General features: G+C 40.0%; 4 protein-coding genes across 16 annotated transcripts; 2 read left to right on the top strand and 2 right to left on the bottom strand.

Annotated features, from left to right (window-relative positions):
- Window positions 1-64,830: 64,830 nt before the first annotated feature.
- Window positions 64,831-86,484, bottom strand: PROS1 (protein S). 6 transcript variants are annotated; one of them, XM_021550208.4, is made up of 15 exons: window positions 86,360-86,484; window positions 82,739-82,896; window positions 82,304-82,328; window positions 81,889-81,975; window positions 80,537-80,659; window positions 80,284-80,406; window positions 78,421-78,546; window positions 76,235-76,356; window positions 74,465-74,583; window positions 72,846-73,035; window positions 71,972-72,139; window positions 70,805-70,973; window positions 70,193-70,341; window positions 69,277-69,490; window positions 64,831-67,161 (listed from the first exon to the last, which is right to left on the bottom strand). In XM_021550208.4, exons 1-15 carry the CDS (start codon window positions 86,418-86,420, stop codon window positions 67,016-67,018), a joined length of 1,980 nt encoding a protein of 659 aa, XP_021405883.2. In that variant the 5' UTR covers window positions 86,421-86,484; the 3' UTR covers window positions 64,831-67,015. The 6 variants fall into 6 exon arrangements, 5 of the variants coding, with proteins under 5 accessions (XP_021405883.2, XP_085419571.1, XP_085419716.1 ...); XM_085563445.1 differs by lacking the exon at window positions 86,360-86,484 and adding an exon at window positions 86,070-86,293; XM_085563590.1 differs by lacking the exon at window positions 86,360-86,484 and adding an exon at window positions 86,094-86,292.
- Window positions 86,485-86,562: 78 nt separating this feature from the next.
- ARL13B (ARF like GTPase 13B) lies at window positions 86,563-120,508 on the top strand. 7 transcript variants are annotated; one of them, XR_014950628.1, is made up of 12 exons: window positions 86,994-87,152; window positions 89,692-89,872; window positions 91,335-91,405; window positions 93,253-93,502; window positions 109,481-109,586; window positions 111,848-112,050; window positions 113,041-113,134; window positions 114,285-114,501; window positions 114,857-114,970; window positions 115,402-115,487; window positions 116,204-116,243; window positions 118,404-120,508. XR_014950628.1 is itself a non-coding variant. In XM_085563966.1 (12 exons), exons 2-11 carry the CDS (start codon window positions 89,814-89,816, stop codon window positions 116,209-116,211), a joined length of 1,191 nt encoding a protein of 396 aa, XP_085420092.1. In that variant the 5' UTR covers window positions 86,994-87,152; window positions 89,692-89,813; the 3' UTR covers window positions 116,212-116,243; window positions 118,404-120,508. The 7 variants fall into 7 exon arrangements, 6 of the variants coding, with proteins under 6 accessions (XP_077637321.1, XP_085420092.1, XP_021405764.1 ...); XM_085563966.1 differs by having other exon boundaries at window positions 115,419-115,487; XM_077781195.2 differs by lacking the exons at window positions 86,994-87,152; window positions 116,204-116,243 and adding an exon at window positions 86,563-86,683 and having other exon boundaries at window positions 115,419-115,487.
- Window positions 94,466-107,051, bottom strand: STX19 (syntaxin 19). Its single transcript, XM_021550090.3, has 2 exons — window positions 106,684-107,051; window positions 94,466-98,514 (listed from the first exon to the last, which is right to left on the bottom strand). Exon 2 carries the CDS (start codon window positions 98,417-98,419, stop codon window positions 97,541-97,543), a length of 879 nt encoding a protein of 292 aa, XP_021405765.2. The 5' UTR covers window positions 98,420-98,514; window positions 106,684-107,051; the 3' UTR covers window positions 94,466-97,540.
- A 139-nt stretch (window positions 120,509-120,647) lies between the features above and the next one.
- Window positions 120,648-137,354, top strand: NSUN3 (NOP2/Sun RNA methyltransferase 3). 2 transcript variants are annotated; one of them, XM_085564349.1, is made up of 7 exons: window positions 120,648-121,904; window positions 124,354-124,463; window positions 125,298-125,348; window positions 126,097-126,389; window positions 127,642-127,796; window positions 128,319-128,440; window positions 136,809-137,354. In XM_085564349.1, the coding sequence occupies exons 1-7, from the start codon at window positions 121,860-121,862 to the stop codon at window positions 137,077-137,079; spliced, it is 1,047 nt and encodes a 348-aa protein (XP_085420475.1). In that variant the 5' UTR covers window positions 120,648-121,859; the 3' UTR covers window positions 137,080-137,354. The 2 variants fall into 2 exon arrangements, with proteins under 2 accessions (XP_085420475.1, XP_021405835.2); XM_021550160.4 differs by lacking the exon at window positions 120,648-121,904 and adding an exon at window positions 123,011-123,089.
- Window positions 137,355-143,515: the final 6,161 nt, after the last annotated feature.

Below are 143,515 nucleotides of genomic sequence, written 5' to 3'. Positions count from 1 at the left end.
CTCCCCTGCACTGCTGCATTCCTGTCACGGTGTTCTACAAAGACTGTCTCTCCCCTTTCCCTGATCTGCACAGGGACATTAGCATGAAAACGAGGACTTTGTTCCTTAAGTGTTCATCCATTCCTCCAGCTTATCCTCCCACCTGAAGTCCTCATCTGTGCCATCAATGAGTTTCCCTGGAAATTGGTTTGATGAGGCTGCTGAAGTGCAATCCACTTATGTATTATATGCAATAATCTCTCCATAATTATAGACCTCCCTTTACTATTATGACATCTTTTAACACTTTTGAAGTTCCCTCAGTCTCATAATTCAGCTTCATTGACCAGAAAACAAAGAAACCCACCAGCTGCAGAGTTAAAATCATGATGCTGTTTGCTTTAATCTCTCTTTAATCATTAAAATATAAATTAGCACTTGTACTTGTTACTTCCCAAGCAGCTTTCTCTTCAGGATTTCTTTCATCCTCTGCTCACAACTGCCACCTGCTTTTTCTGGTGGCCTGCTTTGCACCAGGGAGGAGATTCCTTCCCAGGGTTTGTCAAGAAACAAGGCTCAGGGGCCTTAACAGCAAAAAATCACAGTACAGGAGAGGAGTTGAGCAAGTGTAGAAGTAAGTCAAGGCTCTGGACATCTCTGCCATAAGTACACTCCTTTAGTACATCCATTTTTAGCTGGGGTGTCCCTCAAGGTAAGAGTTTCTGAAACCTCTTTGGGGCAGTGCTGAAGTTTTTAGCCAAAACTGGATGCATGGCACACACCACTTTTGCTAAACTTCCTTGCATATCCTCTGGTGGGGCTCAAGATTGTTTTGGTCTTATAGAAGTTTCCTCTAAATGAAAATCTGATTTATTTCTAATGCAGTGAAGTGTGTACAGTTAATTGTTGCCTGAGGTTCTACACCAGGAGTAGATTTTCTGCTCATAGCTGCATCTCCATCCCAGCCAAGAGCAACTCTGGAGGAAAGGATGCATTATCTTCTAATGGGATGGGACGTTTCAAGCATCAGGGTTTGGTACACAGTTCTTAAGGCTCACAACTGTGTGTGTGTAAGAGTTTTAGTGTTACATACACAGCTCTGGGTAAAAAGAATTATTTGCTGAGCTGTGAGAAAGGTTAATGTAGTGGAAAAGTCATGCAGCGCACCTGACTCAATTGTGTCCCTTATGGAATACATAAGTGATGTGCAAAGGGATGATCTTTATTAAGAAAGGCTCAACCTTTTGGTTAAATCTTAAAAATTTTCTTCCTTATTATCTGAGCTTCTTTCTATGTTTCCTAAATGTACAAGAGAAATTAAAACTTAAATAAAGGAAAGAGATGCTGTGTCTGGATTTTGTGTATTCATGATATTTTCTACAAACTTTGAACATGATATGGTTTGGTCCATGGCCAGTTCTTAAAACAAAGCCCTTTTTATTAGACTTCTTTTTTTTTTTTTAATAATAATATCTTCTATACTATTGCTCAGGCTATATGAATTAGATATGTGAAGCTGTGGCTCCATTGAAAACAGGTTTTTTCTCCAATAACTGCTGAGGAAGCAGTTTTGTTCTCTGCCAGAATGAGATAGTTATAACATCTCTGAAAATAATCTTCCTAATTCTGACAATACTATGAAAATCCTGGTTTGTTTTACCACTCATAAAAACTGGCTATACATAATTTGTGATGTCTTAGAAGGATATCCAGGGCTCTATTTATCTTTTACTTCAATAAGCAGAGAATTGGAAAAGAACAACAGAAAGAAGCAACAGATGTGCTTGGGTATTTGAGCATAACCCCATTAGAGAGGACTCAGTGTGGTTTATTGGAATTTCAGTCCTATAAAGCCAAGCACATGTGACTTTGTGGGGAACCCCAAATTTGTCTGATACAACAGGAACATCATTCAAAGTGGCACAGCTCTGTGCCTGGCAGAAAATGATCTGCCAAAAGCAAGCAAAAAATACAATGAGTAGGTGGAGGCAGAAGGTCCCTGAGCAAAAACCACAGATTTGTAGGTTTCTGCTTGGAGTTCCACACCACTGAGAAAGGCCCAGCTCCATTTTATTTGCACCCTCCTGTCACACATTTATTCACACTGATTTTTTCCTCTGTGCTTAGCAATCCTCCCCAGTAATCAAAATTTGGGGTCTGATGCAGAAAGTAATGTTGCCATGATCAACCTACTGTCATTCCTGCTCTCAGCCCACCCTCCCTTAAAGGGAGTTTGTGCCATACAATAAAAATTGTTCTGCAAGGGCAGCACACCTGCTTAGTTCTACTTGGAGGATGGTTTTCCTTTCTTTGCTTTTCTTAAGGCACTGCAGGTATTGTTTCAGACACTGGGAAGTTGGAACACTTCCCAGTAACATCTAAAAATATTGAATTGCCAAGATTGTGGTGGTGCCTTTGAAAGAAGCAAGTGGAAATGGGTTTGACCATTGCCAAGAGTTTAAGTGACATTTGATGAGGTGTGGATTCATGTATTCCAGACAGCTTTTGTGTAGATATTTCAAATAAGTAATCATAAAACGCCCCCCCAAAAAACACAAATAAACAAAAAAAAAGGTAACCAAACAAAAAAATCAAATTGAACAGTAAATGCAGGGACCTTGTATGCAGGTTTGTATTTCAGTTTAATTTTTTTTCACACTTTGTATTCTTTTGTTTTCAATGTTAATTTTTCTTTGTCCTTTAAGTAGTTTATTTGGCTGTAAATACTAAATAAGAGGGATGCTGCATGCTGCCAGGTGGGACAGTTTCACAGTTACTTGAGTCAAATATAACATTTTTGTAATGCATATATTGAGAATAAATGAGGTGCCACTGGTTTATATTCTATATGTTTAGTAAAAGCTACATAATGCAAATAGGGCAGTCTCTAAGAAATGGTAAATAAATAGGATATTATTATTTGAAAATACCAAATGTTTTGAATTTAGAGCTTAACTTGAATGGCTTTCAATGTGTTATGAAATTGCTAGTTACGTGGGCTGTTCAATAACTTAATTCAGTTAATTCACTGAATAGTGAGCAATTGGTGAATAACTTCTGTGTTCAGTCAGTTTTCCACAGTAAAATGAGGATGCAACAGAGGAAATTAGGCACTGACAGCAGGTGGGTGGATATCATTCCCTGAATTCAACATTGACTCCTACATAGAAAGGGATGTTCCTATCTAACTCCAAGAATTAAAATGTTCCCATTCAGCTCTAATCAGTTTTGACAAGTGTCTGTAAACCGTTTTTCTTCCACAGAAATATGGAGGAGAGAGTTTTTAAACAACTGACAACCAATCTTTTCAATCTGAAAGGAACTATCAAGTGGGTGTATTGTTGTGTGTGAATGTGTGATTTATACCTTAAATATGAATCAAATCACACAGGCTTGGGTAAGATGGAGGGACTTTTCAAAGCATTTTGTGGGGATTTCTTGTTTAACAAGAAATTAATTTACCATTCTGCATTTCTTCCAGCTGCCTGTAGTAAGTGATTTATAGGAAAGGAATGGTTAAGGTTTGATTTAGAGCAAAGCCAGGTGCTGAAGTAAACTCACTTTATAACAGATATTTCTGTTAGCATTGAGGAGAACTCTGCCATAACATAACTCCATGCGCACCTAGATCTGTTAGAACCTGCTTAAAGACTCTCAAGCAAAATCCCAGGCTCTGATTACCCTTTTGTATTTTCCCTTCCCAGCCATGCAGGAGGAAAAGTTAAGTGCAAGAGGGAAAATTAGGTACAAGAGGGAGCAGGTGGTGCAGCAAATTAACCATAAACTTGTGGAGAACAATGTGAGAAGCAATTAATTCTATATATTGAAGAACACTATTCCTTCCACTAATCTGTTCAGGTCTCGCTATGAATAAGAAAAGGATGTTTGGCAGATATTTGTAATGCCAAGAAAAACCTGGTTTACAATTTAAATTGTCTTGTGATAAAGGCTAAAGCCATCTAAATGCCAGCTTTAGGAAACCATTAACTGTTCCTCCTTAGAAAGTACATTAATGTATAATAGTATATATAATATATCCCTTGTTAGAGGTCTTGGGGACTGTCTCTGCATTTGATTATCAGTTCAAGGCTATATCACATCCATGATCTTTTATTTTTCTTTTTCTACCCTTTGAGCTCTGTGACTTAATTGTGGTAAAGTAAGGATTCCTACTATTTATTTCACTAATTTTTATGTCCATCATAATGGTTATAACAGTTGTTAAATCAGAGATGGAAACAGAGAGGCTTTAGAGTATCATTTTCTCTGTTGTATTACTTAAATAAGGACCGGTTTTGCTCTCTGTTTATTATGGGAGCAGGGAGATGAAGTTTTTATTTACATAGAGGATTGGCAGAATCCTTTTTTGCCAGTGCTGTGTCCTCACCAGAGCTCACCTCAGTTTTCTGAAGCAGGGCTGGAAGATAAGGAGTCCCCTTACAACACTAAAAAAAAAAAAAAAATCACCCTGGTGACAAATAAGCAGTGGTGAAATGTATATTTTTTGGAGTATTTTAGACCATGTTTGGGTGTCCCCTGAGAGAACAGGGGAAAGAAAGCAACTCCTAATTCAATTGTGAGTTTATGGACTGTGAGCAGAAACTGCTGCGTGGAACGGTGTGCTTTGTATTCCAGAGGGGTGGGATTACTCAGGGATCATTTCCAGTCCTCGAGGCTCTTAAAAATCACTGGAAGACTTTCTGTAACGAGGGAGCATTTCACCCAGGAGTGAGTGAGAGGGGAGTGAGGTCACTCAGAGTCATGGGGCTCACCAAAAGGCCATGAGACAAAACTCCAAATCACTAAGGAGAAACCAGTGTGTGCTTGCCCTGACTGTTTATGTGGAAAATCCTTTGCCTTGGATCAAGTGTTTCTCTTGGAACCACTGGAGCCCCAGAGGCAGCCTCCAAGAAATAAGGTTGGGAGGATTACATCCCCTTGGCCTGCCAAAGCTGCTTGAGTCAGACGTTTGGGTTTGTCACTCCCCTCTCTTATGTAAAGTCTGGGCTGCTCACTGGGGTTTGCTGGCCAGACTGGGGAGGTTGGTGGTGCTGAGCTCCCTTTCCTGGCTGCTCTGGAGGGGGATCTGGTGCTCAGGGTAAGTACAGCAGACTCCAGCTCCCAGACAATGAGCTGGAATCCCAGAGGCAGCTGGAAGGAAAATGGATAATGTCTCCAGAAGATGCTGATGTTGAATGACGGAATATGCAATGTTGTAGACCAAACCAAACAGGGTAAAAAAAAAAATGAAGTTAATAATTTCAAACTTTGCTGGGCCACTCTAGTTCCCACCAGAGTTTTATCTTGGTTTTTGTTTTTTATGTTCCTTTTTTTACTACCTCATGAATACAATAAGCTTTTCCACCAATGGCAGGGTTACCCATTTTGTCCAAACAATAGCCCAGGTGTTACCAAACAAAGAAGCAACAAGATAATAGTCCAGGAAAACCTGAAAATACTAAATATGAATCAAAATGGAATTCTTAACCATTTGGTATACTGTATATTTTTTATCTCTTACATCAGATTGTCTCATGGTATTTTCCACCCGCTTCAAAGTTCTTGCTGTACTTAATCTGTCTTGAGGAAGGTGTTTTTCTAATTAAAAAGGCTTTTGTAAAGTACAGAACACAGTTACAGTTCTGATTGTTCTTCAAGATAAACATATTCATTTAGCCCAGCCTTTTTGGAAAACAACTGATGTAAACTTCTATAGGTGACCCAACTAACCCCAGCACTGGCCAGACAGGTGTTTCAAAATCCTCCATGATATTTAAGCACTAGATTTTTTTAATGTCCTGGAAAATATTGATACTTATTTCCTTGCCTTCCTGTGACTCTTTTGGACTGCATTTGAACATGAGAGCTGAAATTGTAATATTTTCAAAAAGCCTTATTCTACTTTTTGCCCACCAGAAAGTGGGGGGGAAGGGGGGAAGCTTTCAAATAATGTTGGATATGGAAGCATTTTTAGCCAAGATGATGGGTGAAAAAGCAGCTGCCACAACTTGTCTAATTAAAAGGCATTTTCCTAGCTCTGCTCACACCTTTGGGATTAAGCATGACTGAAGTTGGCTTTGGAAGCCACACCCTTCTTGCCTGCACAATAGGGAGGCACACACGACCTCCCAGAGCCAAGTGCAGAGACAGCATGGCACAGGGCAGGGATAAATCCCTCCTGTTTATGTCTGGCCATTAAACCTGAGCCTAAGGTTATGTGCAGCATGAGATTTACTTCATTTCCCCTTCTGAGAGGATACAGTTGTGGAGGTTTGCATGGTTGTTTCTTAATCACCTTCACGTGGGTGGTTTGTAGGGTCAGCTGGGGCCCTCACCTGAGTGGCACTGTGTGTGTGGGTTCTGTCCCTTCTCTGCACAAGAGAGAAGCCCCAGACAATTTAGGGAGTGAGGGATGCAGCAGGAGCCAAGGCCATGGCAGTGATCTGTGCAGCTCAACATTGGCTTTCACCCCTTCCCTCTCTCATCTACTGTAATAACAACTTTTGGCTACCTATGTTGGGCATTGGCTTCAGTTATCAAATTAGTTATCAAAGTAGTGCAATTCAGCCAAAGTGGGAACTGAGACAGCCTTCACTGCCACTCTAATGCTGTATAATTCCAAGCTCACTGCCAGCTGCCTGGCAAGTGAGGCCAATGGGTCCATCCCAGCCTGGAGCTAATTTTGCACATATGCAGCAGGGTGCTCATGCACAGGAACAGCACAGCTCTGCCCAGAACCACCCAGAGAGGCTGAGACAGTGGAGCCCCAGCATTGTAATAGCTCTGTGTGCTGTTAGACCTCAACATGTCATTATACCCAGGAGAAGGCAACTTTAATTTTCATATTGAATAGCAATGCTCGAAGCTCAACATATTGCTTTGAATCAAAGTAGCCCAAACTTGAAAGCATTTATAAAGTAGAAACAGGTGTAGTCAGCTGTTTAAATACTTTGCAAGTTGTTTGACACATTACCACAGTAGTTTGATTCACATTTGAAAGTTAGGCATTTGCATAAGCAGAGTGAGATCATAAATCATTTTGGACAGTGTATTATTATTGTGTTAGTTCCTGGGGATTGATGGAAACAAGTAGCTGGAACAAAGCAATGCAAGCCTGTTCTGAACATATATATATATATACATGTTTATGATTAGCATTAAAGCAAAGAAAGTAATAGAAAATAATTTTTCATGAATAATAAAAATCAGATGAGGTTTTTTTTTTTATTCAGCTGCATTATTTTTGTGCCTCCTTTTAGTAAGATTGGAGTTGCTGAGTAGAAGTAGCTCAAATGACTGTTTAAATAAAATGTCAATCAGGCACCTAAATTCCATGTAAAAGGGAGCTCAGGCATTGTATTTGCAGGATTGAATTCCAGATGCTTCAGAGCATTCCAGATTGTGTGCTATCTCTTCTTCCTTCTTGTCTTCTGAATAATTGTTGCATGCCATGACCCATGATCTTTGTTTCCCTAGAAATTCATACTACTCCATGTTTTATGACATATTGTAAAATGGATGAAAATATTAATCTTCTAAAAAGAAGATAATTTAATAGAGGAAGAAGGGAGAGAGCCAGGGTTTATGTTACACTTGTTTGATGAATGTTCTGTATTTCATCCTCATGCACTGGAGCCAAGAGAGAATAACTTGTCTCTTTGCATAAACATATGGTGGCTTTGTTTGGAGGCAGATTTGTGACAGCAGTGAGTGACTTCCCAGGCTCTGACAGTTGTCATATTCCTGGGTAGCAGAGCTGCCAAAGAGCATGAATATTAACACAGCAATTCAAATTCCCTGTAACACCAGAGCACTGGATTCACAAACTGCTTCTCCTAAGAAGCTGAGTGTCACTACATTTGTTTGCTCAGGGAGGGAGGTCTGCTCATTTGTTTGGGGCTTTTTGCTTGTTATTTTTGCAGTTTTTGGAAGTCATTATTTTGGAGCGAACATATACAATAGACACTGATTACCTTTGATACAAAGTAGTCAAAGATACCAGATTTCAGCAACTGCAGTCTCTTTCTGGGGAATAGATCTGTTTGTGTTGTTTGTTGATGGGAATGACTGGTATATTTCCTCAATAGACAACAAATATGGGACACTGAGAAATGGAGAGCAAAAGGATGCAAAAGGAACATGATCTCTGTCTTCTCCTTGACAAAGGCCATCTGAGAGATCCACTCTTGCTTCCTGAATGTAGGCAAGAAAGGGAACATAATGAAGAAAACAGTCCTGAACAACGAGTTCATACTAAGGATTTTATGGAAAAGGCAGATTGTAGATAAGAGACTAAAAAGACCATGGCGTGCTGTGCTGAGAAACATTTATTCAAACACATTAAAGGAAAAACAGAATGTTTTTTTATTAAACAATTCGTGTTTTGCAGCCAATAAAACCATCGGGCAATTGAGGTCAGATCTAAAGAAAGCCAACTCCATTTGTTGAAAACCATCGAAAATTTTCAAAGGAAAACACCATCAGGATCAGAACAGCTTTATTATACTGAAAATGAAGAGGGGAAAGGACACAAAGATAAAACTTGGTCTTTCTGTGCTCAGTTGAGTTCCCTGATTGGCATTGGAGGTGGTCAAGAGCCACCAGCCAGAGAGACAAAGCAGCTCAAACTTGATTATTACTCTCAAACTTGCTAGTTAGATTTCAAAACAGAGGTTTTCCCAGGAAAGTGGAGAGTAAAACAAAGAAAGCCAACTCCACAGCTAACTCTTACATGTGTTAACTGTTTGTAAGTGTTACTTGCTAAAATTTTGGTGCTCTCTACTCCAAACCCCATTTTTTTCCACAGGACTTTACAATTGGATGTGAGGGGCAAATTCTCTGCTTCTAACCTCCATGCATCAAATCTTATTTAAATGCAAATAGTAACCTTAAACTCTTTCTCCCAATTTAGTTTTGCAACCCGAGAACACCAAAAGGTCTTGCTGAAGTGATTTTATTCTATCAGTCTGACATTTGTAGAACCTTAGCAAAATCAACATGTGTAATAAATAATAAACTGAGCATTTTTTGGTAATATAAATATCATTGAACATATAAATTAGCAAGCTGGTAGAGAAGACAAATGTGATTGCAAAAGATGGCAAAAAGCTCTGTTGTCATATATCAGATTATTTTGCTCCCAGTGTGATGAGGTTATTATAACCCAAAGCTGACAATGAAGCTGTCCAAGCAAAGCATAAAAAGATCATGTTTTGTTTTATATAAATATGTAGATGCTGAGTCAAAAGTAGAAGGAGCAGTCAGTGACAAAGTTTTAATTTCTGGATGTACTTCCACAAACTCTTCAACTCCTTTAGAAAGCAGCCAACTGTTAATACCTAATTTTACAGGGAGAAAGTGCCCTGTGGAAAACAAAGCAAGAATATAATTCTTATTTTTGATACACCAAGCCACTTAAGCACGTGTTCCATCTCATAATCTGGTTAGCAAAGCGCTGAGGCATTTATTTCAGTGTTCCCTATGGTACTACTTAAAAATTAATTCAACAAGCTGTTGAGCAATCTTGCTTCATCCAGTAAAACACTCAAGCGTGAGCAAAGTAAAATTCTGTTACCGATTTTTATTGTCCCAGTCATTTTTCCTAGCCCATTTTTATGCATACATTTGCTCTTTGCTTGGGATCAGAGGATGGATTTGCTTTTGTATTAATTGCAAACTTTATCCTGAACTATGAAGTGATCACAAAGAATCACATGCAATAGCAGCAGAAGGGAAGTTTTTATTTGAGGTAAAATTTGGACTGATGTTCAGACTGACATGAGATCAGCTCTGCAGTTCATAGCTTTCTTCTTAATGCAACCATGTAAAGAATGTTACCCTTGTTTCTTGAGGTTTTACTTTTCCTATAGTCCATATTTTTGATATATTATCCATTTTTCTCTGATGAGGATTGGGGATTGAATATAGGGACATATACTAAATTATGGGAGTAGAGTGCTTTGGATAGCACTGGATACCTCCAGTGTCACTAAACAAAAGTAACATTGCTGAATGGAAATTCACTTCATCTTATCAAGATGTTTTGGAGGCCAACAACATAAATAAGATCAAAAAAAGGATTAGGCAAACCCACAAAGGAGTCATGAGATATTAAACACAACCAGGTCATTGAGAGGAATCCCTAATCTGCTTCTTGAGGATGAGAAAAGGAACACTACATTTGCTTTGATTATTCAAATTTTCCTTAAATATTCACTGATGATCACTGTGACAGGCAAGATGGGTTTCTGTGCTGCATCTCTTCTCCTCAGACACTCTGATGCCTTCACAGCAAAACCTGGCAGATCTCACCAATGTGAAAGCAATTTATTTTCTTTCCATTTGTGATTGCGGAGAAATAATTTGCCAGAGGTAAGAGGATGGAGAAGTCTCCTTGAAGAATCCAGAGAAGACATAGAAATGTTCTCTATAGCGTGTTATGATCCTGTTCTCCTCATCCAAAATATTTTACTTAAACTTTTGCCTCTACTACTTTTGATTTTCTCAGCCAGTTTCCCCAGCTGCCTACTCCAACAGAGTTAAACCTCCACAGATGATACCTAAAAAGGGTAATGTGCATGTCAGTCTGTTATTTCTTCTGGATGAAACTGTTCTATACTTGCTTATAGGCAAATATAGCCCTTATTTTAATTAATGAATTCCCATACAATTGAACAAAATAGAGATCCAGGAATAAATAAAAAAGTCTGGTTTAAATGTTTCTTCCTCTTAGCCAATGGTCAAATGTGTTTATGGTCTTGGGGCCAATGATAAGTTCCAAGTATTATTGATGATTGTGAATTTTCACATTAGAAAATAACTTCTAATTTTATCTTTAAACAAAAAGAGAATGAAGGTGTCCTTATTCTACAGCCACAGCCAGACAATATAGTCATTAGTCTCTTATTTTGACCATTGAAAAAAACTGCCTTTTTTTTCCCCCTACAAATCTATTTCATAGTAAAAAATATAGATTCAGCTGAAACCTTAGAGTTTTTCATTGACAATATGGATACTGGCAGTCTGTGATTTGATTCAGGTTGCATGTGTTGACTGACCCTTACACAGACAGTAATTACAATCACTGGGCCGTAACTCCCTGGCAATTATTTCCTGTGCTGTGTGAGCTTAGCTGTGCCACCTGGGACAGAATATCCACAGAATTTCTAGTGAGGGTTCTGTTTTCCATAGCAGCCAGCAGGCAGGTCATGGGCATGAAGAACAGCACTGATTTGAGAGGTTGTAGGCACTCTGCACTGGCAGCTTAAACACTCAGGGATCTGGTGGAAAAAATAGCTCTTTAAACATCTTCAATTTGATTGACCCTCTACAAAGGACTGTCTTGCTATCACAAAAGTTAGCCACAGATCTTTGAGGGCCAGAGGAGGAGAAGGTTGGTCTCTCTAAAGCAGTGCTTGTAATCATCTCTAGTTTGTGGGAAGAATTTTCCCTGTTCCTTTGAGAAGTTCAATTATGTGAAGATTACAGAAGTAGCTGTTGGATTTATTCTCAAGTGTCTTTGGTAATAATTCAAGGAGGAATGAATGAAAAAATAATTTGAAGTCTGACATTAATCTTTGAATTTGTAGGAGAGCAATAGTTAGAAAATTCCCTACTGGTTTATTTTCCCAGTTCAATTCAGAATAGTTTTGAACAGGAGGTTATTCAGCACAGAGTTAGTACTTCTTTTCTGTACAGCTGGCATAAAATATTGCTGTCAAGAGTCAATTTGGGTTGGTAAATATTTTTCTCCTGCAGTCTTCCAGTATGTTTTTAAATTCAACAAAGCAGGCTGAAAAACTGAATCTTGGAAAAAGAACTATTCCACAGACTTTGATTAACATCACTTGGTTGGTGGATCAAAACCAGAATCTGAAATCAAACTTTTTTCTTCTTTAATACAGTGAAGCTAAGAGTTAAGTCTGTTTATAATGGTTTTTGACTTTAAAATCAAAATGTTATATTCCATCTGTGTTTGCTAAAAGCCTTATGAAAGGATCTTGGTTTACAACAAGTTTATTCAGATTAAGATCATCAAATTCCATCTGTATGGCCTGATCTCATCAGAAGTATCCTATTTTGGGTTACTGTCTGTGTGACAATAGCATTCAGATCTAGTGCTCATGATCCTGACCCAAAACTAACCTATATCCTTAGGCAATCTTGATCATGAGCATTAAATCTTTCCTAACTGCAAATTGTATTTCCTCCATTAATTTCTAGGATTTCCCAAGTTATCAATTACACAAAGCCAAACGTTCAATGCTGGAAAAGCCCAGTAGATTTAGATTTTAATTTCTCTTCGCTCTTTATCATTGTTCAGAGATAGTGCATGTGATTTACAGATGCTTAAAAATCCCAGGAAACTCTCAGGATACTGGGAATCACTCCTCCACAGTTTGCATGAAAGGCAAGGTGAGCACAAGGCTGAAACAAATCTGTGCTTTACTCTGACCAAGGCAAGCAGCGACAGCTCAGGATAATACAAGAAGTGTATTTTTCTCTGCTTTTCCAGATTAGAGAAGTCTATGTGTACAAGCTGGGACAAAGAGGTTCCTTTAGCTTAGCTGCTTTTAATGTGATGCAGTTGCCATACCGTGGTGTGCAGCAATGGGGAAAACCAGATTTGTATTTCCAATTACAAAATACGAGGCAAAAGGGCAGGCACACACAAAGCCTGGCTAGGACACACAGCAGAATATCACATGCCTTGCTCTTAAGCCCTTGTTCCTAACAAGGGTTCCCATCAGAATCAAGATCTCTTTGAAGACTTGGAAAATTTCCTGTTAGGTTTGATGAAAAACAGAGCTTTGCATGAGTTATTTTCACAAGCAGAGCACAGGGCACGAGTCAAATTATTAGGCTCCCCTGGGCATGCTGAGACATTTGGGTTGCTGGATTCAGGGTGTCCTGAAGTGACTGGGGAGGGCTCAGGCTGAGTTTGCTGATGCCACTGTCCTGTCCCCATGGAGCTTTTGGATTATCCCCCTGGAGGGTAAGTGAAGGAGACAATAATAAATCTCAATATGTTTGCCACTTGACATTTGAGCACGAAAATTTAAACAGAAAGGCAGAGTTATGCTGCCTTTGTCTTGGGAAAATGTTTGAAGTCCACTTAGTTCATACAGAGGGTTCAAGTGCCTGTGGTGTCCTTTTTGTACCTTCAGCCTTTGGATCAGGACTTTTTTAGCATTGGGAAGGTGTTCTTGGCATGTGAAAGGAGGCACTCTTTGTACCCGTGTGGCTAAATGGAAACAAAGGCTGCACACTCTCTTTCAGGATGCTCTGCCTTAACATTTTCCCATTGTTTTCTGGAGAGTAAATGGTTTTAATTACTCCCCCTTTGGGATGCACAGTGTGCTTAGCACAAGTGGTTTCCATTAGAAGGCATTTTACCAGGTGTGCCCACACAGGTGCTTTTTAATAACAGATAAGGGATCTTTGCAGACAAACCTGCAGGCCTTCAAACTTGCCAGAGCATTATGGCAACAAATACTGGGAGTCTAAATAAAAGGTATTGTCACATTAGGGGAAAAAGAAGGGATTTATTCTGGAGTCTTGAGGAAAGTTCAGATGTTCATTCCCATGGTTTTACTGGGGGTAGAAGGGTCAGGTTTGCTTTTTACCTAAATGTTTGCTTTTTACCTAGTGCTTTTTACCAGATTTGCTTTCTACCTAATACTTGCAACCACTTGTATACAAGTAACCAGCAATATTTCCAAAATCCTTTCTATATGTATTTATAAGTATTATTTTCATGGTGAAATGACACAGAATAGCCTTTGATCTACTCATGCTAAGTCACATTTTACTTGACAAATAGTCGAACTGTGAGGGGAAAAAGTTGATTGAATACTAAGGTTTTGGAATCTGACCATAAATAAATGGTGGCTTTTTTTTTATTGCTTCCAATTTCTTATCTCTGAAGTTTCCTGGGGTAGATTCAAGATGTCCAGAATTAAGATCACTGTTCCTCAATGTAAATTAAAAGCAAAATTAATTATGTCTGAATTTATTTCCCACAACTTTAATGCTTTCAAGATGGTTTGCTCCACCTCACTCTGAGCTTCACCGAAGTCAGTGGAATCAGGCCAGTGGTAAATATTGTCTAAGATTCCAAGAGGGAAACTTCCTGCACAAAAGATGACTGCTGCAGTTTTTAATTTAAGCTGCAGTTTTTCAAGACAGATATTTAGAGATTCAAAGGCACATCTGGGAATATTTTATAAACCATAGTATTCTCCCAGTAAAAATGTAAAGCTTGTCTTATGTTATATCCAAAATTTTATCTTAATTAGGGTTTGCATTCCCTACATGCAGCTATATTTTATGTTTGTTTTGACATCAGAGACATGCCATTAATTAAATGCCAGGAAAAAGTAAAGGTGGCAGAGAAAGAGAGTGACATAAAATATGTACATATGAAAATATGTATATGTATGTGTGTGCATGTGAAGCTAAATAGTTTATTTTGCTCTAAGAGTCAGGATCGAGGTCATTCTTGAGATTTTATTCCTTCCTAGATTTCACTGGGGAAAAAATACCTTGGGAGTTTAATGAAAGGGCAAATGAGATGAAATGATGAGAAGTTTTTTTTTTGTGCTCAGCCTCTGGTAAACAACTTTTCAGTTTTCATTCTGAAGGTGCGCTCTGATCACTCCTTCTGTTTGTAGTATAAAGGCCTACTGGGATGTCTTCATGCTTGTTTGGATTGAGGGGGGTTGTTTTTGCAGTTTTTATTTATTTGTTATTAGCTTCAGTTATCCTTAACCCAACTGTCAGAAATATGAGAATGAGATGCAGCAGCCGTGACTTGAGTTCTTGTGGTTTTAGATAAGCGTGGTCTGAAGTTCACAGATACAGCCACTCCAGGCTTCTCACCTACTGCTAAATCTGAGTTACAAGTCAGGAATGAGAGCAATAATTGGCTCCTTTTAGCCATACACTGAGTATGGTTCATAATAATGAAGAGACAGGACACACAGTCACCAACTCTGCAAATGTTTATCAGATTCTTGGGGATGTCTTCACTTCCTTACATAAAATGCTGGCTGTGCACTGAAGCCCATGTGGAAATTGTGTGTGTTAGTCCTGAAGGCTCTTCTGGATCCCTCCTGTCCTGCAAGGATCACAGAGGGGGAGCCAAACTCATTTCCAGAGTCCTGAGCCAGAAGACACTCAGTCCACTGGAGTTTCTCACACTTTTCCATGTATGGCTTGTTGTTTATTCTTTTACTGCTAATATATTGGCCCAAGTTATGCCCCAAAGTGTGAAGAGTGTTATTTTCCATGTCCTCTGGCATTACAGACTCCTCTGACAGCAAATCTACTCCTCCTCCCTAATACATACTTGTTTTCTTATACCAGCTTGCAGATTAGAGGGAGTAATAATTCCCTCTTGGAGAGAGAAAACAGTATCCCACTTGTCCAGCCATGTTATGGTCTGCTGAGTTATTTAATACTCCACATATTTATTTTATGCCATTAATCACTGAATCTGGATGACACACAGATTTTTAAGGTGGGGAAAACATCCTGCCAGAATCAAACGATAGGGTTTTTATAGAAGGTTTTTTTGTTGTTGTTGTTGTTTTTTTTTTTTTTGCCTGTGTCTGTATCCTGAGAAGGGAGACAGGCAAGTTCACTGCAGTATTTCAAATAATCTGAGCTTCAGAATGCAAAAATCACATCATATCCAGCACCAGATAAAATCTGAGTGAAAAATTGAATTTAGTAATGGGGTCCTGTTCCAAACCCTTCTGGAGGCTGTTCCTGGATACCTGAGGAGCTGCTTCCCTCTACAGGAACGTGCCTGACCATGACAGCTGTGGAACACAGAAAGATTGGAGGAATGATTTTTTCAATAGAAGAATACGTTTTGTACTCAAATCATACTGGTCTTTTGCAATTCTCTTCTTTAGGTGGCTCTCCTTGAGTAAATCTCTGTGTAACAATCCGTGGTACTCCTTTGAGAAACCTGTTTGTAGTTTTCAAAACTTGTCCCCTCAAAGAAAATATGCTCAGCTCCTCATGCTTTCTTGTTTGCCTGTAGGTGGAATTAAGAGCAGGATATTAAGTGCTCTTAGGAAAAAATGGTATCTTCAGGTTAAAAATGGGGATCATGTTGATGTCATGGGGGTCTGAAAAAAAGCTCTTTTGCCTGTAGACTTCATAGTGTTTTGCCATACAGTAATGAGGCTAATAGAAGAGTTGGGTGCATAAAATAACTTTGGATTAAGTGATGGATAGTTAACTCTTGCTTAGCTGAAATTTCAGAAGTTAATAAATAGCAGAGTACCCTTTTAAGAAAGGCAAACTTTGAACTTTAAATTATGTGAAGTTTGGATTAATATTTGACATTCTGATATTGGATGAGCCAGAATGTCTCTAATTATCCCAGAGCTGTGATCCACGTGGGACTGTGGGACTTCAAGAAGAATTTTATCTCCATAATCTTATATCCAAAATCAATATGTGTAAAGAAAGAGTTGCTGAAGTCTAGCTCAGAATTTGTGTATTAAAATAGGCAAGAAAAGACTTTTCAGCTATGTAAATAATGAAGTAAGAGGACGTACTTTTAAGCTCCAGTGTCAGCATGGGTGTTGCTTTTAAAAAAATCCCAAAAGAAAGCAAAAAAACCCACAATATTTTGTCTTGACATTCCCCCACTCCCAAAATATAAAAAAGCTATTTTAAATGGACAGAGAAAAATGACCCATTTATTTATATATATTGATAGCACTGAAGGATCAAAAAGAAAATATTGAAGTAAGCATGAAACACATTGAAATAAATAGAAAATGTCTTTTGTTATAGCACAGCTGTGGATCAAATGAGATTAGTCACTTTGATAAATTCATACAGACATACATCCTTTGTCTAGCACAGTGCATCAGCTTGATATTCACACATTTCAGTCATGAAAATGAGTAAAAAATTGGAAAAGGCATGTATAATATGAGAATTGCAAGATTTTAATGTAAATGAACCATAAACAGATGATATAATGACAGGCAGTGATGAAAAGTGGATTACAGTGCAGATTAGAGATGAACTCTGGATTAATTTGGGGATGAATCTTGTTTGCTGTTTTGACAGGAGCTATTCTGGCTGTCTATTATTTCATTTGCTTTAAAGCCATGAGGGAAAAAGCCTCTGTAAGGTGAAAGATCAATGCACTAAAAGGAATAGACAAATACTGTTCGTAATTATATTTTGACTGAAAACTATAAAAGCAGTGAAATTATGCAGTATCTTCCAGCAGAAATACTGAGACCAAAGCAGAGATGTATTACTGCTAAAATAAATAAATGTCTGTATCAATAGACTTGCTCTTTTAATCTCTAATTGGTTATAATGAAGGACAGAGAGGGGTTTTTTTAATATAAATAGACTGAAAGAAGAATTTAAACTGCATGTAATGAAAGCGATGCAGGGCTATGTTTGAAACAGCAAGGATACAGGAAAATATCAAATATTCAATCCTCAAAGACACCTTTGGCCTGTGCAATCATATGGGTGGTACCCTATTAGGGGAGAAAATTGAGTATATAATTACAGACTGTATCATAATGCAAATATTGGTGGGGGCAGGGGTGGGGGGGGGTGAGTCAACATTTCAAAGGGCAGCTGTAATTCAGATATTTTGCTTTTAGTTTTAATGCTGTAATGGTAGGTTTGGTTTTTAGTTTGGTTTTTTTTTTTTTTCACATGCCTGCATGTACAATTCCTATCTGCAGTAAGACAGAACACCTAGCACTGCTTTGATAAAACACTAAATAATTACTACAGGTGAAAGTGTTAATTCTAGGATTATCCATCCAAAACAGTAGATGTGATATATATTCCACCACTCTTTTTTTCTTTTTTTTTCTTTCGTTTTTTCTTTTCTTTTTTTCCCCAAGCTGGCAAATATTAGCTTTCTAAGTCAAAAATCACCAAGCAGGTTTCCAAGCATTCCTCAATCTGTCCACACTCACTGAGTTCCAGGAAACAGAAAGGCTGATACAGCTGCTCGTAGCACTTGGAAAATGTTGAAATCTCTTTCAGTAGAAGCAAAAGGATCTTGGACCAGAAGTTTTCCACAGAAAAAAATGTTATCAGTGTAGAAGTTTCAACCCCCTTTAAAGGCCAAAGTGACAGAAGAAGTTTTTATGTGCTTAAGAAGGACATATAAAACATAGTTATTTATAAATTTAAAAATGCATACTTTTGTGTAATAGATGTTAACAGCTAGACAAGAAATACTCTGCAATGAAAGGATTAACATTAATTTCTGTAATTTATCCTAGTAGAGATTTTTATGATTATGGGGCTTGTTGCTGGCAGAAACTGCTGCAGCAAAGTCATCTTCAGTAAGTCTCAAATAGGATAAATAGTCAGAAAGTATTTGTCCCCCATTAAGCCACTAAAAATAAATTAGAGAAAACATGAGCTTCAGAATTCATAATTGCAATGCATCTGTCATGTTTTCTCATATATATTTGGCAATAGGCATTATGGGGTTGTTTGTTTTTTTAAAAAAATTCTGCTCTCAAAAAATTCCTACAGACACAGAAAGTATTTGCAGATTACAGCCACCAGTTGTTCTATTGGATTTCCAAATTGTCACTTAACCACACGAATTTCACTTGGACTTGAAAAACTGCTCATAATCTCCTCTGACAGTCATTCCCCAAGAGACCTCTTCCAATTAAAAACAGAATAATAGTGCACCTTTCAGTTAAAAAACTGAATTTATGTTGTTTTCTTATTGGGAAGCCAGCAAAACAAACAAATCTCAGAAGGGAGCTCTTCATATGTGCTGGAAATAATTGAAATAAGGCTGTGGCTACTACAGAAACAGAGATGTTCTTTATTTGATGAATGACAACTTCACAAAATCATCAGCTTCTCAGTAAATCTCCGAGGGATTTAATTTTATGCTGAAATCTGTACAACAGTAACAAACAAACAGTTTTGTGCTCCTTGCTTGGTCCCCTGCTGTCCCTAGGGCTTGTACATCATAAAAATTAATTTAGCAATGCCTCCTCTGTTTTGCCAAAAATTACATTTTTATTGCATTGTGAGCTTGGCTCACAACTCTCCTAATTAAAAAGGGGAAAAAAGAGAATTCCTAGTTCTTCAGTTTTAATCCCAACATAGGTCCACTAGCCCAGACCATAAGGAAACAAATGTTTCCTGTCAGAATTGATCTTCTTAACGATTACAAGGAAATTGTCTTGGTCTATCTAAGAGAGCATGATCAGTTCATGATATATTTTTCTGAGGCAGGCCCTTTCAATTTTATTTTCTTTGTCATTTTCACCTTGCATGCTTCCTTGCTGAAGCCCCCGAATGCTAATTTTGCCTGCTTTGAGAGATTTGTTTGCCAGACACCCAGAAAGGGTGCATGAGAGGTCTCCCTAAATTTAAAGGCTGACTTTGCCACATGCAAGAGTCAAACATGTGCAAAACTTTTTTTATCTAGGAGCTCAGTATAAAATAGGCTCTTGAAAGAGTTCCAATTAAAATATAATTACACAGTCATAATTAGGAAATAAATTCTTGGATGAGTGCAAGACTGAGCTAAATATTTTTATTTAGTTAAGAAATAAAAAAAAGGCAAACAGGATTAAAAGGGTATCATGAGGAGATTTTTTTTTTTTTCATAAATGCTTATAAACTGTTAAAAAAAATGCTGGAACAGCATGATATTGTATGCCTAATTTATCCACAAAACTAGGTGAGCCTTGGAGGTCCTGAGTCCAGCAATGAATAGGAGAAGGAAGATATAGTGGTTTTAGAAGATATGAAATGTGGAGTAATGCACACATTCAGAGCTGGGAATGCCTTAGGGAGGCGCATGTGTCGCAGGAGTGGGACGTTTTCCATGGGAATGTTCTTTGCTGAAGAAGCTGCCCCATGGATTTCAGATGCACTTTGCTGACTCTTAAACTGTGTCAGGACCTGAGATGTGCTCTTCTGGGATGTTAGAGGGAAATATCCCTCTTTGGAAAAATCTTGCAGAACAGTTGGGATAGGAGAGACAATTGCTTAAAGTGTTGTCAATGGATAAAAAAACAGAATAGGTGGGGAGAAAAAGGCACAAAAATCCTCAAAGCTTCAAGTGGTGCATTCAGATGATGGCAAGCTTAGAGATAAGAGATAAGCAAGCCAGAAGCAGTGTGCATTTTCCCATCATGAAAATCAGTGCAGATTTCCCACCCCATCAATGCAGAGTAATTAATGGGAATGGATTCTTTGCTGTGAGGGTGTTGAGGGTCTGGAACATCCCTGGAAGTGCTCAAGACCAGATTGGATTTGGCTTGGAGCAACCAGAGCAAGAGGAAGATATTCCTGCCTGTGATAGTGGGGCTGGAACTAAATCTTTGAAGTGCCTTCCAACCAAAATCCTTTAGGATTGTATCTATTCTTCTGATGAGTGTGCTAAAATAATCTTCTATCTATCTATTTAATTAAATTTACTACTGTATTATGCACTTTTGGCATTGCCTTTACGTTTTTCCCTGTGTCCCTGGCACAGCTTGATGGAACTGTCTGGTGGATGCTAAAAGCACTGAACAAATACTCAGCTTAAAACAAACCATACAGCAGAGGAAATTTAACATGATTTAGTCATGGGATGAGTCTTGGCTGAAACTCACAATGAGTTCTTAAGCCTTATAACCAGAGGAATTTTAGGTTACAGACAGAAAAGTTTATGAATAGCATTTGCTATCAAAGGGACTTAGTTAAAAACATCTTTAGTTCATCAAAAACAGAAAAAAGCATGTGGTTAAACTTTCTTAAAAAAAAAAAATCAAAATTTGAAAAAAATCAGCTTTGGGGGAGTTTTTTCTCTGCTTCTTGCTTTTCAGTGCATCCAGAAACAGCAGGGCAAGAACTGCCATACAGTTTCTGGCATATTGTGCTGTTTCCAATTTCCTCTTTTCTCCTTCCACCTTTACTATCCTTCCTTTCTCCCACAAGTAGCTTTTAGAAGCCTGCACCCTGTTCCCTTGAGCCTGGTACCTCTGGGCATGGATTTCTTTGGCTGTGATGGTGGAAAATCATTTTCATCCTGTAGAGGAAGCTTGGGGAAGATGATGTCTTGCAGAAGCTGTTGCATAGGATGCTGTGCTGAGTTTTAGGCAATAGGCAGGAACTGTCCACCCTGTAAAGGACGACAGCCCTTTTAGCTAAGAAAATTCCTGAACACAGTCCTCCAGCCCAGTTCTTTGCAGTAATGGTTTTTTTTTTCAAAGCTGGATGAATGAAATTAGTAATTCCTGAGGGAATCCTGTAATATTTTCCATGTATGATTAGAAATGTAAACATGCTGGGAACGGGTTTGAGGGACCAAGATTTGGAGGTGTGAGGGATATACTTAAGCCTGTTCATAAATCTGAAAATGTTAAAAAAAAAAAAAGCTAAATGAACTAGATGTAGGTATAACTGCTTGGTTTGGGATTTTTATTTTAGGGGTTTTTTACTGGTTGCAGAAACTGCTGGTACTTCGAGCCTTCTGGAAGAGCAAGGCAGAACAGCAAACTCCTTCCATCAGGCAGCAGATGGCAACTTTGGACAGCCTCCCACCAGGCTGGCTCGAATCAGAGATGAGTCCCATCCCCTTCCAAGTGAGCACAATGCTGGGCTGAGCTGGGAATTGGATCGTGTCTAAACATTGTGTCTGGGCTCAGCATGCAGCAGAGTTTTGCTGTAGCTGATCCAAGGGCTCGGCTCCAGCCGGGTTCAGTGAGGGCTCCTACCTTAACAGAGAAATGCCCTGTGTGCTGCCAGCAGTAGCTCTGTGTTACCTCTCTGCTCTGCTGAGGCTTTGGGTTTTTTATAAACTGTCTCCAGGGCACAGCTGGTCTCTGAGGGCTGCTCAAAGCAGTCTGGTTTAACACCTGAAAAGGAAAAAAAAAAAAAAAAAAAAAAAAAAAACACCAACAAACAAAAAATCCCCAACCCCCCCCCAAAAAAACCACAAACAAACAAAAAGCCCAAAAAACAAACAAACAAAACAAACAAAAAACCAAACAACAACAACAACAAAAAAGGCTCATTATCTGATTTGGTAACTTGTTTTCCTTGCAGCCAGCTGGCTTTAGGAGACACATCTATGAATGCTCCCCTAAAACATGATAGCCAGGTAACCTCTGAAGTAATCAGCAGCTTTTAAAGAGTTGTTTGCAAATCAGGAGCAACTTGAACTTTCCCAACATAGTATGTAGATGAAGAGGCACCAGCTTGAAAATGGACATCAGAACAGCAAAAGGCAAAGCCTGGGAAACAATTTTGAGGGCAGTTGTTAATAACGTGGATGACAAAAACCAGAGGAGCCTCTCTAATTGGTTTTCTGAGTCCCTCGTTCTCAGGCTGGCTGGTGGGAGTTGTGCTGCCTAATGTTACTTTCCACTCTGTAATCCCTTGCTGTGCAGAGAAGGGGAGAAAGTGCTGTGGAAGTGCAGCAAAGGCAGCCCTGTTTTCTCCTCCCTGACAGCCCTTGTGCTCCTGTGATAACAGCTGAGGTTTATTAAATGGGTCTAGTGTCTGCATCCCCTAGTAGGCAATCCTTCTTCATGTGGCTCCTTTTTGTGGAGCCGAGCTCAGCTGCAAAAGGACCTCAGCACTCCCTCTTTTTAGGGCTCACCCTGCCCCAGGAGCAGAGGTGAGCTTCTCCCTGGCCAGCAGCATGGAAAGAGGCACAGAAAGGCTGAGTCTGTGCAGTACACTCAGGGTAACATGAATGCCCTTATGTAGGCATGTGTTGTCTCCCTCTCCTTTTTTTTTTTTTTCTTCTAGAAGCTATTGTTTCGCAGAACAAAAACCAGTTTTATTCTGTGCACGTGATCATAAGTTATATTACAAGCTAAGAGGATGTGGACATCTGATGCTGTGGATTGTTTTATGATAAATGCCTTTGGATTTGTTTGTACAAGGGCAGGTTTCAGCCATGCTGTGCCCCAGAGCTGTGCTCCCCAGCCTGCCCTGGAAAGGGAATTCTGTCTGTCCCAGCTCCCCGTGCTGGGGAAATCACTCTGGGGAAAGCTGAAGGACAGAATCAAAGCTTCCTCATCCCATAATATCCAGAGGGAAGCCAAACCCCACATGGCCTGTGGGTCCTGACTCTCTGCCCATGAGGCCAAAGGAACAATCTCACATTTACTGCAAATTTAAGGGTTAATATCTTGAAAGTCTGACATAGCAAAGGCCGTGCAATACTTCAGGCTGCTTTAGCATGCACATCTTGTTAACGTGCCAGCCTAATTCCACTCTTTTGCTTCACAGACAAGCACCACTTTATTAGCCACAAATCCATTATCTTCTCATTTGAAAGGCTCTGAATAGCTTATGGCAACATTCGGCTTTTGTAATACAACAAGTCTTTTCACGTCGGGTTAGAAATACTTTAAGAAATGAAAAATAAAAATTCAACAGTGACAGACATTCCAGTCGTGCCTTTCATCCTCCCTGTGTGAGCCAGCAGGTGCAACTTGACATTCTTTAAACAAACCTTCCCCCTGCTTTGTGGCTGAATAAAGACTTTGACAAATGCTTATCCTTTGATATGATGTGTACTTGACAAAATTCACAGGGAGATCTGAACTGCTGCTTTGAAGCAAATACTTATTAGAACACTGGAGCACTAAAGTGCACTGTGATTTGGCTCGGTTGCTAGTAAGACATCAAGTAAAATGTGCCCATTATGTCAATTCAAAGCCAAATCTAAACACTGACTTCTGAGAAATCTGAAGAGAATTTGGGGCTCTGCAGCTCTCCTGCTTTATTGCTTATCTAATTTGCATTTCCTTCTCTCTCTGTCAGCTCCCCTCTGCATTTCGATCTGAGCAGTTTGTGAATCATTTGGAATTCATTAAATATTTTCCATTACTTTATTTGGCTTACCACTTTCAAGCCTTCTCCCCCTCTCCCCCAAAATGCAATGTACTTCTAGCTGAACAGGAAAGGGGATGGAGACTTGTCCCCCTTTCACGGCTTCAGGGCTGTTCCAGATTTGTGTCTCCTCTATGCAGGCATTCAGTGTGGAATATTTGGTCTAGATTATTTGGAAAGGTGCCATGAAGAATAGACCAGCAGAGGGTCAAAAAAAGACTCAAGTTGTAGCCCAGGAAAGATTTGTAGGTGAAATGAAATTAATTCATCTCTTTCTGCCCAGAATAAATAATAAAAAAAAAGACTTCTAGAACACCTTTCCTCTTTTCTCTCTATTACTGTCTTGTACATTGCTGTAAAATGTCACAGTTCATTGCAAAATCTTCTTTCTGTGTTGCCTGTTAGTAACCCCTAGCCTGCTTTTAGCTGTCTGGGCACAGGCAGGCAGCTTCAGACATCATTCCCCAGGTCTAGAGAGCACTCAAAAAATGCCTGACCTGCCTCTTCCGCAACAGATGGCAGGTAATGGCATCTTGGTGGAGGATCTCTCCTCTGATCCTAACAAGCTGTCTAATTTAGCAGACGTATTGCAAGATGCAGGTTCAGAGAGCTTAGGAAATTCAGGTTCAAATTTGAAATTTGGTGTAATTTTTAAATACTGATTATAAGCAGCCATCAGGACAAGCCTCCCTGGATGTGTCATTTACTCACTTTACCTTGACATTATTTATGGCAGAACTTGATTACTTTTTAACAGATTTTCTGTAGTCTAATAACCTTAAGCGGAAAGCTTTTGTCACAGTTTTGGCTGAATAAATAAATACATCAAATAGCAGCAAGCAAGTAAGAAGAAAGGTGTTCCAGGTTTTTGTTTCCCCTGCTGTCACAGAAAAAGTGCTTGGAATTTTTGATTTGTTGATGTGTTCAAGTGGGAAATGACACTTGTTTCTTTTTCTGAAAGCTACCACATAAACACAACAAATGTTATGTTTTGCTGTGAACGTACAGGTTACATCCTAAATATTACACCTTACAGGACGTGTAAACACAGGTATAAATACACAGAAAAAAAAAAAAATCTACTTGCAGGCCTTGCTACCCTGGGGAACAGTTTTGGAGGACATGGGTGAGGAGTTCAGAGTGCTTTCCATGGCTTGATGAGGGTTGGGCCATTCAGACATGGCACTGGGCTGGCCTCAGATGTGCTCAGCCTGCTTAGCCTCAAGTGGAACTAATTTTAGGAGAGAGTTGTAGGTAATTTAGGTGATCCTGCTGCAGAGAGTGCAGTGCAGGCTAAGGTTCTCACACGGGGTTTGTTTCTATTTTTCTACCTAGACAAGCCTGAGGGCTGAAAACACAGCAGCTGCCAGCAAGCCTGGCCCTCTGACACTGGGGAGGGCAGGTGCCACTCGTGTCAAGGTTTGCTCACCTCCTGCCGTCCATGGGCAAGGTTTGCTCACCTCCTGCCGTCCATGGGCAAGGTTTGCTCACCTCCTGCCATCCACACACTCAGCTACACGTGTTCAGCCAGAAGCCAAGAGCACTTTGCCTGAGCTCAGCAGGACCAGAGTGCTGAGCCAGGCAGCTGGGCAGGGCTTTATCACTCCTGGTTCTGGCACCAGGCTAACGAGGCAAATTTGCTGATGCTGCTGCTCTCAAATTTTGGCTCCTGGACACGGGGCTAGAGCTCTGGAGATGCCAAGGCTGTGGTATCACAGCACCTTGGCATCACCTCCTGCAGCCAGAGCTGCCTCGCTGATCACCATGGGGCTCAGCAAAGGAATTGTTCATCTGTGGTGCTAAACTGGAGTCCTGCAAAATTCACATCGGTGCCAGCCCTGAGAGAGCTGTGCCTCTGTGAAAGAGATTAATTGGCAATGCAGAAGTGAAAACCTGCTGCTGCATCTCTGCTCTGGCTGCACCCCTCACTCCTTCATGTGACAGTGTAAGAGCTGTCATCCCTCTGTCAAAGGCTAAAGGAGTCTGCTTTGCCCTTTTTTTGTACATAGATTTTTTTTTTTTTTTCAGAGAGCCTCTTCTTGCATCTGAAATAGCTACAGCTCCTGAATTCATGGGAGACATGGGGCATAGCAGAACATCCAGGGGAAAAGAGTGCATGAGGCTAAATCTAGAAGCCCTCAGAGAAATTCACTGTCAGGTTGGAGTAAAGAAAAAAACAAAAAAAGAGTATCTATCCTTTCCATGTTCGTGTAGTTTTTTATGTATGCCAGTGAAACTCTCCCATTTTCTTCTGTGGGAAATGCTGGAAAAAAACAAACTCAAATATGATTAAATTCCTCAAACTAGCTATTTGTAAGTAAAATACACTTCATCTTCTTCAATAGAAACCAAGGGAGTAGCTAAGGTGATTTCTTTTCCTGCCATTTTCCACAAGTTTGAGTCTCTTCCCACGTCTGGTAAATGTTTCTATGAGTCTGTAAAAAGACATCTGGGAGGCTCCCAATATTCAATTAGCATTTAGTACTACACTCTTCTCTTTGCAAATTAAAAACTATGCAGTTCCCATAGCAACCTAAACAAGATAAGAATCTGAGTGAAGACAAGCTGATTTAAGTGAAGATAAACAGACAGCAATGTAGATATTTTAAATGAGTCCGGGAGTTTCTTGATTGGCTGTGGGGTTTTTTTTTGTTTGTGAGGGATTTTGTTGGTTGTTTTTTGTGGGGTTTTTTTTGGTGTTTTTTTTTATTTCCTTATCTCAAGGCATATTTGGAATAATAAACTGTAATCCTTACTTGAAAGATCTCTGTCAATGACTGGGCAGCAAGAGACACTGGTTTTGCTACAGAAAATACATCCAGAACAAAACCATGTTTTTTCACAAAGTTCCTCGAGCTCTGCTTTTAAAATTGGTTTTGTTTAGACAACAAGAAGTAGGTGTAGCCATCTCCTTGTTTTATTTGTTGTTGGGTTTTTCTTAATTAGGGGCTGAGACTTGGTGTGGGCAAGGAGTGCTGAGTTTTGTTAGGTAAGCAGGTGGGTTTATGCAGTGTGACATTTAAATTGCAGCCCAACACATTTGCACAGTGCTCGGATGTCCCTTTGGACACAGGCAGATCACGATGAACATTTGGCTGTTTGTGCAGATGGAGCTTCAGAGAAACAAAAGCACATGCTCTGTATTAGTTCTGTGAAGATCAACCACAGGTATGAACCTGAACTTAGAGAAATTTCCCCCAAAATGCTGGCACGCTGCTCCCCTTTGCCAGGGTGGTGAATGGGACACTTCTAAGCTGCAGAAAAACCCTGAACAGTCCATAGAAATCCTCTGGCCTTTAAGAACAGTGTTTCTCAAGGTTTCTAAGGCATTCTCTTTTAAAATGAAGATGAGAAGGACCTAATTCCCATCTCCCATCCTTCCAGCATGCAGGGTTTGCCCGCAGTGTGCTCCTCCCAGTGACCCTGTGGTTAAAGCTGAACCTTCAGCATCTGAGCACTGACTCTTCTCTGCCAACCATCCTGCTCCCTCTTGCTGTTTAGTGAGAATTTAACCCCATGTTTGGAGTCCCTCATCAAGATTTTGGCCCCAGTAAGCCAAGTCAGGGCGTGTGGAGCTCACTGAATTTACCCAGAGCTCAGGAATATGTCACTTATGCTCATCTCGTGTCAGTGCAGCACCAATGCACCTGTAAGAGGTGATTCTCTGCCCTGCATCAGGTTGACTGAGGCAATTTTTTGTTGCTGTGATGACAAAAATGGAGGCAAAATACATTGCAGTGGTTTATGCACATTTTGTGTTGTCCTAATACCCCTGTGACAGCGTTCTGTGTGAGATTCTATGCAGTGTGGATAATAAGACAAATTAGGTATTCCAGCTGCAAAAACACAGTGTGCAGGGAATGATGTGCAGTTCAGCTGCAAAAATACAGCATTTTTGTGACATTATGTTCAACCCTCTTCCCCTGAGATGTCTCCTTCCAGGTCAGTGTGGACAAAGCAGCCACTGCCAGCACGATGGAGTCCATTTGCTTGGCAAGCAGGAAATTTGCCTTTCTGCCAGTTTTGTGCTTCGAGCAAGCATCAAAGTCAAATGAAGAAAATTGGACTGCCAAAATCTCTGTTAGCAGAGATAAACACAGTTTGATGGGGGTGGGAGGATTTTGTTAGAGAGAGAGTAAAAAAAATATATATATTTTTAACATATTTGGTTTCCATTATTTAGTTTCCATTAAAGAGACAATTTCACAGCCTAGAACATTTTAATAAGGGCCTTTCTATTTGTGTCCCTTTCAAGTTAAAGTATATCTTCTATTTATCTTTATTTCTTTCCATAATTGTCATCACCATCTCCACCTTTCATCCTGTTAGATTCACTGAATGGTTCCTGTCAGAGAACGTCATTGATCCAATCCTAATTTTTCAGGTGTGTGTATATAAAACTGTGCATTACACACTTGCACCTCTTAGGGGTGAGCAGCACCTCAAAATTCCTGTGGGAACCACCTCTTGGATTTCCTTTTCTTATCCTGTTCCTGTCCTGGTAGCATACGTGGCTGAATGCTTTAACAACTGTTTAAAAATGGGAGCTCATAAGTGACAGGAAAATCCATGAATTGTCTAAATTCTGTGTTCAGTCAAGGTTTAAGTTATTTTAAATTCTTATTATATAATTATCAAAACAGCTTTAAGGATGCACACTCAGAAAGTCTCAGCTGGTAGGATTAGGGGAAAAAAGTCCTTTTGCAGAAAATCTACTGAAAGAAACTGAAATTTTTGTGTAGTCTAAGTTTTCCCTAATCCAATATGTCCTGTATTCCATTCAAAGCATCACTTCACAGTGTGACTCTCAGCTAGTGTGCATAATTCATTTAATAATGCAAATTGAATGGCCCAGGAAATAGCTCTTCTTTAAGAAAAAAAAAATAGAAAAAAAAAAAAAAAGAAAGGAAAAAATAAAACCCTCTTTCAGGAAAACTAAATTTTTTTTGCTGAACAGTGAAATTCAGAGGTTTGTGCTTTCTGTACTCGGTTTTCTTACATGCACATCAGCCTACTGCAGACCCCTTAGTGTTATTTTAGAGAATAGGGTTGAGGCGATTAGGGAAAATCCCAAACTGGACGAGCTGCAAAATGTATTTGCTAACAGGTCCCTCCAGAGCCGATTTTGGCTATGGACCACATGCCAGTGGGACTGGCAGAGTGCAGAAGGCTGTGCTCCCTTCAGAAATTCAGATTTTCAGGAGTCACAGATCACAGTGACTGATTTGATACTGAGGCTTGGAGGGATGAGGGAAGTTGGTCTATCTGCCAGCTGTAAGCATCGAGGCAAACCCCACGTTTTTAAGAGGTTGAAAAATGGTGTGAATTGGGCCATCCTTAACACTGGATGTGGCAGCTTGGTGCAGCACAGATGAGATTTATGTTTGTTTTTTGGTTTGTTCCGTTTTGTTTTCATTTCCCCCGTTACAGTGGGTCTGCTGCAGCTGCAATAGTTAATGAAGTGCTGAGAATGGAGTTGTTGTCCAGCACAGGGGGAAAAGCCTCGCCTTGGCTCCCCACAGGCTGCAGGGAGGGCTTGGCCGTGAGCTCAGGCAGCAGAGGCTGACGAGCAGAGCTGGGGGTTTGACAAACAAACATCTGGGCAGCTGCATCCCACCCAGGCTGGGGATGGGAGCAAGAGCTGCGAGCTGTGGCTGCAGCTCTGCTGAGCTCCTGCCTGTCCTCTGCTGTTGGAATCTGTGGTATTGATGATTCTGAGATTGTAGGAAGTCTCTGTCTTTCTGCCCTGCTGCCAAAGCAGAAGCCATAATTGGTCTGTGCTGGTTTCAGGGTTGTTTATTCTGTTTATCTCTAACATGTTCTGCTGCCCTGCCCAGCTCTGTCCTGCAGGGCAGCGTGTGGGGCTCTGCCCTCAGTGGGATGTTACAAACATTAAATACCAGAAACTCCCTGTGCTGGATTTACAATAATGTGCCAATATCTGTCACCTACGTTGAACAGTGTGTCCCCAGCCTAAACCAACAGAAAAATGCCAACACTACAGTGAAACATGGAGGGCATGAAGAAGGAGAAAAAGGACAAGACACACCCAATTTCCTCCATCTTGTCCCCTTTGGACCCCTAATCTAGAATCCTAAAATTTTACTTTTGCACCCGTGCCACACTTAATTATTACTCATATCAAACACTCAGGGCTGGTAATTCATCCTGTAAGATTGAAAACTCTTTTTCATGGACAGAGATCCCAGACAGTGTCTCTGGGGGCTCTGTCCAGGGGGTTCCTGACCCCCTGCCAGGGTCCCAGACCTTCCAGGGCAGCCAGAGGGATGCCCTGGATTCCCACACTCTGCAGCAAGTGGGGCTGCAAGAATTCTCCTGCAGGCAAAAATTATAAAAAGAACTTTTAGTTTAGGATAAAGCCCTTTGTTTTGCATTTGTCAGCCGAGGTGTTGATGTTTGTCTTCATTGGTATATTTCACGTAAGGCTCAGCCACAGACATTCTCACAAATAAACAGACATGTAAGACTTTTGCTAGCATATTTACTTTGCCAGTGTGAAACTAATGAGTGACATATTTCTCTAGCAGCTGCCTTGGTTGTGCAGCCCCTTCCTGCAAAGATCATGCCCTAAGAACGAGGGAAAAAAAAAAAAAAAAGTTCAAAACCTGGTAGAATGATAGCAAATATATATAATTGAACAATTAATTGAAATAATAAATGACTAACTTCAGCAAGACCCTGAGTGAATCCCAATCCTGGACTTCCTGTGCTATGTGAAGAGCCCTGATGGTGTTTATTTAAATGGGAAACATTCTCTGCAAGGAAATGGGTAAATAGGGACCTCAGAAGTTCAAAGCTAAGGTCCTGCAGAAGAAATACCAAAGCTCAGGGCCATGTCCTTAATTTGTGTACACCATTGGTCGCAATTAATATCAATCACAGATCTGTCTCTCAGTCCTTGTTCACATTATTGGGTTTTATTGAGCTTGCAAAAATTGATCTTGTTTGATTTTAGCCCATAGGAGCTTATGTCTATTCAAGCTTTAATGACCAATGAATGTAACATCAGATTTTCCTGATGGGACAGTGGCTGACTAGTTTTGGTTCTGTCTTGAAGCCAAAAAAGGAGATGGATGTATCTAAGCATAGGAGAAATTATCAAAGCAGTTAAAGATACACATATTTAATACTGCAATCAGTGCAGGTCAACCCTTTTATTTACCAATACCTTCTGCATTGTTTATGTGAGTTAAGTAACAATAATTTTATTCAGCATGGATGTTTCCAGCATGTGTGTGACAATTTTTGCCAAACAGATGAAAGAAGAAGACATCTCCAAAATGTGCAAGTGAGGCACAACATCACATTTACAGCAGGGACAGCTTGTCAATGGAATTGTTCCTCTCCCAGCAGTGTCTGCTGGAGCTGCAGACAGAAAATCCCAATGAAGCATCAGAGGTGCCTAAAATAGTGATAAAGTTATTTTCAAGTTCTTTTCTAAGGCAATATCTCCTTCTGTCATGGCCTGACAATAAAGCTGTCAGAGATTTGAGCAGGCAGTTGGACCCAGAGCAGAGTGCATCAGATCTGAGTGTTTGCATAAGTCAGACCCAGGAGCTGTAGCCCAAATATCTTTGAGAACACTACAGCTGAGGTGGTCTGCTGTGTTCATCACACAGGAAGTACTAAACCCAGCGATAAATTCAACTTTCTACTGAAATTTCCAACTTGATCATTTCTTGGACCACTCCCTGTAGGATTCCTGGACCCCACAAGACACTGGGATATCTCTAGAGCTGCTGTGGAAGGGTGTGACATGGTCTGTGCTTAAGCGCCAGCCATTAAAATGCTCAGCTTTAACTCTGCAACAGTGTGGATAATTTCAGAGGGCATTGCATTATTAATTTTTTGTCTGTTAGGAGTGGGGTGAGCCCAGGAAGACCCCTTAGATCTGTGAGTTCAACTCAGCTTCTGTCCTGTCAGTTCACGCTTGGTACCTCTCAAAATCATGTAATTGCAGAATGTAGCAGCAAGCAGTCTGGGTGGGTGTGGGGGTTTTATTGTGAGGAAAGCGTGTGTCTGTGGGTTTTGTTGTTGTTCTTCTATAGGGCTGTTTGGTTTGTGTTTTTTCTGGTTTTGTTGTTTGGCTTTTTTTTTCTCAATTTTTAACAGGAGAGATATTTTTCATCCTCTATTTGTGGAAGTGTCTGGGGAAATAGACCACCACACAGACATGGAAAGATGGCTGCAATTTAGTGATAATTCAGCACCAGATCCTGGCTGTTTATAACAATTCCCAAGGAATTTTCAGTCCTACTTTTCCCTGGTTTAAACCCAGTCTCTGTTAACCACGTCTGTGGGACGACATCGGTGTCCATCAGGAAATTTGCATAACCTGCACTGGTTTTACAGTGCATGTCTAAACTTCCTGCTTGGGTATTATTTCACAGGACAAAATATGAATTAAAAATAAAAAAAGAAGAGGGAGGCAAAAGCCTGTGAAAAATAATTTGCTGCTTACACCAGCATGAAAGTTACTCGCAGGCACCACTGGTGCTCTTTTGCACTGCTGAGACAATTTTAGCCCTTGACAAATTTAGAGCCTTGAAAGGGACACAACAAATGTTAACCATAAAAGTGTCTCCAGGGCATTGATTTTAAACACCTCAGCTTCACTTTGGTTTTCCATTTTTAGGCAGGAACTTTGTTAGAAAGGAAAAATAGACACTGCAGGAAAGGAGAGGGCACTTGTAGTTTCCAAGTCAGCATTTACGTGACTCAGGTTCATTTGGAGGAGAATAATTTATGGTGGTGTGAATAAATAATAGCTGTGAGTTCTAACTGTCCAAACATGATGCATAATACCCTGGGAAAGCTTCCTTTGCTGTGTGCTAATGACTGATTGTTGGCTTTTATATTATGAATGACTGTGATGAGTAAATCATTGGAAAATATCTGATGTGCTCAGGTTTGCTTAAGCAGCACTTGTCAAACTGCATCTTCAAGCCAACTGAGACATGAGTTCAGCTCACTGCTGCAGTCACTGTGGTCTCTTTGCCTGCATTTGTTAGCAACCATGCAAGATCAGCTGCTGAGCTTAAAATATCAGTGGTTTGCTGTCTTGCTTTGCACGAAATTGCTGTTGTATCAGCATCCCTCCTTGTGGAAGTAAATTTATCGAGACATCAGGTAAGTGACCATCTCATCTGAGGAGATAATCTGTCAACTAATCCTAAACACAGCACAAAAATACATTCTCTCATGTGTGCATTTTGTGTGTGGAGAAGCATTTTCAAGCTGTTGTCAATCTCACCATGTTGGTTGCTCCTCTATCAGCATCCACAGCGGGAAACGCTTCCTTTTTTTCTCATTGCAGCTTTACTGAAATGGCTCTTTTTCTATTATTTTTTTAAATCATCAAGGAGAAGAGTGTTGCATGCTTTTCTCTCTGCCTAGCACTGCTTCTTGACAGAGAACCTTGAAACTTTGTCATGAAAGGAAACTATCGAAAATATTGCTTTGATTTTCAGTTGCATCTCTTCATTGTTTCTATTGATGGACTTTTTAAAAGGTGAGGATTTTTTTTTTCTCTCTTGCAGAGGAAATAAAATTTTTGGGTAAGGAGATAAATGGACAATTCCAGTTTTTTCCCTGCATTTTGAAGCCTACATTTATTGTTCTTTCTGCATGAGCAGTTTTCTGAGTTATTTCTAGGGAGAAAAAAATAAACAAACAAAAATAGTGCAAAGAGTACTCCCACACCTTACAGGAGCAATAAAAATTTCTGTCTGTTCTGCCTTTCTTATCCCAGGTGGCAGCACATTCATGGAATTTCTCCTTTGCTGTCCTCCTTGTAATATCCAGGCACTGAAGTTCATTATTAGAGCTGTGTAGGAAGGAAGTCTTGTCCTTCTTAATCTCAGCTTCTGACAAGGACACAATGTCTTTCCATGTCACAAATGAGATTTAGGTTTTTTCATGTCTTCCAGCCCTCTGAGAGTGCAGGTTTGGTTTTTATTTGCTTGATGTGAACAACAGTTCTTAATTGGATTAGGAACATAAAGGCAGGAGGATACCAAAACCTTATCCATGCATTTTGATGGCTGTGGTTCACCACGGGTTTGAAGCCAGTCTTAGGGTTGTGACATGGATTTCAAAGCTTTCATCTCTTATTTAGAGTTCATTGAGTCTGCCAGTTCCACTGCTCAGCAGTCATCTTAGTCAAATCAGCTCTTCTGGCCTTTTTTTTTTTTCTCTTTTTCTCTCTTTTGCATGCATTCATGGCAAGATAAACCTGCCCAGTGAATGATAGAGTGAAACTACCCCACTGATAGTGAATATCAGTGGTTGTTCCACTAAACATGGTTTTATCGGCTTTAATTTCTCAAAAAATATCTGTATTATTTTTAGCAGGTTTTTTACTGGGGGAAAGTTGTTCCTTGCCTGCATTTGTGCTCAGTTCTGTTTACTTTGGATCCAGTGCACTCATCTGAATTTAGCATTCAGTGAGCAATTCTCTGTGGCAGTCATATGCATAACTTCTCACCATCTGGCATCACTATGGCTACTACTGGCCCAGTGCAGTTGCCATGGTAGTCAATGAAAATTTCTGAGGGTGACTTCACAAATGCAACACAGGAAAGAAAACCTGTCAATCCAGAAAAGAGCTCAGAACTGAGGCGTACTCTTATCTTTTTCCTTTGCCCTACTTTTGTTTTGTGGAAAGTGTAATCCCCACCTGACAGGTGGGGACCACTGTCTCCAGATTCATCTAGTATTTCTAAAGGGGTGGAAGATTGTAAAAACTTGCCCAAGAATTGTAAAAATAAGTCTTCCAGGCACCAGGTGAGCAGCCTAACTCTGGTGCCATCCTTGAGAAAACAGCTGTGGCATGAAAGCATAAAGGTAGGGGGGGAAATCAGCTATCACAGCATCACATTCACAGATCTGGAAACAGATCATTGCTGTTACCAAGAAAAAAAAGAAGAAAAAAATCCCTCTAAATCCTCCTATGGATTAAGTTTGTTTTAACAAAGGTATGAGTGTGTTTGGCATCTGATTAATGCAAGTCCTCCATTGTTGCTCTGGCTTACTCAGGAATCAGAGAATTAAAAGGTTACATTGAACAAGGTTCTTCAATTAGTTGGATGACTGTAATCAAGGGCAGGTTTTGGCCTGGTATCTTGGTTTCATTGATGTCATCTACGTCATGTGTCTCTAGTACAATGGAAATACGAGAGTAATTTCAGTCCCTGTGACCCTTTTGCGAGTGAGACCAGAACCTCACTAGGAAAAAGAGAGCTACAATATTTCAGAGTTATTTTTGGGCAGACTTTCTTATTATTATCATTTTCTCCTCTCTTCACTGTATTATTTTTCTATGTATTATAAACCACTTTCCCTCCTCTGAAGAGATTTTCCCTATCCCATGCCCTCTCTACTCCCAGCTTCCTTGACCCGCTTTTTACCTTTCTTTTCACACGATACACTATTTGGGTTGTTTTCAAACAAATGTGAACTTTTGCTTTGTTCTGATTTTATTTGTGGCCTGAAAAATAAAGCACATTAACTTGAAACAGATCCTGAATTGCCTATGGGGGTAACTTGCAAAGTACTGATGCTTGGAAAGCTCCCAAAAGAAAACAAAGCCCAGCAGTTTTGCCTTGTTTGTAGAGCTGATGGAGATCATTGACTCCTAAACCTTTGCCATCCCCTTCCAACCAGCCCCCTAAAATAACAAATACATGGGTTATGTCAAACAGTTATGGTCTTCTGAACCGTGAGCCAGGCTTGAGAGTGACATGGAGACTGTTCCTGTTCATAAACACGAGTAGCTCATGTTGGGGGCAGTTCTGTCATGCCCAGCCAGGCTGAGCTGTTTGCTCCCATGGGGAATCTGGCCTGATATCCCAGCGAGAGCAATCCAAGGGATGGATGCAGAGCACAAAGCTCCCTGCACATGGTGTGAAGTGCCTCCACAGGGTTTTGGGTTGTGGTGTGTCCCCATGATGTGCTCAGAGCTCTGCAAGCGCAGAAGTCGGTGCTGGATGCCCCAAATCTAACTTAGAAAGCAAAGCTGATGGGGAATGTTCCAGGCAGGGAAACCCACAAAACAGATTTTTGGAGTTCACTTAAGTCAACAAAATGAATTAAGCATTTATATCCTAGTTTGTACAGTTATATGTTGAATTTTATCCTTTTACTTAAGAAGCCTCTGCCATGGTACAAAATGGCATAAGAAAATGCAAATTTATGAAGCTTATTGCACAAAGAACAATGCCTCAGAATGCAAAGAACCCAGATAAAGAAACTTTCTTGTCTTCAAGCCTATCAAGACTGACAGATGCACACAGATAAGCATCGAAGGACTGAAAGTACACGCGCAGAGAGGAGGAGTTCAAAAGTTTAACCGTGAAGAAGACCATGATCTTCAGCCTCAAGAGACCACCAGAGACTCTTGCAAGACCACCATGACAAACCAGGTGTGACCAGAAGGACCTATTTAGCATGAGAGGTGAGGACAGGGGTTGAATATGCATAGAAAAGTTGTGCAAAGTTGTGCAATATATTACATGAGAATACCTTTGTGAATAAAGGTATTGGTCAGACTAAAGCTCAGCACACAAGCTTTTGGAGAGATATCTCACTTGTGCAGAGCACTGGCAATACATACCCACTTCATAACTACCCCCAGTTATGGAGTCTATTTATTTATTTTGTGTATCGCTTCACCCAAAACCAAACTAAAGTGGGATTTTGTGGCTGTGCTCTGCCCATGCCTCAGTGTCTCAGAGCATGTGAGATGTGAATCAGTGTGTGGGGAAAATGCAGGCCAGTCATGACACATCAGCTGACTTAAATAATTTTCTGTGTCTGTGTAAAAATAAGAGAATTAACACAGGCAGGTGTGTTACTATAAGTGTTATTTAAGAAAGCTTGGAATAAAGCAACTGCTCACTCAAAATTAAAAATTTGATAGCAAAATTTCACTCCATTGCTAAAGAAATTTAGCATTTTACACATATCATAGAAAAGTGTCATTCTTTATTGATGTCATGCTGTTCATGTAGTTCCAAAGCTTAAACAAGAGAAACTTTGTAGCCTTAAGGGTGGACCCCAGCTAGAACTTGAATACAGAACACAGAGAAGGAAGAGGACACCTCTAAACACAACTTATTGCTTACAGGCATGAAGGTTCCCATCCTGCTCACAAAAAAAGGGCTGCTATAAGAAATGCCATTTGTTATTGCTTCTGTTTTGGAAACAGAGGTAGTGTTTGCAAAGCTGCTGCTGGTAAAAGGCAGAGGCAGTGTCTACCAAAGCAAAAACAACAACAACAACAACAAAAAAAAAAAAAAAAATAGAGTGATAGTATGGATTCTTGCTGCTTTCAGTAAGATTTGCCGCAGGCTAAATGTGTGTTTGCTTCCTAAGCTTGGTTGCCTCACCTTGATCCATGAGAAAGATTCCTGCTTATCACAGAGCTCTGCAGCCAGAGTGTGCTGTGCCCCCAGTGCTGAGCCCTCAAATGGCAAAGGTTCCCCTGCAAAGGCTGCCATGTGTTTGAAGGGCTGCATGCCAGACTTACAGGGCACATTAATGTAATCAGTCCTATGAATTAATGTCCTGGGTTGTAAGATAAGCTTGTATTCCATTTGCCATCTGTCGAAGGCGAACCGGTTGGACAGGTTTTTGTTATCTCTCTCAGAGACAATGGTTTGTGTATACACCTTTGACTGATTCAATGAAAGGCTGAAAAAATGTAACACCAGTGAGGGGTCCCACCCAGAGGGGGGGAAGCAGCTCTCCCTCTTCTTCGCGGGACTCCGAGAGAAGCAGCTCTCTCTCTCTCTGCGCGGGATTCCCAGAAAAGCAGCTCTCTCTCTCTCTCTCTTCGGCGGCACTCGCAGCGAAGCAGCCGGCGCGCAGAGGCGACGGCAGCGGAGCTCAGAGGCAACCCCGGCGCAGAGGAAGACCGGCCCCCACTGCCACCAGATCTTCAGAGGAAAATTATACCCTTCTAAAGATCACCACTTCAGCTGCAACTCACCAACTATTGCAAGGGAAAGCAATTGTCCCAGCAAAACCTGATACTGGCATTCCTCAGGTTCTAGACTTTTTCTTTCACTAGTTTTGTTTGTACCGATTGCATTTGCCTTTTTAAATTGTTGTCTAGTTTTCTCCTAGTAAAGAATTGTTACTCCCACTCCCATATCTTTGCCTGAGAGCCTTTTAATTTAAAGATCCTCGTAATTCAGAGGGAGGGGGGTTTGCCGTTCTCCATTGCACAGGAGGCTTTGCCCTCTTTCACAGACTCCTGTCTTGTCTAACCAAGACAGAATTTGGCGCCCAACGTGGGGCCCGAGGGCATTGAGAGGGAAAAAGGATTAACAGTTCTTAAGTAATTTGGTTTTGTTGTGTGTAAAAACATCTTCAGCATCACCATGTGGTCTAGTTTACCTTGGTTTGGGTGGCATGTGATCGTAGCTATACTTTTCCCATTTGCAGACCCTTATCTAAAAATGGGTCCTATGACTAAGGCTACGGTGTCTGTTATCAAGTTTGGCTTCTGGGTTAATTGGGTGAGGAATTCATGGATCTTTAATTTCCTCTGGAAGGCAGGTACATGGATTCATAGCTATCACACGTTAACTGTATGTTTTTGGGGTTACTTTAATAACGGTACCTACTGCGAGGAAATAGCACCTGGGCAAACTTTCTCTCAACCTTTTAACCATCTTTTTGGGTCTGTTCCACCAGTTCTCAAAGGGTTAAGATCCTTTATAAGTGCTAATGATACCATACAATGGGTGGTGTTGCTGATAGTCCTGTTATATTTAGCATTCAGAGATAAGGGAAGATTAACCTGGATAACTACCCTCACACCTACACCACAGACTCGAGATGCTGCTGCTCCAGAGCCTGACCCTGCCCCACAGCCCACCTCAGAAATGAACCGCCCAGATTGGGTGAGGGTTCTGGTTAAGGAGATACGAGAGATGCTGAAGGAGTGCATTTCCCCAGCTGGTGAGAAACCGGCCCTTTGCCTTGAGGAGGGACAGTCTAATAGTACAGCTGTGGAACCCACAGATGTTACAACTGTCCAGGTTCCAGCTGAACCACAAGGGCAGTCACGGTCAGCAGCAGTGGCCCCGGTAGAAACAAGGAAGTCTAAGGTGAAAGCAGAGCACCCTGCAGATAGGGACAGGAATGGAGGAACCTCACAACCCACAGGGGAGCCAGAGATTGCTATCATCACCGAGTCCCTGACGTACGAAAGTCTTCGCAATCTGCATAAAGACATTGTGCGACGAGGGCGTGAGGCTTATGCTACCTGGCTACTCCGGGTTTGGGATCTTATGGGTACAGGCGTGCAGCTGGACGGTGGTGAGGCAAGGAACTTGGGACCCTTGACCCAGGACTCGGGTATAAATCAGGTTTTTGTAAGGGAACCAGGGTCCCTTTCTCTCTGGGAGCGGCTCTTAATGAGTGTCAGGGAGAGGTTTATCCACAGAGAGAGAATGCAAGAGCACCATCATAGAATGCGCTGGAAGACCCTCGAGGAAGGGATCCAACAGCTGAGGGAAGTGGCAGTATTGGAGGTACTCTTTGGGAGGGATGGACGACACAATAATGACCCTGACAAGGTCAGGTGTACGGGACAAATGCTGTGGAGTCTGGCAAATCTTGGGCCATCTCAATACGCCACCTTCATTGCAACGATCAATGCTGACACCCACCGGGAGACAATAGGTTCTGTTGCCAACAAACTTAGGAATTATGAGAGTATGATTAATGGCCCAATGCAGGCTCATATCTCAGCTGTGATTAAGGAGTTTAAAGAGGAGATGAGGGAGGAGATAAGGAAGGTTAATACAGCACCCGTGAGAGTCACAGGCCCCAGAATCAGCACCCAACAATCCCCAGCTAGAGAGAGAGGGTACACCCCAAGGGCTAATCTGTGGTTCTTCCTGCGTGACCATGGGGAAGACATGGGGAGGTGGGATGGGAAACCCACCTCTGTCCTGGCAGCACGGGTCCGTCAACTCAAGGAGGGAAACTCTAACCGGGGGAGTTCCACCAAAGTGAAGGTAGCCTCAACCTCCCGTGACCAAGCTTGTGGGTACGATCTGTCAGACCCCCTTGAAGGGACCTCTAGTATGTATGCCCAGGGAAGGAATGATAACCAGTGTTAGAGGGGCCCTGTCTCTAGCCAGGGAGAGGCACGGGAAAACCGGATCTTCTGGACAGTGTGGATCCGATGGCCTGGCACATCAGAGCCACAAAAATATGATGCTTTAGTTGATACTGGTGCACAGTGTACTCTGATACCATCGGGACATGTGGGGGCAGAGCCTGTTTCCATTGCTGGTGTGACAGGGGGATCACAACAATTGACTCTGGTGGAAGCTGAGGTGAGCCTGACTGGGAAGGAGTGGAAGAAACACCCTATAGTGACTGGCCCAGATGCTCCGTGTATCCTAGGCATAGACTTCCTCCGGAACGGATATTATAAAGACCCAAAGGGACTCAGGTGGGCTTTTGGAATAGCCGCTGTAGAGGCAGAAGACATTAAGCAATTGAACACCTTGCCTGGACTGTCAGAAAACCCCTCTGCAGTAGGACTCCTAAGGGTGGAAGAACAACGCGTGCCAATTGCGACCTCGACAGTGCACCGCCGGCAGTATCGGACGGATCGAGATGCCGTGATCCCCATCCACAAAATGATTCGGGAGCTGGAGAGCCAAGGGGTGGTCAGCAAAACCCACTCACCCTTCAACAGCCCCATCTGGCCTGTGCGCAAATCTGACAAAGAATGGAGATTGACTGTGGACTATCGTGGCTTAAATGAAGTGACTCCACCGCTGAGCGCTGCTGTGCCGGACATGCTGGAACTCCAGTACGAGCTGGAGTCCAAGGCAGCAAAGTGGTATGCCACCATTGATATTGCTAATGCGTTTTTCTCCATTCCTCTGGCAGCAGAATGCAGGCCTCAGTTTGCTTTCACCTGGAGGGGCGTGCAGTACACCTGGAACCGACTGCCCCAGGGGTGGAAACACAGCCCCACCATCTGCCATGGACTGATCCAGGCTGCACTAGAAAAGGGTGAGGCTCCAGAACACCTGCAATACATTGATGACATCATTGTGTGGGGGAGCACAGCGGCAGAAGTGTTTGAGAAAGGTGAGAGGATCATCCAGATACTACTAGAAGCTGGCTTTGCCATCAAGAAGAGCAAGGTCAAGGGACCTGCCCGAGAGATCCAGTTCCTGGGAGTGAAATGGCAAGATGGACGGCGCCAGATTCCCACTGAGGTCATCAACAAGATCACAGCTATGTCCCCACCAACCAGCAAAAAGGAAACACAAGCTTTCCTGGGTGCCATAGGTTTCTGGAGAATGCACATTCCTGAGTATAGCCAGATTGTGAGCCCTCTTTATCTGGTTACCCGAAAGAAGAATGATTTCCACTGGGGCCCTGAGCAGCAACAAGCCTTCACCCAGATCAAGCAGGAGATCGCTCATGCTGTAGCCCTTGGCCCAGTCAGAACGGGACCAGAGGTCAAGAATGTGCTCTACTCTGCAGCCGGGAACCATGGGTTGTCTTGGAGCCTTTGGCAGAAAGTGCCTGGGGAGACTCGAGGCCGACCACTGGGATTCTGGAGCCGAAGTTACAGAGGGTCTGAAGCCAACTACACTCCCACAGAGAAGGAAATCTTGGCTGCCTTTGAAGGAGTTCAAGCAGCCTCGGAAGTAATTGGCACAGAAACACAACTCCTCCTGGCACCCCGACTACCGGTGCTGGGGTGGATGTTTAAAGGAAAAGTTCCCTCTACCCACCATGCCACTGACGCCACATGGAGCAAATGGATTGCCCTCATCACTCAACGCGCCCGTATTGGAAACCTGAATCGCCCTGGGATTTTGGAGAGAATTACGAACTGGCCAGAAGGTGAAAACTTTGGTCTCACTGATGATGAGGAGCAGGTACAAGTGGCAAGGGCTGAAGAAGCTCCACCATACAACCAACTACCAGCAGAGGAGACCTGCTACGCTCTTTTCACTGACGGTTCCTGTCGCATCGTAGGGATGAACCGGAAGTGGAAAGCAGCCGTATGGAGCCCCACACGCCAAGTTGCACAAGCTACCGAAGGAGAAGGTGGATCGAGCCAACTCGCTGAACTCAAGGCCGTTCAGCTGGCTCTGGACATTGCTGAAAGGGAAAAGTGGCCAAAGCTCTACCTTTATACTGATTCATGGATGGTAGCCAATGCTCTGTGGGGCTGGCTGGGAAGGTGGAGAAAGGCCAACTGGCAACGTAGAGGAAAGCCAATCTGGGCTGCTGATATATGGAAAGACATTGCCTCTCGGGTGGAAAAGCTGACGGTGAAAGTCCGTCATGTAGATGCCCATGTCCCCAAAAGTCGGGCTAATGAGGAGCACCGGAACAACGAGCAGGTAGATCAGGCAGCAAAAATAGAGGTGTCAAAGATAGACTTAGATTGGCACCATAAGGGGGAGTTGTTCCTGGCTCGATGGGCTCATGATGCCTCAGGTCATCAGGGCAGAGATGCCACCTACAAGTGGGCACGAGACCGAGGGGTGGATCTAACCATGGACAGTGTTTCCCAGGTTATCCATGACTGTGAGACGTGTGCTGCCATCAAACAGGCCAAGAGGGTGAAGCCCCTATGGTATGGTGGGCGGTGGTCCAAGTACAAGTATGGGGAGGCCTGGCAGATTGACTACATCACACTGCCCCAAACACGCCAAGGCAAGCGCTACGTGCTGACCATGGTAGAAGCCACCACTGGATGGCTGGAGACTTTCCCTGTACCTCATGCCACTGCCCGGAACACCATCTTAGGCTTGGAAAAACAAGTCCTGTGGAGACACGGCACCCCTGAGAGAATTGAGTCTGACAACGGCACCCATTTCAAGAACAGCCTTATCAACACCTGGGCCAGAGAACATGGTATCGAATGGATATATCATATTCCCTATCATGCTCCAGCTGCCGGCAAAGTTGAACGGTGCAACGGACTCCTTAAGACTACCCTGAAGGCACTCGGTGGGGGAACATTTAGAAACTGGGAAATTAACCTGGCAAAAGCAACCTGGATGGTCAACACCCGGGGGTCTGTCAATCGAGCTGGCCCTGCTCAGTCAGAACCCTTACACGCAGTAGATGGAGATAAGGTCCCTGTAGTACATATGAAAGGTATTTTAGGGAAAACTGTTTGGATTAATCCCACCTCAGGCAAAGACCAACCCATTCGTGGGATTGTCTTTGCTCAAGGACCTGGTTACACTTGGTGGGTAATGCAGGAAGATGGGGAGACCCGCTGTGTACCACAGGGAAACTTAGTCTTAAGAGAGAACTGGGTGTAAGATTTCATGGTGTGCAGATGGAAATAGAATAAGGGGTGGATAATGTCCTGGGTTGTAAGATAAGCTTGTATTCCATTTGCCATCTGTCGAAGGCGAACCGGTTGGACAGGTTTTTGTTATCTCTCTCAGAGACAATGGTTTGTGTATACACCTTTGACTGATTCAATGAAAGGCTGAAAAAATGTAACACCAGTGAGGGGTCCCACCCAGAGGGGGGGAAGCAGCTCTCCCTCTTCTTCGCGGGACTCCGAGAGAAGCAGCTCTCTCTCTCTCTGCGCGGGATTCCCAGAAAAGCAGCTCTCTCTCTCTCTCTCTTCGGCGGCACTCGCAGCGAAGCAGCCGGCGCGCAGAGGCGACGGCAGCGGAGCTCAGAGGCAACCCCGGCGCAGAGGAAGACCGGCCCCCACTGCCACCAGATCTTCAGAGGAAAATTATACCCTTCTAAAGATCACCACTTCAGCTGCAACTCACCAACTATTGCAAGGGAAAGCAATTGTCCCAGCAAAACCTGATACTGGCATTCCTCAGGTTCTAGACTTTTTCTTTCACTAGTTTTGTTTGTACCGATTGCATTTGCCTTTTTAAATTGTTGTCTAGTTTTCTCCTAGTAAAGAATTGTTACTCCCACTCCCATATCTTTGCCTGAGAGCCTTTTAATTTAAAGATCCTCGTAATTCAGAGGGAGGGGGGTTTGCCGTTCTCCATTGCACAGGAGGCTTTGCCCTCTTTCACAGACTCCTGTCTTGTCTAACCAAGACAATTAATGAGGATATTGATCACAGAATACTTTTCTTATTGATTCCCCCCTCGTATTTTCCTAATATATGTTTCCTCTTTTTGCTTGGGTTTCTTTATCCTTCTTTTTTCCCCATCCTTTTTACTTTGCTGTGTTTTGGACATGATAAGTTCAACTATATAAACACCCATCCAACAAAACCAGCATGTGATAGACAGGCATACTAAAAGAAGAATTGGGTTATTATTGCTCACTCTTTGTACACAGTGGATGACTTTGGTAAAGAGTGAGGTGCTGAAAACCTCATTTCTCTCATGGCTCTCTGGAGTGACTCCAGAGTAGGCAACGGAGTCACCCTCCTGTAAACACTGATGGGAGACACCAGCCCTGAGAATTTCCTCTCACAGCACTCTCTCTTGCACTGCATTATGCAAATATATCACTTGTGTTCACTGCTCTCAGCATTTCTTTTTCAAGCCCCATTTAGACAGAATTACTGAAGTCATCTAGGTAATAATGTGAAAGAAAATAGACTCATTCAATGACAGATTTTGAAATTACAATTGGCCCTTGAAAAAGTGGGTAAAGTCAGGGACAGGTAACAGATGGTGGTGGTGACTAATCTTTCAGCCTATTATTTTACCACATGGGGGTCTGAGCCACAGATTTTCATGCTGAAAGTAAGGGAGAAATTAATCACTGTATGACAATGGTTAAATAGTGCAGTGATATTTGCCTCCATCCAGAAACCATATGCAAGGAAATAGGCTCCAAAACAAGAGTTAGGCTGTTTTTTGTGGTGACAGACTTCACATGACTTCAGAGGGAAAAGAGCTCCACCATCTAGTTTACACAGAGCAAATGAATTTTCTGGCTATGCTAAGGAGTCTGTGAAAGAAAACCTACATGCAAACACCCCATGGGCTGTAATAGGAAATGATAGCTTCTCTGTGAAATTGAACTGGGAATTACATCACATGCATAGGACTCTATAGGATGGTTAAAACCAGAAATTATTTCATTCTGTGTTATTTGACAGTCTCTTAGCTGGCCTTTCATTGTTGAAGGTAGAAGTGCTTTGGTTACTGCAGGCCTTTATAAGTAAATTCTATTCAACTATAGTAAACTTCTACAAATATATGTATTATATGCTTAATACACTTTATAAGGTTTTTCTACAAAAGAAACACACAAAGAGCACTTCTGTCTATTCTGTATGTCTGTAAATGTCTCCTTAAAATGCTACCAAGGTGAGATCATTTTTCCACTGGTGATCCAGACTAAGGTACTAAAATTCCAGTTAACTTTCCTGCTATCTTCACTATTAACTGTGGTAAGGAGAAGGACCAGCTCCAACACACTCCTGTCTCTATCTGACTATCAGAATGTCTTCCAGAGCCTACTTTAGACAAAGAAGGTTTGATGTTAGAAACAGATGTTGGGAAATACAGGTTCCTGACTAGAGAGAAGGTGGAATACAGCTTGGGCCTGCAGCAAATCCCACAGTCCTGCCCATGCATTGGCATGCAGAGAAAAATTCTGAGAGGAGATCAGGACTTGGTCCAGTGCACTCTAAATATAAATAACTTTCATTAGTGGCTTTTGGAGGTGCATGCCTATCTACGGGAGTAGGAGCAATAAGAAAGTTGGAGGTCAAAAGCAAGCCATGGAATTTTGAGAGGTTAAAGAAAAGCAGAGATGAATGCTGCATCTCTGGAAAACAGTTTCCCTTTGTAGCCCTGATTCCATTTGTGCAGAAAGGGCCTTTTCCTCTGTGTGTGCGTGTGTAGCAGGAAATAAATATGCACAATTTGGTGATGTATTTCACACATGAAATGCTGACAGAATTATTGGAAGTATCTATCACAATTTACAGTGCTGCACCATGCCTTAGTGAACAAGTCTCCTAGAACTTCTTCTGTGTGTCTACATTTAAAGAATAAAAATCACCACTAAAAAAGAAAAAAAATTAGTCAATCCTTATAAAATTTTGCTCAGATTAGCCTGATGTTGTGGTTAGTGGTTCAAACAATCCTGGTTATATCTTCTTTAATTTAACTTCTTTTTAACGCTGACCCCAGTGTAACCCAGGGTGTTTGATCAGATTTTTTGTTACTAATGAAGCTGTAAAGCAGCCTCTGACACTGTCTTTCAAACCAAAGGGTGCAAGTGACTTGAACCTTAAAATTACTTCAATTTAAATAGTTTGTAACAGAAATCCTAAGCTTAACTTGAAGAGTTTTTTCGTGTTTCTTTTGTTTTTTCTGGCATCCTCCAGATTAATGTTTTCCTCATTTGTCATTTATGGAACTTCTCTTTTACCTCTAGTCCTTTTCAATCAGTAGAAACTTAACTCTCTGAATTCAGGTAGTGAGGTAAGTATTTAGTATATTTTAATGCTAGAGAAGCCCCAGTCTTGACAAAGAAACATGAAATACAAGCTTTTGTTTTAATAAAAACTGTAGCTACAAGACATCATCTTTTCAGTAGTCATCAATCAGATTTTATGGACAGTCAATTAACTGCTTCAATGAAAACAGAGTCAGATCTGCTCATCACACTGGTGATGTCTTTCCTTTTCCCAGTGGAACACTCACAAGGTAATGTAAATAATTTCCTAGGATTTTTTGAAGGGCTTGATTGTACAAACTTGAGAAAGTGTCCACACCAAACCTTCCTCCTGGTTCCTAGAGAGCAGAAAGGAAGGAAGGAACGTGTTCCCTCAACAGAAGAGTCATATTTTGCTCTCCTTTCAGTCTGAGCCTGCCTATTGTGTTTGTGAAACACACTGAGGAGGCAAAAGCTGAAATTACAGTTTATCACCCAGCCAGACTGATTCATGGTTTATCTGCAGCTAATTGCTTACTACTTAACCTACTTTTAGCTGCATCCCCATATGCAGCCTTTTTCAGTCTTTAAATGCCTTCAAGTCAGTTGAGGAATATTAATTTGTTCCTCAGCCCAGAAGGGTTCCCAATTGTTGGGTCAGCTGTTAAGAAAGGGAAAATAGTCATTAGCACCAGGCAGCTTGCTTTTCTTCCATTTGATCAGATTACAAATGATTTAATCAGAGCTAAAGACTTCCTACAGGCAGGCAGTTCCATGTTTGAGGAGAGTCCACACTATCCAACTCAAAGCATTGTTTTTTGTGAGGCATCATTTGCCATTATTTTGTATAATTTATCCAGTAGCAGTCCCTAGATGAATTAACCTATACCCTGATTTAACTGGTACTGTCAGAGCATGTAGTTCAAACAGGAACTATTTAGGTAAGGAAAGTTTATTACTTCACATTTATAGAGCCTTGGTTCTCCTGTGCCTTATAATCACAGATCTCCTTTACTAGCATGACCAGGAAATGAACTCACATCCATTTCTTCTAAAGAAATTCAGACTTACAGATTGAACATGAAATCACAGCTTCTGCAGCTCTGTGAGAATATATTGTGACTTTCATCCTGTTGCTCTACAGTGTATTTTTAAAGACGTTCTGGACAGTTTGACAGATATTAGAAACCAGTGCATCACTCTGAAAACCAAATGAGCTTCACTTGTTCACAGAGTGCACTGAGGACTTGGGCTCTTCCAATTCCTGCAGAGCAAGAAATTCAATGTGCTCCGTGATTTTGGAGCTGCCTAAAGTGGCAAATGTGTGTTCCTGAGGTTCTCAGTCCATTTGAAACTCTCAACTCCTGAATCAAAAATAGATAAAGGAAATTAAAGAGCCAGGTTATGCTTATTTTTATCATGGCCAAAGTAGAATAATCACATTGCCAGTACTGAACGGACTGTAGTGGCATTTAGAGGACAGGCCTGACAGGTGATTTTGTTGCTCTCTAAAGAATCTCTGTGCTTGAAAACTCAGGTTTTCCTTCTCCAATGTTTCAGGAAATCTGCTTCCCATCAGTGAGGCACCCCCATCTTGACGGAGTCCCTTGATTGCAGCTCTCTGGGAAACTTTGCCTAGTTAAAAGTTAAAAGTTCAAATACCTCTTAAGAATTTGACCTGGGCAGGCAATAGGCAAATTTTCTTACATGGGGGCAAAGGTTTAAGGAGTATTTGCTTGCCTGCATCCTCCTCCTCAGTTATTGTGCATAGGTACAATCAGCACTTGTTTCTAATGAGGCTGGAACTGGGCTGGAGGGAAGAATCCTGCTGGGTGCAAAGCCCAGCATCAGCACTCCCACCAAGTCCTGGAGCTGCCTTTGCACATCTCCACCCTGCAAAGAGTGTGTTTGAAAATCCCCCAGGCCTTCAGGGGTTCTGAAGCCAGGCAGTGTGAAAAGGAAAGATGAATTTTCTAAGCACAGGATTGCCCTCAGAGGAGCAGGAGGGGCAGCTCCACAGCGCTGTGTGCAGCTCCTCCAGTAAATCAGAATTGTTTCCAAGGGTTTCCAGCTGTGTTACTGCCCTACTGCTGCTGCTCCTGCAATGCAACCACAGGGAAAAGCAGCAACTCACACCAGGGCTGTGATCCTGTAAATGCTGCAGCTCAGCTGTCGGAATCTGAGGTATTGATGATCCCGAGATTGTAGAAAGTCTCTGTCTTTCAGCCCCGCTGCCAAAGCAGAAGCCATAATTGGTCTGTGCTGGTTTCAGGGTTGTTTATTCTGTTTATCTCTAACATGTTCTGCTGCCCTGCCCAGCTCTGTCCTGCAGGGCAGCGTGTGGGGCTCTGCCCTCAGTGGGATGTTACAAACATTAAATACCAGAAACTCCCTGGGCTGGATTTACAATAATGTGCCAATATCTGTCACCTACGTTGAACAGTGTGTCCCCAGCCTAAACCAACAGAAAAATGCCAACACTACAGTGAAACATGGAGGGCATGAAGAAGGAGAAAAAGGACAAGACACACCCAATTTCCTCCATCTTGTCTTCTTTGGACCCCTTATCTAGAATCCTAAAATTTTACTTTTGCACCTGTGCCACACTTAATTATTACTCATATCAAACACTCCGAGCTGGTAATTCATCCTGTAAGATTGAAAACTCTTTTCCATGGACAGAGATCCCAGACAGTGTCTCTGGGGGCTCTGTACAGGGGGTTCCTGACCCCTGCCAGGGCCCCAGACCTTCCAGGGCAGCCAGAGGGAAGCCCTGGATTCCCACACTCAGCATGCACTTACGTGGAAGCATTTTTTGAGGGAGAGAACTTTGGTTTCTACATCAGTAACCAAAAATCTCCAGCTCTCTCTGTGCCTGATGTAGAAGATGGGAAGAATGAAGGCTTCACTGCAGGCTGGTCTGGCTTCTAAGAAGAAATTCTGGCTGGCCACACTGCTCTGTCTCTTATCCACACATTGTGACACATTGCCACAGCTGAGTGGCTTCATGAATTTCACAATATGGACTAAAATCTGCTTTTCACCTGAGATTTTGCTGGAAAATAATTTTTGGCCCCATGAATTTGGAAATATGTGAATTTTATAAATTGTGAGTATGGGTGGGCAAATTTAAAAAATCTAACCATTCATTGATTTTAGGTTTACCTTTTAGCATATCTCAGGAATTTTGAGGCTAGACATATAGCTGAGGGTTTTCAAAATGTTTTGAGGTGATGGTGTCACATCTTTGGGACTCTTGATACATCACTGAGGAAAAAGGAAGACATGATCCTGCTCTTTGCATGAGTCCTTTGTTATCTGGAGCCATACTGTGGAAGTGAAAGGGATTGCTTCTGCTAAACAGGAGGTGTTCTTCTGGCCTCTGGGTTTGGGAGAGGGTTTCTAAATTCAAATTTCCTTTCTGTCAGCTCATGTAACCATAATTACCAAGCACTGGTCCCTCTTATCCCAGTTCCTTGTCTGACATCTGTGCAGAACTCTGAAATCCCAAACATATTGGTGTGAATCTGTGTGAGTACTCTGGGGGCTGCGGGAATTTTTTTCATTTTCCTTTTTTTTTCTTTCTTTTTAATTTGAGGGATTTATTTCTCCTTTTCTGATCAGGTGCACAGCACACTCCTGGTTCCCACAGCAGAGAGGAAGCAGCTTCTTGCTGTACGCTCTCCTGGGCAGTAATTACAATTTCTCAGGAATGAAGTTTAGTTTGTAATCGAGCATTTCCCCATAGCACAATTGTGTAGCACCTATACAAATATTTGTTCCTGTAAAATGCTTGGGGAAAGAAACTCCCCAGCATTATAGCAGAAGTCAGAATAGGTGCAAGGTAGTCACAGGAACAAAACCTTTTATTTCCCTGCCCTTGAATCTTGTACAACATTCATTAAAATTGTCATAATACTTCCACTGACTTCTGTAAGAATAATCTCTAAATATTTGTAGCTCCTGGTGGATTCTAGATTGATGTCCCTTAATCTATTTATATATTCAGTTGGCATTGTAGAGGCACAACAAAACTGTCATCCTTGCCCAGGTATAAATCCTCAGGAGCAGCAGCTGAGCATCAGCATGGACCCCAATTCCTGTGCTCCTCCAGTCCTGGAGGATTACAAGTCTGATAAAGGAATGAGAGTAATTTTTTTCTGATTAACTTTGTGCTCAATCTTCTTCTGGTGTCAGCCTAGTAGAGGTTATACCATCTTTTATTCTGTGTCAAACAGTCACAGAGGAGAGGATAACATGACAGATAAAGCCATGGTGGCTACCACTTTCTGGTCTTTTTTAAAGTTCTTAAGGCTGAGCATTTAGAGCAGAACAAAAGCTGTGAGATCTGGAGGTTGCCACCCAGGATTTCTCATGATTATTAAATAGTTTTAGTACTATGAAAGTCCACAGCAAAAGAGATAGAAAATGGGAATGTAGAGCAAGCAACTATGATTTTTCCCACATTTTTATTTTTATTTCATATGAAAGGAAAAAAGGCCAGGATGAAAATTATTTTAGAAAATTTATTTTTTTTATTGAATATTCATAGCCTGCTGGTGAGAAATGCTGAGATTATTAAAATATGTGTTTCTCTCATGTGGAAATAAGGCCATCAGTTGTCTGTCCCCTTCACAAAGAAATGCAATTGAAATGACTGTCAAAGTATTTACATAGTGATGGCTCTTATTTAAGCTGTCACTCTTAACACCCTGCAGCAGTACCCCCCTCTGTCTGCATCGTGGTGCCCCCAAACAGGCAGAGGTATAGACTCAAAAAAGACTTTTTAAAAAGCAAACTTTCATGGGGGCTGTGGAATTTTTGCCTGTGTTTGGGTTGGACTGTATGAACTGTTTGAAACATTGCATTTTTGTGAGTGATGTTTTAATATAATCTATTTGAGTGGGGGGAAAAAAATCTCTCAGTGTTTTTTCGTTGGTTTGTTTTGTTTTTTGTTTGTTTGGGTTTTTTTGTTGTTGTTTGTTGTTGTTGTTGTTGTTGTTTTGAGCATCTACTCATTTGTATGACACTTTTATTTTTTAAGAGTGTCTCCTTTTTATTTTCCCCATGTGGAGTGGGAGGCCACGTCAGCTATCCAGATGAAGTGATCAAATTGTTTTTTCTCATTGTGTAGAATGACAAGGGGCTCAAGAGCAATGAAGTAATGATCAGCAAGTCATAGAATGGTTTAGGTTGGGAGGGACCTTAAAGCCCATCCAGTGCCACCCCTGCCATGGGCAGGGACACTTCCACTGTCCCAGGCTGCTCCCAGCCCCAGTGTCCAGCCTGGCCTTGGGCACTGCCAGGGATCCAGGGGCAGCCACAGCTGCTCTGGGCACCCTGTGCCAGAGCCTCCCCATCCTCACAGACAATAATTTCTTCCTAAAATCCAAACTAAGCCCATTTTCTTTCCATCTGAAACCATTCCCTTCCTGTCACTATGTGATCCTTTCTCTGGTTGACTTCTGAACCAAAGATTGTCCACGGGGTTCCAAGTAAAACAAAAACTGAGATTCATTTTGGCTTTTTACAATGCAGCTGCAACTTTATGCTTTTGTGTCCAAAGAGGCCTTAAAGGTAATGGCATGTGAAATTGTTCCTCTGCAACAGTTTGGGTCCATGAGAGATGAAGCCACGATCTTTTACCTGTGTCTGCACACACAGAGCTTGCAGCAAGAAGCAGAAATTACAATTAGAAAGCTAAGTTTTGGTTAACCTTAACTGGAAAAAAAAAAGTAGCTAAAAATATCATTCCCAAGTTCTCAAAAAAATTAGCCATGAAAAGTTAGGAAACCAAAGCCAAATGAGAAGTTGTAATGAAATAAAAAGAAGTGCTCTCAATTTGAATTCCAGTGCTAAGCTATTAAGCAGCACATTTCTAAGTATTGCAACAACCCTGAGGGTGACATGGCAAATATATATTTTACTGTGCTCTGATAGTAATTTTATTTCTGCAAAACAGATTTGTTCCAGGTTATCTGTTGAAATTCAGCCAGGTCTTTGGTGGAAAAACCCTGCCTTTTGTCTGTGTTTCACTTCTGCATCATCAGCCAGACTGTTTCCATATAAAAACGTGACTGGAATTTGCAGGTATGTCAGTTATTGGTGATTTCACACCTGCTGAGAAGCCAGACCTTTGACAGCTATAAACAGATGCCTCTGTAGCACATTTGGTTCTGCTCAGAAAGTGGAAAGTTGTTTTAGTCTCTATTAAAATAATAATAATAGTGGAACCATAGCTTTACCCTGAATAGTAAAACTTATGCATTCACAGTCAGGAAAAAAAAAAAAAAAAAAACCTCTTGATGATAAAACTGTTCCTATATTCATTCAGAAGAAATATTTTTTGCCTAAATTAATCCTTAACTATACTTTATCTGGTGCAAATATTGAGCAGAAGTGAAATTGGACTGAGGATGTTAAATCTGTGATTATTCATCAGGTATGATCTTCACCTGGGGTTTCAGAGCCAAATTCAGTGGGTCTGGAGGAAAATATTGCATTACCTGAGAAATGTTGTTTTTCTATCCTCTAGGTGTGAAAAAAGAGGTCAGATATTCCATATAAAAATCCCTGGTTAGAAAATTCTAGCTTCTGGAAATTGTTGTGCTGTAGCAATCCAGAATACACATACAGATGAGCTTCCAAATTGAAAATGACCCTGACATGGCCCATGAGGCCTCAGTTAACTGCAGTCTTAATTAAAGCTTGACTGTGGGCAGAAAAATGAAACAATAAAGTTCTTAAAAAATGCTTAGAGGTTGTTACAGTGGTTAGTAATGCTTTGCAATAATGTGTGTGCCTTTTCAGTAATAAATGGATTGCATAAATGATAGATGTAGAAGCTCCCATAACCTGATGAGTTCATTATGGAATTAGTTCTTTAACTCATGTGCAGAACTAATGATAGAGGAAGAATGTTCATGCTGAAGCTGGTTGAATAGAATGGTAACTTAAAAGGCTTTAGAAGACATCAAAAATCTTTAAAAATCAAGTTACACAGATAACAAGACCAGCATGTGCAGAGAAATCTAAGTTTTGATTTATTTATTTTTAATTAGTGAGTGCTCTGTGTAGTGCAGTGAAGCAAACCGTGTTTGCCAGCGTTTCCCCATTTAATGTACTTTGTGAGAAAGTCCACGTACTGAAACATTTAAATCTAATTGCCTTTGACATGTCTATGTCTATTTTTATATTTTAAATTCTATTTTATGTATTTCTCTTCTTGGCATCCAGTTCTTCCTCCGTCTCTGTTCTCCCTCACTTTCACGTGACCTTTCTCACTGTTTTCAGCTTCCTTTTCCTTTCATCAAGGATTTCAATGGGGGGTACTAAAACCTGCACAGCCTCCTTTGGTGGGATGTTATGCTGTGCTGTCATTTTGAGGATGTTTTGATCAGGAACTTGAGAGCTGGAAGACACTGCTGGAGGAAAAAGCCAAATCCTCAGCTTGCTGCTGCACAGTTATTTGCACACCTTCAGGCTGGAGTTGTCTTCCCACGCTGTGTAAATCCTGCAGCAGTTTCCCCTCTCCTCCACGCTCTGTGCTGGCAGGGCTTTTGGTTGTGATCTAGATTCACACTTCACACGAGGGTGGAGATTAATTAAGTGAGGGACGGATACCCAAGACATTTATAATTACCGCCTTAAGTAAGTCGTAAACCAGGACTCAAAGATGAAAGCTCCCTGCTTGGCTGATTTACTAAATCACACATTCCCTCTTGACCACTGTCTGAAGGGTCTGCACAGCCTTTGCCAGCCTCATGCACATGCTTTGAGAATTACTCACTTCTGAGCTTCCTGCACTATCAACAGCTCATTATTTTTTCCAAGGAATGGTAAATCCTTTCAACCTGCATGGTTTCATAAGATATGATTAAACATTTTAGACCTGCCAGTGGATATTTTGCATATTGAAGGACTTAATCTCATCTTTAAATCTTTTCCACATATGAAAACTGTTCTCCCTCAGCTTTGCAGATGCTCCTATTTTCATCCTGGAAAACTGGGATGGCTCTAAGGGAGAGTCTAAGAGGGAACAAGTTACTTTGAACCTTACTTTGTGCTACAGGGTGGGCACACCTTTCAGTTTCACTGAAAAATCACTATAAAAATTAAGTATTAATTCTGGCCTCTTTCAAGAGAGTTGTGTAGTTTTTCTTTTCAGAGAGAGTGTTTGGAGTCGAGTCCAACAGTCCTGAAGTCTAAGAGAACCAGGGACAAGAAGGGAAGCCAGCATGGCTGAAAGCAAACTAAGGAGGCTATTTGAAGTATAAAAGACACCCTTCAATAAGTGTAATCCAAATGGAGATTGCAGAAAAGATAATAAGCCTTCTGGCAAGCTAAATGTGAAGCAATAATAAAGCTGGCCAAAAATGATTTTGAGGAGGATGAGTTCAAAATTTAACAATAAAACCTTTTTTTTTTGGATACATCAAAAGCAGGAATTTTGCCAGCAAGTTGATGGGGCCAATATATTACTGAAATATAGAAAGATCATTCTAGCATTCTAGAAAGACAAGTCCATAACAAAAAAGCTGGAAAGTATCATAAGGGTGGATGCCCATTAAGGAGGGATTCCCTGTTGGAGCTGATTGCTGGGGTACTGTCCTGAGGAGCTGCTGATCCTGGGGCAGTTTGATAGTAAAGTGGATTTGGATAACTCAACAGCAAAAGAGCTAAGGGCCACGTTGTACCAGTGCAATTTGTGCAAAACCTCTAAAGAAACCAAAGGAGCAGTCACCTCTTATGGCTCCTTACCCCTTCAGTCAGCCTTGGCTAAGAGATTTGTGATATTCTGTGTCTGACTCTGAGTTTCCAAAAGAATTCAGGACAACCAGGCAATGACAAATGTGTGCCTGACTTTCATATTTCCAAAATGATCTAATATTCCTTTGTAACAGTCAGAACAATAACAAAAAAACCCAACCCAAGCCCATGCTTATTGCAGAGCAAAATGGCTCAAATTTCCAGCCTCAGTTCTTTTGCATGAATAATTGTTCCAAATCCAGTTGGAAGGTAATATTGAGGTTTTGTCTTTGCTTGATTTTGACAGGAGACCACTTTCTGTTCCAGCTTAAAGTTCTACCTGCTCCTTCACTCTGATTCAGATTCATGCACTGCCCAACTGGAGTGGAGAGGAAGAAACAATTCCACCTAAAAATCCAACAGTGTTTGAGAGACATTTGGTGGTTCATATTTATGGGAGAAAAGCTGGTGTTCCCACTTCTCTGTGTATCAGTGTGGCTGGTTTGAAGGGCTGGCCTCAGCTCTGTTCCCTGTCCCCAGTGCTCAGGGGGAAAAATAAGGATTAAGTGATATTTTTGGTTAAGACATACAAGAGCCACCTGGTCCCTGCCCGATCACCAGCATAAGTCAGAACAGCCAGTTCATATCCAATTTCCTCTGGTCCCTCTGGAGCTCTGGAAAGCAAGGAAAAAGCCTAGAGCTCTGCACTTCATCTCTTTCCTTCAGCACTCCCATTCCTTGGTGCAAAAGCTGCCATCTGCCTGGAGGACTGAAATACATTTGAGCATAAAAATCCATTTTGCCCATCTTGTACCTGGCTAAGCTTCTGCACAGAAAATTACTTCATCTGCCTCTTTTTTTGCCCTCTATTTTTACAGTCAGTGCCACAAACAGGCTGTACACAAACATTCCTAGGAGCTGTGAGCAGGTAAGGTGTGTGTGGTAGGGCTGTGCTCAATAACAGCACGAAGCTCCCACTTCTGTGCAGTAAAACTCTTCCTGCCTGTGTGGTACAGGGCTGGGACATTTCATTTGTGGAGATGAACTCCCAATGCCTGTTGATATAAACCAGATGGGCTCATTCCATCCCAGTGCTTCTTAAACACAGGGAATGGTGGTGGTGGTGATGTGTGGGCTTGCTACTTTCAGTTTAGGTCAAGGTTTAATTTTACTTTCCAGTTTTACTTTTGAAAAACAGGATGGTCATTCCCAGATGTAAAACTTTGACCAACTTATCTGAGCAAAAATATGAGCTTTACCAAAATTGGGGAATTGGAACCCAGTTTAAAAGGATCTTAAACACTGACTTCTAATCCCTAAGCGCATCCCACTTGTTTGTGTGTTTGTTTGTTGTTTTATTTGATGTTTTGGTTTGGTTTTCTTCTTGACATGAATGGCACATGGAGGCAGTAACTGTCAATGAGCATCCCCAGGTGGCTGTTGCATTTTTTTATACTTTGAGCTCCTGTTCTAGGTCCTCTTTACTGTCAGACACAAAACTTTTTGGGTGCTGTTGTGCTGGAATTGCCTGAGCAGGCCTTTCAGAGACATTTAAACACCTAACTGGAAAGGATCACCTGCTTACCTGAGAGTATATTCCAGATACTTTTTTGTGAAATATTTTGGGTTTGCTAAAAGAGATAGTAAGTAGTTACTCTCTAATATACTTCAAATATATGGATTTTTATTTATCATGATCATGGCTGCCTGCACTAATGATTTTTTGCTTTTATCCTTAGGGTGAGTTTTTTTTCCCAATTTTTTGAAACTTGCATTATTAGAAATTTTGTAATTTTTCAAACTGAGACAGAACCATCTTAATTCCTTTCAATTCATGGACTGTGGAAGGGAGAATGAATTTACAGAGATTTACTTCAGATGGACTACAATTACTTCATTAAATCTTCACGTGCCATTTCATTTTCATTCAACTAAATCCCTGCCTTGTACATTGGTGGGGGAAAATCCTCTTTGGCCATCAACTGAAATAAAATAAAAAAGTTATGTCTGTGTTTGCAGAATTTCACAAGTCTGCAAATGGCAGCACCTGGTTAATTTGTACCATAGCTATGCCCGAGGGTCACTTTGTGCTTGGTTTCTCTAGGAGTGTTTTTGACAAAAAAAATCTTTAAAAAAGCAGAAATGACCGTTTTTGCACTGGTTGTTTTTGTTTTCTTGCTTAAAACATCACAGGGTTGTAGCTGCCCTGGGGGCTGCAGGAGAGGAGGATGAGGATGAGGACTAAGGTGGGGGGGAGGAGGAGGATGAAGATGGGGATGAGGAGGAATATGAGAATGAGGAGGAGAGTGAGGGTGAAGATGAGGATAAGGATGAGGATGCAGATGAAGATGAGGATGCAGATGAAGGATGAGGATAAGGATGCAGATGAAGATAAGGATAAGGCTGAGGGTGGGGAGGAGGAGGAGGTTAAGGAACATGGGGATGAGGAGGATAACAATGAAGATGAGGATAAGGATCAGGATGCAGATGAAGATGAGGATGCAGACGAAGGATGAGGATGCAAATGAAGATAAGGATGAAGTTGAAGGTGGGGAGGAGGAGGAGGATAATGAACATGGGGATGAGGAGGAGGATGAGAATGAAGATGAGGATGCAGATGAGGATGAGGATGCAGAGGAAGATGAGAATTTGCATACAGATGAAGACAAGGATAAGGATGAAGAAGAGGATAAGGAAGAGGACGCAGATGAGGATGCGGATGAGGATGAGGATGAGGATGAGGATGAGGATGAGGATGAGGATGAGGATGAGGACGAGGACGAGGACAAGGATGAAGACGAGGATGAGGATGACGAGGACGAGGACAAGGATGAGGACGAGGACGAGGATGAGGACGAGGATCAGGATGAGGATGAGGATGAGGACGAGGACGAGGACGAGGACGAGGATGAGGACGAGGACGAGGACGAGGATCAGGACGAGGATCAGGATGAGGACGAGGATGAAGACGAGAATGAGGACGAGGATGAGGACGAGGACGAGGATGAGGACGAGGATCAGGATGAGGATGAAGACGAGAATGAGGACGAGGACGAGGACGAGGACGAGGATGAGGTGAGGATGAGGATGAGGATGAGGATGAGGATGAGGATGAGGATGAGGATGAGGATGAGGATGAGGATGAGTTTGCGGCGCTCTCCCGGAGCCGCAGCGCCACCGCGTGTCCCCTCTGGTCCCCGCACCGCTGGCGCATCCCTGGGAGCATCCCCGGCAGCTCGGCATTCCCGACCCTCGGGGAGCAGGGACAAAAAACTCTTCAGAACGCCTGAAGAGCCTCGGAGGGCTGCTGCAGCTTGGTTTGGCACCAGTTCTGAGCAGCTCTCAGACACAGGGGCTGCGCTCTCTCCCCGCTGCCTGCCTCGCTGCCTCCCTTCCCTCCCCCAGCTGAAGCCGGCTTGGGATGTCCGGGGGAAAAAAATGTAAATCATCACCGTGAAGCATGAGAAAAGATCACCAAACTCCAAGTTGGTGTTACTGGACTGATAATGTTATTAGCAAATATTTTACATGAGCCTGGCTTGTGTGTTTCCAGGTGACTGTGCTGGGTTTAACAGCTCCTATAAACATAACAAGGTCTGGTGTGTCACATTATATCAAAGCACTGAGCAAGAAACTGGCAATTGCTCATCCTAAATAATGCAGTTTGACATGAAAGGATTTTTGCCAGCCAAGGTAGAAATTCTCCACTGGGGGGGATGCTGTGTTTTGTCCCTAAAATATGGGATTCTCCACAAGCACAGGCTCCATCCACTTCAGTAGTCAGCCATGTGAGAAACATCCCTTTCTCGTTGGTTTTGGTATCTTAATTAAACATATTTGCCCAAAGAGGAGAGGTGGAGTGTCTGAGTGGTCACCTCACTGTGGCTGATGTCAGCAGACACATGGCACACACGCCATCCCCTTTTGTCCTGTGAGCAGGAGCTCCCCTGCCCCACAATTCCAAGTGCTTTGTATGGGATTTCTTCTTTGTGCTGTCTCAAACATCGAGTGTTTGTGTTCTTTTTCAGATGAACTTTGGTTCTGACCCTGCTGAGGGTGCATTGCTTGTTTTGGAAACACTTGCAATATCCCTGGACTGTTTGTTTTCCACCCCAATATGCTGCTACATTCCTGCAAGCTTTCTCTGGTTGTAATGCAGTGTTTGGCTGGGAAACAGAGAATTCAAATGAAAAACAGTGCCCCAGTCTTAGGGAAATGTAGTGAAACTGTGACAGAAAGTGTTTTATTGGAAACAAGACAAAGATTTCCAGAGAATTAATAAACAAGCAGCTGCTCAGCATCTCTGCAAGACCATCAACTCCAGATGTGTATTTCCTGGAAGGATCAGAGTAGTTTGTTTAACTCTCTTCCTCTGCCCTCAGCAGGTAGGAGAAAGAGAGGTCAGGTCTGGTGCTTATGTTCCAAAGGAGATAATTAGAGATTTAATAAGAGTAGCAACAACACAATTTACATGACCAGCTAAGCATCTACAGATTTTTTCCAGTAATAGATCCAAACTACTGAGTTTCTCCAGGTATTTGTTGAAGACCAGCACCTAATAGCACGTAAATAAGAGTCAGGCTCCAGAGGGGCAGAAGCAGGAGAACTCTTCTCCCCTGCAGAGCTGAGGAGGATCTGTCTAATGTCAGTGTTGGGTCTCTTTTGCCAGGGCAGTGGAGTTTTGGAAGGCGCAAGACCTGTCTTTTCTGAAACAAGGGCCCAACTCCTCCACAAAGAAATAGCAGTTTCAAAAACAGCGATGGAGAACATGAAAGCAGACCCTGGTGCCCAGGAAGCCACAGCACCATCAACTCCTTGCACTGGGAGAGATGGAAGTTCAACTCCTGAGGTGAGGCTAGCTACTGAATTTGACAGGAGCAGGTTATGTCACCTCAGAGGGCTAGAGAGGAGTTCTGCTGCCCTGTCTCCACCCTGACAGTGCTAAAAATCCACATTCTCCATGTTAGCTAACACCTTTCCATTCAAACCTACACCTCAGAAGGATACAACATCTCAGTACAACCCTAGAAGTGGACATTCCCAGTGGAGAGTCCACCAGCTGGCCCAGGGGAGCAGTAAGGGACTCTGTTGTCCCAGAAGTACAATTTGAAGAGATATTGAACCAAAGTATTAAGACAAAATATTGTTGGGTGTCACCAGATGCTTTGAATCCCAACAACAGAAGCAGAAAAATAAGTGTGAGGCAAATCAGAGAAGGAGGCTCAGGTAGGTACTGCCTCATTCAGAAGCATGAGGAGGCTTGGAGATCTTGGAGCTGAGAAAAACTGAATGAAAGAGATGAGGTTTTACAAAAGTTGAGAAATACGTAAAGTCCTAAATGACCAACCCTGTTTCTTTCCTGGTTTTTGAACCAGCAAGGGAAATGATAATTAAATACCAGTGGTGGGCTCTGCAGTACAGATGTGGCTGAGCCTGGCAGAGCCCAGCCTGACTTTTCCTCTGCAAACAAAACTGTTTTGTTGCTAAGCTAAGCAGGTCCAGCACAGACATTCACAGGGATCTCAAAATGCTTCCTCTGCACTCAGGTGAATTTCTGTGTGAGCACTCAGTGAGCAGCAGGACATCCAGGAATCTGCCTTCTCTGGAGCAGATGATGAGTGGGTCACTTCACACGTGAAAGAAGGGGACAAGCAGAGAGAATTTCCCTCGGGACAGTGTTTGGATGAACCTTTTCTTACAAAGTGAGAGAGTTGGGGTGGGATTTTGCCCTGTGAGGTGGGGTAACAAAACTGCCTCAGTGCAAAAGTGAACCTTGGGGCCAGCTGCACAAAGGCTTTGAGCAAAGCCTTGCAGGTAATGTGAATTTCTATAAATACTTTTGCAGATGAGCACATGAACTGTCTGTGGAGAGGAAGGGCAGGGACAAGACATCTCCAGAGCTACCTGGGCCTTCTCTCCCTGTAACAAAGCAGCACAAATGGGCTGGCAGTGGCAGAAAAACCCAGGTGCAGTTTGCAAAAGGCACCTGGTGTCATTGCAACTTCTTTCATCCTTAGGAACTGGATAGAAAGTTCCTAGTGGGAGATTAAACTTGGTATTGCTGAAGAATGCCAGCATGGCTTATGTTCAACACTTTAAAAGGTTTTATGCTGTGCATTTATATATAGCAAAATGTACAGCAGACATGGGAAGTCATCAGATTTCTGGCTTGTCTGGAAAGTTGTTTTCTCACTCTGGGTATACACCACACAGCAGGGTGTAAAGCTGGTATCCCTGTGTAGGACTGCCACAAACACTTTTTATTTTTGTTTGAAGTCAGTGAATCTTTGGACTTACTGCCCTCCTCCTCTGACTGCAAACATAAACCTCTGCAATTGCATCCAGGCAGATCTTTGTTCTGGTGAAGAACAGCACATAATCTAAATTTTGGCTTTGAGATCTTCAGTGTAATAAGGCTGAATTCCAGAGGCATGAAGGGTGAGGAGGTTGTTGACTTTCAACAGCAAGGGGATGCCTAAATTCCTTCTGTGCCCTTGGAGATCATTCCTTTGTGTATTGTTTCCCATTTGCCTAGAAAAACATTTTCTGCAATTTAGGAGTTAAACCCATCATTAGCAGAAGAAAAATCAGTGCACATAAGGAAGAAAACCCATTTGGTTCTGGGCAGTGGCACAAAGAGCTTTGGGGCTCTGTTTAATATTCACTGTGCAAACTTCTGAGAAATTAATGTCCACTTTTTAAGTTGCACTGGTTGTTTGTTTGTTTGTTTGTTTATTTGTTTGTTGGGTTTTTGGGTGGGGTGGAGGGATGGACTATTCTTATATCAAGACCTACAACAGAGTGTAGAGTAAAACTGATTAAATCCATTTCATCCTTCATTAGCTAGTCCAGGCTTCTGGTAGTAGCTTAACATTTCACATATTGGCAAAGTTTGTTCTTACTTTCTTGTAGATGAGCTAAACTACATTTTCACCCCTTGAGATCATAGATAACAGCTCTGCTTCACCAGCTTCAGCTAAGGATATCACTGACATCCAAACCAGAGAAAGGAACAGCTAAATGCATCCACTGCTAGTACTGTTAGTGGTGAGGAACCTGGGACTCCTGGGATCTCCACCTTTTGATGTAAATCCAAAGCAAATTGAGAAGAAAGGTTGCTACAGAGTGCAAAAAGGTGAGAGTAACCTTTGAAGTTACCTGCTTTACAGTAGCTCTAAAAACCATTTTATTTTCTGTGGGAACAAAATATGGAAAGGTGACTCACATAATTCATATTGGTGTTTGGGCTTTTCAGTGACATGGAAAGAACTCACCAATCCCTCCTACCCCAAATCATTGTGATTAGATTCTGTTCACTTGTCTGAAAAAAAAAATCAGCTTGTATTTCAAATTCTTGTCAGGCACTTTGTTGAAAGTCTTTTGTGTGTAAATAAAGTTCAGGAAATAATAGTGCAAGGCTTAAAAGAGACCGGCAGTGTGCTCGCCTTGTGTGAAGTGTTTGTTTTTATAGGCTGTGTTTTTAGAGGAAGACTTTTTTTTTAAACAGAGCATGCTTGGAAATGCTGTTCATTTATCTTTGTCTAAAATGCTGAGTGGCTGCAAGAGCAGCCCAAGAGGTTTGCCTTCTCCTGTGGGGACAGGACACCAGTTCCTCTCTGCACTGCTTGACCCAGACTGATTCCAATCCCCCTGCAGGGAGGGGCTCCCCAGGCCCTGGGTTTGAACCCACCCCAGCAGAGGCAAGGGCAGTTTGGGGCAGAGCCTGGTGTCAGCTTGGTTCCCATCTCTGGGAAACAGCAAATGCAGCAAAATCACTTCACTGGGAGCATTTTGTGAAGCTGCCAATGAACTATCAGGAAATTTTGGAAGACTGTGAGAGTTTAAACCTCCAGCTAGACACAAACTCCAGCTCATCTGTACAGCTTGGGTAATGCCTCTGTTGCCCATGCTACTTGTATAAAGTCAAGAATTACAAGGTCATGGGGTTTGCCTGCTCCAGGCAAATGGGATTGTTAAACCCACATGACCTCCTGTCCCAGAAAAAACCCCTTAAGCAATAGGCTGGATTTTACCCGGGTTTAGAAGAGCAGACTGCTTTTCCATGGGCTGAGTTAGCAGGAGTCTGTCAGCAGCTGGTGGCAGTGATCAGGCACTCTGTGATAGGCCAGGGAAGAGCAAGCCTTGCTTTAATGACAGCTGTGGTTTGGTGAGGTGCTCTGTGAGCTGAGTTCTGGCCGATGGAAATCAAGAAGGGGAAAAAAAAACCCATATTGCTGGAAAGGTTATTGCTGAGAAAGGCTGGAAAGATATTGCCGAGTTGTAGTCAGAAATATTGTTTTATAAATAAACTGCTCTTTCTTGGGGCATGTCTTAAGAAAAGCCGTTTTTATTGGGTACTGTAAGTTACCCAAAATTTAAAACAATTCACATGTAGCTTAGCGTGTGTCTTATGTCCTGCTAATGAAAATTTTTAATATTTTAAATATTCAAATATTTAAGTATGATGAATTCTAGATTATTAATCTGATTAATTTTAGAAATGTTCCTCCCCAGTTCTGTAGCCCTCACACTTGCTCAGTTGTTGGTGCTTTTTTGCGTGTGTTTTGGGTTGGGGGGAGGTTGTTTCAAGTTTAGTGTTATTTTTGAATGGTCTTTTTGGTTCCTTGTGTGTGTCCCTCCCCCCAGTGCTCAGGTAGAATGGACAGGAACCAGTGCACTGAAGTGAGTTGGGTTTCTGACTTTTTTTCCTTATTTGCTGAGATACTAGAAATTCCAGAAAACCCACAAAACCTCAATTTTTTTTTTTAAGTCACATAATTAAGTGCTGAGTTGCATCAATTTGCACCCACTCAGTTGATCCAAGTGCCTGTAACACACCAGCTCCCTTGCAGCTTAGCTGCTTAATCTACTCATATTCCTACTAAAATTTAGCTGCTCCTTGAGCAGAAGGATGTGCCCAGTATAATAAGGTCACAGCTATTTTGTGGACTGAAAGCATTTTTCAAAAGCATGAAGATCTCAGTACCTTGGTTGTTACCCAGAAAGTGTTGCCTTACTTATCCTTGGTGTATTAGCTGTTATGGTTAGCCTTGGTTTTTTTTGGTTTTTTTTTTTTGGGAGGGCTACATAACTTCTGTTTCTGGCAGATAAAACGCAAAATTATGCCAAAATCAGGGTGGCAATTTTGATATAAAAAGATTTCTGATGCAATAAATGTGTACATATGACATTAAAGGACCAATATCACCAGTGAGTGAAAGGCAGGACTAAAATGACAAAAATGAGCGTGGCCTCTCTTTCTTTGAAGATGACCTAGAGCCACTCTTGAGCATCAAGAGCCCTCAATCCACCAGAACACATGCAGGCATTAAAGCATGTAAACTAAACTGCTGTAGTATAATTGAGAACCCATTTCAGGACTGGGTTTCACTTTCAGGGAAACTGGGACATGTGGAGTTGTAGCACAAGTGCACAGGAGCTGAAAATGCAGAGCAGCTCCAGCTGTTCTGAATAAACCCTGAATGGCCCTTGCTGAAATGATTATGCCTCAAAATACAGTGAAATACATCTGATGAAGGAGAAAACACAGGAATTGGTTACTTGCCCTGATCTTCTTTGTTTCCACATGTATTTTTAAGCAAAATCTAATTTCCTCAGGTACTATTAAACAATTAATTAACTTAATTATCTAGAGAGTATGGATGCTTATTTGGATGGCATATTAATTGGAGCCAGTTCTTTTCTTTGATGCTGAAGATGATCACAATCTCCTGAGTAAGGCATTAGACCACTAGAACAAGCCTTGTAAAGCAAATATGAACAAAAATATGCAAATACAACTTAAAATGAAAAGAAACTTGCAAATGCTGCTTTATTTAATTCTTACATTAGGGAGGCACTTTTACATTAAAAAAGAAGTGCAGAGGTTTCATTATTGACTACAAAACCCTAAAATATTATTCCATGAAAACAAAGAGAAATAGTGTCTGTGACAAAGTGATTGGTTTTTCCTTTCATTTCTATACAATTTATTACATTTAAACAAACAAAACCTAAAAATATCTCTAGAAAACAACAGCAAAAAACCATTTCTTCTGTTCCTGCAGGCCAGAAGCACTTAGAACATTGATGACACTTTGCTTTGTGTTCCTCATCTCTTATTTTCTGTGCTTGTTGTATGAGGCAGTCTGACCCAGGGGCTTCCCAAGATTAATGGGTGGCACAGAGATATCATAAACAAAGTCATCATGTTTTTATTTGATGTCAAAGCCTCAATTCAGCTCTGCCTTGCATGCAAAACCTGCTTGTTTCAGTCAAGATATTCTCCAACTAAGACCTGCAGGCAGAGTGTCTGTGCTGGTATGGTGGAAAAGCAGGGAAGGGTGACTGCAGGAAAGGATTTCCCCTCCGTGGAGTCAGAATTCCAAGCTTGTTTTCCATGCCATCCTAGAAGAGTGACCTTGTATTAAAGGCAATGAGGCCCTGATTGGCAGCTTCTTGCTGGGAGCAAATCCTGCATTGCACTACCCAAGTGGGAAGTGAAGTTACCAGAAAATTCAGCCAAAGCAATAATAACACTGAGAGATAGGCTCAGACTCTGCACTAACCCTTGCATTAACACTGGAAGAAACCTCCCTGATGTCACTCAGAATATCCCTGGAGAAAGGCAGTCCTCCAAATGAATATTGTCACAATCCATCCTTCTGGACATCAACTTCCACTTCGGTGTCTCAAGTGAAGACAGCAGAGCTGGGGTCAGCAATGCTGGCAGATAAATGTCTCTGTGCTCGATGCATGAGAGGATATATTTATACCTCACAGCAATTCTCTTGCTATTTATTTGGTTTGGGGTTAACAAAACCACCAGGTGAGCTGCACAGGGAGGCTTCTGGTGGTGTGAAAATGAGCTTGGAAGTGGAAAGAACACTCAAAGGATGTTAAAGAAATATTGGAAATGCTCAAAATCAGCACACCTGAGGAAAGCAATACTTTTCTAATTACCCGTTGGTTTATTAAAGTTGGCTGAGCAGAATGTGGCTTTACATTCTGAGGTTACTGGCAAAATTCAAGCTTTCATTGACAGCAGGGCTCACAAATAAATCTGTTCTGGAGCTCTCTGAAGGCAAGGTTACCCTAAATAAAGGGAACGTGATGGATCATAAGACTGTGCTTATGTTGAGCAGTGCCAGATTTGATGGAAGAAGTATTTGCTGCAATTCCTTGGTTTTACTCAGCAAATTCCAGTTTGATGTCCCGTGATGCAGAGCTCCTTCCTTCAGGCCATTTCCTCTGTTTTTCAAAATTCCCTGGGGTGTATTTTAGCCCACTGTGAAAGTAAATGCCTAACCTGATCAAGAACTCTTTCCAAACTCTAAAGCAGAGTTCTAAAGACAGACAAATTAAAGCTGGTACAAATATATAACCAAAACTGCTTTCAAAAACGGAGCTACTTAAAGAAACACTTCCATTTTGAAGTTGCTTTACCACCATGGATACAACCTGTAAACATATTCACAGAGAGTTTGGGCTATAGATTCCAGGGTATTTTTTCCATTACCAAAAGCACATATTACAAAACCCGTATGGATTTTTCTTTGCATGTTATGCTTGAAAAAGTTTAGTAAGTCTGGTTTAATTTAGATTATAATACATTAAAGTTATTTGCAACTTGTAACTTTATGCTGATATATGAAATAGAAGATGTAAAATTCTTTCTAAACAGAAATTCCTAAACTTTCTCTCCAAGCTAAATATGTCAAAGGACATAGCATGAACACGAAAGATAAATCTAGCTTTAAGATTTCCCACTGATATATAAAAGAATGTTTTATAAAATTTTGATCTTGATTGTCTCTTTCCAGCTGAACAGAGAGGGTTTTTTCCCTCCATTCTGTCTTAAAAGGGAGAAAACCATGCTGCTGCTTATTTCCCTGGCACACCTTGCATGAAATAATGCAAGCTCCATTATGGCATGAGACTAATTACGCAAATTACATCCGAAAAGAAAAAAGTTAAATTAAGATCTGAACAGTTACTGCATGATCCGTGGGCACGAGTGAGATCTGATGTCATTGTGTTTGGAAATGGCTTCATCCAGATCCAGCTGTCTGCTGTTGACCTTCACCTCCATGCAGCCATTATAAAAAGCAGTCACTGGTGTAGCACCCAGAGGAACATCTGCACAGAAACACATTCAGTTCATGAGGCCAAGGCACGCAAATTCCTATGGATTTTTCTGATCATTCAAAACATGGGGAATACTCCACTCCCCATCCTTTATTTAGCCATGGGAGAAAAGGAGCAAATTGGCAGGAAACACTTGAGTTCTTCTCCCTTTTCTTTAAGAATAAGTCAGCAAAGCTGCGAAAGGCCAGTAAAATGTTAAGTATGCATTAGAAGGCTGTTCCCATCCAGAAACTGAACTCCAGGAATGTTTTCCATAGTAGCTTTTCCTGTATTAACAACAAGAGTTTGTTTCCTGGAGCCCACTGTTCTTGTCCTGAGCTACAAACAGCTGTTTCTTGGCTTAGAGGTCACACGAAGAACTGTGCTGCTTTTGCCAGGAAGCTACTCTAGATTCAAATCTGCAGCTTCTCACTTGGGGCACCACTGGGAATGTCACACATTTTCCTGCTTCCTCACTGCTGCTTCCAAGTGAGTTCTCTGTGAAAGACTCACTTTATCTGCTGCTCATTTAGGTATTGTTTGGCTTAGGGCAGCAGCAGATTGTGGTTTTGCTTCCAGGAAATATTAAGTTAAGCTTACAAGGTAGACATAAGGGATGCAAGAACCTTCAGCAATTAGAATGAGGGTGATTAGGAGCTGATCTCAAAAGCACCCTCTCTTTTTTCAGGTGTTAATCACCCTATACCTCCTTAGGAGATAGATTTGATTATCTTAGGAATCAGAAATGCTGTTTTCTCATTATTTTATTGTGCTGTAAACTGAGGTATTGCACAGAGTCCTGTATAATTGTTCCCTTGTGGCTTTTTCTCCCAGTGAAGGAAACACTGCTATTACAGAACCATGGAAGTTTCATTTAACCTGCACTGGTTGTGCAGAAATAACAGGGGAATACTCCCATCACTGTTACCAGTTTATAGAAAGTGGTATCAAAACTGGGGACTTATGGTCTTCATGAAACGGATGGGGTTTTTGAATACAGAGGCTTGTTTTTGGGGGAAATTTGTTTGTTTGTTTTATTGTGTTAATTTGCATGTTTAAGATAGCTTTTAAAACTTAAAACAGAGATGATAGAAAACTGAGATTAAGGACTGGCAAGTAACTAATACTTGCTTCTTATCTCTTTGGGATGCCTGAATAGTGCAGAGCTCTTCATTCTAAATATGTTGATTTCTCTGTGGCTGGCAGTGTACTAAAAAAGAATCACTGAAGCATCACAAAGATGAAGAGGCCCAAGAAATGACTGGAATCTTAGTTACTGTGGCTCTGTTAAACTGCTGACTCACCTCTACTAAGTAAATACTGACTCATTCCTTGTCAATTCAAGACATGTCAGTGACATTTTTAGCATTTTCTTAGGAATTGTGATTCATTCTCCATAAAATAATAACAGGATTATTATTTTATATTATTATTATTATTCAGAAAAGCTCTAGAAGTAGCAACACTACAACCATGGCACATTTCCTCCAGCAAGTTTCAAATTTTAATTCAGGTTTTGACCATTTCTCACCTGGGGCAATGCTATTTTTCCTCTTAATTCAGCCTGAAGTCAAACTATTTACACAGAAGTGTGTTCACACTTCCTGGACAAAATAATCCTTGGGATAAGGATAATGTTGACATTATGTCTCAATATTAACTTGAAGCTTGCTTTGAACAAAATATTTGCTGTTTCAACACATTCTCTGTCTCATAAAGATTGCCAGTCATCTCTTGCTCCGAGTTTCATTGTTGAAACCATATTCCTGACTTCCCCTTCTGCACTTCTGACACTCGGATTATTTACAAATACCTGCTTTTTGTAAATTTTTGATGCAGTTCCTCAATTGTGCCAGGTGGTGGCATTTCAGAAACATGAAATGCTCACCCAACTCAAAAATCAAGACATATTCCAAATTCAAACCTCTAGAGGCTCATGTCTTAATGTCCAAATAATGCTACTGTTAAAAAGCTGGCTGCCTCCAAAGCTGAAATGACTAGAGGAAACAAGAGGCATTTGAGGGAATTTTTTTTCTTTAATAATTGTAGGCTTTTCCTGGCAAGAGTAAGGCTGAATACAATCAGGCTTGTATAAAGAATGAAATTAATGAAAATAACAGGCCTTACCTGGCAGGCCACCCAGGTAGGTGACAACATTTGCCATCATTGCTTGATGCAGAGTTGAGAGTTGCTCAGAGTTGCTTCTGTCTGTGTGTGAATCAACAGCCAGTTCAAGCTCCTGTTTGGTCACTAGAAGTCCAACCTGCACTTTTTTGGGGGTGCATAACTTCTTTGATTCCAGCTGTGCAACAGTGATGTTCCCAATGGTCACAGTGATTTTCTAGATGGAAGAATGGTAGATCATCGAAGATGCCACGTGTAACTTTAATAAATCATTATACATTGTTCTGGTGCACTTTTTATTTGCAAGTAGAAGGAAATATTAAATACTGGTACCTTCAGCTGGAAAAGCTGATGTGTAACCATCACTTCTGATGATGAATGCCATTCTTATAAGTGAGAATGTTTTACAGGGAACAACTTTGCCTACAGTTCTGAGGTGACATTCTATTTCACCTACAGTTTTAAAGGCATCCAAGTGTTCACTACAGGTTCTTATTTTGGGAAAAAGGCTGGAGTATCCATGGTGTATAATTAAGCTCTAGCGTGGGATGGCATGCAGAGGGATATAAATGGAAAATTAAGGACAACAAAATCTGTTAATAATTTGGAATTAACATGATGCCCTTACTGTATACTATGCTGTCATAGCTCCCTTTATCTCTGTGCATTTGGAAGGAAAGGTTAAAGACAACATGATGGAATGGATCTGAGCTCAGACTACACAATGGAATTTCCCTGGCATGAGTGATTAGTGCTTAGTCACTGCTGCAGCAATCATTAATAGACAGATATTTTCCGCACATTATTATGCAATCTAATTTTCAAAATATTGAGGCTACCAGCTCTACTGCAAGTGTGTGAGTAACTTTTTTTAGTTTGATTTTTCACCTGGCAGCTGCTAGGAGAATTTTAAGATCACCTGTGAGTCAGAGGAGTTAGAGCCCACTATGGACAATGCAAGAGGCACTGTTTCATTAGAAACCAAGGAAAACATAACACCAGTGTCTGTGGATGGACGAATAGTCAGAGTCACATTTATTAGCCAATCTTCAGCACTGTCAAGATTATCTGTTTTAAAGAGAATAATTGAAATTAGTAAACCCACCTGCTGATGAAAAATGAATATGGGGTTAAAAATTAGTATTTAAATCTCCTCCCTACTGTGGAAAAATTAGTGCTAATTTTTGAACTTATAGAAAGAACTATAATTCTAAAGAAACCCAAGCAAATAAAACAACAACAACAACAACACCAACAAAAAAAACAACTAGCTTTTAATCCTGGATTTTCAGTAGTGGCCAACCTTTGCAAATAAACTTCTGAATGCAAAACACTCTAGAAACTGAACAGATGACACTACTGTGATCAGAATCCTCATTCAAGCAGATTCCTATCAGAAGTTAAGGGAATCACAAGTGGATACAGAAGTGCATAGCTTAGTTTGCGTGCCTTTTTAAATTTTCTTTCTTTCAAAATTTCATCAATTCCATCACCAGTGCAACAAAAAACAAAGGGATAGAAAAATACTTACTATAGTTTATCTGGAATGCTGCCATTCCAGTGCCAGGGTAGAAGGATCCTCTCTCCACTTCTACAAAACAGTGTTTGCTGTCTTTTTCTTGAATAACTTCATTTACTCCTGAATGTCCCTGGTTCATCAAGTTCCAGGCCCGGATACAACCATCCAGACGAGGGTTAATCTACAGCAGAATGACAGCACTGGGAGTTTGAGTCCAAAGTTGGTTTTAAAATGTTAATAATGAGGCATTCTTTTTCATATCAGCTTATTTCTATGTAGGCAATACCAGTCTTATCAATGCTTTAGGTTACAGCAGTGATGCTGGGAGAAAACCAAGTGGCAGGCATCTGGTACCTCACACTTCAAGAGGTATTTATGGTTTAGCATTTCCCACTTTGCTGTCAGGGATCTGGACAAAATAATATTGCTTCCATTTTTAAAGCTTGTGTTTTGACCTAGACAAAAGGACAGCAGATTTTCTGTAGCTGAAGGAAAGTGATCACTAGCAATGCTCCTTGTTCAAAGTTTTATCTTTATACCAAAGTAAAAAGAAAATTCTGGAATTGTTTTCTATTGGATAAAGGGATGTTATTGTATTGTTCCATGTTTTTTTTTTATCTGCTCTGCTTTTGAGAAAAATTGATTTTGAAATTTTTTTTTAAAAAAATCTAAACTCTCTGTTGAGATTGCCAATTAGATTGAAGGCTCCTGGATTGTAAAGAAGACAGTTGCAACAACATGACTGTAGCCATTCTTGAGGCTGGGATACTGAAAGAATCAGGGTCTTGTCCAGCCTGGGTTGTTGTAAAACTGCCTGCATAGCAAATACTGCACTTATTTAGAGCTTAGCAAAAGCCAGGACCAGGACATGAATCACCCTGAAATGCACTCTCAGCAGCAGCAGTGGTGGTGATTTAGGGAATCTTAAAGCCATATTAGGAAACAGGCTACAGAATCCTCAAAGATGAGACCAGAAGTGCTGTGTTTTTACAAGTGAAGCCTTAATGAAGGCAGACTGAAAAGCTTCACATGTGTTTATTTTCAAAACAGTGGTTTAATAACCAACTTTTCATTTTTTAAATGGGTTTCATGCCAGGCTTGCTTCTTCTGTGACTCCCAGGAGTACAAAACTGAACAGAGCATGATCAATCAATATTAGTCTTATTATTATTTAATTACCTGTTTAACAAGAGCACCACCCACTCTGCGAGGTAATCCTGCAATGTACACCTTGGTTTCCAAGAAACCCTGGGATTGTTTAAACAGAGTTCCTGGGCTGTTAATACTCATCACAGCCTCTTTAGCTATTTTTACACTGATGCTGTGTTCTAATTCTTCAACTGATACCTGGAATAAAATACAGATAATTACATATACACACATAAAGAAATGTAGAGTATATTAAATTATTACATTATAATAAATTATTGCATTATAATTATTAAATTATATAATTACATAAGCCCTGTGAAGCATGACTAATGTTTCTTTAAATATCTACCTTGTCTAAGGTATCTAAACAGGTTATCTAAAGGTTTTAGTGCAGTCACTACTTAAATTGTATTTAAACTCAATGCAGGACAGCTGCACATACCTAGGGACATTCACAGGATTAAAAATTTGTTGTGCTCTATAGACTGTGTAAGTGAGAAAGGCTTTTCAGTTCAGGTATGAAGGCTTGAAAAGCAAGATGAATTTTTGGTCTAGCAGATGTAAAACGTGCTCTAAACACAAAGTATCTAATAACTGTGCACTTGACCATGCAATCACAGTTTTGAATATCCTGCCACTTTCCTTTTCATGTTTAAAATTAGTAATTGCTATGTTGATAGCTAGAGGTAATTATCTTTTCCTTAATTGTTAAAAGACAGCAGAATTTCCTGATGCAAGGCATTCCTGTATATTTCTTGGTTGGTTTTTAAATCTGGTGTTCGAGTGCATCATTTAAAGCCTTTTAGTAGTTTAGTTGAGATCAGTTTCTCCCTACTTTATTTATCAGCATCTTCTCACAGTGAGTAAAAGGAAGGGAATGGGAGAAGAAAATCCAACTTACTATATGCCACAGTCCATCATTAATGGCCTTGCCTCCACTGGTGACTTTTGTTCCAAACTCATTCTTGAATTGGATCTCAATCTTTCCATCCCTAAGAGCAAGTAAGATCCATGCTGAGTTGTCCAGAGATTCTGCATACAGGATCAACCCCTCTGCGTCGTATGTCCGGAAATCAAACTCTGCTGTAAATCTGAGTTGTGAAGAAAGAATCTTAATAAGAACACAAGAAAAGTGAAATATTGTACAGCCTAGGATAACTCATTAGCAGGTCAGAGAAAGGTTCATAGATAATAACTTTTGGTGTCTCTGTATCTGAGCAGTTGTGATTTTTTGCATGGTTAGTCAAAAGCAGAATGGAACATAAGCCTTGTTCGCTCAAATCCAGTGGGAAGTTTTCAGGTTAACACCCTGACCTGGGATTTGAAAGAACCTTGGTGCAGTTCCCAAATTCACTCTGAGCTTTACTTGTAAAGGATATCCCAGTCCCCTGAGTAAGAAGAGAGATGTAATATTCCTATTGCATTTTGTAGGGATGCAATGCAGACAAAATAGAAGATCTATGATGTGCTTCAGTACAGCTGGGTTGCCAAATGTTGTCCTGAAAGAATTATAACCTAGAAATTCACTCTGGCTTTCGTATGCCATTCTCTCATTTGAGGATTTGTTGGCTGGATCTAGGTTGAGTGTGTGTAGCAGAATGAAAATTTACTGAGCAGTGGAAGAGAGGAGAGTAGAAGTAGAGTAAAAAAACAGTCTTTGGGACTAGACAAAACAGAGTAAGGTTGAAAGGAGAAAGCAAAGCATTTGGAAGCTGGGGTTTGCCAAGGCAGCTGTAACTCAGAGCTGTCGCTGTCCCTCGCCATGCTGCTCTGTGTCCCCTAGATGGGGCTGTCCCTCGCCAGACGCACCCCAAACCGCTCTGTATTTACACCAGGCTTCAGCCATTTATCATCTCTGAAAGCTCTTCCAGGACAGCATTAGTGCCCGGTCAACTTGGAACAGCGGCAGAGGGCAGAGTTCTCAGTATATATGTCCATCTGTACGGTTCTGAGGCTCTGGGGATCACCAGCTGCTGCTGCTGCTGTTACCTTCCAGTGGTTTAGTCACTAAGTCAGGGAACACTACAATTTCGGCTGCTGCAGCAGAGAGGTCCAAGAGCAATAAAGGGATCAGTGCCAAGGGCAATCGCTCTGACAGCTGTAAAGAAAATCATCCAGCTGGTGCCCTAGACAAGGTACTGTGCTCTGCGGGTGTCCTTGGGACACTCTGTGTGTGAAAGGAAGCCCAGGGAGGGGCATGGGGGCAGTGGCCTGATTTTGTTGCTCAGAAAGATGAGCAGAGAGTGTCCCAGCAGCAACATCCAAGCTAAAGCCATTCCCATGTATAATTGGAAGTTATACTGTAACTATTTTTATAAAACTTCTGAATTTTACGTTGATAATTCTGAAGGCCTTCCTGTTTATTTTTTCATTCAGCATGTAAAGGTATCTTATCCAAGGGGGAGATGGTGATAAAATTTAGGCATGCAATGCATTCTTCCTAAAAGAAGAATTTCTTCCCTCAGAAAACTAAGGGAATAATCATTCCAATGCATACTTTTATCAATAGCAAATGCTTACCTTGTGACATTTGGCAGTTTGAACTTTAAGTGGAGAACAGGTGTTCCTGTAAATTGCTCTGCCAGGTAAAGCAGTTGATAATTCTTTTCAAGATTCAGCCGGATACACTCAGTAACAGACTGAAAAGGGTAGAGAAAAAAAGCTGTAAATGCATTGTGATAGCTTACGAAGCTGCTCCTGTTGTTGCCTGCTAGCCTTTTCTATTTTTAAAGTAATGGATTACCTCTGGGTTTTTTGGTTTTTTTTAAACTTGAATATCTGTGTACAAATGAAATGGTGTGGTTTTGCTTTTGCTTGAAACATCCATTATTTAAACTGCTGGAGGATAATCCAGGTTGACACAGTTTGGGTGGACTGAAACTAGTATTTAAATATTTAGTGTTTGAATTAAGAATTCCAGTTTTCCATCAGGCACTTTTCTTTCACCAGGGATATATGACACCTACCTTCTAGGGAACTACCAAGCTCCATTTTTAAAGTTCTGCAGAACCTAAACCTGCTCAGGTGTTAGAAGGGAACAGACCAGAGCTGTGCATTGGGAAGAGAGATTAAAGAGAAATTAAAGAATCACAGTGCTTATGGACAAGTAGAAGTCTCAAAGTCTCTTTGATCAAATTAGAATTCCTCAAAACATTCTGTGACTGTCTTCTACTCTGACTTTGTTATTCCTGATGTAGCAGTTCCATAAAATGTACAGGTGCTCTTCTTGAATTTTATGGCTACTTCATTTTATGGCAGCTGGTGTCAGTAGTCTTTAGATTGAATATATTTTCAGTTGACTGAACTTTTTTCCCCCAATTAAAAGCATGAAACTAACTCCCAGATAGAGAATTAATTGCTATTGAACAACAGTACTGAAAATAAGAGCATCTTCCAGCCTCATTACATCTCACCATTTCAAGCATGAGCAAAATAAAATAGAATGACTGCCAAATGCTGTTCATTAAATTTCAGAAAGTACAAAGAAGACCTAAAATACAGATCCTGGAACTTGTGTCAGATCTTGGAACTGCAGTTTAAGCCAAATTTTGTTATACTCTGTTAGAAATGTTTTATTGTTGTTAGAAGTGTTTTATTGTTGGCAATTATCTGAGCTCACTTCACATGACATCTCAGACTGCCTGAACTTTTCAAAGTATAGATAACCACATACAAAAATATCCTTGGACTTCAATCCTTCAATCCCAGTTCTCTGGAGTTTCAAACTTTCTGCTCCTAAGAAGTGTAAATTTTCAAACTGATCAAGAGCAGCCTATTTTGGCTGCAAGATGTTCTCCAATTGGCAAGTATTGCTGAGTGCTTTTGCTTAAGCTATGGCAGATGAGAACTGTGGAAAACAATCCAGGGTTTTTTTTCAATCCAAACTGAGTAATTCTGAAAAAGTGAGCGAAAACTTTTGCACAGCCTAAGGAAAACTTGGGAACATATGGACAAAAGGAACATTCTGTCTCTGAGTGGGCTGAACAGGAATTATTTGTTTCATAGGGGAAAGCTGAGGCGTATTTTGGAAGCAGCAGGGAATAAAGATGCCTGGCTAAAGCAAGCTGCTTTTGACAGCACTCCTGTAAATGAGCATGCATGAACTGAATGGCATCCAAATCCCTGCTGCTTTGTGAGCCAAACCATAGATCAGAATCCTCAGCATTTTCTCAGGAATTTTTAATCTGTTCTCAAATAGCTTCCTATTTTCCTTAATCTAAGGTAGCCTCTCATCAAGAAATACCAAACTTTGTGATTTTCCACATGGAATTTTATGTAGCACAGTTTTACCTCACAATTCTTCATGTCCTTAGAGAGCTTGAACCCTTTTTTGCCATCACAATAGCAGCTGTAACTTCCTGGTGAGTTCACACAGAGTTGAGCACAAATATTTTCAGCACATTCATCAATATCTAGGGGAAATTAGAGCAGACAGAAGATTTTTTTTTTTCATGGTACAGACTGAAAACTAACACAAATTAATGGAATAATGGATAAGAGAGGTTCTCTGGAATAACATGAATCCAAAAGGTGTTTTAGTAATCTGATAGAGGCCTGGAGTGCAGAGCTGGAGACAATTTGGTCTGATTTCTGAGGTACAAGGTGGCTGAATAGTAAAAGATCTCATAAATTGCTACCACAGATGGCACAAATCCCATTATGGGTCAGATCTCTTCCTTTCCTTGTAAGAAACCATGAGAGCTCAGGTCATTAAAAGTATATAGAGCAAACATGTGAAGAAAGAATGTGCTTTATTAATACAAACTCCAAATTATCTCAGGTCAAAATACCTTTTAAAATAACATACAATAATTTCATAATGCCTAAGGTTCAGACAGCATCTACTTGTAGAGAAGAATAGTCTGATTTGAGCTGTGATTTAAGCTAAATTAATAAAATAATTTCATTTTTTATTTAGTAGATTGCGTAAAATAAGTAATTTAGAAATGAAAGGCTGTTTAAACAGCCAATGTAAATTTTACATTTCTAATATAGAAACAAAATCTCTCCTTGACAAGAGACTCCAATGAGGGTGATTTGGGCTTCAGATTAAAGCAACTGCAACATTTATGCTGAAAAAAATAGCCCTTCTAGTGGGAAGAAAAAAAAATTTGTACCAATGCATTTATTTAAATCTGGGGGTTTTTAGGACTAAAATACTTTTTATTTTTGCTGTTGTTTAGAGGAAGAAAGAGAAGGAAAAAAGATAACAATCCTTGTTCTGTTCTTCAGTTTAATGATATCTCTATCATAGAGATAGCTGTGCATATATGTATGTAAATTCCATTTTCCTAATAAGCATAAGTGAGTTTAGCCACCTACAAGCAATACCACAATGAAAAGCTCATGTCATTTAATATTTCTGTAAGGCTACATTCCTGTCAGGCTGCACAATCCTGTCCTTAGACAGGATTTGGTGACTCATTTAATGTGGTTACAACAGGGTCTAAAAGCTTAGCAGCATAATCCTCCTGCTAGGGAGGAAAGACTTTCCCCATTGGAATGTTATCATCTTGCAACCTCCTGAATCCATGTCCCAGTAAAAACACAACACTTATGTGGGTTGCATCAAATTGAATTTATCTGAAGGAAACCTTAGGAGGAGTAAAAATTTAATTACTGTGAAATTCTTCTCCATTTATTGCATGCAGGGACAGAAAATTGTCAGTGCTTTAAAATCCCATAGTAACTGGACAAAGAGCTGACACCTGGATATGTAAACACTGCCACTGTGCAGAGCTTTGTCACAAAAGACCTGCAGGAAAAGCCATGGAGCAGAAGATTCATGGCCACCAGGAAGCTGCTTTTGTGTCCTTTTGAGTAGTAATACAAGGCAGCTTTTAAAATACAAACCAGTCACTGATAGATTTTCCTTAAACTGACAGTGTAGAAGATTCCTCTTCATTGTAGAACTCTAAGAGAACACTTTAATATCTGTTTACAGATTAATTTAATGAATTTAAATTTAATTTCTGATGTGATGTAAACAGAAACTTTAACAAGCACAGAGAAATAGAACATATTCCAAGACAAATATGCAAACACTTTCAACACTGGATAAGTTATTGTCTTTGTATGAGTGGCTTCTTACTACTTCACTGGTAGCTATCAATATTTTTCAACTTTGCTATAATTTTTACAGAACTTTGGAAATTTTTTAGTTCCAGATTGTCATTTCAGGAAGGATTCTTTTGAAGCAGCTCCTTTTATTCACAGTTCTTTCTCTGGATATTTAGGAATAGTTTTATTTGACATTTGAGGTCTTTATAAAAAAAATAATTTAAAAAATCTTTGGAGAACTGCCATGCTGTCATGTAATACAGCCTGACAACAATTAATTTAATAAAGAATATGAAGATTCAGAAATGCACCAGTAGGTGAGGAGCTGAGTTTTGTATAGCAGTGGAATAAAAAAAGAAAAGGGAAGGGGGAAGATGAAAGACATGACAAAGGATGAGCTGGGGACAAAGACCCACCTTCACAGTTCTTGGAAGTTGAATTATACATGTAGCCTTCTGGACATTGACACTCATATTTCCCCTGGGTGTTTTTACAGATGGCTGTCCCACATATGTTTGGATGTAGCACACATTCATTTATATCTAGAAACACAAATAAGTTATTAAAAAAACAACTCTTGCACACCATTTTTCTTCCCAACCTCATCCAACAATGAGTGAGGCTGGCAAAATTTCTTGGTAGCTCTACCATGCTGTCACAGTAGACTAGTGCCACAGCCAGAAAGATTTTCAGAGGGGTGTAAAAGACACTTCTTCAAGGCTCCAGTGAAAAAATTCTCTGCCTGCCTCTCTTTCCCATCCCTTCATGTCTTCTGTGGGTAACAAGGAAAGGGATGCATGTCTAGGAAGGCAGAGAAACAGGCTACAGATTTCCCATAAACTAAACCAGACTACCTAGTAAAATTCCATCTTAGAAAAGACACCCAGAAAGACAAGAGATAATCCAGTCAGAGGTTCTTCCATTCTACAATCAATTCATGTCAGTTTTCTTTTAATTTGCTATGCTGAGAGATATTCAAGTCCCTCACTGTCTCTCTCTATCCCTCAAACCATTTTAGTGTCTATCTTCTGTCTTGTCACCAATTTGTCAATGTCATTTTCCCAATGTAGATGTGGCAATGGGATTCAGGGTATAGTATCAATCTTACTAAGTGTCTTTGAGACAGAAAAATATCAGATCCCTTGTCACACTTCACTCCCACTCATGAATGCAGGGATCATTCTGGTTTTCTCTGTGGTTTTGTAGCAGTTGTGGAAATGGTGCTACACAGGAGGTTCTGCCACTGGCTTGCTTGGAGACCTGGAACTGTAGTAAGTCAAAGCTGCCCTGAATTCAGACTACTTTTCTACAGTTTATAAGTGTATTCCAAATTCCTAGTTGTTTAACCTTGTAGTTGCATGTAATAAAATACTTGAATGCAGTTTATCAAATGATTAAAGTAACACTCAAGGCACTAAGGTATATTAGTTTACATATATATATATATATATATATATATATATATATATGTACTAGTTTTATCTTTGATTATGTTTTTACGACATTTTCCAGTATCTTTCCAAGAATTACAGAACTTCTAACCAATTTATCTGCTTGCCCTTTTTCATAAACCCACAGTTTAGTTTTCTGTCACTCTGGCATATCTTTGGACAAAAAGAAATTACCTGACATCATCCAAAACTGTTGTTCCATTAAAATGGAATGAAGTTGTAGTTTTCTCTAAAATGCAGTAAGAACTGCTAATTATGCCAATACACAATCTTTATTGTGCATGTAGGTTGTGGCCAACAGCATGTACAGAAAGAAAAATATGCTGGGTGAACCAAAGGAAAAAAAACTTTCTCTCCATTAAGAGATTTTTTGGCTTCATTAATAGTTTCTTCTCCAATGAATTTCAAACTGCAGAAAGAGCAGTATGGCTAATTAGGAGTGATTTAGCCTAAATAAGTGTTTACCAGAGAGAATTTCCATGGTAACAATATCAGCTATTTGTATCACTTTAGATTCTTGTTTCAGGGTGCTTAAAGGATATGTGAAACTGGTGAGAGACCAAAATAAGCTTTATGGAGCTCCAGTAATGAACCAGAACCTCACCTATAGTTGTTCTCTCTTTCTTTACTTACTTCTTGATCTGGTTCATTATTTGGCTGCCCGAATTCCTGCAGTGCGTAAGGAATGAGCAGCCAAATTAAACCAGAGCTGGATCTTTCAGAGGCAATGCAAGAGCATTTATGGAACTATTGGATCAAGCCCTTCCCTCTCTCTGGTCAGCAGGCACTGTGGTGGAATGGAAAGAGGTTTCCCTGAAGTCTCCCTACCTCCACAATCCCTTTTGTTGGAATGCATGAAGTAGCCATCTTCACACAGGCAACGGAAGCTCCCAGGGAAATTGGAACAGCGTTGGCTGCAACCTCCATTGAAGTCTTCACATTCATTAATATCTGTAAAGAAAACTGAATCAAACTCTCTGCTGAGAGGAAGGCATCAATTGACAAGCTGCATATACTATTCAATAGTAGAAACATAACTGTGCTTCTGAGAACCAACATGCCATGAAATTGAGGACTGTACCTTCCTCACAGTTCTCTCCTCTCCATCCTGCTTTACAGACACAGGTATACCTGGCTTGTCCATCTATGCAATCCTTATATCCATCTTTATGGCATGGCAGGGGGCTGCACTGGTTTGAAATTTCTGTAGGATGGAAAACATGGAAAATCGTTGTTATTTGGGGTTATTTCTCCTCAAAAATCACTTTAGTGTTTCTTCTTCTTTTCCTACAGGTCATGAAATAGGAAAGGTCTTGATGTATAACACGAAGCACGCCCACAACAATCTTGCTACTCATTCTTTCAACAAGAATTTTTAAGTGACTGAGAACATACAAAGCCACCAGTACTTTGTCAGGCAGAAAACAACTAGAAGACAAATTACTTGCTAAAATAATCCCTGCAAGATGTGACCAGACTTGATATTATTGTATTTAAAATATGTATTCCTGTTTTTAAAGAACAGCACTCTGCCCCCATCATACTATCACAAGTTTCACTAGAAAGATTAAAGTTTCAAGAATTCAAGATTAGAGAGTCGAGTTTCTCTGTTCCAGCGTGGTCAGACAGAGAAACTGGTAATTTATTGCACTATTACAAACTGATCTGGAAAACATGTTCAGCCATGACTGTGTGCAGTGTAATTATTACATATTTTTTTGTCTTCCATTGCTTTCAATGATAAAAACAGAGTCAGGTGTTTAAGTATTCTTATTCAAAATAACTGGAAGTTTCTTTGATATAACCAGGCTGTAGGAGGTTTAGAGAGATGTTTCAACTGTGGCAGTAAGAAATATGGTAAAAAACACAATTCATACTGGACCTGTGAATGTATAGGCATAACAATCAAAAATATGAGAAACATCCCAAGTTTCATGCTTTGTGACCTTTTGTTTGGAATCAATTACTGTGTTTCAGATAATATTTTGATGATTTTGTTTTGTTTTGTTTTTGAAATTTTCAGCTGGTAATATAACTATGGGCCAAAGAGTGGGTAGAAATGACAATTAAAAAGAGACTCTCTTACTCTGCCTGACAGAACATGACTTGCTAGAGGCAAAGGGTTTGGCATAACTGTTAAAGATGTGGTAGAGTACAGAGGACACACTGGGGAATATTGCTGGGTTGGTGTAGGACACTTCTGTTTGCAGAAGAACTCTGCCTTCCATGTTGCAGTCAATTGTGCTCCTTTATAAAGTTAAAAGCAGTCACTTAAACTGCTTCCTTGGGGAATACTCTGTCTCACTTCACATTGTTTTTAGTCAATTTCTTGTTTTGATTATTGAGTTTGCCTGAGTTAAACCATTTTTTGTCTCTTTTTGTGTCCCTGTGAACTGCTTTTTAGTCACTGTGTGTTCCAACATCAGCACTTACCCTTGACACAAGCCCTCAGGTCAGCTGGAGAGTCTGGGGTGACTGCAGCCACCCTGAACACCCCTGCTCGATGGGAGGCGAGGCAGCCTGCAAATGCAAAGCCACACAATCAGCTCAGGGTCCAAACAGCTCATTTACACTGAAATTACACCACTTGCTGCATGGCATCTTCAAAAAGCCTCTTCTCACAGCCTGAATTGCAAAACTGGTCTGGGCATGTTAAGGACAGCTGATGACAGCCCAGCCTTCAGAGTGCCTCTGTGAGGATCTCAGCACACAGGACATTCTCCACATTATAATCAGCATGGAAATCATCCCAGTGCTAGGAGCAGAAAAACTAAACCAGTATTACTCAAATGAGAGTATCACTGAATCATAGACTACAGTTGTTTAGATTGGTTCTTTTTAAACTTACCTAAATATTTGGGATAAAAATATTCCTGCAGAAAGAAAAGAAAAACACAGGCTAAGAAAAATTTAAGGGAGGTAAAATGACAGCAAAATACATCACTGAATATATTCTGAAGAATATTGGTACTATAATTACAAAAGAAGAAAAAGTTACTTTGAGTCACAGAATATAAGCCTGGTTTTCTATATTAGTGTAGTTTGGGCTAAAGCAGATTATTTAATACACACAAGACCCAGTGGAGAGATTAAAATACTGCACCGAGTTGGAAAATGAAGGCAATGTGAATGAACTGGGTGTCAAAATTACTTTGAAAATTGTCTCTTTAAATGGGAGGATCTTGCCCAGTGTTGTGTTTGGGAGCTGTGAATTCCATGTGCTTCTGTCCTTCCCTCTGCAAAGAACTACTATCTATGTCATAGATACTCATAAAATACTTACAGTTTCAGGATTATTTTCAAAGATTTCCCTGGCTTCTTCCCTATTGCATAATTCTTCAATGCATTCCCTTTCTAGATTTCCCTTCTTACTTTCTTCCATGAAAGAGTTTGCTCGGCGTTTCCTCAGCAGGAACTGAGAGGCATACTGCTGGGATAAAACTTGGGAGAAACAAAGCAACTCTGTTATTGGTTATCTCTTCTTGCAACAGCTGAAAAATGCAGTGAACACTGAGCAAATATGAGAATTTAACACAAAATTCTGATTGAAACACTTAGTCAAGAGTTGATGTTTGCTATTGTTTTGAAAAATGTGAGCAAGAAATCCTAGGATTCTGTATGTGGGAGCTGTTTCTCATTAAAAAATCCTTAATCTGTGCTATTTATCCCTAATAGCATCCATGCCAGAAGCATAATTTATAAGTCATACTCAGGACAAGATTTTTGTTTTAGATTATAGTTATTACAAAGTGAGATATGTAAGCAGCAAGTAGATTTTAAAAAGCTGATTATATTATTGGTTTCAGTGATCTGCAAGTAATTTTGCTCTCACATAAATTTAATAGGATCAGAATATTTATGTCTTACAAACTCAGGCTACCTGTTTATATGCAATTAACATAAATATAGTTTTATTTTTCAGAACAGTGAAGAACAAGACAAAGGTGAGAACGCTATCCTGGGAATATCAAGGCGGACAATCTATAAATACATCCACATTTTACAAGGTAAAACAATTCTAGCCAGCTTTTATGTTTCAGATCCAGCATAAGTCTTTACTCAATTTTCATGTATCTGGTTATTGTCATTTTAGTGACTTATAACAAGTGGTGAACACTGAGAAATGACACTAAAAATGAAAGACGTCTGCTTCAATGTTCTTTGCAGAGCACACAACACTCCAGGAACAGCCTCTAAATTAGACTGCCTGGTTTAATTTTTGGATATAGCTTGTGATCAAGAGAAAAATGGATGAGCACAGCTGGAAGAAGTCCAGCTGGTTAGGTTAAAGAGTGAAGATGACAGATGTTAACTTGAGAGCACCGAACTTCTACACCTGCCCTGCTTTCCTCAGCCTCTGCACAACTGAACCTGTCAGAGCTGCCCAGCTGTGGGAGGGTTGTGACACCCACAGTGAACATCAGGTGTGATGGCCATACAAATTCATTGCACAGAAAAGAGCCATTCAAGCTAACAAAGTCCATCCATACTGCCTGTGACAATTCCTCAAAGCCAGAGCACCTTCACGAGCCACACCAGCAGGCAAGTGCCAGAGAACAGCTCCCAGTTTCTCTGCACTAACAGGAAAGAAAGAAATTAAGGAAGGTGACTAGAAAGAGCAGCTAATGAGGCTCAGAGCTTGAAAGGAGACAGATTTAACATTTAACTAAAACCACACAATCCTAAACACATTAAAGGTCTCTATAAGTGTCAGGGAACATTCTAAAGTGCTGCAACATTGGGTAGTGAATGACCTGAAGAAACCTTTGTGTTACAGCCTCCTGAGTGAATCTGACATGGGCTGAGCCTGTAACTACAAACTAATCTATTTGCTTTCCTTCTGGTAAAACTAATCATCCTGGTAAGGCAGTAAACAAGATTTCCTGAGCATAAGGTGGATGTACAGCCCACCTCCAAGGTTTTCCAGCACACCTCTATCTCAGAGAACAACAAGCACGTTGCTTAGGAATGAAAAAAGTTCAATTAATTAGATTAAGTGCTTTATTTCTTGCTAATAAGTAAGATGCAGAAAAATCATCTGTCCTGAGGCAAAAGGAGTGACAACAGAAATAGGAAAATTGTGTATTATAGGTGCTGGGTTTATTTCCATTGGAGATTTCTACCCCCACAAACATGTTGACTTTTAGGTACATCATTGTCATTTTCACACGGTTTTACAGCAAAAAAAAGACAAGGAATTTTCAGTTGTGTACAAGCAGATGTAACACTTTCTACTTCATGTTTTCAGTAGAGTGGGGCAATGGGAACAAGTCTTTTCCCCTACATCAGAGCAGTTTATTCTTCTCCCAGGTTGATTTCTATAACTTCTGACATTAAATAAAACATATAGCTCAGAGCAAATTCCATTTTTTTAGTGCAAATATTTCAATCCCCATGCACAGAATTAGCAGTGAATTTATTCATCTGTGTTTTAATTACAAAGATTATGATAGGACCTTTATTAAAAACAAAAAATCCTGGCTGCTGCTGCTGCTGAGGCCAGTCTGATTACAAGAAACTCCAGCCCATTTCTGACCCTGCCAAATCAAGTTAACCCTTAATGCACTCTGGCTGCTTCAGATGGTGATAACTGAAGCCTTGTGCAACTCCAGAGCGTAACAATTCCCAGAGCTGGTGTACAGCCACTGTGTAGTGATTGCTTATCAAGCATCTAAAAGTGATGCTACTAAAAAAGAGAAAAAAAAATGTGGGAGAGGATGAGATTCAGTGGTTTCTTACAGATGTTCTGTCATGCAGATGCAACCATAAACGTGCTTTAAGTGGGCCACTTAAACATAACTTAGAGCTGCTTACCCAAGACCCCAGCCAAGGAAAGCAGCTGAATAAAGCTGCATAAAAAGTGATACCATGGTAGGAAGTGGCACAATCTTGTTTGCACAGCTATGTAACTCCAGTCACAAGAGTATCCTGAAAAGCTCCTCAGTAACATTATGTAGCCAACAAAATAAAGTTGGCCACTAATACTTACCTACACCTTCTTCAAAATGCATCCCTCGCCTGATATTTGACCAAATCCAAATGCACCGAAGTTTGCAGAGGCAACTTTATTATTATTCAACTGTATGAGCTGCATTATTAAGCTGTTTTCTCTTCTTCCCCTCCCCTGCCATTCCAGAAATCCCTGGCACTGTTCAGAGCCAGGCATAGGAAACTGGATAATATGGACTACAAATTTTGGATGAGCAGGAGAGCTGATTTCCTGCTAAGAAAAATAACAAGGTATGCAATGGAGAAGATAAACGGAACCAAGAACGTGATGAAAACAGAAGAAAAGATCACTATGAAATATTTATTAGAAGGTTTATTTTTAGGACCTGTTAAAAACGTTACAAACTGAACTTTCATCTTTTGATACTGCTCCCTTCCCAAGTCAGATACCTTGCAGTACCTTGCAGAATAGTAAACATTCAGTTTCTGTTCTGCCAGTTTAATCATTAGTAAAATAGGTCAGAAACAGGCTTACTTTGAGCTGCAATTCTGCTTGTTTCAGCTACACTGTCTTCTTCCACTATTAAGCTCAAACACTTTTGTGTCGAAGACGGAATATTTTGTGGGGTTTTTTTGATCCGTACGTGAGAGCAAGTAGCTCTTACCTAGCCTGAGAGGTCTGAACTTACAAAAAGGGTCTGTGCCGCTCGCCTGGGCTGCACAACACAGCCGCATTTCCGAGCACACCGCGATCTCCCGAGGCTGTTCTTGCAAGGGAACCGCGCTCCCTGCGCAGCCCCTTTCCGTGGAGCGGCGCACAGCCCCGAGCGCCGCGCCCCGGCCGGGCTGGCCCGCACGAACCGCTCCGAGCCCGCGGGGCTGCCCCGCACGGCCCGGGCACCGCTCCGGCCGCCCCGAGCCCCGCGCTCCCGCCGCCCCGCCCCGCCTCACTCACAGGTCGCCGCCTCGGCCAGGGCGATGGCCAGCGCCAGCAGCGGGAGGCACCGCGGCCCCATCGCTACCGCGGCCGGCCGCAACCGGGCGCCGGGACTGCGCGGCCGCTGCTCCACGGGGCCGGGCGAGGCTGCGGGGGCGGGAGGGAGGGGCGGCGGCGCGGCGGGGGAGGCCGGGCCGCGTCCGGGCAGCGCTGCCCTGCGGGAGCGTCACCAGGGCGCCGCGGACAGCGCCGCGGGGGCGCGGGCGGGTCGCGCCCGGCCCGCCCCGCGGAGGCGGCGGCCGCACGGGCGGGCTCGGCGGGCATCCCCGGAAGGAGCGGACGGTACACAGCGGGCGGGGCCCCGCGGCGGCGGGCGCGGCGGGCGGACGCTGCCCACAGCCCCCGCGGCCGCGGGGCCGCGCCCCGGCGCTCGCTCCCGCGCGGCGCCGGGCGGGGGGACCGGCGGCGCGGATCCTCGCCGCTGATTGGCTGATCCTCCGCCGGCGCCGGGCGAGCCGCCCCTTCCTATTGGTCAGCCGCGGCCCCGCCTCTGGCGTGTGCGTGCGCGCCATTAAGAGTGTCCCGTGCCGGCCGCCGTCGGCCGTCTCCGTGGTGACGGGCTCGGTGTGGCGGCCCCGCGGCCCGGCCCGAGCAGCGCCTCAGCGGGAGCGGCCGAGCGCAGCCCGGAGCTCACGCCGCTCCCCGCCGGCCGCCGCCGCCGTGGCGGGGCCGGGCCGGGCCGGGCCGTGCGTGGCGGAGCGCTCCGGGCTGCGCGCAGCCGTTGAGCTGCGGGGCCTCGGCGGAGGCAGCGGTGAGCGGGGCGGGGAAGGGCCCGGGGGACCGGCAGCCTGAGGGCGGACTCCCCCTTCCGCGTCAGAGCGGCTTTTATAGAAAGCGCTGGGCTAATAAACTAAAAAAGCGCTGCCACAGTGGGCGAGAGGAGCAAGGCACACATGCGGGATTTTAGAGCTGCTGCTCTCGTGGAAAGGAAGGTTGGGAAGGTGGCCGGAAAGCGCAGATGCTCTCTTGAACTGCGGGACTTGTAGTGACAGCTCTCTACAGAAAATATTTTTTTTATACAGACTATCTTTGTAAAATGTCACAAAATTGCTCTTGAGCCTATATATGGCTCAGAGCATTCAGATGGGATTCAAGAGATGACGAGAACTTATTCAAGAGTAAAAAGCAGAGAGCAACTATGCCCTAGCACAAGGATCTTGTTTAAATACAAAACCATAAAGGGAGGTGAGCAGGAATTAACTAATTAGATCAGAATTAGATGGTCCTAAAGCTGTTCTGCACAAAGATTGGAGTGTTTCGGGCTTTCAGAACACCACAGTTGTTTCACCTTATTTAGCGCTCAACTGCAGTTTTGGCAGAGAGGATGGTATTCACACATTTTTGCTGAATTTGCAGCCGTTTTGCTGCTCAGTCATTCGGTTTGCTGTTCAAAATATAACACAGTAAAGTGCCCCAATGTAATTGACATCCAGACAAGGAAGGGAGTTAAATAATTAAATTGTGTAAGGAGGGTCAGCTCTAAATGATTTGTTTAGCTGTGTTTCCAAAAATGTCAAAGCTTGGTGTGACTGAAATAAATTGTAAAAGCCTCTAGTGAAGGTGTTGTACTAAATGTATTTTACTGAATGATGTGCAGGCTTCACTGCTAAGTTTGACAGGTTTCTGGGCTTGTTGGTTTTGTTTGACCTCAACAAGCTGACGGATGTAATATCTGGAACAGGTTTGGGATGTTGTTAGTGCAACCTATAAAATACCTGACACATATTCTGTACCTATTTCAGAGATCCAGTCTCTCCAAGCTGGCTGAGCAGAATGGGGTTTGTCTCCCTACCGTAACATTTTCAGCAGTGTTGAATGTCCTTTCCTCCTAGAGTGTTTTGTTTCTGCAAATTTTGATCTAATTTGTCAATTCCTGCTCACCCCCTTTATGGTTTTGTATTTAAACAAGATCCTTGTGCTAGGGCATAGTTGCTCTCTGCTTTTTACACTTGAATAAGTTCTCTTCATCTCATGAATCCCATCTGAATGCTCTGAGCCATATATAGGCTCAAGAGCAATTTTGTGACTGTTTGCAAAGATAGTCTGTATAAAAAGGGATGGGAATTGTTCTGTGGAGGTGCTCAGGCACTGAAAATGTTACATTTATGTCATTTGACACAAATACAATGGCACATTTTGTTCACTGAGCTGTTACATGTTGCTTTTTAGAAATTTGTGTAGCTCTGTTCTCAAAGTGGGCTTTGTTCAAACTTGCTCGTGGGTTGAGGCAGCACAGCCCACCACATGTGGGGTTGTCTTTTTTTTAATGATTTTGTATTCTTCAGAGCTTAATTTTAATACTTTTAGTTGTAATCATCTTGCTCTTTTTAGGAATTTCTGTATTCTTCATACATTCAGCTCTCCCATGGAGAAGTTATTCTCAGGCTCTTGAGGCTAATGGAATATAAATGTTTAAAGAGTATCTGTTTTCTGTGCTTTGGATGAAACCTGACCTGTTTCAGACACTGAATGACAGCAGACCTGTGCAAAGACATCCTTGAAAATCAGCTTCATAAGATTAGGAGAAGTTCAGTTCCTACCTCTGTAAATTACCTAAACCATCACAGTTGATCAGGATTGTTATCATCTTTAATTATTTACTTTTTGGCATTATTTAAAATTACCTTAGTTTGAGATTAGTTATAATTTAAAATATGAAGGGAATTTTGAGATACAAGCTTTAGGTGACCTGTTATGGTAATTCTCAAAAAGAGAAATATTCTGTTTCTATCTCCTTAAAGAGTGGAAAGTGGAACTGTAGGATGATGGAAGTACTTGGTACTTCTATTTAATTTAGTGACAATTACTAGATATCATTGCCAGTTCCTCAAAATACTCACTAGAAAGCCAGTTTCATTGCTCTGGGATCTTTTTGTGCAAAAGAAATTGACAGTGAAATGAGTACACTTAGCAGGTAGGGATGTTCTTTGTTTGCTTTTAATGCCTTATCCTGTTATGTTCTTGTAAGTCTTACTCATGCTTGAAATTGGTCCTTATTCTCTGTCAGTCAGCAGGGGTGTGGGATGTGTTGGTGAGACAAGCACTGACATTTTGTAGCTGCATGTGTCTTGCTCCTCTAACTTGCAGGTTTGCTTCTGTGCAGTGGCCTGGCATTGTTATTTGGGATAAGTAGTGTGTGGTGGCTGCCCAGATCTGTAAGAGGGGGTGGATGAAGTGTGTGAGGAGGGAAAAAGGAAAGATAACAAGACTGAACATAACACTCTGAAAATGAGGCTGCTGCCTTCTTTCTACAGAGTTTTTTTTTAGTCCCTTTTTTTTTTTCTTTCTAGGAGGGGCAAGACAAGACCTTGGCTCTGAAGTCTGACATCTCTCTGCCAGTCTCCTTGGGTTGCTCTGGCCTGCCCACATCATTCCTGTAGCTTTGGTGGCTCTGGATGGCTGGTGAAGAGGGATGTTCAATCTAATGGCCAATTGCTGCAGCTGGTTGAAACGGTGGAGGGAACCTGTCAGGTAAACATGGGAAAGTATTTTACATTTCTCACCTTCCTAAACTGAATTTTATGCATTGTTTCATATTTGGCCATGTCCAACCTCTCACCCACCAGCACCTCCAAGTTCTTTCTCCAAGGGGCTTTTCTCCATGTGCTGATACCCTGACCCAGCACCTTGTACTTGGTCTTACTAAATGTCCTGATATTCCCATGGGCCACTTCTTGAGCTTGTGCAGTTCCCGCTGGATGGCTTCCCATCCTTCAGGTGTGTCAGCCTCATCACTCAACTTCAAACTTGCTTTTGTCTCATTAACGGAGATATTCAATAGCTGGTCCCAGTATGGACCTCTGAGGGCACTGCTGGTTACTGGTGTCCACTGGACTCCGAGCTGTCACCACTACCCTTGGGCTGTGACTGTCCCAGCAGTTCCTTACCTACTTACCAGTCCATCCACTGAATCCATCTCTCCAATTTGGACAGAAGTCATGATAAATTTTATCTGTAATCCTTCCTTTGTCCACTGCTCTGGTCACTCCATCACAGAAGCTTCTAAGCTGCTCAAAGTAGTTTGTTTGGTTTTTGCCTTACTCTTCCAGCTTCTGCATTTTGAGATTCTAAAGTATAATTTATTTTTTGGGTTCTCTTCTCAGAGGTTTCTTGTTCTTCTGAAAGAACTTGTATAAATTATACTTCATGTTTGATACTATTACAGTTTGAAGTCTGCAAATAGCAATGTTTTTTTAAAATTCCTTCATTTAATGGGGCATAAAATTGAGCAAATTGATTTGACCAGTGAGTCTTTGTGAATGGGAGGAATAACTGAGGTATACACACATATATATGCTTTTCCTGTGGCTTTAAAAATCCTGTCCTGGGAAGAATATTAACCTGTATACCAGTTTGTTAATAAATTGTGCATTCCTAGCCCACTGGTTTGCACATTTAAAGTCTAGAAGCAAAGGCATGCTAAGTCCCACATATGTCCAGCATCTGGTGCTGTTTACACAAGTCAGAACAACACCATACTCTGTATGGTGTTGTTCTGACACACTGATGGAGGCAGAAATAATTTTCTAATACAGAAAAAACCTTGAGGCAGAGAGATGGTAAAAATACAGGGGCATGGAACTGCAGTTACAGAAACTGTTAAAGGCACCATGACCACACCAAATAAAATTAAGAGTACTGTGAAATTAAACTCTAGCAGGCAAGTATCAGTTGAAAGCAGAATCATTGTCTCATGTGAAACTTAGACCATGATACGAGACTTTTCATTTCCTACCTTGTTCTGCTGTTCTGTCTAGTCAGGTGACTGGACATGTTAAACACCAGACATACAACAGTAACAGTGCTTGGTATTCTGATACTTATTCTTTCTGTTTGGTGGTAAATTTGCTGTGCATGTGTTTAAAATATAGGTTAAATTATGTGTAGCTAGAGGAAAAAAATTGAAATATCTTTCTGTTTTCTTCTTATGGAGGAAGGTGACACTAATAATGGTGGGTCTTGATAATGCTGGAAAAACTGCTACAGTCCGAGGAATTCAAGGAGGTAAGTGATTAATTTATCATTCAAACAGAGCACTAATTTTCAAAAATTTATCATTCCTAATTTTCAAAAATTTAAATTTGAAAGTATTCTTTCATCTCTTAATGTATCTCTCCCTCCCGTATTGTTGAAAGAAAACATTGGTGGTTGTACCATCCAAATATCACATATATCACATCTTAATAAAAACGTTACAATAAAAACATTACAAAACATACAATCAATGGACTGGATTTTTTTCTTTTTTTCCCTGTGTGCATGTGCTGAAGTTGCTTTCAGGTGACCATTCCAGTAATGTGCATACAGCAGTAAAATTTATATAAAAATCAGTGCTGTAAGTAAGTATATATAAGGTCTAAAAGAAGGAAATTGGTATGTATAATATTAAGGATGGTTCTAGTGTTGCATATTTTTTATCACTAATTGTTATCAGAAAATTATGATAAATAAAATTGCCACTAAGAGACCACTTGATTTTGAAGGGTATTTCACCCTGGCACATGCAAGCGGGATATAATTTGAGAAAAAACTTTTGAAAACAAAAATTCTGGGTTTTATTTCCCCCACTTGAGGGATTGTCTTTCTAAATAACTTTCATCTTGTGCAAGAACAAGGGTTTGCTTGTAGTGTAGAGTAGTGTTTTGGCAGACTTGGAGACTCCACCTCAAGTTTATTTACTTGCATTATGTAAGTTCACAGACTTGCTAAAGCATAAATAAAATCATGAGCATTCTCTCCTATTCGTCAATCTTTGCCCTAAAAACAGCAGTATTTCATAATTTAGCCTTCCATTCTATGCGAAAACCCCACCTTTAATATCTTTGCTATGTGAATGTAACAGTTATTTCTAAAAGTCCTATTTTTCAGGGAAAAAAAATGAGATAAAGATGTGTATTTCTAAAGGAAAAGTCAAGGAAAAGATAGTTCTGGTTTCCTTGAGTGTTCCCCAGGGCTTAAATGTCCTGAATGCCCATCTTGGCTATCTTAAAGGTAGGAGCAGAAGGTGGTGGGGATTCAGTTTCTGCACTGCTCTTCAGATCTCAGTGCTTTTAGCCAGGCCTTCATTTTTTTTCTTCTCAACAAGCTGAATTTTCCATGTTTCTCCTGCCTTGTGCTCCCCAGCTGCATAAAACAGATCCAATTATCTCAGCCCTGCAGGCTGCAGTGTGAGAGGAGTCCAGGCTTTCTTTGCCCTCAGGAAAGGGAGACAGAAAGCAAAAGTATTAAATAGAAATCTATAATTTTTTGCATATTGCATGGAAAATTAGAAAAAACCAGCAAATACAAAGAAGCAAAAAAAACCCAAAAGCTAAAATCTGCCCTTGAATAAATGGAATCAAATAGTTGACATCTCAGAAGAACATGGTTTCAGTCATTTTGTCTCAGCCCTTGGTTTGAACTTCTGAGGCTCTTTTGGGAACCATGAAGGATAAAAAAATAAATTGGCAAAGCACAAGGATTCCCAGGTCATAGTGCATTAACTGTTTTGATTGTTTTCCTTTTCAAAGTTGAGTTACTTCCATGGAAATTAGTGGAAGTGAAAATGCAGCACAGTAACCACTGCAATGGAACTGTGGTGTGAAATATTAAAACCTGCCTTTTGGGCCCCTCTCTTTTCTCCCCCCTTCCCACTCCCCCAGTGCTTCCATCTAAATTAATATAAAGTAGCTAGTTGAGAGACTAGTTAATTTAAAATTCCCTGAGGAGAGGGGAAATCTTAATGTAAGCAAAAATGTGGTCAGCAATTTTTAACAAGGAGGTCTCACTCCGTGTTTTTAAAATGAGAATTTTGCTACACAAATCCCACTAAAAAAAGTCATCTTTAAAATCAAGGCTTTCTTCTTTGACAGAGTCTCCTGAAGATGTGGCTCCCACAGTTGGGTTTTCCAAAATTCATCTTAAACAGGGACGCTTTGAAGTCACCATCTTTGATTTAGGAGGTGGAAAACGAATCCGGAATATCTGGAGAAATTATTATGCTGAGTCCTACGGTGTCATATTTGTGGTGGATTCCAGTGACATTGAAAGAATGGAAGAAACAAAACAAACCATGATAGAAGTGTTAAAAAGCCCTAAGATATCAGGAAAACCTGTGTTAGTGTAAGTAGCATAATAAATGTTCTCCTAATAATCTGAAATTGGGTGAATTTAGACCTAAAGAACAATTTCTGTAGCTAATACTACTGTAACTATAGCACTAACCAATATTGCAATTGGTTTTATGTTTTATTTTATCCTGCTCAGGGATATTTATTTCTCTCCTCTTTCATTAGCCATGGAAAAATAACAAGGTGTGATTTTTTTTTTTATGCTTTAAAATTTTAATGTTATTTGAAATGCTAGGTTAAAAGGCTTTACAAATTTGGCATGGCAACATGATGCAAAAATATTGTTTCTGCTTATGACCACATCAATTAATTAAATGGTAAATGGTTGATCATACTCAGCAATAGGGTGATTTCTCACCAATGTCTTGTTCACTTAACACATGGTGCTGCTGATTTATGATCAACAAAATCTCATTAAAGGAGGCTTGCTTTAATTGTATTGAGCACCTGCTTTTTCTCTGTTTAATAGGGTTTCTAAAAATATTGGAAAGAACATACTTTCTTAAAATCCACATCAAAAATATTTGATAACAAATACGCTTTTGAAGTTAAAAAATAAACTCTGAAAGTTTAAAATGGTTTATGAAGTCAATATCTTTATGTCTGGTGAGCAAAGGACCTCCATAATGCTTAAATTGCACATCATCCCTGTGCTATCATAAAGAATCTGTACAAGTAAGAGACCTCTTATTTTTAAGAAGCAGTGATGCTCTGCTGAAGCTGAGCCTGGCTAATTGTGTTGATGAAGTGGAGGGTAGTTCAGCAAAGTAATGGTGTATATGTTGAAAATAGATTAGATTTTACCTTTCATTGCTCTGCATATTACTGGCACAGGCAAGGCAATAAAGCCCGCTTAGTTTAACTCAAATGTGTTTTGAAAATGCAGCTGTGAGTGTGGAAAACTGTGCTGTGTTTTTTAATTAAATACAACTTTCTATGGAGTTTTGAGTTGTATTTTGGTTTTCTTGGTGTTTTTTTGGTTGTTTTTTTTTTGTGGGGCAGAAATCTCTATGCTCTAATCCTGTAATGGAGTTTGTTTGAGTGGCTGACTGGAACTGCAGAGAGCTCACTCACTTCCCTGGATCTTGATACTGCTTTCTAATCCCTATCAGTAGCTAATCAGAAGGCAGAATGTGTGTGTATTTTTTTAATTGCTCTAATGGGGACTAAACCAAGTTTTTTGATTTTAATACTTTTTATTAGATTAAACTTCAGGCCTTTGATCAGAATTTGCTTTTGCATCATCCCAGTTCTGTGGAGGGATCCAGTAGTTCTTTGGTTTATGCCTATGTGAGCCTGCCTCTTGAGTTAAGAATTCCTTCCTGTATTGTCAGATTTCCAAATTTATGCTGAAATTTAGCCTTTTTAATATTAATTTTAACGTTCAGATTTTGTTTGTAGATTTTTTGGTTTTGTTGTTTTTTAATAATGAGATACTTGCTACCCATGTAGCAATAAGTTCCCTAATACCTTGGTACATGTTTTAATTAGTGCATTTTAATTCATGGATAATAGGCCGAATTGCACAATGAGGACATAAACTTGGTGCTAAATACTCTGTCTCACAGAAATACGGGAATATGGGAAATCTGATGTTCAGTATGATATTTTCGATAAATTTAATTGCTGCTCTCCCATGTTGTTATTTATTGCTTCCCATGGAGGTGTCACAGAATTATTTTAAGACCATTTTCCTCAAGTGTTGATAGTATTGTCTTTTACTGTTTCTTGGTATAAATTACAGATGTTAAATGTGTCATTTGGGTTTTTTACTGTTCAGTGTTATCACCTAATTTATGCTTATGGATAAATTCTTCTGGCAGCATTCTCAAGACTTATATACAAGCTTAAATTTTCTTCACTAAGGATTATTTTTGTCCTTTCTTTTATCAGAAAGGAATACACAGACATATTCAGGCAAATGCTGGTTTTGTTTGGGATTAGTTGTGTTTGTTTGGAGTCTTTGTTTTTGTTTTTTTTGTTTGGTTGGGTTTTCTTGTTTGTTTGTTTTTGTTTTTTTTTTTTTTTAAGTTGACATGGAGCATGTGCAAGAGGAAATGCAAATCCATGTGCCGTGACTGATATTTTATACCAAGGAGATTTTTGGGAAGGTGTTTTGTTAGGAGAAAGCTATTTCCTACCTGTTATTTTGGTGATAAGGGATTATAGCTATTAATGTTTCACTTCTCTTCATAGGACACTTGTAGCTAGGCTTTCATTTGTTTGTTTTTCTGCATATTTATGTAACTACTGAAAACACTGGAAAGTTACTTTAGTGATTACTGCAAATTTCTGCTGCTAATAATTTTGAATGCTCAATATCAAATTCTGTGTAAACTGTAGTTGATAGTATTATTTCATACTATTTATTTTCAGTTAATATTACTCCCTAATCAAGGAAAAGTTGTCCACAAATCTTTCTCGCTTCCCAGTTCTCCTTCAGTGTGTTTTATCTGTTTCACCTGTTTCTAACCAATTTACATCTGGAAATGACTTAGTTGGGCAGCTGTTTTCCTAAGTATTAAAACTTGAATTTTGAAAACTTGAGTTTTATTCCACTATTGGAAGTACAGCTCTAGTGTGTTGGCTAATTTCTACTGTGTCCTTGGAACATAAAGGTGTTTCTAATATATGCAGTTAAGGTGAGGTTATTTAATGAAATAGTTTCAGTGATGTGATCATCTAAGTTTATTTTTTGTTGCTACTGTGTAAATAGGATTTTTTACTTTAAGGTTCAGACCTTTGATTGTATTTTGATAATTTAGTTAATTTCTGTTGCAATTTTAATCTGGGATGGAAGGAAACCAACTCTTTCTAAATACCACAGTGTGAAAATGTCTTTGATAGTAGATTGGTTTTTTCCCCACTACGTGCAACTAAAGCCATCCAGTTCACTTAGTGTCTTGCTGAGTAGCAGTGCAGTTTGTTCTGACTTCTCTTGACTATCCAAATAAAGTGTCTTTGCACAGCACAACACAGTTCAGGAATACATTTCTGGTTTCTGTTTGGTTTTAGTGTGCAATTTTTTTTTTTTAATTTCTTTTTGGACATAACTTTTTTGGCTCAGTTACATTGCTGTTGTCTGTTAAATTGCATGGAGAGCTGTTTCTCACTCAGTTCCAAAAGGAGTTGGTTACAGGAGATTCCTTCCAACCTAAATGATTCTCTGGTTCTAGATTATGGGGGAGGAGTAGGGGGTGTAAGGATGGAGTTCTCTTTTTTATTCTATTTTTTCATTAATTTTTGTGCTAGCAAAAGTGAGACTGCAAATGTGACTGTATTCAGGTAGGATAGGCAGGATTAAGAATGTGCCTTGTGAGTGTGTAATTAGGGATCATATTCCCCTATCCTGCTAGGGCTCTGCCTGTAGAGCTGAATAATCAAAGTATCTCTGTGTCAATTTATGAAAAGTTCATGAACTTTTCCTGTAGAGGTAGTATTTAGACATTCCTGATAAGTTTTCTGACCTCTTGTCTGGTTTAGGCATCCCATTCTGGATTGTTACTAATGGTGTCTGCATTGTGTGGATTTGTTTTGTAGAATTTCATATTCCTGGGGAAAAAAAAAAAATTGGAATTTGAGCAAGTAAATATAAATGCTAAAAAATACCACAAGGCAATTAAAAATACTTATTATCATTTTGCGAAAAGTAAATAAAACACTTTTATGAATCCTGTCTGTGATTAACAGTATTTTCAATGCTTCCCAACAGCACAGGGACTTTCTTGCCACGCTGACTTAGTTTGAAGAACCAAACTAAACTTTAGAACTTCTAAACTTTGAAGAAGTTTATAAGAACCAAAAGAAAAAGTCACTTTTATCCTTTGATCATTTCCTGTAGTTCACGTGTTTCTGTAAAAACCATAAAATCCTTTACTCTGGCTTGAAAAACAGATGCAGTTTTTCCTGAGAGCTCTGGTGAAGGGAAAACGGGGAGAAAAGTGAAGCAGTTGAGGGATTCCAGGAGTGCTTTTCAAGATCAGTTTGGTGTGGAGGAACCATTGGTATTTCTGGCAGTTCATTTCTGGTGTCATCTGCAGCACGGACAGCACCAGCAGCAAATTGCTTTGCAAGGATTTCTTTTTTTATACCTGACTGCAAGCCCAAACTTTTCTTTTGATACTTGAGTATATTCTTGAGCGTTGTTCATGTAGATTTCTATGTTGTTGATCATCTGCCCTTGCTCCTCCACCAGAAGCGAGATCTGGATAAAGAGTTCTTTCACGTCTTTGATCTGGTTCTCCAGATTGACCAGTTCTTTGTGTCTCTGCTCAATCTCTGACAGCTGAGCTTTAGTAATCTTGACTTCAGTGAGTAGATTTTCATTGAAAATCTCCCATTTTCCTTGCTGGAGCATGTCATTGACCTCCTCCTCAGACACCTCTTTGCCAGCTACCTCAAGCTGGCGGAGGATGAAGGTCCTGCACTTGTCCTGCTTGGCGGTGATGGCCTGGTTGTAGGCGAGCATGGCCTGCAGGTAGCGGTGGGACAGGAAGGTGTGCTGGGCAGCCAGGATCCTCACCGTGGCTCGCGCTGGCCCGTGCTCATTCTCAGCTTTCCTCACTGCTTTTGCCAGCTCATCCAAACCTTTGCGTACCTGTTCTGCTTGGATTTTGATTTCCCTGGCTATGTTAGATTCCTTTTTGAGAACGCTGAATCTTCTCATTGAAGACACGAGGCTTTTTTGTTGTTGGCTGAATTTATTGACTTCTTCCACCAGATTATTAATTTCGTTCTGAAGTTTCTGGATTTCATGCAAGTGCCTTTCAGTTATGGGCTCTTTTTCATAAATAATAGCCTGCTGTTCAAACTCCTCCTGCTCCTCTTCTTGTACAGTTGCACCATTGTTTTCCCTGCCCATCTGTAGCTCCTTAGCCCTCAGTCTGAGCTCTTGCAGACGATCTCTCATGGTTTTTGTGGTCAGGATTCTTTCCTGGTTTTTTTTTTCTCGTCCCCTCTTGCAACACAGGAAGTTAATTCCAATATCTTTTTTGTTTGGTTGCACTGTAATCAAAATGTAACAACAATCAATGTTAGTATTTATAGGTATTTTTCATATATATATATAGGTACTTTTCATATAGGTATATATATATGACTGGGGAAGTCTTGATAAAGACAATTACCTCAGCACATTGACTCAGGAAATCAAAGATCCTGGTAGCTGGATCACCGTTAGAATCTGTCACGATGATAAAGTATGTCCAGAATTCAAAGATATAGGTATACATGAAAAGTAGTTTTGGAGATCAGAGCTACTTCCCTCTGCACCAAAGTAAAAGTAGCAATGAGTTGGAATGGAGGGTATTCTGAACAAGTTGTGATTTGTAGCCCGAGGCCATTTTTGAGGTACATTTGTGATGCAGTGCACAGAATTTAGACCAGAGAAGTGTGGAGAGGACTTTTATTTTGGGAAGGGAGAGAGAAGTAACTCCAGTTATTTTATTATTACTCATTACTTGATGAAAACAAATCAACCTATCAATCTTTTTGGAAATAGAAGTGAGTGTGGCTGTGCCATTTTTGAATTCTCAGTAGGAAATATTTCAGTTTTTGAGATTGAGACAGACCTTGTAACAAATTGGCATTCTGGCATCAATTTAGATTAGAAATTTGGCCACACTCAAAAATCCTTCCCAATTTTCCTTGCCTGGGGAGTTAAGATAGTAATTGAAGCAGTTAGCTACAACAAAACAGAACAACAGAACTCTCATATTTTAAGAACTCTAATAATTTAGCATGAAAATAAATTAATTTTTTATGTTTGAGTTTTTATGGAGTTGAATCCATATCACTACTGGTGCAGCATGAAGATTTTCTAAGCCCTTTTAGGGGTTACTGTTATCTACTCTTACACTGTAATTTCCATTCTTCATCAAATTGATGCAAATATGCATTGTGAACCACAGTGGGCTACAATTCAGTGCTGTTTCTTATTTAACAGAAAGGAGATATAGTTTTGTTTTGTTCCCTAGCTGTTGTGCAAGCTTTACTGGAGAGCTAAATAAGAACAAGGTATTTTCTAAAACACACCCAATGGAAACTAAGTTCAACTATTTTTAATCATAGGGAAGAAGGTATTTTTCTCAAACTCTACATAAATGATTTCCTTGGACTGTGATCAAGAATGGAAGATTTCACTAAGAAGTAACATGTTCAGGACTAGAATATGAATATTATGGGATTTTTACTTAGGGTGTTCTGGTTCAATCAGATGTGTGTTTTTCAAAGGGCTGTTCAAGCACAGAGGTTAAACAGCTCAGTGGTATCTCTTGGCTGTTTCAGAGCTTTTAAGGCTGTTCTCTGAAATAGTAGTATTAAATAGGTGCAACTCTTATTAAACCCTGATTCTACAGATTTCATTTCTTCTTCTTAGCAAGCAAATGTAGGATTTCTTAATAATATCCAAAGGATGCATTTTTAGAAACTGCAAAGGGTCTATCCAGTAACCTCTCAATATGCAAATGATTTTCTTGTATTTGAACAGTTCCAAATGATACTGCTTTGGTATCTCTGCTCCCCTATGCATATTTAAAGTCTCTAAATAGATTTTTGTATAAGTCGGAGAGTTGAGCAGTGTGGACACGTCTTCACAGGCTTAAATCTGGCTTTCTGCAGGAGGATTAGCTGAAAAACAAAACTTGAAATGCTTCAGAGGTCAGTCATGAGAAAGAATGTTGATGTTCTACCCTAGTGTGAATTTTCCTTACTGCTTTTTTTTCCCCCTTAATGCCTTAATATTTGAATTTAGGTTTGTTGATTCACATCAAGATCAGACAAGTTTGCAAATTATTTATTATAGAATGTTATTCCAGGGTGGGAAAAAAGCAAAATGTATTCATTGCATAACAGTAATGACTCTCCATTGCTGAACTTTTCAGTGGATGTTCCCATGGCAGAAGTCAGGCAGTTTCTCCCAGATAAAATCTTCAAACTCCTTGGCACCACCAACAGGGAAAGTTCAGCCTGGGGCATGTGAAAGGACCCAGGGCTGCTCAACAGGGCTTCAGAGAAGTGACCTGAAAATCTGTTCTAGCCCAACCTCACACATCTGCTGACCCAAGTTAATTTAGCAGGGCTGGGCAAACCTGGGATTACAAGCAAGTTCTAAGGGCACCATTCATGCTTATGCTATGAGGTGACAAGAATTTCTTGGGTCTAAAAGAATTGGTGCATTGCTCTTGAAATAGCTGTGTTCCTTGGGGCTGGAGGGAAGAACCTCACAGAACTGCCAAACAAATCTGCAAATATTGTTAAATACCAGAGAAGTGAACAGAAAATAATGGAGATTTTTTTTTGCTTGTTTAAAGATCAGTCTTACAAAAGACTGGAATGTAAGCAATTGAATCTTAGTTTCATATCTTCTCTGCTGTTGGTCTTGCCTTCAAAGCCTGCCATTGAACAGGCTTGCCAATAATTGTGTTTGATTTTACTGGCAATTGGAATGCATGCTGATTTCAAAGAAATGAGGATGTCTTCATGACAGAGATAACCTTGGAAATTGTTGGCTTGGCTTCTTGACTGTTCCACAACAAGCTCTGTTAATTTACTGAGTCCTTGTTTTGTCCTATGTGTTTGTATATAGGGGCATATCCTGTTTTTCTTTTGATTGAGATGAAAGCACTTCACTTTCCTTGAAGTTTTTGTCAGTAAAGGGAGAATATGCCCATTGTTTAGAGTGGAATAAATGGAATATGTGGACTGAAAGCACTCCAGTGACTTAGTGTGGCCTCTACATTCACTGCCCACTGTCATTATCATGCAAACCCATTGGTGATTAAGTTTGTTCTTCTTGAAGCATCTTTATCTATAGTCATCTATAGTTATATATAGTTGGCAAGTTCAGAAATGCAATTTTCACATCTTTGTCAAATATATTTTAAGGGTATTGCAAGAGTCTTTGCCTTCTGATAACTTGGCTGGGTTGCTCCTCAGGAACAGGGTTATGTGAATCTCTCAATTTAAATGGATGCCATTTCCCCATGACTGGGGAAGTCTTGATAAAGACAATTACCTCAGCACATTGACTCAGGAAATCAAAGATCCTGGTAGCTGGATCACCATTAGAATCTGTCATGATGATAAAGTATGTCCAGAATTCAAAGACAATGAGTTTGACAGAAATGAAATTTTTTATATTATCTTGTCCATTTGATAAAAAAGGTAAGTTGAAAGGTCCACTTGCTTAATTGCAAAGCTACCACATAGATTGTTCTTCCACCTGTCTGATAAATTTATCAGCAGACCCCAGGAAATATGGAGCCTACATCCAAAAATAAGATATGGGCTACATTAAGTTAAAATACATAATTCAGTATGTGAAGTAGGAAAGTTAATTGTATGGAACTCATTTGTTTCTGGTTGTACTTGGGTTTAATGCCTTCTGATTTGGCCTTGCTGGATTGTTTTATTTCTTCCCCAGTCCCCAAATTACCAAAGCCTCCTGTTCATTTTAGTTTCTGCTTTTGCTCACTATTTCTTAGTTATTCAGCACTTTGATTAAAATGCCTATCAGCAAAGGTCTAGTTCTATTTGATCTTTGATACAATTTACCACCTTACCTTGGTTTTAATATCTTCAGAGAAGGGGACTTGCAGCCAATGAAGGAACAGAATCCTCTCTTTAAGAGCTCTTTGATATCTATGTTCTGGCTCATTCTGCCTTCTTTACCTCTGCTGAAACTGCTGGTTTTTTGCTTGTTAGTGGTTTGGTTTTTTGTGTTTTTTATTTTATTTTATTTTATTTTTTGGGGGAGTTTTTTTTGTTTAGGGTTTTTTTTAATGATTGCACCATAAATTAGGGTAGGTTTGTTTTCCTGACCCTTAGCTATGAGTCAGTTAAGGGCACTGGGTAGACTTTCAGGCAATGTGTCCCAAAGGAATTTCATGTTGCATGTAATCCTAAACATTTTTTTAATTTTTTTTATTTTATTCATTTCCAAGCTGCAGTGGAATTACATTACAGCTCTGTCATGTGGTGCCAAGAAACCCATCTAACTTTTTTCTGAGCACAATGACAATGAGTAAATCTTGGAGTCATACTCTGGAGCTTGATTAGTGGTTAAGTGTCTTAAGTTAGCAACAAAAAATTAGTGAGACACATGTACTATTTAAATGGATATAGTTTTAAATCCTTAGAGTAGTCTTTGGGGAAAGCTGGTGTTTTGAGTTGAAATTCAGTTTGTGCTCTCTCACATTCTCACAAGGAAAGAAGGCACTTGTTTGGTTTTGAAATCTTGCCCTGTTACTCAGAGATGTACCTGAAGTTACTGAATTAGGATATCTTCCTATAAGTTACATTTAGTTTCTCCTTTGTTTACAAAGTTTCCTTTAACTTAAATACATTGTAAACAAACATGCTTAAACCAAGGATTATAAAACACAAGGTGGTTAGATGAAAATATCCTCTTAAGCATCTCTGTTGTAAGAAAACATACTTGGAAAAACATACTTGAAAATAGTTGTAAGTTCAAGCTTCTGTTTGTGGAAAGTGTGGGAGTGGTTCAACAAGAAAATACCACAGGCAGAGAGCTTCCCCTGCACAGATGAGATAGATGATAGTGCAAATTCAATAACAGTTTCAGCAAAGGGGATGTTCACAATTTCTCTCTGGGCAACATGTGCCAGACCCTCCCCTACCTCACAGTAAAGAATTTTGTCCTAACATGTGATGTAAATCTCTCCTCTTGCATTTAAAGCACTTCAGCCTTGTCCTATCACCATGTAAAAACTGCCACAAGACTTCCCCGGGGAAACCAAAATTACCAGAATGTACAAGAATAGAAATGCTGCATTTGAAGCAAGGTAGCTTGGGAATTCTCTAATTAGTGTGAAATGGATGGTGGGAGGTGGAGAAATGTGGCTATTGAGTAAAACCAAGCAATTCAAATGTAGTAAAGCAGACCTGAGTATTCAAATAATTCATAAAGTGGGTAAGAATTAAGCCAGTGTTGCTGGAAAAGTACAGCCAAATCATGCTGCTCTGGAGTGAGGTTTCCCAGAGATATGGAGAGAGGGAGAACAGACTTAAAATAGTTCAAGATGTTCTTGGGCCTTTGACCACAAATCTGTAACAGTCATGTTGTAGGAAATGTAGCTGTCTTGTGTTGGTGTTTTGCTATTTTTGAAGTATTTGGTTCAAAGATACATGCAGTGATTCAGCTGCAAATCTGAGCTTGTTCTTAGAGTTTTGACATCTTTGTTATGATTGTGTGGCTACAGATGTAGACTTGAGGAAAAGCATCTACCAGCGTTTCCATGTCTGCTGACATTCCTGATGATACTTGGGTAATAGGAGGTGAGGAGCTCATGCTTTTGCACTGACATAAATCCCAGAGATGGTGATAGACACTGCACCTCACTGACAAAACAATGATCTCACTCTGCAAGTCATTTAGACTGCAGCTAATTCTCTGTAATTGGTAAGAACTTTGTTTTGATGGTGATTTTTTTCACGTGTTTAACCAGAGATTTGCTGTCAGTAGTGCCCTTGTCCTCACAAACCTAGAGGTCACAGAAATCTAGAAGGAAAATCATGATCTCCTCTGCCCAAAGATCACTTCATTAAGGTCCAAATATTGATATATTTTAAAGCATTATTTGAAAATAAAATAGGAGCAAGAGAAGAGTACAGGTGGACTTGTTTCCATTTAATAGGATATATAGTATGAACTCATACTTTAAGCTTTGCATCACTCTAAGTGGTGTGAGAGATTCATCTTCCTGAAAGAAGTGCAGACTCAGAATTTGTGCTGTGCACCATCCCACATGCTTTACATTCCCATTTCATCTCAGACCACACAGCTGCCTGTCACAGCCTTGGAACTCACCTGTAAGGCAGGTTTTCTTTAAAAAAACACACAGGCAATTTGACTACACTTAGTTTGCCTATGGCTTGATATATCAAGGTGAAATAGAGGCTGTTAATCTTGTCCAAAAATAGATTGTTATATCACTTATTGTCATTTGTTATGGAATTACACATCTGGAAGCTGAACTTAAGTTGCTTAAGGTGAGCTCATAGTTGGCTGTAGCCTATTTGACTAAGAGGTGGGACTGAACTGATAGCAGAGTGTCTCAAGAAACGTTTTCAGTAAATAGGAATATGATTCAGACTTGTGGTGAGAATGGGGCCACTTAACAAAATGAAACAAATTATAATTGCTGTTCTTATGACCAGTTCAAAAGCTAATATGAGACTAAAGTTGCCTAGAGATATTGTAAACAGGATGAGTTTAGAATCTTACTTTTAACTGTTCTCTTATTTAAAAGTGACCTGGAGAAACTGTCTAGGGAAAGTGTTGACTTACAGAAATGTCTCCTACAGCTCCCTGAAGTTGCATGAAAACAGGTCAATAATCTTGTAGCACTTGGTTCACCTTTTTTTTCATTATAGTTTATTATAATATTCAAAGTATTGTTTTGTATGATAACTGAAGGCATGAATTGAAATTAAGTCCCTTTATTTGAGAAAGAGCTATGTGTTAACCATCAAAATTTACTGATAGGTTGTCATTGTTGTCAGCAACCCAGAAGGGACAGGGGCTTGAAATGCTAAAGAATGTGCTTGAAGATTTGTTAATTGGAAGGCAAACTGCAAAAAATCACCTGATAGAGCAGGCTCAGACTTCATCAAGAGTGCCTTCCGTGGGCCCATTGAAACTGTTGGTCTGTTCTCCTGTTTGTTTCTTAAAAGTATAAGAATTCTGTTTTCCATGACTTCCTCAAAAAGCTCATGAACTGCCAATAATTGAAGAAGGAAGAACAAGCCAAACAAGCAAAGTCACTTATTTTTGCCTCTGTGTGGGTCAGGAGTGTGACTTTCATGGATGTTAACATGAGCAAAGCATAAAGAGACAAAGTTTTTGATGCTGCATCCGCTGAGGCCTCACTCTGGAAGAAAACATCCTTCTGATGGCTGTCCACAGGATTGCCCAAGATAAAGGTTAATGGATGAGAGATAAAAATTCCAAAGGGAAAAAGGGTAGAGCAGCATTTTTAAATAGAAGATTCACTGTAGAGTGAAAAAGATGGCATTATTATTTCCCCTTGTTTAGACTGCTGTTAATTTCAAAGGTTCTGTCTTTGTTTTCCCAGCTAATTCCATCCTGCAAAGCTATGACTTCTTGAAGTAGCCTTAAAGACTAATCTTGATCATAGGTAAACCATAAAGATTCATTTTCCTATAGTTGCTTTCAATCATGGAGATTGTTCTGGTGCTGCAATATTTTGATCTCAGGGATGCTTTGCTCTTTATTAATTTTGATGGACACTATGCAAATCTAACCCAAAATTTTGGGGTTGTGATCACTAATTCTAAATAAATATAACCCCCAAAGTAGCATATCTAAGACATTTTTACAGATTTTGTATTGCAAAGTAAACTTTTAATACTGGTTTGGTTTCTCTTGGGGTTTTTCCCCCTTCTTTGCTCAGTAATTGAGATTTTATAGACAGGTCAAGGAACTTCCACAGCATTCAAACTTTGTTTTTCTCTGGCAGAAGTGGCTTCTATGAGAAATATTGTCACTGAGCTGTAGATGTCAGTTGTGCCAATGCACACATTACACTCCCTTTCCACATTGTTTCCCGTGACTCTTAAAGTTGAAAAGCTCTCCAGTTGCTTAGAAAAATCCTACTTGATCTAAAAGCAGTAGGTGCCAACTTTCTCTTTATTTCTTGCATGAGGTACATTTGTTACACTAAGACAATTCAAATATACTTTATGTGAAACTGAAATAAGACAGGCATGATTTTATAGATGAAAGCTTCTTACTCAGCTAACGTAGTATGATAAACTAACAGCCACTCTGCTGTGCTTTTAAGTATGCTTCGATATATACCTCCTACAGGTTTTTAAACATGAAAAATTGCTATATATGAAGTTCAACGGACTTGGAAAATTAAAATAAAGGTCTGTCTTTTAAGATAACTGATGTATTCCCTAAAGAAGGGGTTTTTTTTGCCTAAAACTTGCTTCAAAGACGGGTGGTCCTGTGCAACAGCAGCAGAGCTGTGAGTCCATATTTACCCACAGAAATAGCTAACTCTTTGCAAGGCAGTCATACATTATTTTTATGTCTTGACACTTAGGCACATTGCCATTCTAAACCCCACTACAAAGCCTTCTGATATTTGCAAATTTAGAAACGTTAAGTAAGAGAAGGGTATTTACCTCTGAATCCCGTGTTGGTGGCTTTTACTCTTTACACAGGAACTCTGGAGGTTAAGCTTCAGTATAATCCCAAAAACATTTTTCCAGAATATTCCCTAGGCAACATGTCTTGAGTAACATTCCATGAAGTATTTCCTTCATTCCTTCTGCTTCTTCTATTGTCGACCAAGTGTGATCATCCTCAGGAGTGCTAGAGTGAAACTGCCTTCTGCAACTGCAGGAGACAGGCAAATTGATTACTTTGTGCCTGGGGAATCTGGTTGTGCCTGTTTGAAAGCCAGCCCTGCTGGGAGGCGGATCCCTCGGAGTGCCCAGGAGCAGGAAGTGCCTTGGAGCGGCTGCCCTTGGGAGCTGCCAGTGGAAGCACAAGTGTGAGTGCAGGCTGTGCTTTCTTCTGCACCAAAGCATGGAGGGAAAAGCAGTTATTGAGGGTAGGTGGATCTGTTCATGGGGATAAAAAAGCCTACGCAGAATAATGCATTTTACTACAGTATCTTGAAAATACTTGAAGTCCGTTTAGAAGTTTGACCTAAAGTCTGAAGTGGGCAGGGGTGTCCAGCAGTAGATGGACCTCAGCAAAACCACTTCAGTTCCTGGGGAGAATAGGCAGAGACAGCTGCTTTTCCAGGTGCAGCACCTCAGCCATGTTCTTGTCAGTATTGCTGCAGAGAAAGTGGAAACTAATTGACCAGAAAGACAAATATGACACCTTTCAAGGTGTTAGAGGTTAAAAATCAGCAGCTATTGCAAGCTGTGGGATGTTAGTGTCAAACTGCCACTGAGCTGTGCAGCTTACCAGCATTTCATTCTGCTTCAGCTGTGCTTTGTAGGCTGTGCAGAGCAAAAATAGTGCAACTAGTGCAGTTATTTAATCTTCAAGTGAGAGAGGAACAGGCTGTGGCAACAAACACTGCTCAGAAATATTTCCTTCAATTAGCTATAGATTAATTGGCAGCACTGCTGAGGAATGCTTTTTAAGACTAAGAGGCAGCACAGTAGGATTTTCAGACTGTAACAAAATACGTTACGTGGGGGAGAAAAAGTGGAGGTAATTTTTTTCCAGTTTTTTAGTTACTTTTTTGCATTGCATTTCAGTTTTTCCCTGGTTTAGCTTTGGTTTCACATTTAAATACTGAAAGAATGAGTCTTGTTCTAGCTGGTTGGTGAAAAGAAGTAGAGTATTTATAAACATATTGAAGATATCACATATTCTGTATATGCACTGGACAGCAGTTTGGGAATCCCTGCACTAAATCATACAAAGCACTGTAGAAGTTCTCTCTTTAAGAAGTGGGAATTCATTATCAAGGAAGGGCAGGGAAGGGTTTTATGCTCTTACCAGCTCTGCAGGCCAAGCCAGTAAAGTTGTGATTATCAGTAGGAAATAGGGATTTTTACCTCCAGGATGATGATAAATAAGTGAATCGTATGGACTACAAATAGTTAAGAATGGTGAAGACTGAGAGCGACTGGACATTTGAGAAGCTGCTTTTCTATGGTCTCCTTCATAAACAAATTCTTCTTGAAAAGGAAGATGAAAGATTAGATAATAAATTGTAGCTCATGGGGGTAATGGTGACAAGGAATGTGGAGTTTTGGGCTGTAGATGCAACATAGCTTTTTTTCTAATGTTTTTAATGCTGAAAAATCTGTTGGGAGTAAAATAATTAAGAATTGAAGCTCTCATACTGGGATTTTGGAGAATAGGGACAAGTAAGGTCTTAAATCAAACTGAAGTGTTGACAAGTTTTGGTAACTACAGAGTATATTCTTACCACTGTTCCTTCCTAGCAAGGAATTAGCATAAATTCAAAGTATAAGCTTTGACCTAAGTTCCCTAAAAGCCATTTGAGTTCATGAGAGTGACTTGAGATTTCAGGAAGAAGGCTATGATGTCTGGTTTCAAAACCTTCTGCCTCTGAGTTCATGAAAGCCAAATATTTGACTTCTTATCCAGAAAATTGAATCAGAGTTCTTATGTCATTCAAATGGCTAAATTTCAGAGGAACATTATTTTAGTGGAATTCCTGCTTTAGAGAGGAGCAAGTTCTCAAAAATTTATTTTCTAATGCTGTACAGCACTTAGCTTGAATTATTAATGTTGTAGAAAGTGCAAAATAAGGTTAGATTGTATTTTTATACTCCTAAATGAATGTCTGTCTTCTAGAGTCCTATTTCCTGCCACATGTAAGTGACAAGACAGTGATCTTCATCTTACAGAATACTTATTTTGTGAGTTATGTGGGGGTTTTTTGCTTTCCTCTATTGAATAAAATACGGGTTTTAGAGCCATTCATACAAGTTCCTCCCTCTACACTTGTAAATTTTACTCAGGAAGAGCAAGTTCAAAACATTGTTAGGCATCAGAGAGAAATGCTGGGTAGCAGGCAGAGCTGAGATGATCCTGAAACACTTTCAAACAGGGAAATGGTTTGGGAAGTTACAAAACTGTGAACTTTCATCCAGAGGCTCCAACAGATTGTCCTGTGTTGATTTAGATGTTAAGCAGGATGATCATTTATGTCTATTTTCTTAACTGTAAGTATGATTGCTTTCTCTAGAAATAATTTATTACTAAGCACCTTTGTGATTAACATTAGCAACTGATGAAAATGGCGCATAGACTAACACGCTTTATTGAGCAGAATAAATAATTAAAGCGGAAACAGGGAATTTCGTCTTTTCTTTCTCAGTCTTCCCCTTCTTCTTTCTAATTTTGTCACAAACTCAGCTTTTGGAAATCTGAGAGTCTCTCTTGTGGCAGGATGCTGAGCATTTCTTTTGATTTTCCCTCTAGGCTGGCAAATAAGCAGGACAGAGAAGGAGCTCTGTCAGAAGCAGATGTGATCGAGTCCTTATCTCTGGAAAGGCTGGTTAATGAACACAAGTGTCTCTGTCAAATTGTAAGTAGATTTGAAGATGCAATGTTTTCTCATATCTGTGTAAAGTTTCCATTAAGGTAGGAAATCATGCTACATGCCATAAAACTGAAATTTAGATGTAGCATTCATTGTCCTGTTAAGAAAAAATCTAGCAGGAAGTCTTTGTGGGAAGAGCCAAAACCAGAAACCTTAATGAAAGTTGCTTAATATTGGTCAACATTTCAGATAATATATCCAAATTGTAGTCCCTGAAGTTTTTCTTTAAGTCTGTTTTAATCTACCAGTGTCTTAGATAACGCTTTATTTCCACAATCTTTTTCTGATGGCAGTAAAAAATATTTTGAAAGATAATGAGGATTATGGTGTTGTTAGCCAAGATAAGAAGACAGTTTTGAAAAACCATTTAAGCTTTGGATTTTAAAATTAAAAAATAACTTGAATTCATTTGGGAGATTTGTAAAATTTATAGAACACTACATATTGCTATTGTCTTCTCTAATAGCTGAGTTAGAGCAGGGCATAGCTCTGTTTATTATGTCATGATTATCTGAGTGTTTTTCTTCAGTTAGTGTACTTTGCACTATGCACATATAGCAATCATAAAAATTAAAGTTGCAAGCTCATCCTTGTTTTTTTTTTCCAAGGAGCTTCTGTACCGAAAATATTTTCTTGAAAAATATTCATCAAAAAATGACCTGAAAGATATTAGTGTATTCCAATACATCTGAATTGCTTAATTTCTGACATGCTGCTCTTGTTCTTTATTTATATTTTGTGTGTAATTAGGAAAGACACTAGATCACACTCTCTTAAGACTGTTTCATATTCTAATGGACACCTTCTTTACCAGGCTCTTCAAAGATAAAAATGGTCCCAAATTCCTTCAGTCTAAATTGACTCCTGGGGTCAATTTAAACAGAGGCATTGTGAAGCAAGATAGAAAGCTAGGCAATGACCAAAAAATCTTTTGTTTCTTCTTATTCTTGTAGTTAGTTTTCCACTAGATCTTTAAATTTCACCACAAAGTATTAAAGCAAAAGAAAGGAGTAATTTTTCTTGCTGTTGGACAGTGCCACTGAGAATGACCTTCCTCTTTTTCTTATTTAATATGTCTATATATTCCATATTCTTGAATGTTCATATTTTGTAACCAAACTTCAGCAACAAGAATCTTGGTGCAAACTGAGAAGAACACTGCCCCAGTGCTGGCTTGTGTTTGATCTCAGTTTTCTCAGACAAACAAGTTGTATACATCTTCTGTATATCTCCTTCCTGGGTAGGTTCTGCTGGAGGGTATTGCAAGGTGCCAAAAGGACTCATATTTGAACCTTAATTTAAACATGACTGGTCAGATTTTTTTTTTTCTGTTGTAAATGGTACATTCCATATCTTGACTGTTGTGCCATTTAAATCCTTGTCAGATGGAGAGAGCAGATAGAGTTTTTCAGATGTTGGCATTGGAGAGCCCCTTTTAATTGTCATAAATTCCAACCTGAACACAATCAATGTGAAATATCATCTCTACATGTCATCCACAGAGCTGGTTCTATTCAGTTGTTATTCAGAGAATGTTTTAAAAGATACATACAGTGCTCCAAAACATTTTTGAAAACAGTTCCCAGGAGATCTTGAGAGAAATCTTTTCTACATTCCAAGCTTGAATCAAGCCCTGCCTCATTTGTCCCAGTTAAAGCTGATTTTACTTGTCCTCCTGACATGAAAAAATAAGAGGAAATTATTATTTTCCTATTTGCAGTTTCACCTTAAGTTTTTGAAGGCTATTATCCTATCTTCCTGAAGTGCTTTAATCTCAAGAGAAGCACTCTTGGTCCTTCAATGTTTTCTTACCAGATGTGTTTTCAGAACTATTTTCTCAATGAGGTTTGCATTTCTCTTTCAACAGATTTGCCTGGATCATGTTTCTCTCACTGCTGAGAGTATAATTACAAAAGGTTTTACTCCACTCAAGGTGCAGTGCCTGTTCAGTTGTATAAAATAGCTTTGACAGCTTTTCTGACAAATTCACAGGAGATTTTATTTACCCCCGAGGTGCTTATGAACATGTTGAACTTTCTTTCATGAACTGAAGCAAAGCTGATTCTATTTCATCTCAGATTTTTTCATTTTGATTAATAAATCTAGCATGGACTATTTATAACCCATAATTCCCAGTGTTTTACAAGCTTCACAGTCAACAGTAATTGTTCAACTAATTTCTTGTTTCCAGTCAAGGAATGTGGTCTTAACTGCAGATTTTTCCTTCCTTCTCCATATATTTATAGGAACCTTGCTCAGCAATCATGGGCTGTGGGAAAAAAATTGATAAATCAATCAAAAAGGGATTATTTTGGCTTCTCCATATCATAGCAAAAGATTTTGATGCCTTAAATGAGCGCATCCAGAGAGACACTACAGAGCAAAAAGCACTTGAGGAGCAGAAAAAACTGGAACGAGCTGAGCGAGTCAGGAGGATACGGGAGCAGAGGTATTTTCCTGTGATTCCTACTCCACCCCTTCTTCCCTTCTCTGAGATATTTAGTTCATTCCTGTGCTTAGATCTTACAGGAGCCAGGGTATCCAGGATCTAAAGCTTACAAGCCAAGTCTTTCTTGAAGTTTTTGCCTCTTCATCCCCTTTATTTGATTTGCTGCATGCTGGAAATGTGCTGTGAATGAGAATTGCAAGGTAGATGTATAATAAACTTGGCCTTACTAATATAACTTCACAGAAGGCTGACCTAAAAAATAATTCCTGTGATTTAATCTGAAGTTGCCTTCTAAAATAAAGTATTAAGTTAGACTCTCCAACCCATATGTGAATATCAAACACTAGATGTGAAAATTTATTCAATACTACGCTTAATAAACTTCAAGATATCCAACAGGTGAGGCATGAAGGAACTAAAGATGATGCAATAAGGGAAGGCAGGATAACTGATTTATTACTCCCCTTCACATCCCTTTCTGGTCTTTAGCAGCCTGCTGTGGTGCCTGTGAAGAGCTGATGTGAATCATTTTACTGGGGCATTCTTAAAATATCTCCTGAGTACCCCTGTCCTCTCCTCTGCCTTATATAGGCAGAGAATTTTTAGTCTCAGTTACTGTGAGAAGTAGCTGGGAAGTATCTTAGACTATATTCTGGCTGTTTTGGTTTAAATAAGCAAGTAAATTACTAAAGTACATTTTAAACAGCTGCAACTTGACATGGTCTTCATATACATTTCACAAATTTCTAAAAAACTGGTTTGCTCCTAATCTGCCACAAGTCTCTGCACACATAAAACTTCCGACCATATTGGATTGTGTTGGGTTTGTGTTACACTGAGAGGTATAGTGGGGAGGACTGACATTGTTCTCTATAAGATTTCTGGCTTCTTCATAATTCTTTATTCCTTCTCCCTCCTTCCACTCCCCTTGCTCCAAAAAAACAACCCCAAAACCACTGAAACAACATCAACCCAACAACAATGCCAAAGGGAAAAAGAAGAAGGAAATGCACCTGAGGAGGAAGAGCCTGAGCCTGGGAAATGTGGAAACCCCTTCCAGCCTATATCTGCTGTAATCTCTGAGGTAGGAGAATTTGTGGCAGTCTGGGTCTGTTTAGAACTACCATTAACAATATCTGAGAGGCAATGAGAAAAAAGAAAGAGTTGTTCTAAGTCTGTCTGCACAGCACTTTTTAAATTCTTACTTTAATGTTGGCAGCCTCGATCTCTGTGCATTGAATCAATGTTTTCATCATAAGAAAACCTCTATTATTGATTGGGGAACAAAAGTTTTGTAGACACAGTAAAATAAATGTAAACACATGCCTGAAAACATTTCCTAATTAAACTCCTGGGATTCAGAAGTGGAAAATATTCAAGGTCTATTCATTTATTCTAAGGTGTTTTAGTGATGTGGTGAGTCATACCAAATCTTCCTGCTTCTTCAGTTATTCATATTTGTGAGCATAACCACTTTTCAGTTGAAAATAGACTCTTGAGAATTTCTTATTAATTTTGAAATATTAAAATCACATTCATATTAAAGTTTCCTTAACCTACATTTCTGAGTTTATACTTTTTTTATCTAGTTGCCTGGAGATAACACAATCTAAAGAAACATGTACATTTTTCAAGCAAGTAATTCCAGCATTTGCTTTTTTCCAGGACAAAAGCACCCATGTCCACAGAACATGTCAAGGCAGCTACATGCACAATAATCCATTTAGTAATAACATCAAAAACAATAAAATAAAGGTGCAGCTGTGAATATTGCAGAGATGGTGATTTACTGACACAGAATTGTGAAGCAGCCTGTTATTGTGGTTGTATGCCACGCTAGGTATTTATCCAAACTAGGATATCGTTTTCTGGAGACTTAGGCTCTGACCATCTGTATTTTTTTGTATTTTTTTTTAACTAGCACATAAAAAAAAAAAATCGAGGAGAAAGAAAGTAGAAAGTTTTTTGGGGGTTTTTTTTGTTTGTTTTTTTAATAGGACCAAAAATAATACAAGAAAAAAGACAATAAATCTAAAGATCATTTTGTTTTATAATTCCCTCTCCCTTCCTCTGGATAGGATATTAGAAATTTAATTTCTTCATCTATTTGAAGATAAATTGTACACTAAATGTAGGATATTTGGGGAATAATTTCATTTTTTAGTAGCCTTTCTTATTAGTCAGTTTACAGCATTAGAAGTAATTAAAAAAAAAAATCTTGTCCTTTTTGTTAGAATGAAAAACAGCTGGAAAAGGAAAAGAAGAGACAAAAGTTGGAGACTGAAAAGGCTACAATTGTCTTGAAATCCCAAGCAGAGCAGGATCACATATCAAGTAGCAGTAGCCAAAATACAAATGACAGCAGGCTGGAAAGGTGCAATTCTACAACTGCCCAGCTTTTGCAGCATGCAGAAGAGAGTGACCAACAAGCCTCAGAATGCCTTGACTCAGGTAAAACTGCTGCCTTTTAAGTAATTTAATCTGGTTTTTCACATGCTTCTTCCTTCTGTCCATGGTATTTGTCATTATACCACATACCAATGTCACCTATTGGGAACACAGAAATGCAGGAATAGGTTATATAAGTTGAATTTCTTAATGGAAATGTAGAGTTTACATCTATTTTATGCCCACAGTTTATTTTCTATAGCAAAATGTTGTGTGATTTACATTTCCCATAATTTTATGTCTAAGTCTGGACTGAAAGCTCGGATGTATCTCCCCAATAATTTTATTAGAATCTGATGTAGGATATTACCTGAATGTAACTGTAGGATATGTAATGTTTTTTTTCTGTTGTATGTAGATAACAATAAGAAAAAAAGTAAAAAACCAAAATTAAAAAGGGGCCACAGAGTAGAACCTGTTAATGCAGAGGAGTCTCTTCCCAAGAATCCTACACCACCAGCCCTTCCACCAGGTAAGTGTAAAAACAGTAATTGATGCCTCAATTTGTGGTGGGTCATCCTTTGAAGTCTCACTTGTGAATGTTGAAACTGGACTGGTTTTCATACAGAGAGGAGCTACTAAACCTTCCTCTCTAGAAAATCTTTAATACAGTTTCCCACTTCATGATATGAACTTCCAGCAGTATTGATTTGGCCTATTTCATGGAGAAAATATCATTTTCCCAAAAAAAAGAGCCAGAAACTTGATTGCTCTCTGGCATGATTAAAAATATCACTATTTTTAAGGTTAATCAGTTCATTTTTTAAGTGTTTCATCATTCTTCAGCACAGATGCAATGTAGTGCATAGCTTGGGCATTTCTAAATGCTTTGTTTTCTCCCAAGGAGCTGTAGGGTCTATACAGCTCAGAATAATCCAGTGCAGTAATGGAATGCTCTGACAGTTTTTGTTTTCCTTTAGTTGGATGGGGAACTCCCAAACTTAATAGACTTGGAAAACTTGAGCCTCTTGGTGAAACACATCATCCTGGTAATTGAAAGTGTTTGGAACTTTGTACCTTTTCAAACCATTCTCCTTTGTCCATTCACTTCTACATTCACTTCATTCTTCATCTGTTTTTCATTTCTAAATTCCAGTTTTCATTGACCAAAAGCTTTCCTTTTTGCTTAGCAGAAAGCATCTTTTTGATTTTTTCAAGTCTGATTTTTTTATTAGGAAAAACAAGGAGTTCTCTCCAAATTCCTCAAAGTTTAAAGTGGCATGGGCTATCAGAAGTTGTTAATGATCTGAAGTTATTTGCACCTCAAAATTATAAAGCAACACATTGCAAAGGGTAATGGGGCCAGTTACTGGAGTCCAAATACATACTGCATTTAAAATGAAAATTTTTAACTGGAAATAGCAAGGTGCAGTAGGCAGTCTTGATTTCTTGCTTTGATAGTGACTATTTTCTATTTTTGGAAAATTGTGGAAGACTTTTTCATATGTTGATATTACATTTTTTCCTGAATTTGAGATGATAGCTTCTTAATTTTTCTTACCTTTTTATTTTTCAAAGTTTGAAAAGTGAATTTGGAGACATCTGGAACACAAAACCAAGGAACTTTTCTGCCAGAGAACCAAAAGATGCCTGCAGGGGAAATAAGATTAATAAACTCAAAATATTTGTTTCTCACAGGAAAGTCACATGTTTAAAATGTGATTTGTAATGTTGATCATAAACCATCTTGCTCTTTCTTTTAAAGGCAAATAGAAGGTGACAAGAAAGGAAAGCCAGATGAAGAGGTAGGGAGGGGGGAAGAAAAGGAACTCAATCTTTATCTGTGCCTGAGGGAGGTGTTGCATTCTATAGGAAGAGTGTGGGTGGGACAAAGAAATAAAAACCTGCTTAAGTTAGGTGTGAATTTGTAAAGTAAGTACAATTATTAAATAATTTTGGAAGCTGACAATAGCAAAAATGTTGGTAGGGAAATTATCTCTTGACCAGAGGTGTAAGAGCAAACTTGAAGTACTCAGAATTTACAGCTGAATTCAAGGCATTGCCTACTCTTTGGAAGATTTATTCTTTCTTTCAGGAATTTTGAACCTCTGACAAGATGCACACTTGCAAATCCTAGCAAGAAAACTGCTATTAGGAAAGCACTATTTATAAATGAAGAAAGTTCTTCTCATTCATAGCCCACCACTCTCAAACCTCACAGACCTTTAGTTAGGTCCTGATTTCCAAAAACATAATTTATTTATTTATTTTGCTTAAAGCAGCTGTGGGATTTTAACTCTTGTCAGTTTGAGATCCATAGAATCAGAGAATTACTGAGATTGGGAAGGACCCTTAAGATTAATGGTTCTGTTAACCCAGCACTGTCAAGTCCATCTTGCACTGATTTAATTTCCTACCTGGTCTTGCCCATTTTCTCTCACACAACAGTGTTTTTCAATGAATTCCTACATATTTTGCACACTGAGAACCTGCTCCTCACTGGAAACTCAGTTTCCCTAAGACCAGTGGAGCCCACCTTGGATTCTTTTTTTATAATAATCCCTGAATTGCATCTTTCTGAAAATCAATTTATTTTTGGTTGTCCCTTCAGCAGAGAAATAAATCAGTGTTGATTTTTTTCCCTCCCCCAGCTTTGCCCAAAATTCAAAGATGGATTTAAAAGTTTTTTCAGACATTCAAACTTTGTAATTATGCACACTTATTTTCACTGAAGACTGCAATTTTTGCAGTCATACAAATCATTTCAGCACAACACAAGGTGATGACTGTCTATTTATTGTCAGTGGAGAATTGCAAGAATGTTAAATCTCTTTCATTATAGGAAGTAAAATTCTCTGGCAGCCCTAAAGTGCTCTGCCAGACCTCAAAAAATGGATGAATAAAACCATCCACTGGGCAGATTTTCATTGACCTTTGAATCATTTGTTGCAGTTTTCTTGCTGCTGTAATTAGTGCTAATGAAATCAAAATATTTATGACAATAACATAAAACTGTTTTTATTTTGCTGACTAAATGTTAGGATAATTAAAACCTCAATGCTACAGGCAGGTCTATGTATTTTTAAAGTAGTGTAGTCCAGTTTCAATGCAATTCTAACAGAAGTAATTGCATCTGTAGGACAAGTGGGTTATAGTCTTCTTGGAAAATAATGATTTATTAAAGCTGAATTTTGTGTTGGCAGGCCATCAAGGCTTTCTTGGGGAAGAGGTGGTCTGTATAAACAGAATTGAGATTTGAATGCTTCAAAAAGCTGCTTTTATTTTTTTTCTTGATTTCTACATCTTTCCTCTTAGCATCTTCCATATTATTTTGCTTGTGAAGTGTTTTGCATGTTCCAGTCTGCATGGGGTTTTATTCTATATCCATTACAAATGTTTGAGAGCACTTCTGATACTAACTTTGTGTTGTACAATTTTTCCACTTTAAACTGCTTTATTGACAAAAGGAAATGCTGCAGTTTTACCAAAAAATTCTGGAATAGCTTTTTTAGAAAGTTATTTTAGCTTATTTTAGCAAGATAAATGTCATGCATAAATGGCCCCAAAATTTTGGATTCTGCTCAGTATTACTATCATTTAAAACCATATTATAGTGCAGTCTTGAATATAGCAACATACAAAGTTCAGTGCTTTATCTTTTCAGTTGTTATTGTACACTTTGAATTTCTCCTTTCCTATTTTTAGAGATGTTTACAGATCTCCTTTGGGCTTGATCAGCAAATGCTGATGCATGTATAACAAAATGTAATTAAATCCTCATTTGGCCAATCCATCTCTAGACATTAATTAGCACTAGGTTTGAAAGTTTTCTTGGAGGAATTAGCTCTAAACTCAGAATACCTGGCTTTCCTTAAAGAAGTAAGAATTTAGTAAACATTCTTTGAGCCAGGAAGGGGGTAGCTGACAGATTGATGTGTTTTTCTGCTCTGGAATTTCTTCCACAGATTTCTATGGGAAGCCTCTGCCCCCGCTGACTCTACGCCAAAGACCCAACAGTGACACCCATGATGTCATTGCTTAACTGGAGCACAAAGAGAATTTTAAAAAACATAAATTTAAAATCCTATCATTTTTTTTTACCCTTGAAGGAAGTTTTTTTACATGACATTTTATCAGCACGTGGCAACTAAACATGGAGTTCATCCTGTTGTGCTTAATGGTCAGACTTTATAATTTATTTTTCACATGACCAGCTCTTCTTCAGGATTTATTTGGTTTACTTGTGAAAAGACTTGGCTGTAAACCTGAAGAAAAACACCTTCAAGATCCCATAATAGTGGATTGTACATTCCCACCGAGACCTTTCTCCAGGTGCTGTGCAGGTATTGGTATTTTTTCAGGGAATAAATTATTCTAAAGCATTTTGTAAGATTCCTGTATGATAGGGTGAATATAGAAAGGTTAAACAAATATTGAATATATTTTTCTACCTTTTTATAAAATGAGTTGAAAGTTTAAGTGGAGCTGTGTACCTACTACCAATAAAATGTTATGTAGGGAGCATTAGAAAGCTGATAGTCAAGTGCACAAAAATAAAATGTGTTTGACTCTTATATTTCTCTACGGTACCAATACCTTTTCTTAGGTATTACATTACATATTTCATATTTCTGGCAATCTGAAGCAGAGGGTACGATAAAAAAAAAATTTAAATGAATACATTTTATACAAAATAATGATATTTGAACTGTGTGGAAGTTTTCTTATCCATTGTTTTCTTTTTGTTATCTGAGTTTCATATAGGTAATAAATTCTGTGGAAAAAAATGGAGTTGAATACTGTTTTGTCTACTACAACAAATGAGAAAATTCACATAGTGGGAAATTTGCAGTAACTAAGTCATCAATTTTGATAGGAAACTGAATTAACCAGTATACAGATGACCTCCCTCAGTTGTTAATCTCAATAATACTAAAATACCAACTTGCAAACTGAAGAAACCCAGGGGTTATTAAGGATTTATGTAACACTTCCATATAATATATTGAAAATCACATAAAAGTGATACCTAAACAAGAAGGGTTACAATTTGTTATATTCCTGTTTAAATGTTTTTGCTGTTAGATTGGAGGCAACCAGTGATGTATTTATAAAGGTCCATTGCTCTGCCACTTAATGACAGACAGGATGAAGCCTCCATTCAGGAGTCTATTTGGAGAAGCAGAATTCGGTAATTTTATGTTTTACTCTCGTCAATAATGTGGTTTTACCAAAGGAGTTTAGATGTTGAAACAAAGTGGTGTGTTATGTGTTCAGCACTTTGATATTGGAAATCCTTGCCATGCAGCCCTCGCAGCAAGGAGTTGCACAAACATCTGCCATATTAAAATAAAATTATTTAGATTTTTAAAGAGTAAGGTGGAATCAATCTTAAGGATACTAAGTCTGGAGTAGGTGGAGAGGTTTATTCCTCTGTTTGCTAGTTTAGAAAAAGGAGGAAAGGATTTCTATGTGACTACCAGCATGAGAATACTTCTGTTGTATTCTAATACTGGAATGTGACTCAGTTGAAGTACTCTCAGGATTTGGTAATTTTCTCTTCAGACAACACAATACTAAGTGGAGGGGAGGTTGCACCAATAGGTGTATGTGCAATCTCAACCTTACTAACACTAGCTTTGTTATCACTTAAGTTTTTGGCTTAAAGGCTCTACTTTTGCAGACTTACTTTCTTACAGCTTCAATTTCTAGGAATGTATTACACTTTTGTTTTCCCTCTTTTCTAAAAAAAAAGTCACGGAAGTCTTTATTAAAAATAAAACTAAATACTGCTGTGGTAACAAAATTGAGAAATTAAAATGCTGATGCTTATATATAAACTGTGTATTCTGTGTATTGTGTGTGTGGACACGTATAATTTTTGATTTTTGCTTTCAAAATAAATTTCACCAGTATGTGACCAAAGCACTCAAAAATGGTTTATAAGTTTTTGTTTTATTAATATGCTTTGTAATTGTTTACTATGCTGGGGTTTTTATCAGTAATTTATACTGCTATAACTTTTTATTTGCTCAAGATGACATGTATAGAATAAAACTAATGCAAAGCATCAACATGTTTCCTGTTTTTACAATTTTTTGGAAGTAAGTCTAGTCTGTAAATATTTAAGGGCTGCAAGTCTCACATTTCTAAAATGTATGAAGTAGAGTCCTTATAGATAGAATCTTTGCATATTTTTGTAGGAGAAATGTGATCAAATTTAGAATATATTGATAGATTGGCAGTAAGTTGGGTGTATATGTATATCTATAAAGAGCTTTGATAGTGCACGTTATATTTGAGAGATAAAAGTTGTGCAGCTGTAAATTGAGAGCACAAATTAGGTTTTGTCAGACTTTCTGTCATCCCTAGTATCTCTTTTGAGTATCTCTTTTGAAATGTATCAGTGCATGCACTTCAGAGTATTTGCATTTAAATACAGGAGTGGTAAGACCACAGAAATTCACTATTTAAGCAGAGCATTTTGCATTATCTATGTGTAACGTCTTGAATGCATTTTAGACAAAATACTTTAAAGGTAAGTTAAAAGAATCTTCTGAAAAGGAATAGTAATGTTAATTAACTGAATTAATGTGAGAGACTCAGAGCTTCAAAATAAGTTGTTCAATTGTCTTTCCTTTTAGTTACACCCTAGAATTCACAGAAATCATAGATATAAAGGTTTTAAAATCAAAATTATTAAAAATAGACATATTTGGTATCCGTTACATCTCTGGTGTGAGATTGGAAAGGATTGATGGATCGTAGCAAGGTAGAAAACATTGATTTTTTTTTTTCCCTTTAAATAAGATTCTAGTAATATTTTTTTCAGTAATATATTTCCATATTTTAGTGGGAAGTTTAATACTATAACTTCAGGATGCTTACTCAATAACTTTGCCATCATGTTAGTTTCTTGGCTCCTGGGATTCATTCCTTTTGGAATACTTTTCTATTTTGAATAGAACATACCCACTAGTATTTCATTTGTAAATGGAATAAGTAATGGAGCCTGTTGTAAATGTAATTTGAGATAAGTTTATCTTTTATTGAGAGAGATACAAGATGCATTATTGGCTGTGACGGTGGTGGTGCTGATGAACTGGAGTCCTTTCGTTGCTTTGGTGCAAATCTGGTTTCAGACACATGACACCATCTGTCATATAGTGGAATATAGCCATAGATTCAAGGGAAGGTGACTCATTCAGCAGACCTTTTTGTTGTATTGGTAATGTAAAATTCAATTCTTGTGTGTATTTTCTGGTATGGTACTGGCCTTGGCAGAATTACAACCACAGAGAACTACTTTTTATATTAGTTTTGTTCTGTATCTGTCAGTAAAACTCATCAGCCTTTCAGGTTTCCTTCACATTTGATATGTAAGAGGTCTCTGTTTTGCCTCCAGGCCCTTTGTCACAACGATGATAGAAGCATTTCAAATCCTCTTTCAAGCTCATCTGCATGAGGTGAGCAAAAACACTTAGTCTTCATTAGCTGGTGCCTGAAACTCAAATATTTATCCATACAACAGCACTCCTGCCTTCACCTTTGCAGCCCTTTTCAGTCTGGATTTCAGAGGCTGGGTTCAGCCTGCAGAAGCTTTAATTAAAACCACTCTTAAACAAGTTTGCTGCTTCCACAAGTGCTTGATCTTAGCAAGAGAGTTGGCAAATGGGCACAAAAGGGTTTGTGGGGATGTTTTCTTTTCTAAGACACACTGATTGCAGGATGCCCTTCCTTGGAGGAGCAGTTTGCAGGTCTCAGTTTCTGTCCAGATGAAGGGATCAGATGAGAGCAGTCTCCAATTTCAGTGCTGCTGAAGCAGGGACAGCTGAACTGGAGTCCTGTGGTCCTCCTGATTCCTGTCCCCAGAGAATGATCTGAAAGTGTGTATGAGAGACTTCTGTGAATAATTCTCAAGCCTTCAGCAGTTTTTCATGGCAGTTACAGCGGGTTAAGCAGGAGGTGATCTCTAGTGTGGGTTCACATGAGCTGAGAGCACTTCCAAAGCCTGGGCCAGATGGGAATAAGGGTCTGGTGACAGAGCACAAGCAGAGACCTGGTGGTGAGGGTAGTGGATGCCATCAGACCCTCATGAGACCCTCCAGCAGGCGCTAGGGTGAGGATCACTTTTGTAAATTGATTTAAGTGAGAGCCCAGGTGCCATCTAATCCTGGTTTGGCTATTGGTGAGGCAGAGGAGTCGGGATGGCAAGGCAGGGCTCACACGGTTTAAAAAAAAAAAAAAAAAAAAAAAAAAAAAAAAAAAAAAAAAAAAAAAATGCAGCTAAAAATTAGGAAGTTTGGGGGTTTTTTTGGTTTTATTTTTTTTTACTATGAGAGTAGTGAGACACGGCAACGAGGTGCCCAGGGACGTTGTAGGATACCTCGACAGTGGCAGCATTCAAAACCAGGCTCGATGGGGACTTGAGCATCCTCGCGGGGGTCGTGTCCCCGGCCCTGGCCGAGGGGCTGGGACCAGCTGATCTCTAAGGTCCGTTCCTACTCCTCAGCGGCGCAGGGGCCGGGCCGGGCCGGGCGCGGGGGCCGGGCCGGGCGCGGAGCCCCGCCCCGGGAGCGGGGGCCATGCGGGGCCCGGCGCTGCCGCTCGTCCGCCGCGCCGGGGCCGCGCTGGGGCCGGGAGCGGCGCAGGTGAGACGGGGCCGGGGCTGTGGGGCTGGGGCCGGGCCCGGAAGCGCTGCGGAAGGCTCCGGCCGCTTCCTGCGCGGGCCGGGCGGGGACAGCCGGTTCCCGGCTGCCCGCCCGCTCCGAGCGCCGGTTCCCTGGGCGCCTCGTTCCCTCCTCCTCAGCCCGAGTGTGCCCTGCGCTTCTGCAGCCGCTGCCGGCCGCTGCTCCGGCACAGGCAGAGCGTTCCGGCCCGGCCCAGCTCCGGCTCTGCGCGGCCCTGTGTTTTGGAAGCAGCGCGGTGCGACGGGACGGCTGCAGGGTGCCCCGAGGGAGGGAAATTCAGCGTTTACCCTCGGGGTTTGCCTAGAAACCCTCCCTTCCTTTCATAGGTTAATCTCCATCAGAGTGCCAGGAAACACTGCATTATCAGCACAGTGCATAAGGAGGGGTGTTTATAATCAGCCGAGCAGGGAGGAATAGTGTGCTGTAGCTGAACTCTGCTCTCTGAAATGTCTGTCACATTTTGATCACGTAAAGATGTGGGCTAATATCTGAGCATTCCACTGATACCAAGTTGATGTAATTAGTAATGTGAAAAACGCCAATCACTTGGTTTTTAAAAATTTTAAAAGTTTAATAATAATATAAAAATAGTAATACAATTAGAGTAATAAAGTTTAGAGTTAGGTCAATTACAAGACAATAAAAAGCAAAGAATTACGGATGTCTGGATGCTCTCGGACACTAAGTCCAAGAAAAGCATGCCTTGTGAACAAAGGAATAACCTTAAACTAGCCTATTGCATATTCATATATCTCATACATGTTGCATCAATTCTTTCAAATTAAGAACTTTTCTAGTTTTTGTCAACTTCTTCTCCTTAATCCTGTTGGTTCTATAAAGACTAGAAAAGGTAGAAGAATGTTACTGTCTTTTCTGATAAGGAGGCAGTAACTTTTTATGGGCCCCCTTCACTAACATCTCCGTATGAAAAGTTTCTTAATTATCTCATCTTCCTGCTTGAGTTTGTAACAAATCCTATACTGCAGAGTTTCTATTTTAACATGATGTTGTTACCTAAAACTGCATTTAACACACTACGTAAGAGAATTAATACAGCATAACTTTCTAACATGACACATATAATATTCATTGTAACATTTGTGAAAAGCCAATCATAAAATATGCATTTTTCACAAATAAGATGTTTTTTATTCATTCTAGTGGGAACTAGAGAGGGTTTAACTTGGCTTTACTACTTTTCTTTTTTTTCTTCCTTTCTCTGAAGTTGGAAAAGAAGGCAAAAGGGAAGCTCCAGAAGCAGATCTGCCAAGTGGTTCTGGATCACTTTGAGAAGCAGTACACAGCAGAACTGGGAGATGTATGGAGCAGTGTCAGGTCTGTGGATTTGGGGAGAGATAAGAAATTAAATTAGTAATGATGCATATGGCAAAGGCCATCACAAAGTTTTGGTCTTGATCACACAGCTGCTAAAGAACTTCATTATTAAAAACCAAAAAGCATAGATACATAGCATTAATTTAATTGAGTCAACTTAAAAACTCTTCAATTGGATCAATGTGTTTTTCTGCTTTAGGTAGTGAATACTCCTGAGGAGTATTTCTTTTGAGATTACATGAAAAATTATTAATAGGAATTTAAACAGAAAGGGGGGAAATGCATGAAAGAAGGACCTGAAAGAGCAAACTGAAATAAAAACAAGCATGTTTCTATCACATACCATTGCTATGTTCCAAATATATCTGTTGATTTAAGTTTTACTGGCCCAGTGTTTGTAGAACATAAAATGTGGAAAAGAGTACTTGTAAAAATGGCATTTTAGTGTGGGCTGGAATGAGCATTGTAAAGCCATTGTGTGTGTGATTATTTTTGTTGTTTACAGCTAATATTACAGTAATTCTTTGTCCTGAGGGAAATACTTTATAGTCAGGAAAACCGTTATGCTTCATCATTTATATTTCCTACATAAAATAAGAAAAATGGATAATGTCTTGTTTCAGAAGAAAGTGGTGTGTTAAATGCAATAATTAGAAAAAAACAGTGTCTTGATTTCCTATTAAAATTCTTTTCCTGGATACTTTTCTAACCAAAATTATTAATTTCACCCTCAAAATGATTAATTCCTGACTACACCAGAATTATCCAATAGCAAGATTTTAAGTAAAGGCTTCCTACACTGTTATTGAATGGCTTTTCCTTTTTTCACCCTAGAGATGTGCTGACCTCGCCATGGTGCTGGCAACATGCTGTGCTGCTGAACAGGTTTGTGAAGAGCAGAATTCAGTTTGTAGAATTTTTAGAGTTTAATAATAATAATAGGATAAAGAAGGGCAATATTTTTAACACTGAGGTGCTACTGGTCACCAGCCAAAGAACACCTCCTGTATACAAACAATGTTATCTTTACACTGTTACATTGCTGGGGTACATGCATATTCATCTATTTCATTTATTATTCAAACAATCTTGATAACTTTCTGATCCTTTGGGAACTCCTTTGTTTGACTTCTTCACATGCTAACTTATCTGTATGATATCCTGGGTGTCAGATCAATATATTTTATTTCTTCTTGTGTCTGCATCCTGCTGCTTCACATCCTCTGATAAGGGTTTAGTATGTCCTTCTTAAATTTAACATGGTATTCTCTAATAATGGTACTCTGGTTTGTGTCATGGTTATCTTATCACTTGGAGGGGTCAGTCAGGGGACGGCCTTACATTGTTTTTAGTTACACAAAAGCCTTTTTCACAGTTTAGGATTGCTGAGCTCTGTAATACAATACATTCATCACACCATTGTTTTCATAAGTGATACATAGATATTGTATTCATTACACTACTATTTCTATGAGCAACACAGTGCAGACTTAAGCTGATAGATTATATTATATTAACAAGCAGCTAAAAAGAGTTAATTGATACTATTTCTAAATAATGTTGTAATCACTGACAACATACATAAACTAATATATAAATGAGAAAGACAATATTATGTGGTCATTTTTCACAGGTTCAGCCAGAGCCCTGGCCTGGAGAGCAGCCTGGCTGAGCAGGGATACCACCCTGCCTTCCCAGCAGCCCTGCCCTACCTCCCTGCAGCCCTCAGGTGTTACAGCAGGACAGCTCCTGGCAGGTTCCCTGCACAGAAACACCAGCCTGGCAGGCTGAAGGACTATTACCTGCTCAATGCTGCCTCGCTGCTGCCAGTGCTGGCCTTGGAGGTGAAGGATGGGGAAGCTGTTCTGGATCTCTGTGCTGCACCAGGGGGCAAATCTGTAGCTATCCTGCAGTGTGCCTGTCCAGGTAATGGAGCCAGGTGCTGGTGGAGGAAAAAAAAAAAAACAAACAACAGTTTGTATTCCACCTAGTTCTTTGCTGTTTAGTAAGGATTTTATAAAATCTGTTTGCCTAAAAGTGGATTAAAAATGCAGTCCTTACTTTAGCATAGGTTAGTGCAGAGTGACAGGCAAAAGTGGGGTAGCTCTGTGGATTTTTTTTCTCCACTGTCTGTTGGCACAGGGATGTAAGTAATCTGCAGTTTTATTATTGTCCTTTTTTACTTTTTTTTTCCCTTCTCCTCTGTTGCCTCTTTTGTCAGTGCTGTGCAAATACTACAGGTCAATTTAAGTGTGCTGATGTAAAGCAGAGCTTAAGAAATTATGCAAGATGCAATCTTGAAATGTGCAAGATCTGGGCAAAGGGAGGAGGTTTATGGTAAGGAATTGGTTGGAGGAGGATTCTGAGATGATCAGAGTGTTTAGAAGGCAGCAGCAAGCAGCAGCTTGGGCCAAGGAGTTAAAGCAACCTGGGATTGCTGTTTGCAAGTTCATTTGCTGGCTTGGGTAATAATTGTTCCAAACTGTTCACAGCACCCTGTGCTCCTGCTGATGAGACCATTACTATAATCACCTGCACCAGCTGATCACAGCTGGTTTCCCTCCCTCTTCTAGAGGAATGGCATGATGCTAATGAAGTAAATTAAATAGGAATTGTCCTTCCAGAAGCTTTAGAGGAAAAAAACCCAACACTTCACCCTCTGTCTGCTTCTGAAGAGAACAAATTGTTGCTGAATGGAAGATGTAAAGAATTTGATTTTTAATATACCTCAGTGAATGCTAAGATGTACCTTAAGATAGACAAAATTGATGCTCTATTTATTTAAAAGGCAGTTTAATAATATGGGGCATGCACTTCATTTAGATGGTGGCTCAAGGAGCCCAGGAAGGCACTCGCTCTATGGATGTATGGGTCATGATTAAAGTTTGTTTTACTGTACAACTCTATGGCTACAGAAGGATTTGTAGTAAATATTTAAGGTTTGCTTTGTAGGAGCATGTTGAAATTTATTTAGGTTTATAAAAATTCAGTAGTATTCTTAAAAAGTGCAATAACGCAGGCACATAAGGTGTAAACTCCATGGCAGTCATGGCAGTGCAGTAGAACTTCCAGAATGGGTATAACTCATTATGTTTGTAAAAACAAAACAGGAAAATATAAAGACTTCTCTTTGGTGTTTACTTCTCTTTGTTTGTTTGTTTTTCCTTAATTTTCTAAGGTCATTTTCACTGTAATGAATATGATGATTTGAGGTCAAGATGGTTGGAGCAGACAATAGAATCCTTTATCCCAGATCCTTTAATTAACATGATAACAGTCTCTAAATTGGATGGCAGACAGATTGGAGATCTTCAGCCTGAATTTTATGACAAGGTAACATTATTATTGGCAAATGGTATTTCTGCATTCTGATTCTTCTTCTTCCTATGCTGCTGTCTTTTTAATTTTTTTTTTTTCCTGGTCCCCCACAAAAATACCTGACCTATCAAAGGGAATAAAGTCATGTACAGGATTTGTAGAGCCTCAGGGAACACTTTATGAAGCTTGTTGTGCATTTATTCCTCTGTTGGATGATGTTTCCCATTCAGCCTTGGGAGTGAATTCTGAAGACCTTGTAGCTGCAATCTTTGCATGATGTGTAATTAGGAAGGGGATGAGAAGAAGAGGGAGCTGTTCAGGTAGATCTTACTTTCAGAGCACTAATTTTTTATCTCCCCAACAGCTAACCCCATAAAAACATCTAAAAATAGTAATGGGATCATTTCACCCCCAAAATTGAAAATAAAATTTTCTTAATATTTGCAAAAGAATATTGAATATATTTTGGCATGTGGTGTTCAAAAAGTGACCATCTTTTTTAAGATTTTTTTTAATTTTGATTTTATTAATGTTTAGGTCCTGGTTGATGCTCCTTGTTCAAATGACAGAAGCTGGCTCTTCTCTGCTGACCCTCAGCAAGCTGTGCTCAGGCTCATGCAAAGGAAGGAGTTGTCCTCCCTGCAATTCCAACTTCTAAGGTGAGAAGTGCAAAAAGTTAAAGGAATTTCCTGTAATTAATAAAAACTACATGGGGACAAGATTTAATAAACCAACCCAGGATTCTTGCTCTGGAAATAATGTCAGGGATGTGTGGTTGGGAGGCTGTTTAGAATAACCAGTGGGTCTGAGATAATGAAGATGTGGAAATTTGGTGGGTGATACCAGCAGTGAGGCCTTGATCCTCTTAACTCATTTATTCACAGGAATGTCCATTTGCAGATGACTCACAAGAGTCTGGTGTAAAATCAAAGTATTTTAGATGGGCACAGCTAAAATGGGCTTAAGATATATTCCATATTGATTGTCGATAGCACAGAAAGGGTCCCAGTCCTGTCTGGCAAGGTAAAAAAGTAAAAGAATGTGAAGTTTGGTGGGGGAAAGAGAGAACTGTTTGTTTTTGAGAACATGCCCCAAATAATCCCAAGCCAGGTTGTCATGTATTACACATTTTAATGCTACCAGATATGGGCTGGCATTTGTGAAGCATTTCAAACTGCACAGTTTTTCTCATGGGGGAAAAAAAGAGCGACTTTTCAGTAAAACCTTCTAAAATAAAACCTTGAATGTTATTTGTGGAGTAACAGTCATGCCTGAAGTCCATCTGTCAAAGCAAATTGAGGGAAAAATAACATATTATAAGAAAAAAAAGGAAAATTTTTATGGAAAGTTCCCATTGCAGTTCAAGATAGTTTAGCAAGACTTCCAGTTGAAAAAGGCCTGGCAGAAGCCTGTGATTTATAACAGAAATATGAGGATCTTATTGCAGTAATGCATCATGTCATCCATTTCCTTTGAAGTAATCAATCACATTTAAAACTCTGACCTGTTCCAGTTTTCCCTTTTCAATATCTGACATGGGAAATCCAATTTGTGAACCCGTAGCAAAAGGAAGCATACATCATGCAGAGAAATTTTGAGAATTTGCATAAATCATTCCACATTGTAATCCTGGAGAACTCATGACAGCAGAAACCTTGGGGTTTTAAAAGAATAAACATTCCTGTCAGCCCAAATCAGATTTAATTGAATTATTCCTAAATAGAGAGAGAACTTTCTGTTGAAAATGTTCTTTATTTTAGCAACAGTAATAAGAATTTGTAAAGACAACATACCTTTACTATATAAATTAGTAAAATACCTTTGCTATATAAATTGTGGTAAAAGGATGGTTACTTTTAAGAGTTAGATTTTAGAAGGGTTATTGTTAAAGGATATAAGGATTATTGATTGGGTTATTTGGGTTATTGGGTAAAATATTTGAAGGATAGCTGTCCACTGGCTGGTTATTGTTCTGTTTACCTGATCACTTCAGAATTAATTCCCAGTTCTAAAGACATCTCAGATCCCACATGAAAGGAGAAACAGGAAATGATAAAGCAAGATCAGAAAAAGCTGAAGGGGTTGTGACAAGTGCATTAGAACTAAAATTCTGGAATGCTTCCCTATTCAAGCCTCCATTTAACAACTAGAGTGCATAATTATAAATAAAAAGTTGAGTTTGAATCCCTTCTTCAGTACTTCCAGTAATATTCAGGAGGGCTGAGCCTCCATGAATATTACTGTAAAAATAAAAAAAAAAACTGTACTGCTTTTTACATGAGCCAGCTCATGCAGGGCTCTTTCTGGTTCATTGATTCAGGTTACCTGGTACTTGATGCTCCCAGGTGTTCCTGACCTTGGTTCCTGTATCTGTAAGCAAAAACAAGTGTAGGGCTGAATCCCAGCAGTTTTATTGAGAATAATGCAGGAAATACATTGTAAGAGCATAGAGTGACAGGACAAGGGAAATGGCTTCAAACTGAGAGAGAGCAGGTTTAGATGGGACAGTAGGAAAAGATTCTTCCCTGTGAGAGCGGGCAGGCCCTGGCACAGGGTGCCCAGAGAAGCTGTGGCTGCCCCTGGATCCCTGGAAGTGTCCCAGGCCAGCTTGGATGGGACTTGGAGCAATTTGGGATAGTTTGAGGATTGAATTGGAAATGGGTGATTATTAGGTCCCTTCCAACCCCAGCCATCCTGTGATTTGAAAATGAGGCTTGAGGGACCAAGCATTATTTCAGATCAGCAGGAGGATTAAGTGTAAATAAAAATGAGAAGAATTAAATGCAAAGTAGAGTTCTGTTTTTATTTCTGTCAAGCATCAGCCTAAAATTTGAGATTCCCTCCTCCTTAATGAAGGAAATGCATCACCTCTAATTTGTTCTTATGGATGTGTTTTGGGGGAAGCTGGGGTCATTAAAGAGGGAAGTTAAGGAAGGAAAAGTAGGGTTTGCAATACAATGTAATTAATTAAGTACATAGAGGCTTCAGAGAATGAAGATCTGGAAGAAGCTGATGCAACAATTTTCTTCCTGCAGCCTGCATAAAATCTGAAATGTAAATAAGTGATATAAATGCTGAACAGCAAATGTTCTAAGCAATGAGGGCACACCACTGATTTGAAGGAAATTGAGATTGTAGTGATTGCTCATAGCCAAACCAAAGCATCCCTGCTGAGTGCTCTAATCCAAGAACACACTGCAAATCTTGTTAGTGTTTGGAGTGTTCATGCAGAAAACAAATTGCAAAGTTAAAAAAAAAGAAATATTCACTTCCTGATGCTAAATGCTAACACAAAATACAGTGGTTCCCAAAAGCAAATTTACCAATGTTATCAGTTCTCTGAGAGAAATTAAATTTTGAGCTAAGCTTGAATGCCCAATTACATAGTGGTTAAACTGTTATGGATGTCGTAATTATTCTTAGACTGGTTTCTGCAGCTGAAAAGAACTTGTGTTAGGGCTCAGCAGAAAAGAAATCCAACAGAATACAATTTAGAAAACTCAGCAAAGGCATTCAGACCTGGAACTCTTCTATACACAGCATCTCTGAGTAATTAAACAGCTCTGTATTTTCACTGAGTTGTGGAGTTTTCCACAGGATTGTGTACTTTTAGCTGGGCTTTTTGTGGTTATAGAGTGAATGCAAAAAATGTGTTAGTAAATATAAAATCATATATTTAGCATATGTCACCACCTTAGCATTTCTGCTGTGTGGAGCAAATTGTGCTGGGAATTGCTTCATCACATCTTCTGCGCTTTCTCCTGGAGTTTTTCTTTTTGCTCCTCTATAGCTGCCCAGGTAATCCTTTTATTGTTCAAAACCATCTTCTCAATTAGGTCCACTGGGCATTTTTGAGAATTCCAGCTATTGGACCAACAAATCTGCTGTGGGTTGTGTGGATGATAGGACTCTTTAGCCATTTTCTATCTTAAAAAAGCTGAATATTTTGTGTGTGTTTGTGCTGTGCCATTCCCCAAAACACTTTTGATTGGGTTGTTAGAGGTTTTTCGTGGTTGCTTGGAATTTCTTCATAAAGAGTGAGTGCTGTGGCCACTGCTGTGGCTTCAGGTGTTCCATCATGTTTTATCTTAAAATAAATCGTGTCTGATTTTAAGCATCCTGTGAATAACTTATGGATCAAGTCCTTTAGGATATGTTGCAAAGCCAGGTTTATTGAATATATAAATAACTGTATGACTGAACAAATAGGCTACTCAGCAGCTTTTTGGGATCACATATTTGAATTCAGGAACAAATTTTGCTTTAATTCCACCTTCAGTCCTTTCTCTATATGTTTTATGAGCTGTGAGGATAATCACTAACCCTAAAGTTCTCTTCACTGGGCTTCAAAAGTCTTTCATTCTCCCTTTTGGGCTGTCTCATATCCCTGTTTTAACTGGGTGAATATTCCAGAAGTCACCGTGCATTAAAGGAGAAAGATCAATAATTGTAGCTGTTTTTTGTCTTTGCTTTAGAATAATATAGAATTATTTGCAATAGAAATGTTGCTTACCAAATTTTAGTAAGCAGGACAAATTTTGTCTATACTTGATTTGGGGGGTTTTGATGCCTGAGTCTCCTTTTATTTATAATTCAATTTAGTGTTGAAAAAGACAGTTGATTTTCATGATTCTCCTGTTACTCTGAGCTGCAATGTTTCTCCACTGGAGCAAAGTTTACTTAGAGAGGAGCAGAGGGAGTGCTTGAACTACTGTCACTGCCCATCAAAAAGTATTAAAAAAATTGATATTTTGACACTGAAGGATTTCCCTTATCATTTTGTTCAGGTTCAAAGAAATAAAAGCAAAACCTTTAACATGCAGGTCATATTGCCACAAAGTATCTGGACTCTTGTGAGAGGCAAAAAGTAATGTGGATGTTTTAAGTCAATAAAAATAATAGAATTGGCATTTTTTATTCTGATGAGACATTATCTTGCCTACTGAGCAGAAATACATCGTAGTTGCCAAAAGATGGCACTGTTGAAGTGTTTTGTTAGTTTAAAATTGCCCTAAAATTGTGTCATCTTTAAACTTTAATACAGAAAATGGCCGAATTATTAACATAATTAATGCTACCCCTTCCCATGGTATGCTGCATAGACCCACGCACCAGAGGATAGGCTGGAGGTGCAAGTGCTACTTGTAGTGGGAAAAATATATATTTTTGTGTCTGCCCATTTTTAAAAGGATGTTTGAGACACCAAGACTTTTCTCTGTCAGTGAGAAAAATCCTTTTTAAGTCCTGGCTGCATTTATGCAACATTTTAGTTGCATTGAAGAGTTTTTTGGGTTTATCATGTGGCTCTAGCATGATAAATTTTTTCCCCGAGGTCTTAAACAGTAATGGTGTTTTGTTTTCCCTAATCTAGTAAACCTTAAGAAAAAAACTAAAAAAAATAAAAAGAGCTTTGAAATAATATATTTCTTTCCAAAGTCTTTTCTGATACTGCTGTAATACAGGGAGTTAGGATAGATTAATGCTTCTGTTGTACTTCTGACTTCCGCAGTACAATATGAACCTGTACCCAGACACACACCCTGTAAAAATATAAAGTATTTTTTACTCTTTTTTTGTTAGTTCTGTAAAGTCTCATTTAGAAAGAGGAGGGGAGCAATCTACATGTGTTAATTTGTTTTACAGAACTTGTTGAATGAGATGGACAAACAAAGGCTCCAGAAAAAGTTTCCAGGACTCTTATTGTTCTGATGTTTCTTCATGTGAAGCATGAAACCTTGCAGTAGTAGTGCCTGTAAACCTGTAAAATTCATTACAGGAAATATATGTCTGTAATAGAATTATGATATTAACTAGATGTTTATTTCAGCTGAAAGTTTTAGCTCTTTAATAAACACTGATGTCATGTGTGCCACCAAGAGAAAAAGAACTGCAGATTAACTACCTTTAAATAATGTGGGGGTTTTTAAACAGGGCATTGTAATAAGAGGAAGGTGAAACATATTTTGGCATCTTCATCATTCTAGATTTGACTTCCCATTTTTTGGGAGTTACAGAGTACAGAGTATTTGTTCTAATACAGACTCTTCAGCTAAGAGTCGATAATTAAAATTCCCAATTAAAGAAATCTTAGTTCCAGATGGTGGAGTTGAAGTAGGTCTAAGTTATGCTTCATCTCCAGCCTACCCCTTGGATGAGCTTGTTTCCCTCCAGTGGTTAGAGAGGAAGTTGCCTAAATGTATTTGAACAATTCCCTGATGAACCAGTTCCCTGCTGATCAAATCCTGTCCTGAATGAATTCTTGCTGCTGGTGAGGAGAGGACCAGACTCCCTGGCTCTTCTGGCTCGGTGTCACCCCGTGGGACTTTGAGCCCAGCACTTCCTCACTTGGAATTTTCCAGCTCCCTGCAGGTTTATCAGCAGCCAGGCACGGCTTCATCAGAGCTGGGGGCGTTGACTTTGACACAGGCACTGAAGCAGCTGTTGCTGCACTTGACAAGATGGATAGATACATTGATTAACCTTGCTGCCTGAAGTAATTCTCCTCAGATATTTTAATTCCTGCTGTAGGTTCAAAATAAAGAGAGCTGCACTGAGCAGGCTGACCTTTTCGGTCATGGGCCAGTGAAGATTCACAAGCTGAGGTTTAGACACAAGGGGGTTTGAGGTGAGATTTTCAAGTTTTCCTTCAGAGGCCTGTGCTGCTTTCCTCTGATGGGCTTAGTTGGAGGAGCATGGTGCCCTTGAAAATGTTATCTTGGTGAGTTCTTGCTTTCCATATGGGAAGAAAAGGACATTTAGCAAGTGTCAGGCTTTTAGCCTTATAACCTGTACTACATCTACTTTTTTATCTTTTACCTTTCCCACTTTTACATGGTAAAAGAATTTTCTCTCTTGTCTAAATGCTGTCTTGGAGGAAGGAAAGTTGTTGCCATTATCTGCTTCTCCAAGTAAAGTTCTCAGGTTTGCCAAAAGTACATCTCAATTGTCAGGTTAAAATGTTCCCAAGCTTACTGGCTGCCCTCGGGGCTTGGCACTCCTGCATGCATGGAAAAGGTGTAGCTGGCAGGGAAAGTCTGTCAAAAATGAGTTATGTGGGTGGATTCTGATAATGATCTGAAGATCAGCTCAACTTCATGAGGGCCCATTTAGACTTCAGCTCTGTTCTCTCTGAGTTCTAATGTGAAAGATAAAAAGCAAAATCCAATACATGGGAGTGGGGAAAGTGATTTTTAATTTCCCCAAATGGGAAATTCCAAGATATAGTGCATCAGGCTTTCTTGGAGGTTTGGTGTCCATGAGAAAGTAGGGTTGCACATCCCTGCTTGGCTTTAATTTAGCAGTTACGTCCATATATATATATATATATATATATATATATATATATATATATATATATATATATATATATATAAAAGAATGCACTGTGGTTATTAATGTATATTTGGCTTCCTAATTACCATAACTGAGACTCGTAGAAGAATTGAGCAAGGTCATGTGTATGCTCCCAAGAGAAATAGGTTTGGTATAATTCTCAGTTTTCACCTGGTCTTATCACTGTCTGAAGCAGTGTCCTGGTGTTCCCATATTATTTTGGCCAGGACTTCCAGAGCAGCTTTGAAAGCTGTGATCAGCTTTGGTCCTCCTTGTGCTGAAGCTTTTCTTCACTGATTATTTTCCCAAAAAGTTGCAATTCTGTTAAAAGGGCTTAGCTTTTTCCCCTTGTATTTTCTTCTTTCCTTTCTCAACTGTTTTTGGTCAGCTATCACCCTTAGGAAATCCTCAGCTTGTTCCTGGAGGAATTGCTGTTTCCATGGCATTGTCTTTGTTTATCTAGCCTTGGAATTAGACTTTCTGCATTTGGGGGCTGCTCACCTCATCTGGTTTGAGGAGATGGTTGTTTCTTTTCTTCTTTTTATTTGTCCCAGGCTCTTTCCCTGTGGTGTGGGGGGTGTGTGAGTACAGTTTTTCAGTAATATCTACAAGTCTGATTATTCAGTGTCATTTACACCTGTTCTGATTTTCTCATTATTAAATAAATCTTATTGAGGGAACAGTTGTATTTAATGTGCTATTTGCTTGTAGTATCTGTTTGTATACCAGCTTACAATTCAGTCTTTGAGCCAAAAATGGCTCAAAAATATATGATTTATTGGGATTTATCTTCAGACAGTGTTTTAATAGCAAATGAACCTTTTGTGTAGCTTCCTCCTTTAGAAATGTTTGAAGATTATAAGGCTTGAAGAATACTTCTGCAGTGCAAGATTTTTGAGTTTTCTCCTTACTCTCTTAATTTGGAGTAGGTGAATACAACTTGTATATCTCATTTCTATACTCACAGATTGTATTTCATGTGTCTGAGTAAGGAGTTGGCAGATCTGCTGCAGTGGGAAATAAGCAATTTATTTAAATTCAGTTTCAGTGGCAAAGTGATAAAGAACCTCTGTTCCTTCCATCCAACAGTAGCTGTGAAGCTTTCAGGCTTTAATCCTCTATTTTGCCTTTGTTTAGTCAAAATTTGTCAACAGCTTAATAAGTGAAGGGCACATAAATATATGATCCTTTAAAAAATGAGGATGAAAAGCAGTGGCTCAGTGACACCCCCAAATCCTCTTACCTGCTAAATAAGTTGCAGAATTAGCAGGAACATTTCTGAAATTACAGCCCAGTCATTAATTCAGGCTGTTACTGCAGGTTCACACAAGCATCTTGCCAAGTGTCAAACACACCCTTTTGATGTGAGGTAACCCATTTTGTGTGCAATTGCAGCATTTTCACAGCAGTGCTGAGCACAGGAATGCTTGATGTGTATTCTGAATGGATGCTGCTTTGTACTTGTCACTGTGGTATAAAAAATACCTTCAGCTAACTGAGGATACAATAATAAATGAAAAGCAAAATTGTGTTGTGGGTGGCTTCCTGAAGTTAAAGTTAAGACATTTTTGTAATGAGTTTTTTTTTGTCATATTTATTTATACTCTGGATTTATAAGTCTACACGTTCTCCCATTAGCATCTGTCACTTTTGATGTTTTGGTTTTTTTTCCCTTTTTCCTGTTCTTCTTTGCAGGTCTGCTTTTCAAGCCCTGCGTCCAGGTGGCTCCTTGGTCTATTCCACGTGCACCCTCTCTAGGGCAGAAAACAGTGATGTGATCAATCTCATCCTGAACTCCTGCAGGAATGTGATGCCTGTGGATCTAAATGGGATAGCCAGAGGTGTTTCCCAGGAATTCACTTTTCTCAGTGGAATGCAGCAGCATGAGCTGCTGGTTCTCCCAGAGAAAGGGAGAGCATGGGGTCCCATGTACGTGGCTAAATTAAAGAAAGTGTCCTCCACCTGATGCCTGTTGGTTATTTATAAGCAGTATATGATAAATTAATATTGATTTAAATACAGTTATGTGTATATGAACACATCCAAGGCAACTGAATTTAGAGTGTTGCAATTTCCTGATCAAAAGGAAGCAAGAAATTTTACTTATTTTAACTTAAAATACTGAATGTGCCTTCTAGCATGGGCTTGTGGGCCTCTGAGAAGTCCTTAGGAAGTTTGTAGTGTTTTCAGGGTGTTGCTTTTAAAGAGATTTGGATTCTAGAATAAAGGTTTAATATGGTAGAGTTTTGCACTGATTTTGTTTTTTTTTACTTACTAACTTGGTTCTAATACAGCATGTTTTTAAATAAATGGTTTTCAGTGGTCTGAAGTCATGGAAATCCTGCATTGTCTCTAAACACATCTAGAAAACTGATTTGTATGTACAGGGTCATCTTCAAGCACTAGCAGAACAGGTTTCATATTTGCTAAGTTGTTGCTTAAAAAGCAAAGGTGTCTTTTGTTTACAGATGAAAAGGTCAGCAGTTACAGCAACACAAGTTTTTTTTTTTTTAAATTTGTTAATATTCTTCTATTTTGAGCTTGCAAAAATATGAATTGAAAGAATAACAGTGTATATATTCCATCCTATGCTTGTCTTGAAGCAGAGTGGAACCCTTTCATCCCCAAGGGATGGAACGTGATAATCACTGTTTTTAAAAACCTTGTTTTAAAGAACAGAGGTAGATGAGTTGCTCATGTGGAAATGGGGGTGTGTGACACTGTCCATTTATTAATTTCACAGACTCACAGAATGATTTGGGTTGGAAAGGACCTTAAAAATTATCAAGTCCCAACTTCCTTGCTGTGGAAGGGACACACCTTCCACTAGACCAGGCTGCAAAGTCCCATCCAGTCTTAAATTCAACACTTCCAGGGATGGGGCATCCACCCTTCTCTGGGCAGCTTTTTCCATGCTCTTATTGCCCTCACTGTAATGAATTTATTTTTAATATCAAATCTAAATCTGCCTTCCTTCAGTTTGCAATCTGTGTGATAGACACACATTTTATGTGTATGTTATACACATAATATTATGTGTATGTATGTGTATATACATACTATATATTACATATGTGTATTATAGACAGACACGGATATTATTTTATGTGTATATCACAGAGTTTGCCCTCAGAACACTGCTTTACCTTCTGCTGAGGCAAACAAATGCATCAGAGGGTCTGAGCCCTCACCCTTTGCTGTGTGGGCTTTTACAGTTATCCTTTCCCCTGCTTTGGGATGGAAAATGTTTGAGGTGGCCCTGCAGTGTTAAATTGTCAGCAGTGTCTGAAAACTTGAGAGGCTGTAAAGCTGATGCAGTTTGAGTATGCAGAGGATACTGTGAAAAGGCCTGACAGCATCTGTCCCAGGAACATTAAACGTAATATCCAGATTTGGAGTCATGTCAGGCTGCTGGGTGAAATAACCGTACCTTTGGCAAAATGCTCCCCATCAGTTTCATTTGCCCTGTGGAAATTGAAATGGAAAGGCAAGAATCTATGTTGCTCAGGGATGGAATTGAAATATGTGAATGAATTGGATGGTTGAGGAGGATGTGGACTGGGTAATCACAGAAGGAACAAAGAGGTCCCTGGAAGCTGAACTCAGTCTCAGCAGATGGGCAAATCCCTGTGAGCTGCTTTAGACCTGAACCCTGCAGCAAGGCCTCCTGGTGTGTCTAAAAGCTGAGTTCTGTCTGCATAACCCTTTGCTGATCTCCTGGAGTCCCTTTCCTGTCCCAACAGTCTAAACATGCACTGACAAGAGAGGTAAAACCAAGGCTAATTAACAAGTGATATTTATGTCTGTACTTGATTAATTTTGGTTTATACTCCATTCCAGATTGCTGTGGAGTTGTTTTTTAGTTCTGTTCTAATCAGTTCTGGCTGGTGATGGGAATTTGTCGAGCACATGTGGAGTGAGAAGATGAAGGCAGGCCTGTAGAGGTGAGGGGCAAAATTTGCACATGTTGGCAAGCAGTGACCACTCAAAAGCACTTCTTGAAAAGGCTTCTTCTCCATCAAGTATCTCTTGGATACTTCTGATTTCTGCTCCCCTTCATTACAAGGCAGCAACATTTTTCCTTTTTGCACCTTTTTTTTTAGCCAGGGAATTGTAATTTAATTCCTTGCCACATCCTTCCTCTTTCCTGAATGATGTTGATGGAGATGGGGTGGAAAACAAGTCAGCCTTTCTATCATAGAAGAAATTGCAGCCTCAAGCAAGTTGAGGGCAGGAAAATGACCAATTTTGTTGGACTGGGGAGTCCCAGAGAAATCTTCATGATCTCTAATGAAACTGCCCACAGTTGTATGTGCAGCACACATCAGTGCCAGCACCTCAGAGGCATCAGAGAGCTCTGGAGTTCAGCTACCCTTGTGCTTTTGTTCCATTCCCTTTTCCAACATCCAAAAAGTCACTTCCCTGTTTCGGGGGGTTTGGCACAATAAGAAATTGGAAAGCCTTATCTAAAGGCAATTTCAGTATTTACGAATTTTTATCCTTTATTCAGTGGCACCTGACACAGTTCAATTATGGCTTGTCAAAAGCATTCTCCACTGTGGAATGCAGTGGAAAAACAGATTACACAATGTGTGTGGGCTGATGCAGCTGACCAGGGGACTAATGAACTCTTGGCTTTCTCAGTAAGGTGTGGGAAGAGAAGGCTGAAGGAGGGACAAAATGAAAAGATCAGGACTACAGCAGTGGGTGAAAAATGTGAAATACTGGAGAAGACTCTGGCTTTTAGCGTGGAAGAGCAGCAGCCTGTTCAGGAAAAGCTCTGTGAGTGAAGAGAGGAGAGTTCCTCTGGGGGAGAGTGGTGGGAGAGGCACATGTGCTTGCACTGGGCTGGGAGGATCCCTTCACTTCATTTGACTGTCTTAGAAGGAGAATTGAGGACATCAGTTGTGAGAACTGCAGTGGGATTGCTTTAAATTTGCAAGGTCCTTAACTTAGCTAAAAGCATTTAAATCAAATGTGCCCACCTGTTTCTTGCCAAACAAATGGCTGTATTGGTAGGTGTTCCTATCAGAAAAGTTTATTTGGTGAGTGGGAAGAAAATTTGAGGATCAGGCCTGGCTGAGTTGAATTTGGCTTACTTCTAAGTTGATGTAACTTTATGCAGCATTGACTATAAATGAGATTCTTTGATCTGGGGGAAATTGGAACAGCACATGCTGGTAGTCTCTTATCTTCCAGGGAAAAGTGAAATTTGGTATTCTCTGTTTGCCAAACCTGGGTCAGAGCACACAGGGCACACACAGTCACTGGTCACAGCTTTTAGATGTCACCCCACCACGTGATTCCTGACTAAAGACTGGTGTTTATCAGACAGATCACAGCAATCATTTGTCAGAAAATATTTTCTTTGTCTGATCTTCCTGTCTGCATCCTATGACTTGAGGTCAAGGTCTAATGACTTTGGAAGTTTTTATTTTCTTAGTAGTTGTACATAGTTTTCAACAGGGGCGAGCATCATGCAGCTTCCACAGCTCCATTTCAATAAATAATGTTTTGTGTGCCACCAAAACAAAATGGATCAAAAAGTCACAGCTGTTCTTGAGAGGGAGAGATGGAACATAAACCTGGGTCAGTTTTTTGTACTCTACTGAGGAATTTCTGCTCCCTGCAGCTGTGTCCTATCAATGTTTTCTGCTGTTTCTCTCTGAGATGGCCCTGTGGTGTTGTGGTGATGTGACCCTTCCTGGGCTCAGAGGAAAAAGTAATAGATCTGCTGCCCTAAACCCTAAACAGGCTAATAGTCCTACAGTGAGAGGTGCCACAAGTGTTGCTGCAGAAAATTTTTGTAAAGATGATAAAGTCACTAGAAGGCAGCACAGCAATCCAAATTTGAATGGAGCCAGCACTTCAGCTGGTCAGTGACATTCTCACCTTGTTCTTTCCAAAATGATTTGGCCTGACCTCACCTCTGACAAGGCCAATCAAATAAAGCAGTCAGAACAGACAAGGGGCTTGTTTGCATGCAGTATCAGAGCAGATCTTGCAGCCATCCACAAGAGATTTGGATTGATGTTGCTGTGTCTCAGTCCCCTGTGCTGCTCTGGGGTAATTCTTGTACAGCAGCTGTTGTACTGTGTTGGGGATGGGCCCTGACACAATTCCTGCTGATTCTTGCCCTGTCTCCAGCAAATTCCTTTGCTGCTGGGGAGACTTTTAGAGTCACATATCTTCAGTGAGAATCTGGGAATGGCTTTCAAACCACCTTTTGATGTCATTTGGCCACGCTTCTGTCTCAGAATAAGTGCTGTTGTAACATTTATTGTAACCTGCTTGAGATTCCTTGATCTGAGGGTACCTCAACATGTAGCACATCTTTTAGCTCTACTTTTTCCTCCTTAATGTACTGGGTACTTATTGAACATCCTACCTTAAAAAACAGAGGAGGCTGGTTGCTCTCTACCCTAACCAAATCAGGGTAAAGCTCAGCAGTGTGATGAGGCAGCAGGGAGAATGTGGGAGAGGACCCAGGGATTTCAGCTTTATTGAGAACCATCCCACCACTAACAAATGAGCAGCTCCTACTGCCTGCATTTGGATGTGGTGGGCCATGAAAAGCAGGGAAAAATGTCACTCACTGATAAAGTCCTCAAAAAGTATTTTCTAATTGTCCCAAAGTGGAATAAAATGCTAAGAACAAATTTGGATATATATATATATATTCTTTTTAGGAGGGTATTTTGCTTTGTTGATTTACTCTAGGAAAATCTATCTTGTCTGAAATGTGTGATTAAGTAGCTGATGGAATAATTCTTTACAGGGAGAACATGCCAGAACATTTGAGTGGTGTAAAACAGGGCTGCAGAGAGGATTAGACAAGGTACAAGGAGGAGTAATTTTGTATTGGTAGGAAGTAGACTTAACAGTACTTTTTTATGTGTAATTTTTATGATTTTGTGGCTAACCAGGGAAATGTTTAATGTTCCTTGTACAGCAAGTGAAGGTAGAAGAAGGCAAATTGACATCCCCAGCACTGTTATAATTCATTCCATTACTTCAACAGGGCTTTTATATTGTCACGCCCATAAAGCGCCAGTGTGCACGCTCAGAGCCAATCCATCTTTATATACTGCTGCTGATCCCATTGAAGGCAATGGCAAAACTCCCATCAATTTTAATGGCACTGGGATATGGCCCATTTTGTAGATATACAATGGATATTTCCTGCACACACCATTTTTTGTGTCTAACGTGCTCCTCATCCGAGGTTCAGAGAGTGTTTTATAAAGTGGTGAAGTCACGACCATTGATGTAGTCTCCAGCTGATGAGATAATGTTATCTGCCTTCCAAAACAGGATTTAAAGGTTGACATTTATTTATCTAGCTATTTTTTTTAATTTGTTAGGGGCACAGGATGCATGTACGTCTCCATGTGTAGAGTACTGCCTTTGAAAAATTTGCCCAGATAAATTGCAGGAGGTAACAGTGGTAGAAATAGATGCTGCACTTGCAAGGCTAACATTATGCTACAGCACTTAAAAACTAGAAAGCATCAAAGAAAATTGAAGGCAGTATGGATCAGTGGGTCAGTACATAACACAGCAGTCTGCAGCACCAGAGGCTAAGAAAGGTCCCTTTTGAAAAGCAGCTGTTTGGATAGCGACTCACTCAATCAGCAAGGTACAAACAAAACATTAATTGGATGAGTGTTTTAACTCACGTTCTAATTGGGAAATGTTTTGAATGGAGGTAAGGTGCCTGTTTCCTGCAGAACCCATCGTCCTTGACCCTCTTTAAAGAAAATGCACAATGTATGAGGCATATTTTAGTGGCTGTAAACCTTGTTGGTTATGCATTGAAAGCTCTGGATTCAGAGCAACTTTCGAGTGCGCACTGGAAATGGAATGACCTGCCAGGCTGATGTTCTCACTCAGGAAAGCTTCCTTTCCTCACCATAATGTGTGCTGGAGAGCAGCCCATTCCCACTTCAGTGCAGGAGCAGGGTTTGCAGAAGACTTAAACAAGAAGTTTGCAGTGTAACTAAAACTTTTAGGATGTAGTTGTGAGTAACTAATTCAGCAGGCCTTGCTGTACTTAGTGCTGGCTGCACTCACAGCTCCTGCAGTTGGATTATGCAAAGACTTGTGAACTCTTTGCTTAGCTGGGTGTACACAGAAGCTTTTCCAGCTTTTGCTGAAGCACACCTGCCTCAGGCAGTGCCAGGACATGGAAGAGTCGCCCTTTCTGATGGTGTTAAGTGGATGTGCTGCATATGAGCAATTGAACAGCCTCATCTCAATGCACAAGCAGCCCTCTTGTATCCAGTCTCTTACAGCACTGACCTAGCACACGTGAATTCACTGGTTTTGGTGGGCTGGTTTCCACCATCTTCATGTTTTCAGGTTTGTGTTGTTTATTTAAAATATGTAAGTAACATGGTATT

The sequence above is a fragment of the Lonchura striata genome, chromosome 1 (assembly GCF_050655825.1).
Source record: "Lonchura striata isolate lonStrDom1 chromosome 1, ASM5065582v1, whole genome shotgun sequence".
NCBI classification, from domain to species: Eukaryota; Metazoa; Chordata; class Aves; order Passeriformes; family Estrildidae; genus Lonchura; species Lonchura striata.
Note: the sequence above shows the minus strand (reverse complement) of the source record. Positions and strands in the feature narration are given on the sequence as shown.

Bases quoted from the DNA above. Each gene is read 5' to 3' on its own strand.
- STX19 (XM_021550090.3), bottom strand. From the start codon at position 98,419: ATGAGAGATCGTCTGCAAGAGCTCAGACTGAGGGCTAAGGAGCTACAG.
- PROS1 (XM_085563445.1), bottom strand. From the start codon at position 86,139: ATGCGGCTGTGTTGTGCAGCCCAGGCGAGCGGCACAGACCCTTTTTGT. The intron at 81,976-82,303 runs GTAAGTTTAAAA...TTGCATTTGCAG, and splicing joins TTTTTATCCCAAATATTTAG to GCTGCCTCGCCTCCCATCGA. The intron at 67,162-69,276 runs GTAAGGCCTGTT...GTTTCTGTGCAG, and splicing joins CTACCTGGGTGGCCTGCCAG to ATGTTCCTCTGGGTGCTACA.
- NSUN3 (XM_021550160.4), top strand. From the start codon at position 123,024: ATGCGGGGCCCGGCGCTGCCGCTCGTCCGCCGCGCCGGGGCCGCGCTG. The intron at 125,349-126,096 runs GTTTGTGAAGAG...CATTTTTCACAG, and splicing joins CATGCTGTGCTGCTGAACAG to GTTCAGCCAGAGCCCTGGCC. The intron at 127,797-128,318 runs GTAACATTATTA...ATTAATGTTTAG, and splicing joins AGCCTGAATTTTATGACAAG to GTCCTGGTTGATGCTCCTTG.
- ARL13B (XM_077781195.2), top strand. From the start codon at position 89,814: ATGTTCAATCTAATGGCCAATTGCTGCAGCTGGTTGAAACGGTGGAGG. The intron at 112,051-113,040 runs GTATTTTCCTGT...ACAATGCCAAAG, and splicing joins AGGAGGATACGGGAGCAGAG to GGAAAAAGAAGAAGGAAATG. The intron at 114,971-115,418 runs GTAAGTGTAAAA...GTTTTCCTTTAG, and splicing joins ACCACCAGCCCTTCCACCAG to TTGGATGGGGAACTCCCAAA.